The following is a 121,928-nucleotide window of genomic DNA, read 5'->3' as shown; positions in this document are numbered from 1 at the left end:
TTAGGAGAGGCTTCGATGTGGATGTCTGTTGACTGATTTATATATCGGTGAGCATCCTAGTGCGTCCATCTAATGCCTACATTGTGGGCAAATGAAAATCAGGTCTACTTTGGCGGGATTTGGGCTTCAGATAGACGGGACTTCTGTGGATGGGCCATAAGCGGGCTTTGGATGTCTCCAATATGATCTGCTAAATAGGTTTCTGGGTTTTTATTTTTCCTTTATTAAGCTCAAAATACATTTAATAATTCAGCACATAAACAGGGCACATTAAATACAAAGTTATTGCATGCAAAACCTTCTATTTTTATGGGCAAACGGTAATGTTATTTGCTAATTATAGAAAAAGATCCATTAATTGAAGAACAGCACAAGAAAAAGCTTTATATTTCTTGCTAAAAAACTACCCTTTTTTTGTAGGTGCTGCAATGAGCTCATTCTTGAAAGAGGTGCATTAAGCAAGCAAAGCACTTGAAAAAAAATATTGCATGATTTCATTTGCAAAAGGTTAAAAACAGATACAGACAGACTCCTCAGCATGGCTTGTAGTTCATTGCAAATGGACATCTCCAGCTGCGCAATGGTGACCTGGAAGGTAGAATGCCACAATTAAAATAGGAATATGTGCTGAGAGAGCGTGTTAGGATTCAAACCATGACTTTTGGAAGATGGTAATAGGGCTTTTACCCATTGAGCCACAGCAGCTTCTGGTCAGGTATTTCTTCCTCACATGTGATATGCATGATACCTTAGGGATCCGCAAAGGTATGATCTCCTCGGGTATCATATCACAGCCATCTGAAAAAAAAAAAAAGCTGCTCTAACTCAGTGGTTTAGAGCAGTGGTTCCCAACCCTGTCCTGGAGGACCACCAGCCCAGTCAGGTTTTCAGGATAGCCCTAATGAATATATATGGAGCAGATTAGCATGTCTGTCATCTCCGTTATATGCAAATTTCTCTCATGCATATTCATTAGGGTTATTCCAAAAACCTGACTGGCTGGTGGTCCTCCAGGACAGGGTTGGGAACCATTGGTTTAGAGCACTGCTTTCATTGTCCAAAAGTCATGGGTTCAAATACCCTCCCCCCTCATCTCCAGTACTTTTACAACTTATTTGCTCTCATAAGAGAGTATGGATTGTAGATTTTGCAATTTTCATCAGCACTCTGCCCTTTAAAGGGAAACTTACGATCTTGAGATGGATAGATATCCTAAGCTCTCATGATAGGAACCCCTGACTAAAAGGAAGCACCTGTGGCTCAGCAGTTAAAGGCACTTCTTCCATCCTCTGAAAGTCATGGGTTCAAATACCCCTCATCTCCAGTACTTTTACAGCTTTTTATTTGCTCTGATAAGAGAGTATGGATGGTAGATTTTGCCATTTTCATCAGCACTCTGCCCTGTACAGAGAAACTTATTTTGACCTTGAGATGGATAGATATCCTAAGTTCTCATGGTAGGAACCCCTGACTAAAAGGAAGCACCTGTAGCTCAGCAGTTAAAGATACGTCTGCAGTATGCTGAAAGTCATAGGTTCAAATCCCAAGGATGGTCAGATACCCCAGCACATGGTCCTTTATTTTTGTGACAATCTGCCAGCTATGTGCATATTGATGATGTCAAGATTGTGTATCAGATACATCCATTTGCTCTGAACACCAACCATTGTGTAAGGAATGTATTTCTTTTTATGCAATATACACAGAGGGCAAAAGGTATAAGAGTTTTAAGAAAAGAGCAGAGGACCTGGACAAGTGTTGAAGGTACGTACATGTTTTGATATGGATCCTAGAGAAATTACTATTTGTAAATCAAGCTTGGCTTTTGAAGGGGGGGTATTGCCTGAGGTGCGAGTATGTGTGTGTGTGTGTGGGGGGGGGGGGGGCAGGATCAGATAACTGGCACCTTTAGAGAGCAAATAGGTGATAAATGACTCAATGTAAAAGCTCTGATAATTGGTGCAGTTGATTAAAGTTTAGCCCAGGTGCATTTGGCAAAGAATGCCCAAAGGACACCCAATCAGTTTCAAAGTTTTATGGCAGGAAAACTCCTAAAGGATGCCTAAATGACATGAATATATGGTATTTGAAGATCAATTCTTTGTTCAAACTAAGGGGGTGGCTATGAGGGCAACTGTAGCTCCCTCTATAGCTTGGCTTTATATGACACGTTACAAGGAACTTCATGTGTAAAGGTCTAGAGCCAACATAGAATGGTCAGGGAATGGAAACGATACATCGATGATGTGTTTTTCATATGGAGTGGGGGTATGGAACAACTTGAGAAATTCATGCGAGTTTTGAATGAGTTTTAATCTAATATTGAGTTCACCTACAACACAAGTGTTCAGAGCTTATCTTTTTTATATATAGCCATTTATAAGTGTCAGGATAAATTACAGACCAGTCTGTATTGAAAGCCTTCTGATAGGAACACTATCTTACAATATCAAAGTTTCCATCCCGGCCCTGAAGAGATAGCATTCCAGTTGGGCAGTTTTTAAGGTTGAGGAAAGATTGTTCTAATGATGTTGATTTTCAAGAGCAGGCACAGAATATGTATCAAAAATGTATTCAAAAAGGGGATACCCAGCGGGCACAGTGTGTAGGGCCTGGAAGAGAGCCAAGCATTGTCACCAGGAATGGTTGATCCACTCGTCCCGCGTGCGGGATTTGAATCCTTTAGTGTACACTCTGCCCCATGCAGTTAATATCCATAAAATAGTTGATATCATTAAAAGACATTGGTCGGTCTTGCAGGTTCATCCAAATATAATTACATTAGCCAAGTTTGCTTTTTCCCGAGGCCACAATTTGGGGGAAATTAGACATCGAGGGAATATTGAGCTTACTGAAAATAAACAGTGTCACAAAATATGACAAATGTGTTTACTGTCAGTTTGTGTATGATCATGATACTGTATTAATCCCTAATTCCCCTGGTAAAGTTTATAAACTAAGAACTAATACTATGTGCACCTCTTGCACCATTGTATACTGCATTATCTGTCCCTGCCAAAAATATTATATAGGACATACCAAGTGGCCCATTAAGATCCACATAGCTTAACATCTCAGCAATATTCAATGTGGCAGAGTAACGGCCCCTTTGGTTGCTCATTAGCAGGAACACAGCCATCAGCTGGAGGATTTACGTTATACAGTATTATTACGGGCGTTCAATACAAAGGGTGACATTTCTCAATATATGCTCATTCGGAAACATAGGTTCCTATTCAGTTGGAAGACTTTGGTCCCGGGGGGACTCAACACTGATATGGATTGGTTTCAACTGTGAATGTGGGTGTGTGCTTGTTTGACGTGTCTCAGCTATCTTCCAATCCTGCATGCCCGCCTTTATACTGGGTATCCCAGGTGATTTAATCAGGAATTTCCGCAAGCTCTGAGAAAATGATTAGCAGTGGAAGATTAGTGCGGGTTTGGTTTGCCCCGCTGTCAGATGTGGCTAGTATGAGGTAATATAGTAGTTTTCTAATAATAATTATGATAGAGTTTGTTATATATTTATGTGAACCCGCAGAGTGATTGCTTATTTTTTAATTTTATGTTTTTGTAGCTACTCCTCCTGAGGAAGCCGATTTAGGCGAAACTCGAGTCAGAGGCTGGCTCGATTGGGTACAACAGTCACGTTTATGAAGTTAAGCAGCAGGGAAAGCCATTGAAATGTTACCGCCATATTCAACAAGATAAGTTCTATGCACCAGTATTGAGTGTTCATATGTTAAGGAGTATATGTAGGCGGTTTGGGACCATAGGTGCTATAATGGTCCCTCTGGCAGCCCGTACTGTGTTGATTAACACCTAGTGCCTTTTAATCATAGAGTCACAGGCAATTCCTTTTAGAATCAGATAACTGGCACCTCTAGAGATTAGGCAAGTGAGGAATGGTTCAGAACTCATTGATAACTGTTGCCAGTGACTAAAACTAGATCCTCAGCTCAGGTGTTTGGCGGGAAAACACCCAAAGGACGTCCAATTCGTTTACAGGTTTTTTTTGGGCAGGAAACTCCTAATGGATGCCTAATTGGCATCTGTTGTTAGATTCCACTTAGGCGTCCTTAGTATAAAAAGGGCTCAGATGCAGCTTCTTCTTTTAAGAGGTCCCACAGTATGTTTGTGCTTCTGTTGATTCTTGGTGCTATTCTGAGACTTTGATGTGCTGTAACATATTCATATCTTTGACCCACTATCCTTGCTGTTCCTGCTTTGTCTTTTGTCCCCTATATCTCCCACAACTCTCTCCATTCCATTTACCTTCTGTTTTATAGCTTCTCCCTTTTTCCACAGGGCCATCAGCAGCACCGGAGGACAAGGCAGGATGCCGCTAAAAAACAAATGAACAATGTGCAACAGATGGGTTCCTAACATTTTTCCTCTTTTCTCCTGAATTCAGTGACTATGCTTATCTCCTCAGAGAGTGACTAATGACCCCTATTGTATATCCCAGAGGCCAGAGCAGCTTTGGTATAACTGGGCTCAGAACACCACCTTGCACCAATGCAAGGAGTTCTTGGTAGCAGGAATAACAGGTGAGAATTTTCTTCACACTTCTACCTCTAACCCTCTGTTGTAGTTCCTTCCTATTTCTCCTACTGTAAACCGCGTCGAGCTCTACGAACGTGGAGATGATGCGGTATACAAACCTAAGGATTAGATTAGATTAGATATTGCAACCTTTGTTGTTTGTTTCTTCCATATATCCTTCACTTGACTGTTCATGTTGCTACTATGTAATCCCCTCTTGCTATCTGCACTGTTATTACTATCCTTCTTCCCTAAGCAGTCCTTGTGATTAAATACATTTCCAAATTGCTAACATGTTTCACACTCTTTTTCCAGCTCTGATGTCTGACCTTCATTGTCTCTATACAAGGGCATCATCGTTGTGCAGTTCTTGATGGCCTGGTGAGAGAGCAGTATATTGGTGATAATTTTGCACTCATCTGACACCATTCCGTATACCTATTGCTTCTACATGCTGTCCTGCTCTTAACTGCACTGTCATATTTATTTATTTATAAAGTTGATCATCCTCTCAAAGGAGCTCAAAATAGGTTACAAATCAGGTGAGGAAACATTTTCATTATCTGTCCTGGCAAGCACACAATTTATCTAATGTCCCCAGAGCAGTGGAGGATTCAATGACTTTGCCAGGGTCAAAAGGGATAGCATGAGGTTTGAGCCCACATCTTCAGGGTGCTAAGGTTGTTGCTCTAACCACTACAACACACTGAGACATTGTGCCACCCCATACTATTCATATAAGCTAAGCAGGTCAAGATTAAAGGGGTAACATATGGCTTCAGTAAAGAGAGGACAGATTGAGATATTGGGGTTTAACCTCCTTTGCTTTCAATGGAAATAAAGGCCAGATGACCATTGCTTTCAGTAGAAATAAAGCCTGCATTTCTCAATTTGTCCTCCTTTTTCTGAAGCAATATGGTAACCATAGCCCTTGTGACAAGCTGGGTACATTCCCAATGTGTTAACATGCTACCCTTCTTGTCCCTTTTCAGGTGTTCTGGACCATCCTCTATGTAGCTATGCAAGGGCATCCTCGTCATGTAGTTCTTGGTTGATCCTGTTCCATATTACTTACAGCTTTACAGATTTCTTCAATGGGAGTAGATCTAAGGAAAGCAACAGAAGTGCCATAGCTCTGATTTTGTGGGCTGTGACACAAATCTCCGATGCCAGTCCAGTCTGAGCATAGCAGAACGAGATACAAGCAGCCAGCCAGTTGGAAATCGTTCTAGTGGAAACAGACGAAGATTTGGGGAGAAGTACAGTGAGGCTTTGTCCTGTCGATGTAATAGGCCAAAGCACATTTACAGTCCAGAGTGTGCAACGCGGTTTCTCATGAATGAGAATGAGGCTTAGGGAAAATCACTGGCAGAACAATCGACTGATTGAGATGAAACTCTGAACACTTTCGGTAGAAACTTTGGATGCGTGCATAGAACCACTTTATCATGGTGAAAAACTATGAAGGGTGGATCTGCCACCAACGCTTGCAACTCACTGACCCTCCTGGCAGAGGTGAGAGCAATAAGGAAGACAACTTTCCAGGTAAAAAACTTGAGATGAGTTTTAGCCATTGGTTCAAATGGAGGCTTCATCAACCTGGAAAGAACCACATTAAGGTCCCAGATGATAGGCAGAGGCTTGAAAGGTGGTTTAAGATTGGTTTCCAGATTCATGAAAGGACTTTTCAGAGGATGAGGAGTGAGAGGCTTCCCCTCAACTGGTATGTGAAAAGCTGTAATAGCGCTGAGATGGACTCTGATAGATGAAGATTTGAGTCCAGAGTCAGACCAATGAAGAAGATAATCCAACAGCAAATCCACTACCAATCAATTTAGTTTGGAGATCCTATGTTTTCAGGCAGACTTCCTGGATCATCAAGCCGCATTGTGGTATAAATTAATATCTGGATATATAAATAAAAAGCCTAAAAATGGTCTAAGAGCCATTTGGAACATTGAGATTAAGCAGCAAATTTCTGCATCTCAATGGCCACAAATTTGGTCTTGGAGAATGAGGTGTACAGTGTCTGCATCTATGAGACAAACTTGGTTCTTTTTATTGCATAGAGCGTTTTGGACCCCAGTTCGTTTACAAAAGTTAGATTGCTCTAAATCTAATAGATGCTGGCACTGTAATCTTGAAGTAGGGACATTAGATCATTTAATTTTTAGTGTCCTTATATTATGTTATTTTGGAACTCAATTTGGACTCTAGTTTACTGCCTTCTAGAAAACCATGTTGCGTTATCTTATGACACCGTTCTGTTTGGTATATCTATGAGGAAAAACAGTCAAATTTCGTCGTATAATAACAAACTGTTGTTAATCATGACAGGGGTCGCCATTCACCATATTACCAATAATTGGAAAAACTATTCTAATCTTAATTATACATTTTGATGGAACTTGTTATGCCATATTTATAAGATGGAAAGAGCAATTGCTACGCAGAAAGGGACCTATAATAATTTTATAAAGATCTGGGGGCCATTGGAAAAATATTGTAATGAGTAGACATCACTTTCTATGGGAGATTATATCTACACAATGGGGGGTGGGGGTGGTAATAGTAGTTTGCACTATATTTTTTAATTATTAATAGTATATTTTATGTTGAGCTTTTGTTTAAATTATTTTAAGAGGGGAGGGAGGGAGAGGATATAGATTTCTGTTCTAGTTGACATGGTAAAGATTTTCAAGTGTTATATTGAAATTATAATGGATTTATTTATGTACACTTGTATGTTTTAAAATGAATAAAGAATTAAAATTAAATAGATAAATAAAATATAATACTGCTGCTAGCTTCTTTTAATGCATATAATTTTAATGTAAAACAGAACACTGCCATACTACAAGAAAATAAGAATATATGAGATTACCGTATTTTCACGCATATAACGCGCGTGTTATACGCGTTTTTACCTACCGCGCATACCCCTCGCGCGTTATATGCGTGAGCGCGGTATACAAAAGTTTTAAAACATAGTTCCCACCCCGCCCGACGCCCGATTCACCCCCCCAGCAGGACCGCTCGCACCCCCACCCCGAACGACCGCTCGCACGCGCTCCCACCCGCACCCGCATCCACGATCGGAGCAAGAGGGAGCCCAAGCCCTCTTGCCCGGCCGACTCCCCGACGTCCGATACATCCCCCCCCCCCCGGCAGGACCACTCGCACCCCCACCCCGAAGGACCGCCGACTTCCCGACAATATCGGGCCAGAAGGGAGCCCAAACCCTCCTGGCCACGGCGACCCCCTAACCCCACCCCGCACTACATTACGGGCAGGAGGGATCCCAGGCCCTCCTGCCCTCGACGCAAACCCCCCTCCCCCCCAACGACCGCCCCCCCCAAGAACCTCCGACCGCCCCCCCAGCCGACCCGCGATCCCCCTGGCGACCCCCACGACCCCCCCACCCCCCTTCCCCGTACCTTTGGTAGTTGGCCGGACAGACGGGAGCCAAACCCGCCTGTCCGGCAGGCAGCCAACGAAGGAATGAGGCCGGATTGGCCCATCCATCCTAAAGCTCCGCCTACTGGTGGGGCCTAAGGCGCGTGGGCCAATCAGAATAGGCCCTGGAGCCTTAGGTCCCACCTGGGGGCGCGGCCTGAGGCACATGGGCCCAACCCGACCATGTGCCTCAGGCCGCGCCCCCAGGTGGGACCTAAGGCTCCAGGGCCTATTCTGATTGGCCCACGCGCCTTAGGCCCCACCAGTAGGCGGAGCTTTAGGATGGATGGGCCAATCCGGCCTCATTCCTTCGATGGCTGCCTGCCGGACAGGCGGGTTTGGCTCCCGTCTGTCCGGCCAACTACCAAAGGTACGGGGAAGGGGGGTGGGGGGGTCGGAGGTTCTTGGGGGGGGCGGTCGTTGGGGGGGGGGGGGGTTTGCGTCGAGGGCAGGAGGGCCTGGGATCCCTCCTGCCCGTAATGTAGTGCGGGGTGGGGTTAGGGGGTCGCCGTGGCCAGGAGGGTTTGGGCTCCCTTCTGGCCCAACTACCAAAGGTACGGGGAAGGGGGGTGGGGGGGTCGTGGGGGTCGCCAGGGGGGTCGCGGGTCGGCTGGGGGGGCGGTCGGAGGTTCTTGGGGGGGGGCGGTCGTTGGGGGGAGGGGGGTTTGCGTCGAGGGCAGGAGGGCCTGGGATCCCTCCTGCCCGTAATGTAGTGCGGGGTGGGGCTAGGGGGTCGCCGTGGCCAGGAGGATTTGGGCTCCCTCCTGGCCCGATATTGTTGGGGAGTCGGCGGTCCTTCGGGGGGAGGGATGTATCGGACGTCGGGGGGGGGCATCAGGCTTTCAGGATGGGGACAGACCTTCAAGGGGGGACAGTGCACGGAAGTCAGGGGGGGTGAACGGAGAGTCGGGACAGCGCACGGAAAGTCAGGGCGGGCGAAGGGAGCGTCGGGCAGCATGCGCGGTATACCCGTGAGCGCGGTATACCAAAGTTTTTGTACATATCATCGTGATTTCTGCGCGCTATACCCGTGTGCGCGTTTTATACGGGTGCGCGTTATTTGCGTGAAAATACGGTAACAATTGATATAAAAATCACTAGTTGATTCTGTGTCACATTTACAACCCATAACCTTTGGGCAATGAAAGCAATGATTCATAAGCACTTCATTTAGCATATTTCATTATTTTACAATACAATACATTTCCACAATTCAGCAGCTACACTCGAACTGCATATTTCATGTAAAGTTCGAGTTTATTGAATCACTGAGTAAAAAAGATTATTGCATAAAATAGATATGAGTGCAGCTTTCTGATTGGAATGCATTAACTTTTGCTTCATTCAGAAAATAACATATTGGGCTAGAGTATTTGGTAACTATCAATCCTATTTTAATTGTGGCATTCTACCCTCTAGGTGCACCTTGATGATCTCACAATGAGGTCATCATTGTGCAGCTGGAGACATCCATTTGCAATAAACTACAAGCCATGCTGAGGACTGTATCTGGTTTTTCTGTTTTCAACCTTTTGCAAATGAAGTTATCTATACAATTTTTTTTTTCATGAGCCTTGCTTGCTTAATGCACCTCTTTCAAGAATTAGCTCATTGCAGCACTCTTTAGTCAGAAAAAAAGGGTAGCTTTTTAGCAAGAAATATAAAGCCATCTTTTTCATGTGCTGTGCTTCAGTTAATGGATCTTTTCCTATAATTAGCAAATAACATTGCTGTTTGCCCACAAAAATAGAAGGTTTTGCATGCAATATATCTGTATTCATGTGCTCTGTTTATTTGCTGCATTATTAAATGTCTTTTGAGCTTCATAAAGCAAAAATAAAAACCCAGAAAGCTATTTAGCAGATCACATTGGAGACATCCAAAGTCCGCCTATGTCCCGTCCACCTAACTCACATCTATTGATCGTCCAAACCACTCTCAAAAGTAGACCTGCTTTATACAGCTTGCTAGCTCACTCTGTGGCACACTGGTTAGATCTACCCTGACGTTGTTGGTTCAAATCCAACTCACTCCCTTATCACAGAAGAAAAATAAATAAAAAGATTAAACAAATTTTAAAAAATCTGATAAAAAATATAGTGTTGTGCCAGCATTTCACAATTATAATGAAAAACAGCATAAAATCACCATTCTAATAATGTCATAATAATAAAACATAACATTAAGGACATTGGTTGTGCCCGCCTAAAAAAAACAATTCTCTAAAGGATGTCTAAAAATATGGATGTCTATCTGGCGATGAGTGTGAGTCTCTAAAGGACGTCTACGTTTTGTAGAATCACACCTACAAGGACATCCAAACCATGCCTAAATATAGACACACTTTACAGAATCAGGGCCTAAATTGTTAGACAAAACTTTTTCCCCAAAAAATTTGATTGCCTATTTGGCTACTAGACAATTTAATTTTGTGCTTTAAGTTGTATTTGTGACCTTAATGACAGAGATCATCAATGCTTCCACATATTAAAGGACACATTGGATGGATATAAGTACAGTAACAGCAGCTAATTATCAGAGCTTAATTAATAAAGATGCTTCTAAGTTATATAACTATGTGTGAATTGGGTAGGGAAGAGGTAATTTCCTTTGATGATCTATGGGAGGAAGAATTGAAATTAATTCCAGATGAAACTAATTGGAATTCTTTCTGGTTTCTATCAGCTCGTCTCATCATGTCAGCCTCACTTTGTCAATCAACCTTTTTTATTCTGCATAGGGTTTATTGAACCCCTAATAAAATTGCTAAATTTAAACATTCAGTTTCTTCAGGTCTATGTTGGTCTTGCCATATGCAGTCTGGAACTCTTATACACCTCCTTTATAAATGTTCCAAGGTACAAGTATTCTGGACTAATATTTGGTCCAGAATACTCTATCTAACTCATTTAGATAACAATCTTCCCATCTCGTACAAATCCATCATTCTGAACTCCTCAAATCCAGATATCTTGATCCCATCAACGCATAAGAAAATATTCGACACTATGATTGTTTCAGCTATCCACCATACATTAATTGGAAAGATAATTTTAAACTCAACTTTCTTGAATGGTAGAATCATTTGAGTATAATTAGAAAATTTGAGGAAATAATAGCCATTAAACAAAATAATATTACTAACTTTACTAAGAAATGGCCCCTCCCAGATGGTTTTTGTAAAAATTCAAATGAGAATTTCTTCTAACTCCCTCACACCAGAAATGGATATTTACAGCTTTATGAGAAATTTATTCTATTCTGTTTAATTTTATTCTAAGTTGTTATTTTTATAATAGACATAGTCCTTATTAAGTTGTAATAATGTGTGTGTTTATTGTTAATATTGTATTGTATGCATTGGAAGTGTCTATTAAAAAAAGCTTATTTGCATGTTAAAAAAAAAAATAAAGATGCCTAACCCATCTAATATTATTCCCTGATCTCACATCTAATTGAGCCATTTGATACAGTACACTGATTGCTTTATCAGAGGTGCATTGGATATTACTTATCTGAATTTCATGAAGGCCTTTGATGTAGCTCAATAAAAGCTCTGGCAAGCAAACAGGGTTGTATAAGCATATAGTAGGAAATTTCTAAGGAGGTAAGGAGCTTGGAGGCAGTTGGTCAATAAAATTCACCATGACAAGGGCATGGTGAATAGTAGAGGAACCTAAAAGCTTGATTCTAAGGCTAGTAATGTTTAATATATATTTGAAAATGGGAGCGAGACATGAAAGAATCATTTGGCTGTTTGCAAATCATACAAAATCTGTAACTGGGTAGGGACACTGGGACAGAAAAATGAAAGGGCGACGAACAGCAAAAGGGAAGAGTCACGGGATTGAAAGCTGTGCTTCAGTAAAAAAATAAAAAGTATAACATAAGAATAGCCTTACTGGGTCAGACCAATGGTCCATCTAGCCCAGTAGCCCGTCCTCACTGTGGTCAATCCAAGTCATCAGTACCTGGCAAAAACCCAAAGAGTAGCCATTCCATGCCATTAATCCAGGGCAAGCAGTGGCCTCCCCCTTGGCCTCACATATCCATTAACCATTTAGGAAGCAAATAAGAAAAGAACATATGAGTAATTTTCCCCACAATGTGAAGAATATCACAATGATAAAGCAACAGGGGCAGTTCCCTTTAATTTTGGATTAAGGAAGTAATACTGCTCTTGAACACTTGATCCTACTGGTACTGTGTCCAGTTCTGGAGGCCTCAATTTCAGGGGATGCAAAGGAGTTCAGAAAGGAATATCTGCATGCTATTGGACTAACAATACAAGCCCTACAGAGAAGCATTAGAAACACAAAATGTACTCTGCAGAATAAAGAAACAAGAGTGGGGTATGGTAGAAATCCTAAATATCTATCCATTGAACAAAATACACAATGATAGCATTTTCCATTAAAGAAAAAGTTCAAGGCATTATTATGATAGGCAAATTGAAATGAAAAGGCACAGAGAAAATACATTTACTGAGATTGGAATAACCCACAGCAGCCAAAATATTTAAGCATGCTTGGGGCACATACAGAGGATAATAGAGGAGGTAACAATAAGACAGTGACAGAATATCAAGTGACAGTGACACAGAAGCCAGGGCAAGAAGTCCTTATCCAGTGATAATTACTATGCCAAACGGAAAGATATTTAGAAGATTTTATATTGGATGCCAGACTTACAAATCCCTAATGACTTAATTGCTAACGAGGATCTCCCAACCTGCTATGGAATAAGCAGACTATGACAAAATAGTATGTCACTTTGCTGTCATTATGTGATGGGTACTTGAGTTTCTCTCTTCGGTCATCGTTGCTGCACTTGAACCCTATTTTTCCCATCCAAAGCAGTGTTGTATGACTCGCAGCTGTGGCACTTCATGCCTAAAATGTGGAACTGTACATTGGAGCGTGCACTGCAGTCATTGCAGAGAATCTGAAAGAACAGGGAACAAAAAAAATACTTGCATTAGCATAAGATTTAGCAAATTTTGCAATGTTTTATTATTCATTCCTAGATGGAGATGTGCTCTGTACCAGATTACAAGCCCTTTCCTAATACTCCTGCATTAACCCACATCTACAACATATTTGTTGGACATTGTGCACCCTTCACTTCTGCTTCTCACAGATCCCATCAAAAAATTTGATTGCCTATTTGGCTACTAGACAGTTTAATTTTGTACTTTAAGTTGTATTTGTGACCTTAATGACAGAGATCATCAATGCTTCCACATATTAAAGGACACATTGGATGGATATAAGTACAGTAACAGCAGCTAATTATCAGAGCTTAATTAATAAAGATGCTTCTAAGTTATATAACTATGTGTGAATTGGGTAGGGAAGAGGTAATTTCCTTTGATGATCTATGGGAGGAAGAATTGAAATTAATTCCAGATGAAACTAATTGGAATTCTTTCTGGTTTCTATCAGCTCGTCTCATCATGTCAGCCTCACTTTGTCAATCAACCTTTTTTATTCTGCATAGGGTTTATTGAACCCCTAATAAAATTGCTAAATTTAAACATTCAGTTTCTTCAGGTCTATGTTGATCTTGCCATATGCAGTCTGGAACTCTTATACACCTCCTTTATAAATGTTCCAAGGTACAAGTAAATAAAAAGGATGTAGTGTTAATTATGCAAGGTTCAGTCGTCAGTACTAAAACATACTTTGGATGATTCATTTAGCAATTCAACGGATTAAATCATTAAAATTTTATATTCTTTCCTGAAAACATAGATGCTTAAACTTTCTGGACATTCCTCCTTATCCTCTTCTTCACAATTAATCAAAGTAAATCAGAAGCTTCTATACCAGCGATCTCAAACTCAAACCCTTTGCAGGGCCACATTTTGGATTTGTAGGTACTTGGAGGGCCGCAGAAAAAATAGTTAATGTCTTATTAAAGAAATGACAACTTTGCATGAAGTAAAACTCATTATAGTTAAGAACATAAGAATTGCTGCTGCTGGGTCAGACCAGTGGTCCATCGTGCCCAGCAGTCCACTCATGCGGCAGCCCTTAGGTCAAAGACCAGTGCCCTAATTGAGACTAGCTTGAATTGCGTATGTTCTGATTCAATAGGAACTTGTCTAACTTTGTCTTGAATCCCTGGAGGGTGTTTCCTCCTACAATAGCCTCGGGAAGAGCGTTCTAGTTTTTTACCACTCTCTGGGTGAAGAACTTCCTTATGTTTGTTTGGAATCTATCCCCTTTTAACTTTAGAGAGTGCCCTCTCGTTCTCTCTACCTTGGAGATGGTGAACAACCTCTCTTTATCTACTAAGTCTATTCCTTAATTGCGTCTGATAATTTCAGCTATACAGAGCTGAAAGCAGTGCAACATGCAGAAAGATGCAGGAAAAATCACTTTTGTGAGGTTACAGCAGTGAGGCAAGCAACATTCCAGAACAATGGTAACATACTGAGGGCATCAAAATAGTACCTGGCGGGCCGCATGTGGCCCCCAGGCCGCGAGTTTGAGACCACTGTTCTATACTAACCTTTACCAGAATTATAGGGAGAAACCACACTCAAAACATGTGAATGAAAAAGCACAGCAGGAGGCAGCGACATAGCCAGCCAACCAATTGATCACTTTTGGATGGGCACAAAATTCTCTCCATCCCCTCCCCCTGGCACCACCCAACACAAAATATAAATATTTTAGCTCATGAGGATCTCCAGGCACTGTCAGCTGGACTTCCTCCAAAAATGGCCAGAACTTCCTTTAACCAAGTTTGGCAGCCTGCAACAACTCCTTGAGCCACTGATGCTGGTACCCCCCACGTTTAGTTGTCGGTTGCTCAAGGATGGTGCTGGATTCTTGTCAAGCTTAGTAGAAGAGTGTTTGGCCACCTTCATAGACTACCTTGGTACAGCAAGGGTCAGGGCTAATATTAGACATGCTAGGGCCCAGGGCAGAAAATAAAGGCCTCTCTCCAGTTCCCATTCTTTCCTGCCTCCCCAACTGCCATTATAATCACACCAACAGACCCTCACCAAATACAGAACAAAGGAAGAGCCTCCTAAGAGGAACCCTGTCAAAAGATTTACTGAAATCTAGGTAGACATCTAGCATGTGCCCTTGATCCAATTTTCTGGTTATCCAATCAAAGAAATCAGATTCATTTAGTATGATTTTCCCTTAGTAAAGCCATGTTACTTTTGATCCTTTTAACTGTTAGATTTCAGGTAGTCCACTATTCTTTCCTTCAGCAAAGCCTCTATTTTCCAGCCACTGAAGTGAGGCTTACCAACCTGTACTATAGTTTCTGACTGTTATAAAACACCATTTGAAATCATATCACTGACTTCTGGAGTCTTTCCTGGAAGCTAAGAGGATGTTCAATTAGAGAATGACACGGGGACAAATTTTTCCCCGTGGGAACTCATTTTCCCGTTCCCTTCCCCATGAGTTCTTTTCCGGTCCCTGCCCCATTCTTGCAAGCTTCATCCTCATCTGCACAAGCCTCAAACATTTCAAAATCATAAGTGTTTGAGGCTTTTGCAGTTAAGGCAGAGCTTAAAGGAATGGGGTAGGGACAGCGACAAAACTCATGGAGACGGGATGGGGAAATGGAGTTCCTGCAGGGACAGGGGACAAATTTGTCCCTGTGTCATTCTCTAGATAAAGTGTTATCAGGCAAAAAAAAAAAAAAAGCTATGGTGTCTCTCTCAACCTGGCAGCTGAGAGGGTGAAAGACCTGGTGCTGGAATACAACAGTGTTCTTAGAATCTGCATGCTCAGTGCTTGGCAAACCCCCAGATTGATGGGTCTTCTTAAGAAGAATTTCAGAAGACAAAGAAACCAAACATGCTTCAACTACTAGAAATCTATGAAAATTGACGTAGTTTGTCTGCTAAGAAATGGTCTTTCCCTCCAGTGAAGTGGCCCTCAGTCATTCTGAGAGATGGCCCAGTTCACCTTCTTACAGGTTTCCTAACAGAGGAAGCAGGATCCTGGTCCACCCTACTTGATGTAATAAATGGCAATCTGGCTATCTCTTTGATCTAGGATTATTTTGTAGGTATTTGAATTCTGCAAGCCCTTAGAACATTTCATATCATCCTAGCTTTCAGAAAATATTACTCGATTATGTTTTTCCTGAAGCAGCAATAGGCCTGAATGTGAAACCCTTTTACATGAGCTCCTAAACCTAGTTAGGATGCAACTGAATGAGAACAATTTGTGTTGGAATAATATGATTAGTCTTAATTTGTCATAGTTTTAGGATTACCCTCTTTTTATTTCATCTCACCTAAATCAAAAATTTTATTAGACCTTTCTAATTTTTAATATTGTAAACCGCCCAGATACATGTGATGGTCGGTATATCAAGCCATGAATAAACTTGAAATTTGAATAAACTTGAATCCTTTTGCCAGATTGAGATGATCCATCTACCAAGCAAGATCCATCTACTTATAGAGGTTTGGTGCGAGACTGTGTCCTGCAACTTCTGAGTGGACAGAGTACAATGAATGCTCAAAGTTCATTGGATTTGCAACTTCACTGGCATGTACCAGAATGAGACACAAGACCATATGGCTCAATATCCTCAACATGCTCCTCAATGGCATCTGCTAGTTCTCTTATATCTCCCTTCACAATGAATTCTTAGATAATACTTTTTGGTGGGAAAGGCTTTTTTGCTCAAGTCATTTTTAGCAGAGCTCATACAAATTCCAATTGAGACTAGTGGTTCAAATGAAATTTTGGGTAATTTATGATGAACCCTATTGATTCCAGCATGTAGATCAGGGCTGCCCAAGTCCAGTCTTCGAGATCTATTGGCAGGCCAGGTTTTCAGGATATCCACAATGAACAGAGATTTGCATACCAAGAAGGCAGTGCAGGCAAATCTCTCTCATGCATATTCAGCCAAAAAATGAGGGGCACCAGAAACAAAAAATAGCAGGAAGTTTTAATGAATTCTGTTATAGCAAATAATTTGTAATACAACAATCTAAACTCCAACCTTTTAAGTGAAAAAGGTAACGTTACAGATGTTCAAATATGTAACTTTTGCAGACTGCTTATGGACCCATGAAATGAAAAAACAATCAGCCATTCTCAAAATTTTGGATCTGATACTTTAACCAACTTTTCCCAGAGATGGTGACATACATCTGCTGAAATTTTATGAGAGCTATTTTATACACAAAAATTGTCATATGTGCACTAAAATCAATGAATAAAATTACCCCAATGTGTACTCTCTGAGCTGACCACCCTTGTCCTGTACAGACAGTGATGACCAAGTCCTTCCATTTTGATTGATCTTGACCACTGCCTGCGAAAGAAGAGCTTGAATGCATTGTAGGGGTGGCATCACTGAAATGGACAGAAGCACCTAAGCATTGGAGGCATACTGGATGACAATCGTTAGGGAACATTCTGGCACAGTCTAGAACTTGAATTTTTATTTTATTTTATAATTATTAGAAGACAAAATCCACAAAAGTTTGAGAGCAGTTTGTTTCACATCCAGAAGCTGATGAGACTATTACACACAGGAAAGGCCGTGGATATTCTGAATTTTACATAAAGTTCTGATCTGGGAGTGCTGTTCCACCTTAGCAACATGTGGCAACATCACCTACTTGTGTGCCGGACTCAATCCGTTTTGTCAATAAAAAAGTCAAAGTTACAAGAAGCTCAGCAGAAGACATCCATTGGAAGAAACAAGACTAAGGAGGATTCCAAACAAGCTTCTGGAGTAATCTAAGCGAGTGTTTCTCAACTCAGTCCTGTAGTACCCCCTTGCCAGTCAGGGTTTTCAAGATATCTACAATGAATATGCATAAAATTAATTTGCATGCACTGCCTCCATCCATTTCTTTCATGCATATTCATTGTGGATATCCTGAAAACTTGACTGATGAAGGGGTACTCCAGGACCGAGTTGTGAAACACTAATCTAAGCTGAAGAGGCTTCACAGTACAGGATCTATCAGAGGATGTCACAATTAGTGAAGACTTGCTATCCAGTATGTCTTCTGAAAATTCAATTTATGTGGTCTCACACTCATGTTTATACAGCTGTACAGTTTTAGAGACGATGCCATCAACCACTTACAATGTTAAGCTGACACTCCGTCAATATTCTAGAACCGTTTAAGTAACTTTGGTAGTTATCTAGACAAAAAGTTTGCTTTTCTAATTTTCCATCCATAGATTAATCAGATGAGTTTTCCTGAAAAAAATCAAATATGGGAAGGGAGAGACCAGTGCCAAGAGTATGGTTATCCAGGCCATATAAATAGTTTATGTGGTTATCTTTCGGATAGCTATTAGATTAACTTAAGCGGTTATTTTCAGTGGCAGTGCCTAACAAGATACATTCCCCGTACATCCAGTTAGAGTTAACCTAAGTCTGAGGGACAGACTAGAAAAAAATAACTAAGTACCCTAGAGAACCAATGTCCAAGAGGAAAGCACCACCTCAATAAATGTACCAGAACATAACCCCTAATCCAACATCCATGAAATATGAATACATCACCAGAAAGAACACAATGGAACTCAAAATGAGTAGCAAAATGCTTACCTCAACTGTCATGTTCTGATACTCTGTGGGCATAGGGGTCTGGGCCACTTCACCATCTAACTGTCGCCAGTAATTTGTCATGTCCAAGGCAGAGCGCATACATAATGGACACCTGTAGCCTCTAGTCATAGGAGAAACAAATGTTTTTTTAGATTTTTACAGTAATATCAGGCCATTTCGAAATGCACTAATTTGTTGCTAAGAAAAACCACAGAAGATTACACTGGTTTGACAACCAGTAGATTGCGAAGACAACGTGAGTCGATCACGGAGCCCATCCCGGGTTCCGTGATAGACTTGTGTTGCCTTCGCGTTCTCCCTGCTTCCCGTTGCCGTAAACAGGCCAGCAGAAGTGCTGGGCCCACCAGCCTTCCCCCCCCCCTCCCAGGAATTTCCTCTCCGACGTCAGAATTGATGTCGGGGGGGAGAAATCTGGTGGGCCTGGTGCTTCTGCTGTTTACGGCGTCATGAAGCAGGGAGAGCTCAGAACTCAGCAGCGGTGGCTTGGGGGCCTGTTCCCTGATTGCGGCGGCGGTGGCTTCGGTGGGGGGGCAGGGAGAGAAAAAGACAAAGAAAGAAAGGGGGCAGGCAAGGAAACAGAAAGAAAGGGGAGACAGACAGAAAGAAAGGGGGCAAGGAGAAAGACAGACAGAAAGAAAGGGGGCATGGAGAGAGAAAGAAAGAAACAGGGCAAGGAGAAAGAAAGGGGAGGAGGGCAGGAAGAGAGGAAGAAAAAATTTGGAGAGAAATGAGGTCTGGAGGAGAGGAAGCATACAGGAGGATGGAAAAAAGGAAGAAATATTGGATGCACAGTCAGAAGAAGAAAGTGCAACCAGAGACTCATGAAATCACCAAACAACAAAGGCAGGAAAAATGATTTTATTTTCAATTTAGTGATCAAAATGTGTTCGTTTTGAGTATTTATATCTACTAGCTATATTTTGCACTATGGCCCCCTTTTATTAAACTGCAATAGCGGATTTTAGAACAGGGAGCCTATGAGTGTCGAGAGCAGCGCGGGGCATTCAGCACAGCTCCCTGCGCTAAAAACCACTATCACGGTTTAGTAAAAAGGGAGGGAGTATATTTGTCTATTTTTGTATAGTTGTTACTGAGGTGACATTGCATAAAGTCATCTGCCTTGTCCTCTTTGAAAAAAACCCAGAATATAAATGATTATTAACATTTTCTCTGCGTACAGTGTGCTTTGTGTTTTTTTAAATTTTATTGTTGGTAGATCATTTTGACTTGGTCGTTTTAAAAGTAGCTTGCAAGCCCAAAAAGTGTGGGTACCCCTGATTTGGACTATTCAGTTGCAGTGACAAGAAATGCAAATCAAGTGCAAAGACAGTGACCCTTAATCTGCTGCTTTTTATCGAATTGGATTTTACCACCACAAAGTTTCTTCCTACCCCATTCTATCCTCCAAGTATAAGGGCTTTCCTGATATGTGTATCTTCCAAAAAGAAAAAGGGAGGTGGGGTGAGGACTGACGCAGTATAAAGTTGTATTTCACAGAGTACGAGCTCAAGTTGTGACTGACAAAATAAAACCACCAACCAACCTTCTACCATCTACATGCAGAGAGTTGTCTACTACTCTATACCAGGAAATGTTTCCGTTATAAACTCTTCATAGGGTTACAGTAGAAGAAAAGCTCTCTCAGGCCTGCTCTCCAACTGTTGGTATTAGTGGTGGCTGCAATTAGCTAAACAGCTGCAGGTTTGGGAGGAAGATGTACAAGATGGCACCCAAGACTTCCAACATATCTCAAACACATGGAAGCTATTTTTTTTAAGAGTGCTCTTAATGCAAGCATGTTTTCTGGCACCTATTATAAAGACAAATAGCCACCTATTTATCTTTATAAAATACTAGAATAAAGTAAAAATCTTGCCTACATTGCAGGTGTGAATATCCACACCTATGCATAGATTAGCATATTTTATTATCTACAAGTATGCTCTGCTTACTCTGTTCAAACCTTCATTCTGGCAATAACAAAAGCAAACTAGAGAGTAAAACAGTTCAAAAGCAAATTTATTATAGTGACAACTTACCCAACTTGGGTAAGTTTTGCCCCACTAGGGGCTGCATCAGGGGCAATAATACTGTATAAACAAAAATATAATTTTTACAGATGTTTATTTTATTAATAATAAGCCAAAATGTGCAAATAAATTAGTAGAATCATAAAAATCATAAATCAACTTAAAGCTAAAAAGAGTCTCTGTTATCCAATAAGAACAAGTAAAATTTGTAAATGAATATAAACATATGGCAAGTAACATAGGGGCATGACAAAGATTAGCAGTGCTAGAAAAGATTCAAAGAAGAGCGACCAAGATGGTAAAGGGGATGGAACTTCTCTCGTATGAGGAAAGACTTAAAATGGTTAGGGCTCTTCAGCTTGGAAAAGAGACAACTGAGGGGCGAGATATGATTGAAGTCCACAAAATCCTGATTGGAGTAGAACGGGTACAAGTGGAATCGATTTTTCACTCTGTCAAAAATTACAAAGACTAGGGGACACTGGAAGTTACAGGGAAATACTTTTAAAGCCAATAGGAGGAAATATTTTTCACTCACAGAACAGTTAAGCTCTGGAATGCGTTTCCAGAGGTTGTGGTTAAGAGCGGATAGCATAGCTGGTTTTAAGAAAGATTTGGACAATTTCCTGGAGGAAAAGTCTGTTATTGAGGACTATCCTGGAGGATAGTCTGTTATTGAGAAAAACATTGGGGTAGCCACTGCTTGCCTTGGTGTGGTAGCATGGAATGTTTTGGTCAGGTAATAGGGACCTGGATTGGCCACCGTGAGAACAGGCTACTGGGCTTGATAGACCATTGGTCTGACCCAGTAAGGCTATTCTTATGTTTTTAGAACTGTACATGCCCAGACCAATATGCAAGCACCAACCTGGTAGCAGCTATAACAAATGGAGAATGCATGAATCTCTCTCATTTAAAAAGATGTCTATTTAAAAACCAAACAAACCAAGGATTTGTAAGAGCATTCAACTTACTCTCACCCTCAGTTCAGCCTGTTACGACATCTACCAAGCTTGTTCTTTTGGCAACTTTGAGTCACATGACCCAATAAAAAAATAAATTTATATAATTACTTTAAAATGAAAGGGGTTGGTAATGTACCATTATTGAATTTCAGAGCGGAATCCGTTTCTTTCATTATGCAAATAGCAAAAATGGCACCCACTGAAAAAAAGAGTTATTTATGGTACTAGCTGGTTAAAAAAAATAAAAAAGTCACACCACTTTTATATTTATTCTTTCATCAGGAATGAAAATAATGTAAAAAAAAAAAAAAAAAATCTAACTAAGCATTTTAGTTATGCATTCCACCCACGGTCATGTGTTCCAATGATATCACGATTAACATGCACGATGCTTATTCCCAATTGTAGCCAGTCAAAAGTGTTCCAGGAAGAAAAAGGATAACTTTAAAAAAAGTTCTTTATGAGGAAACATTAATTTACTCTCTGGTTTGCTCTTCTTGTTACCATTCTGACAGGTGTGAACCAGTTGCCTTTGCTGTCTGGAACCAAATCTCCATCCCGTATACACCCACTGGCAAAATACATGCTATCATTTCAAAGCATGTAAATAGGATGATATAACAGGCTATTTACATGCATAAATATATATAAAAAAAAAAAAAGAGGGGTCAATATTCATCCAGCAGCATTCAGTGTTTAAAACCATCAAAATTATGCCCAGATATTCAGTGCTTGGATACCTGTATTAAAATAATCTGGGCATGTATGGCAGCTAGCACTTAACCGGGTTAAGTTAAGCCATCTAAAAGATAGGATTGCTATTTATGCAGTCTTATTAGGCCAATTAGCTGAATATTGGCACGTATCCGGTTAAGTGCTGTCTCTGCCTCCGACTGTCCTCACAATAACTGGTTTCGGCTTTAGCAGTTAAGCAGTAATATTCACTAGTACTATCCGGATAAATGTCACAATATTTTCTCAGGGCCCAGTCAGCATGAGTTAACCTGGTAAAAAAAGAGTCTTTCTAACCAATTAATACACTAAATATCAACTTCTGACTTTATAAAATTTCTTCAAAAGGTGTCATCTATGACATAGTGCTTTAAGTTTTATGCCTCTCATGATTAGGCCAATTATAAAATATATGGAAGCAAAAATTCAAAAGCAAGCTACTCACTCTTTTAACATCTCCTCATAGCAAGTCCTAAAAAGAAACACAAAGTTTAGCAATTTCCATTGTTAACAAAGTAATATTCTTCTTTTAAAAGCAGCAAGAAATCAAAGCCTAAAAATATTTACTGTACAGACACAATGGTTTTGATTGCTTGATTGCCAATAGCTAGAGGTATCATTATTGATTAAAGTACCAATTTTTCCTTCAATCTTTCGCTGCACCTTGTCTGCAGATCACTACCGAGTAGCCATTGTAATTTCTCTCAACTTTTGCCAAAAAGATCCTCTTACCTATGCAAAAGATGCCCACAAGGGAGAACATGAGCGCCAATCCGTGATGTATGAATATCCTGGGGTCCAGAAACAAAAAGAGTACATTAAAATCCTTAAAATTTTCAACATCAAAAGCTATTTCCAGTGCAAAGAGTACAACAGTCTGTACCATAGGTTTTATCCCCATATTCGCAGGAAACTTGTAGAAGGCATCAAACACAATCTCTACAGCTCTGCCTCCTTGCTCTTCTCCCTCAGTTTCTCCTTCCGCAAGCAGGTTGCAAAGGTGTCTTTTCTTCTGTTCTACTGAGCAGTTCTAAGACCCAATCCACAAATTTTCCTTCTGAGATCACCTTAATGCTGGCAGAGTATTGAGATGCACCAGAGGGCCCTTTATGGCGTGCCAGGGCCATGTCAAAATTGTATCCAATGACTTCAGATTTTCAGCAGCTGATTAAAACAGCCTAAGGTGGATTCATTGGTAGTGCAAATTACTAAGCATATTTCCCTTCCTAGTGAGGGCGGAGTGATCTTACATGATGCACAGAATCAGAGGGTGAACCTCATGCTCAAAAGGCAATTTGAGCCTTTAGCCTTGGGTCTTAAGACCTGCCGCCTTATTTGGGGTGCGTGCTTGCTACAAGATGCTGCATCAGGCTTCAATTGTGGAGGAAGGTGCTTTACCCAAGTGCTCCTTTTGAGGGTAGACTATGCAGCCGATGCTCTAGTCTACTCTATACAATGTGTTAGGAGTAATGAGTAAAGTGTCTGCTTACTCTGTCTCTGCCCACAGAACACTCTGGGTCAGACAATCAGCGGGCGATTCAGTATCTAAGGCTACCTTAAGCAGACTTCCTTTCAAAGGACAGATTCTTTTCAGGAAATGATTTGACGACCTTATGGCCAGTGTGATGGACTGTCATCCAAAGTCATTGCCTGACTGTAGGCCCCAGGAGGTCAGATAGGAGTTCCTTTCATGACTTCAGGTCATCTCGCAAATCGGCAAGCTCTTCTGCGCAGAGACTCTTTCATGGATCCCGGCAGAGATTTGGGGGGATCCAGGCAAGTGCAGGCATCAGGGTCCCGCTCAGGGGCCTCCAAGAAGTCCCAATGACAACAGGTCACAGCCCACGTTTTCCTGAATAGGAAGGAGACTCTCTGAGTTCTGGGAAGCTTGGAATCAGATTTGCTCAGACCAATGGGTGCTGGACATTATTTAAGAGGATTACAAGTTAGAGTATATAGCACTAAATAATGAGGTAGAATAATAGGCATCTCAGAGACCCGATAGAAGGAGGACAATCAATGGGACACTTACCTGGGTACAAATTACATCACAAGGATACAGTACATCAAATTGAAGGGGCACAAGTAGTGCAGCTGTTGCAGAACCTGGGGTGGATCATCAATTTCCAGAATAGTCATCTGGAGCCGACCCAATCCCTAGAATACCTGGAAATCCTCTTCAAGATGGCATAGGGTCATGTTTTTCTTCCAGAGCCTTGCAAACTGAAGCTACGGTGTGAGATTCTGGCACAACTTGGCACTACTTGCTTCTGAGGGTCAGTGGTGATAGCCATAGAAGGGGTCCCCTGGGCGAAAGCTCATATATGCTTCCCTGCAGAGTGCTTTGTTCCACTGGTCTCTGAAGGTGGACTCACCCCAGATGCCATTACCCTAGATGGTGGAAGCGCGTAACAACTTACAGTGGTAGCTCCAGGCAGAGATTCTATCCAAAGGAGTGCTTCTTCAGTATCACACAAGACGAGATGTGATGACAGATGGCAGTCTGTACAGCTGGGGAGGTCATTGTGAGGCCGACTACCCTTGTAGAGAAAATGGTCCATCAACAGATTGGAAATCAGAGCCATTTGTCTAGTGTTTCAGGCCTTGGAAGCGATCCTGGAAGGCCAGGTGGTTAGGTTTTTCTCAGACAATGTCACAGTGGTAGCATACATTAGCGGCACCAGGAGTGCTCTGTTAAAGATAGAAGCTCAGTTGTTCCTGTGGGCAGAGGCCCATCTGCAGGCCATATTGGTGGCTCATGTAGAGGAAGTGAGCAATGTCCAGGTTGACTGTCGCCTGATCCTAGATCCAGGAGAGTAGTCCCTGTCCCAGAGGGCATTCACAGTACTGTGAAATGCTTAGGGTGGCCAATTTTTGATCTGATGGTGTCAATAGACAACAAGATGGTTTCTTGGTACTTCAACCTAAGATTTGAGCCAGAAAGCACAAGCATGGACACTTTAGTAAAACCTTGGCTCACACAGGGGCTGCTATATGCATTTCTCTCTTGGCCAATGATAAGCCAGGTCATTTGATGAACAGGTTGGTAGTTCTTGTGGCACCACACTGGTCTCATCACCCTTAATATTCGGATCTAATTCAGCTGCAGTGGAATAGGTATCTCAGGCTACAGCCACATTCAGAACTTATGTTGTGTGATCAGTTACATTGGAAAATCCAGAACACTTTAGGCTCTTGACTATGTAGCCCTAGAATGCAAAAGTTATTCGGAGACGGGTATTTCCTAATAGTTAAAAGTCAACTATGGTCATGCCTTATGCTAAGGTATGGAAGACATTTCAGCACTGGTGTGCTGTACAGATGGTCGAGGTTCCAATTTCAGCAGTGCTTGCGTTTCTGTAGGACAGACTCTAGAAGGGCCTTGTGATTGGTTCACTCAAGTTATAGATGGGCAAGTCTCTTGTGCTTTTGAAAATGAGAAAAAAAAAGGGATCCCTAGTTTCTCATCCTCATACAGCCAGATTCCTGAAGGGAGCATTGAGTTTGCATCTTCCCCTATAACATTCATTTCCAAAATAGAGTCTTAACATTGTCTTACAGGCCCTCAGTGGAGCCCTGTATGAACCCATGCAAGAAGCATCACTAATGGATCTCACCATGAAGACAGTTTTTCTGGTAGCTATTGCTTCTGCAAGGAGGGTATTGGAGCTTCAGGCTCTCTCATATAGGGAATCATTCCTCAAATTTATGGAGGCTGGTGTGTCTCTTTGCACTGTACCTTTCTTTCTGCCAAAAGTGGTGTTGGCATTTCATGTCAATCAGGAAGTCCGGCTGCTGGTATTTCTGGTTACAGGTCAGAAAAAGAAGGATGAGAGTTTGGTGTTGCTGGATGTCAGAAGAGCTCTTCTCTGTTACCTTGAGGTGATGAATTCCTTTTCGTCTCTTCGACTTATCTCTTTGTATTGACCAACTGTAGTTGCTTGGGAAAGACATCCTCCAAGGCTAATAATTCCAGATGGATTCACCTGGCTATTGTTTCTGTGTACATTGGATGTTGTAACAAGCCATCGATTTCTTTGAAGGCACATTCCACAACAAGTATTGCTGTGTCATGTGTGGGCTGTACTCCCCGAGAAGATATGTAGGGCAGCTAACTGGTCCACATGCCATATTTTTACAAAGTAGACGCGGCAGCACAGGACACAACTTTTGGGTCCTCAGTGCTTCAGGCAGGCTCATCTGTCCTACCCTAGGTTCGGGGGACTGCTTTGATATGTCCTTATGGTCCAAACTATTGTACCCTTTGCACTGGAAGAAAATATTAAGTTCTTTCCTCAATAATCTTTAAACAGGTACAGTAGTCTGGATGACCTGCCCTGTCAAAGTACACCTGCTTAAGGTTTCAGTTATATGGTGGAGTTCCAGATGCTTGTTTGGTCAACCAAGTAATAAGAAAAGGCTCATGGGTTGCTTATCTATCAGAGATGAAGAGAGATATGGTATCTCTCTCAATTTAAAAGTTTATAAAATGCAAGAAGTGCTATATAAAATGTTAGTGCTGGCTGCACTCAGGTAGGTGGGTTGTTAGGTTCTCCCTTGTTTATGATATATTTACATTTGATTACTTTTGTTTTGATTGCAGAACAGAACAAATTGGCTGTGTCAAGGATTTCCCTGTGTCCTCCTTGTTATTTCTCCTATTTAGAAATTATCCATTGCTTTGGTATGAACTGAGTGGGAAGGCCACTGCCCAGTGACAAGGAGGCGGAGCTGTAGAAACTGATGCTTTCTGCAAATTTTCCATGAGTTTGGTGATAAAACCTATGGTCTAGTCTACAGTACCCATTTTCTGGAAAGAAGATTATCTAGGTAAGAACCTAATCTTACCATAGCCAATTCCTAATCTTTTTTTCCAAGTTTATTAGGGTTTACTACGCCAAACAAAGGGTAAGGCCTTCTATGCAGCTTACATTCTAATAAAGGTAAGGGTTATAGTATCATGAATGTGCAACAAGACATGCAAGTGAGGACTTGAGGTAGAACTACAAAATCCAGATAGGACAGAAAGTGGTGGAGAAAAATCACATGGGGGGCAGTGCGTTTATCTACAGAGGCCCAGGAGGAATCTATGAGTAAGCGCCGTTGTTCCTGTGGGCAAGAAGCATGTTTAAACTTAAAAGCTGTCATTAAAATTGAATTGAAAAAAATCAATTCAACAGGGTGAATCGAATTGAAATATTTTTCCCCTGAATCGAGCAGCACCAATTTCCACTAGATATCATGGCAGCCACTTTGCACTCAATACAATCCCAGGCTGGAACAGAGGGGTACCCATTAGGGGGTGGAGGTGTTACCACAGCATGTATTAGGACAACAGCTTCACTACCAGACTGCTGACAGCTTGGCTACACCTGCTGCCTCCTCTTGAGGTGTGCTATTAGCAGTTGTTCAGAGCTACCAGTGAGCTGAGAACCTGGGGAACTGGGTTCAATTCCCACTGCAATTCATGACCCTAGTTAAGTTACTTCCCTCCATTGCCCCAGGTATACAAACAGATTGAGCCCTCTAGAAACAGAGAGAAAGTACCTGCACAGAATATGTGAACTGCTTTGGTTGTACCACAGAAAGGTGGCATATCAAGTCCATGATTGATCCATGCACTAGCTATCACTGCTAGTCACTCCTCCACACTGCCCTGGTCACGCCTACACAACACTCATTCATAACATAAGTAGTTAGCATGGATTCCTTTTCCCTCATGTTGGTCATTTTCACATGTGCTAGATGTTTAATGTGTGGTATAACTTGGGTTATTTAATTAGTGTAGCTTAGTAAAAAGCATAATAACATAATAAGTGAAAAGTTCAATTTTTGATTTATATGAAGAATACTATTCCAGAAATCTTATGAGTCAGACATACTCTTTTGATGAACTAGAGATGGATAATAGTATTCATTTTAGAAAACTATTTTTACTAGCTATCATCCCATGGATACCATCTCCATTCTGGTCTTCCCTGATCACTTGATGCATGAACCTTCATATCAGTCACAGTGAGCGAGGCCTTCAGATAGGGTGGGATCCTTTGGGACTCTGTGGATAATTTTTGGGTTTGCTTTTGGGGTGATATTGGCAAAGTGACCATCCTTGAGTACAGTATAGTCAATGTAGACTTCAACTTTTCAATTTGTAGACTGAAGGCAATCCTGTAAAGGGGCACCTTGATATTGGTTCCAAAGCAGCACCACCTATCTGGGGCTTATTCTATACAAGAAAGCAAGCACTTAGGGCCAGATTCTATAAAAGGATACCTACATTAGGTACACTTAGGCACTCTGTGGATACCTAGCGACACCTAACTAATATCCATGCGCAACCCAAATTGTTTTAATTAGTATGGGAACTGACTGCAAAAAAAGGAAAAGAAGGTCTTTATTGGTAATATATCCAAAATTCAAAAAGAAGTACATGTAACTGAAGGTTGGTTTTGACATCTCCTGTGCCTCTTCTTTTGTTGCTCTGTGGTAATTGACTGCACCATTGAAGTTAATTGATCAATTTTTTAAAAAAAGTTCTGCACCAAACTTTTCATTTTTAAAATTTTTTATCAATTAACTTCAATGGTACAGTCAATTACCATACCATTTAAGCTATTAAAACAATTAGGGTTGCACATAGATTTTAATTAGGCATTGCTAGGCATCCTAGAGGTAGGTACCAATATATTAGGCCATGTCTTACTTGGCCTAATTTACTGGTGCCCAACTCAAATGCCTTGCAACACCGAAGGCAACCACACTTATTCTCCACCCATAGCCACACCTATTTTTCAGGTAGTCATCAGAATCCACCTTGACTTAGGCGTCGCTAGGCACCGCTGCAAGTCGAGGCACCCTCTTGACACTTACTACCACCTATCTGAAAAGAAGATATGGTTGATGTAGGCGTAACTAAATGTCCAAGTTAGGCGCTGATAAATTAGGCCAAATAAAACCTGGCCTAATGTACTCCACCTACTGTATCTCTAGGATGTCTAGCAACGCCTAGTTGCTGCTAGGTGAGATTCTATAAAGGATGCCTAGTGGTTGACTGACAACCGCACAGCATAGGTGTGCTTAGGCCCCTACTTTCACAACTAGATATAGAAAAACTGTGCATCCTGTCCATGCTCCAATCAGAATCCACCCATGTGAATACCACCTTCAAACTACATTCCATTGCATTTGTCAGCTTACAGACTAGCCTGTACCTGGAATACTGGCACATACCCGTGGTGGTATTCTGGTCATTTACATGTACTCCTATCTGTTCAACAGTGAATATATGGAGCCCCAAATGTTTAGAAATGGTCTTGTAATCCTATCCCAGACAGTTGACAACTACTTTTTTTTAGGAGGGAGCCTCTGAAATTTCTTCCGATTGTGGCCTTTCCTCATAGGGAAGTCATCCCATCGCTTTTATCATTTTCGTTGCCCTTCTCTGTACCTTTTTCTTCTATTTTCTTTTTTGAGACACATCAACCAGAATTGCACAGTATTCAAGGTGCAGCCTTACCATACAGTGATGCAAGAGCATTATAACATTTTCATCTTCGTTTTCCATTCCTTTCCTAATAATTCCTAACATTCTCCCAATCAGCTCCTTAGCCGGCACCCTCTTTCTCTCTTCTTACTGGTCTATTTACTTTTGCTTTACATTTTTGCCAAGATATACCTCTGTTCATGCCCTAAAAGAAACAATTAGGTGCTAAGCTTTCACATCTGATTTAGTCCTTCCACAGGGAACTAACTGGTGCTAAGTTCTACCTCCGATCAGATACTAATCTTTCCTCTGATTCCAGATCTCCACACAGAAACAAACAGGTTCTGCCTTTCAGCCCTCTTATAGGTTCCCCTAAATCTCACCATGAAGCCTCCTCCTTGGCTCCTTCTTCTCTTATTCTGCTCATTTACCAACACTACTCACTGCCTGAAACCTCTCTCCCCCCCCCAAATTACTTGACTCCACAAATGTCAGTAATACTTGCCCTGACCTCAGAATCCTCATGCTGATGCGCACCAGAAATCACCCCTTCAAAAAAAAAAACCCCGAGAAGTTAATTACTCCTCTTTAAAGCCCGTTCCTCCTGCCAATCTACTCAACCTCGCCTCTGACTCTCTCACCCCAGTCCCAACACTCTATTGTAACGCCAGATCAGCTTGCAACAAGACCCAAATACTGAAGGACCTACTTGGGGACTTTGATCCTGGATTCCTGTGCATCACAGAATCATGGATCGAAAAAGAAGATTTATTCACACAAAATGAACTCTGCTCCCATGGTTACCATGGCCTCTTCTCTCCCAGAATTAACCGGAAAGGAGGAGGCCTGCACTCCTCTACAGATCATTCTTCAACGTTCAGCTCCTCGAAAATGGTAGCTACACTTCACTAGAATATATGTTAGCGTCAGTCAACGTTGAACTCCACCCCCACCCATTGGGTATCTTGTTACTATACCGGCCACCAACCCCCTGGAATAAATCCTCCGAACTTGTCTTTGAAACCATAACAAGCGCCTTCCTAAAATTTCAAAGATTGCTGATCATTGGCGATATTAATCTCCACCTAGATGACAACACCAGCAAGGATGCAACTGAATTCAACAACTTTCTCTCTTCTCTAGGTTTCCCCTCTCCAACCCATGAAAAAGGGCATACACTAGACATCATCAGCTTCCTTGACCTTACAGATCACAAAACTTCTGCCGAAGATGCCCGTTGGGAACATGTCCCTTGGTCCAATCACTTTTTAGGCTCTTTCTGTCTCCCCATTTTCATGTCTCACCTTGGATCTCCACCCCGTGCCACAAATTCTATTACCTTCTGCAAAAAAATTGCGAGCAAACTGTTCTGGACCCAATTTCTCAACTAGCTTCTCTCCTGTCCTAAGCCTGTTGACCCAGAAACCAACTGGCACAACTGGGTAAACCTCTCCGAGACTATCTATTGTGCTCTTGCCCTTTTATCTACTAAATCTATCTCCTACTCCCGCAAGGCCCCTTGGTATCTTCCGTACCACAGAGAACTGAAGCAGAAATGTCGAGCTCTGGAGCGTAAATGGAAAAAAATCTAAATCCCCTGCAGACAGACAGTCCTGGAGGGATAATATCAAGTTTTATAACACAGTACTAAAAAAAGCAAGGAAGAACTTCTATGGTGATAAATCTCCAGATCCAACAACCAGAGTAGTACATTGTTTAATATCTGGCGCTCCTTAACCTCTAAAAACGATTCCACCATTCCCCCCTCCTCCTCATCAGCAGACGACCTAGCAAAATTCTTCAATGAAAATATCACTACCATAAGAAGCTCCTTCCCTGCAGCAGTCTCTTACAATGCTCTGGTTCCCAGTGACTCTAACCCTTTCCCAGCTGACTCTAACCCTATCCCAGCAGACAGATCCTGGACTGTCTTTGAGCATGTATCCGAATCCCAGATCTCTAAACTCTACCTCAAACTGAAATCCTGCAAATGTGCCCTAGATCCATTCCCTTCCTACCTATACGGGAAAATTCCCGCGCAGGCCATCTCATCCCTCACCAGACTTATAAACTCTGCTTTACTATCGGGCCTATTTTCTGCAAAAATGAGACATATTGCCTTGACCCTATTACTGAAAAAAGCTGATCTTGACCCTTCCTCACCATCTAACTATCGTCCCATAGCAACTATGCTTGAGGCCATCATATCTACCCAACTTTCATCTTACCTAGAGAGATTCTCCATTCTCTTACCTTACCAAAATGACTTCAGAACCAACTTCAGCACCGAATCCCTACTGGCCTCATTAATTTCAAAGGTGCAACAACTACATTCTCATAAGAAGTTTGCTGTCCTATTACAATTCGATCTTTCTGCAGCTTTTGATGTTGTCCACCACGATATTCTAATTTATCAACTTTCCGAGAAAGGGGGGCGTGGCTTAACGCGAGCACGGATGGAGGTGTGATCGTGAAGCTCCTCACCATCCAGGCAATGAAATAAAAAAAAATTTATTTTTCCTTCAAAATAATTATATAGAAAGTATATATATAAAAAGCTGAACAAAAGATACAAGATAAAATCCTAAATTGCGGCATTTAAAGAGAGGTATGTGCTGACAAGAGTCGGGAAAGCAGAGAGCCGTTTGTGTTGGCGGTTACATAAAATTGAATACAGCGCTGAAGTATATGTTTATATTCCGATCAGATATAACAAAAAAAAAGCTGATAAGAGTCGGGAAAGCAGTCTGTGCTTTCGGAGGTAAGAGGCTTGAAAGCAGTGCTGAGACTACGAGATGAACGTGAACTGAAAAAAAAAAAAAGCTGATAAGAGTCGGGAAGCAGAGAGCTGTCTGTGTTTTCGGCGATTTCAAGAGACTGCGAGATGTATGTTTGATTGAGAAAATGTAAAGAAAGGTTGTGTTCTGACAAAGTATAACTGAAGAAAAAAAGCTGAATTGCTACAGTTGAAGCGTGATATGTGCTGATAAGAGTCGGGAAGGCAGAGAACCGTTTGTAATGGCGGTTTATTGAAGTTTGAATGCAGCGCTGAAACCGCGAAGTAGATGTGATTAAACAGTTTGGCGAAATTGTGAAAAAAAAGAGGAAAAAAGTTTATATTCTGAACAAATATAACTGAAACAGAAAAAAGCTGGTAAGAGTCAGGAAAGCTGAGAGCTGTGTTTTCAACGGATTCAAGAGACTTGAAAGCAGTACTGATACTGCGAGATGAATGTGAATGACCAGATAATCTGATTGGGAAATTGTGAAGAAAGATTGTGTTCCGATCAGATATAAAAAAAAAAAACCTGAATCACTACAGTTGAAGTGAGATAAGTGCAGACAAGAAACGGGAAGGCAGAGAACCATTTGTATTTTTGGCGACTTCATTAAACTTGAATGCAGCGCTGAAACCGCGAAGTACAAGTGAGAGATCAAACAGTTTGATTGGAAAAATTGTGAAAGAAATTTGTATTCTGACCAGCTATATTGAAACCAAAAAAAAAAAAAAGGAAAAAGATTATTCTTTGATAAAAAAGGGGATTAAAAAAAAAAAAATTGAGAGAGAGGAATACTTGCATTTTCTCTCAATAATTAAGTGCTGAAGCACTGAAGACAAATAAATATCTGCTTACTAAAATAAATACTGAATTGAATATTACTTTCCTCTGACAAAGCTGCGATTGGGCTTGTGAGAGAGGAGACAGAGAAAAGGTTCAACGGAACTTTAAAAAAAACTGAAACAGCAAGACATTGAGGAAATTGAGAGACGCTGAGAAAAAACAGAAGAAAATTGCTTAAAGTTGGTCAAAATAGGAAAAATAACTCTAAAAAAGTGTTGCTCTCCTCAATCAGGGCTGCGATTGGGCTTGTGAGAGGAGGAGAAAAAAAAAAAAAAAAAAAAAAAAAAAGTTCCCCTACTTCATTGAAAAAGTGAAAGTGAGAAAAGAATTTTCAAACTGACACAGGTAAAGGAAAAGAAAAGAGCTTAAAAAGAAAAATTTCTACTTCAAAAGATAGAACAAAATCTTGGAAGAAAAGAGATTAAAAACCTAAGAATACCAAATCTAAAAGATTAAATACAAGAAATAATAATAACCAAGAAAAATAAAACAATAACATGGCAAGTACCAGACAAAACAAAAATGAGGCTGGTACATCTGCAAAAAGACAGAAACAAGAACAAATAACACCAAGCAAGATACCACTTCCTATCGAAGAATCAGACACATTAAGCAAAACAGAAGTTATGGAAGAACTAAAACAAATCAAACAAATGCTCAAGGAAACTATAACTAATATGTCAGAAATGAAAGAAGAAATTTTAAATATTCATAGACAAATGGAAGTTAACAACAAAAGAACAACTGAACTAGAATCAAAAATGGAAACTATAGAATGTGAATCAAAAAGATGTAAAAACGACAACCTGGAATTAAATAAATTAAAAGATCAACTGGAGGACTACGAGAATAGAGGAAGAAGGAAAAACATCAAACTTTTTGGAATACAAGAAAACTTAGAGGGAAAAAATACTATCCTTTTCCTTGAAAATTTAATTCCAAAAATACTACAATTAGACTTGAAACAACCAATTGAAATTGAAAGGGCGCATAGAATCCCAATTAAAAATTTAGAAAACAAAAACAGACCAAGACCAATAATTTTCAAAATGCTGAGATACCAACAAGCACTAGAGATACTAAATGCAGCAAAAAAAGATAAAAACCTAAATTATAAAGGATCAAGATTATGGTTTTTACCAGACTTCGCCAAAAACACAGCAACTAAAAGAAAAAGACTACTAGACATGAGACCTCTACTCAAAGAAAAAGGATTTAAATATGGTCTATACTACCCAGCGAAAATGAGAGTGTCATCTGGAGACAAGTCCTTATATTTTGATGATCCCGAAAAACTAAAAGATTTTCTCTCTAAACCAGAACCTATGATATATTAACATAATATATTAAGATGGTTTTGAAGACTCTATGAAAAATTAGAAAATATAACATATCGAAATATTTGAAGAAATGGAGGAAAACAATACAAAGAAAAGATAATAATAATTATATGAAAGAAAGAACAGAATATAGGAAAATTATTAAATAATACACTGCATATATGTTTAAAATAATTATATGTTGAAATCATAATACTAAGGAAATACAAATTAACATATTGTTAAATGGAAAATGATACATTAATAAAATGTTATGGAAAATGATTAAATAAATATAAAAGATCAATATAGATAGATAGAAGGGAAATTTGTTTAAACAATTGAATATTGATTGCCTGGAATGGGGAGAATGTTAGGATTACAGTTCCAATGTGTATCCTTAAGCAGCCAATGTATTGGGTGGGAAAGGGAGGGATAAGGAGAATATTTATTAGAATAATTAAGGGAGATACATTAGGGTTAAATATGTGTGTCGTGAAGAAAATTTTTTGGATATTAAATATGAAAGAGGAGAGGAAGAATAAGATAATGAAAAGTATTAAAATATATAATGTCTTTTAAAATATATTCTATTAATGTCAATGGCCTGAATCACGTAATTAAAAGGAAAAAAATATTAACATTTTTAAAAAAACAAAATGCAGATATTTACTGTCTGCAAGAGACCCATCTTAATATGAAGGAATCACAGAAATTATCAGGTGGATGGATAAAAGAATGTTTTTTTGCTCCAGCAGTGGGTAAAAAAGCAGGGGTTGCAATCCTTATAAATAAAAAATGTATGGCCAATATAAAGGTAAAAAATTCAGATCCACATGGAAGATGGATACATATCGATATAGGTATGGGAAATGATACCCTGACGTTATTTAATATATATGCCCCTAATTCGAATCAATCAGAATTTTTCAAAAAGCTACAAAATATGTTATTATCACTGGCTGCCTCTAATTTAGTGGTGGCTGGAGATTTTAATGCTGTAATGGATCCATTATTGGATAAAAAACCAGGTAAAAATATTAAATCTTTAGGTCTAGATAATTTAGTTCGATCATGTGATTTGAAAGATATATGGCGTATTCTTCATTTTAATGATCAGGAATATTCATTTTGTTCACAGGTTCATAAATCATTTTCAAGAATAGATTATATTTTTGTTTCAACAAATAAAGTGCAACAGGTGATTAAAGCCTCTATTGATCCTATTATCATTTCGGATCATGCGGGAATATGGATAGAATTACAATTAGATCAATTAGAAAATAATAGACCTCTTTGGAGATTTGATAATGCATTGCTTGTGGATGACAAATTTTTGGAAAATTTTAAAACACAAATTAATGAATTTTTTCAAATAAATTTAGTGGAAGATACATCTATAGAGAATGTATGGGATGCATTTAAAGCAACTATGAGGGGTAATATCATATCATATTCAGCTTTTATTAGGAAACAAATTAAAAAACAATATATAGAATTAGAAAAAGAAATAAAAATATTAGAAGCTAAATTGATAAGTAAATGGGAATATGAAGTTTTGCAAGCTCTTTTGAAAGTAAAAGGTAAATATAATGAATTAACTTCAAAAATGATAAGAAAAGATTTGTTTTCCAAACAAACGGTGTATTATGGAAATTCTAATAAGGCGGGAAAATTATTAGCAAATTATCTTAAGGCAAAAAAAAAGGAGAACTAATATTAATGGAATAAAAGATGATAATGGTATAATAACAAATCAAACAAATATAATATTAAAACAATTTTTAAATTTTTATAAGGATCTATATTCTTCCGAACCTTATTTGGGGAAACAAAAAGATGGAAAAAAATTTTTAGATTTAATAAATGGACCTAAGATTCCTGATCATATAAAACGAAGTTTAGAAGAACCTATATCATTAAAAGAATTAGAAACAGCATTGAGATCTCTTAGAGTTGGATCCGCTCCAGGTGGTGATGGTTACACAGTAGAATTTTATAAAACATTTCAAAATATCCTCTCCCCACATTTATTAAAATTATATCAGACACAACTTATAAAAGGTAATATAAAAGGTACTATGGCTGAATCAATAATAATTGTTTTGCCTAAGCCAAATAAAGATCCTACTTTGGTTTCAAACTACAGGCCTATATCTTTGATAAACGTTGATAATAAACTTTTGGCGAAAATTTTGGCTTTGAGATTAGCCAAAGCTCTCCCACATATTATAGATATGCATCAAACGGGTTTCGTTGCTAAAAGACATTCCTCCAATAACTCTAGACTATTATTTCACATGCTAAACTTATCAAAAAAAATGGATGAACCGGCTTTTACAGTTTCATTAGATGCTGAGAAAGCATTTGATAGGGTAGAATGGAATTTTATGTATCAGGCTTTAGAATGGTTTGGTATAGGTTCTGGATTTATACAAATGGTAAAAACATTGTATAGCTTCCCGATTGCAAGATTAAATATTAATAATAAGATATCTGATGGTTTTCAATTGCAGAGGGGAGTTAGACAAGGTTGTCCTTTATCTCCTTTGTTATTTGATGTTGTATTAGAACCCTTATTGTTAGCAATACAGCAAACGAGGGAGATACAAGGAATTCCATATTCAGATATGGAATATAAAATTTCGGCTTATGCTGATGATATTTTGCTTTATTTGAGAAATCCAGAGTCTACCTTATCTTCTTTATTGGAATTAATTGATAAGTTTGGCAAATTTTCAGGTTATAAAATTAATTGGAATAAATCTGAAATTATACCCTTGAATGTTTACTGTGTAAAAGGATTATTTGATATTTTTCCATTCATATGGAAAGAAGAAGGATTTAAATATCTAGGCATTCAAGTTAAAAAAACAATTGAAGATACTGTAAAAGAAAATGAAAAATATGTATTAAAAAAAGTAACGGAGTTATGTGAGCAATGGAACCCATTACATATATCTTGGTGGGGCAGAGTTCAAACTATTAAAATGATGATGTTGCCTGTGGTTTGCTACCAAATGAGTATGATACCTATTTATTTTCAGGGGTCCTTTTATAAGAAGCTTAATAGAATTTTAACAAAATTTCTTTGGCTTGGTAAAACACCTAGAATAGCTTTAGTAACCTTACAAAAATCAATTAAGGAGGGAGGGGTAAATTTTCCAAATTTCTATAGGTACCATCAAGCCTATATTCTACGTCAGGGTATGTATTGGATCCTCCCAGAACTTATAGACAATGCACCAGATTGGTTATATTTGGAATGGCGCCTTATGTTTCCCCTAAATTTAGTTCATTTACCAAGTATTAATATACCTAAAAGATACAGAGAAAATAAAATAATAATGGATACTTGGAAAACATTGAGATTTATTGATAAATTAACACCCATCCCAATATATAAATCAACTAATCAATCCATATGGATAAACTCCAAGATCAAAATTGGCGGAGCTCAAATCCTTTGGAAGAACTGGATTATTGCAGGAATTAGATCTCTAGATGATATTATTTCAGAAGGTAAACTGCTGGATTTTTCACAATTGCAACATAGATTTGGTCTTAATAAAACACAAAGTTTTAAATGGTTGCAATTGAAGCAGGCCATTCAGGTTGGGTTCCCTGAATGGAAATCATTAAACAATCAATATAGTTTAAAGTTCTTATGCTTTAAAGCAGACTTCCTAGGACATCAAGCCGCATTGTGGTATAAATTAATATCTGAATATTTGAAGAAAAAACCAAAAAATGGTCTAAGAGACATTTGGAGCATTGAGATTGGACATCAAATTAATGCATCTCAATGGCCACTAATTTGGTCTTGGAGAATGGGATGTACAGTGTCAGCGTCTATGAGACAAACATGGTTCTTTTTATTACATAGAGCTTTTTGGACCCCTACTCGTTTACAAAAACTAGACAGTTCTAAGTCTAATAGATGCTGGCACTGTAATCTAGAACCAGGGACATTAGATCATTTATTATATCATTGTCCTTATATTAAAATTTTTTGGAATTCAATTTGGCCACAAATTAATAAATTAATGGAAAATCATATTGCAATATCATATGATACAATTTTATTTGGAACAATGATGAGAAAAAAAAGTCAAATTTCACCAGAAAATAATAAGCTTTTATTAATTATGACAGGGGTTGCCATTCAACATATAACTAACAATTGGAAAAATTACAACAACCTAAATTACACATTTTGGTGGAATACAATATGCCATATTTTTAAAATGGAAAGAACAATAGCAATACAAAAGGGGACATATAATAAATTTATAAAAATATGGGGGCCATTGACAAAATACTGTAATGATTAAATAATAGAATACTTTTTCTTCTTTTCTTCTTTTAGAAATTTTTTTTTATGACACACATATAGGGGGGGTAAGGAAAACAATTTATATATAATATATTATAATATATGATACAAAATGTAACATATGATTAAAAAATAATAGAAGGGTGGGGGGAGGGAAAATGAATAAAATTTATCCAGAATATATTGTATTAGATATAAATATGTTATTGAATAATTATCAATTATATTCTAATATGTTGTATACTTTTATAAAATTTGAAAATTAAAAATATTATATTAAAGCAATAAAAGGGTGGGGGGGAGGGTGAAGGGAAAAATCAAATCCAGACATACATTGTGTTAGATATAAAAGTGATACCATGCATTTATCAACTGTATTTTATTATTATGTACACTTTTTGTAAAATTTGAAAATAAAAATATAATGGAAAAAAAAAAAAAAAAAAAAAACTTTCCGAGAAAGGCATTGACTCCACAATTTTAGAGTGGTTCTCGAAATTCTTACGATCCTGCTCCTACACCATTAACACAAATGGCACCACGTCCTCTCCTTGGAAACTGACTTGTGGAGTCCCACAGGGATTACCTCTATCCCCTATTCTCTTCAACATCTATATGTCTTCCCTGAAACTCTTCCATCTATCTTCCCTTAAAACACTCTATACATATGCTGATGACATCCTTGTCCTTCTCGAGACAGACTCGAACCTTAACAACCTCTCTGAGAATAAAACAGCACGCATAATGAAACTCCAATCCTGGTCCCTCACAGTACAAATGAAACTGAACGAGTCCAAAATGAAACTACTCTGGCTCGGCCCAAAATTAGAACAGCTACCCACCCTCATCTCACTGCCTTCCGGCGCCACACTGTAGCATGAGTTCTCAAGCAAAGTTCTAGGTATCATTGTGGACTCTCCTCTTTCCTTCAATGACCATCTCAACTCCTTGGTAAAGTTATGCTTTTTTAGCCTCCACATGCTAGAGGAAAGTGAGATCCTGCTTACACCAACAACATTTTGCCGTCCTTGTACAATCTATCATCTTCTCCAGACTAGACTAATGTAAATCCATCTATTTAAGTCTAACCAAAAAAAAATCTTCAAAGACTTCAGCGAATTCAGAACACTACGGCCAAGCTGATCTTCGCAAAAAGAAAATTTGATCATGTTTCCCCACTTCTGTCCAAACTTCACTGGCTTCCAGTAACTTCCAGGGTTCATTTTAAATGCGCCTGCCTAGCTTTTAAGATCCTACACGGCATCCTTCCTCCCCTAATTCCACTATCTTGGAACTCCTTGAGTCCTGATACCACCAGGTCCACCCAAAAACTTAAACTATCCTTCCCCTCGCTAAAAGGTATCCTCTATCTGGGAAAATTAGGAAAATCTCTCTTCTTCAGAATCACAGGGCTTTGGAATAACCTTACTGCCCCACTACGGAATCTGGGCTCCTTCCAACTACTGTATTCTGAAAGCACCTGAAAACTAGGCTATTCACAAAAATGTAATGCTCTCTTCCCCCCTATACTCAACCTCCAACCCCATTATGCTGTTCCTTCCTTATATTAAGCTCTTGTAAACCGTGCCGAGCTCTATAATTATGGAGAGGATGCGGTATATAAACTTTTTTTTTTTTTTTAATCTTTATTCATTTTTCAGACTTACAATAAGTGCATCAACAGGTACAATCAAATGGACTTAAAACACTTAATATTCAGCAATAAATCAAATTATATATTTTATCCCCTTCCCTCCCACCCCTTTCATTTTATATATTACTTATTTATATCTTTAATAAATATTTTCCTATTTTCACTCCCATTAATAAAAACTCATAAATTATCTCCCTCCCCCTATCTTAAAATTATACTATTAAGGGAAAATGAAATCTTTTAATTGCAATAATTTGTTAATGGCCCCACCTCTTAAGAACATAAGAACATAAGCAGTGCCTCTGTCGGGTCAGACCACAGGTCCATCCTGCCCAGCAGTCCGCTCCCGCGGCGGCCCAAAAACAGGTCAAGACCTGTCTGAATCATCAGAAGGGGCTCCCCTGCCACCTTGGTTTCCCATCTAAGTCCTGCCTTCCTATCAAAGTCCTAGCCCTCCGGTCTACCCATGCACGACCAGGTTGGTTTACTCATTTCCTGGCTAACTTCCTACACCCGTGTTACATCCCAGGTCCTCCCTCAGTATCCCACGATCCCTCTATCTCTCAGGAATCCATCCAATCCCTGCTTGAATCCCTGTACCGTGCTCTGCCTGATCACCTCCTCCGGTAGCGCATTCCAAGTGTCCACGACTCTTTGGGTGAAAAAAAAACTTCCTTGCATTTGTTTTGAACCTGTCTCCCTTCAGTTTCTCAGAATGCCCCCTCGTATTTGCTGTCCCCTTCAGCCTGAAGAATCTGTCCCTATCCACCCTCTCTATGCCCCTCATGATCTTGAAGGTCTCTATCATATCTCCCCTGAGTCTCCTTTTCTCCAGAGAGAAGAGCCCCAGCCTATCCAGCCTCTCAGCGTATGAGCAGTGTTCCAACCCTTTTACCATTTTCGTTGCTCTCCTTTGGACTCTCTCAAGTACCGCCATGTCCTTCTTGAGGTGCGGCGACCAATACTGAACGCAGTATTCCAGATGCGGACGTACCATCGCTCGATACAATGGCATGATGACTTCCCGTGTTCTGGTTGCTATGCCCTTCTTTATGATGCCCAGCATCCTGTTGGCTTTTTTCGAGGCTGCTGCGCACTGTGCAGATGGCTTCAGTGATGCATCCACCAGCACACCCAAGTCTCTCTCGAGTCTGCTGTCTCCCAACAATACCCCCCTAATTTGTAGCTGAACAACGGGTTCTTTTTCCCTATATGCATGACCTTGCATTTGTCCACGTTGAAGCGCATTTGCCATTTGTTTGCCCAGTCTTCCAGCTTGTCCAGGTCCCTTTGTAGGTCCTCACACTCCTCCCTGGTCCTAACTCTGCCGCACAGTTTGGTATCGTCTGCGAATTTTATAACCTCACACTTTGCCTCCTTTTCCAGGTCATTGATGAATATGTTAAAGAGTAAAGGCCCCAGCACCGATCCCTGTGGCACACCGCTCGTGACTCCCCGCCATTCAGAATATTGACCCTTTACTCCAACCCTCTGCAGTCTACCCGACAGCCAGTGCTTGATCCATCTGTGCACATCTCCTCCCACCCCGTGGTTCCACAGTTTCTTAAGTAGCCTTTCATGTGGCACCTTGTCGAAAGCCTTTTGAAAGTCGAGGTAAATGATGTCTATGGGCTCCCCATTGTCCATCCGACTGCTTATTCCCTCAAAAAAGTACAGAAGGTTTGTTAGGCACGACCTTCCCTTACAGAATCCGTGCTGGCTTGTTCTCAGTAGGCCATTCCTCTCGATGTGCTCGCTAATGCCTTCCTTGATCATAGTTTCCACCATCTTCCCTATTATTGAAGTCAGGCTCACCGGCCTGTAGTTCCCGGGGTCACCCCTCGATCCCTTTTTGAAGATCGGTGTGACATTTGCCAATTTCCAGTCCTCTGGCACCTCACCAGTTTTCAAGGATAGGTTGCAAACATGTTGGATTGTGCCCGTTATTTCCTGTCTTAGTTCTTTCAGAACCCTTGGGTGGATCCCGTCTGGACCCGGTGATTTGCCGCATTTTAACCTGTCTATCTGTTTGAGGACATCCTCCCTACTTACCTCTATGTGCTCTAATTTTTTCAGCCTGTTCCCCACTCATGAGCTCCTCTGAGTCCGGTATATTAGATGTGTCTTCGCTCGTGAAAACCGACGAGAAGAACGTGTTCAACCTCTCAGCTACCTCTTTATCCTCCTTAATCACTCCCTTCTTGTTCCCATCGTCCAACGGCCCTACCTCCTCTCTCGCTGGTCGCTTCCCCTTAATGTAACTTGAAATTTTTTAAACAACTCTTTCTGTATAGCTATAGTTTTTTCCATTTTATATATGTGATACAAAAAATTCCACCAAAAACTATAGTTAATTCTCCTCCAATTTTTCCAATTACTTGTTATTTGTTATACGGCCACTCCTGTCATGATTAGTAAAAGCTTATAGTTTTTAGGCGATATTTGGCTCTTAGCTCTCATTGATATGCCAAATATGGTAATACAGTATCATATGATAAAGCAACCGGATTTTCAAGTAAACAATTTATTTGGCCCCAAATTGATTTCCAAAAGGCCAAAATAAATGGACAATAGAACAATAAATGATCTAAAGTCCCTGCTTCGAGATTACAATGCCAACATCTATTAGATTTAGAGCTATCTAACTTTTGTAAACGAACTGGGGTCCATAATGTTCTATGTAAAAGAAAAAACCACGTTTGTCTCATAGATGCCGACATTGTACATCTCATCCTCCAAGACCAAATTCGTGGCCATTGAGACACAGTAATTTGATGCTTAATCTCAATGCTCCAAATGTCCTTGAGACCAGTTTTGATTTTTTTATTCATAAATCCAGATATCAATTTATACCACTGTGCGGCCTGATGACCCAGGAAATCCACCTGAAAGCATAAGAACTCTAAACTATATTGAATTTTAAGATTTTTCCATCTAAAACTTTGTGATTTATTAAGGCCAAATTTATGTTGCAACTGTGAAAATTCAAGCAGCCTACCGTTAGATATAACATCATCTAAAATACGTCTGCAGTCATCCAATGCTACCAAATGACCTTAAATCCGCCAATTTGAATCTTGGAGTTTAGCCATATAGTCTGATATTTTGGGATAGTATTGGGATAGATGTTAAATTACTGACATATCGTAATGTTTTCCATGTATCTACTATTATTTTGTTTTCTTTGTACAATCTAGGCATTTTTATACTGAGAACATGGCATAGTCGCAGAGGAAACATAAGACGCCATTCCAACCATAACCAGTCTGGGAACTCTTTCATGAGCTCAGGGAGGATCCAGTACATACCTTGACGCATAATATAGGCTTGATGGTACCTATAAAAATTGGGAAAATTTACCCCACCCTCCGCAATTGGCTTTTGAAAAGATACCATAGCAATTTGTGCTGATTTCCCAAGCCAAATAAATTTTGTCAGAATACTATTTAATTTCTTATAAAAGGACGCGGTATATAAACTTAAGGTTTAGTTTAGTTTGCTTTCTTAGCCGCCACTGCTACACATTGAGCTGAGGGTTTCAACATGTCCTCAACAATGACACCTAGATCTTTTTCCTGGGCAGTGATTCCTAACATAGAACCTTGCATAATGTAGCTATAGTCTGGGTTCCTCTTTCCCACATGCATCACTTTGCACTTACTCATATTAAACATGATCTGCCATTTTGATGCCCAAGGTCCCAAGGTCCTCTTGCAACTTTTCACAATCCTCTTGTGATTTAACAACTTTGGGCTAGATTCACAAAGCAAACCGATCGGTTTGTGACCCCTTAGCGACTCCGGCCCGATTCACTTACCTCTCTGCCGACCATCCTCCAATCCACACATGAAAATGAGGGCAACAGCATGCAAAGTAGGCAGGGACCCAATTCACTATCCAAAACCCTGCAACACCGACTGGGCTGGCTGATCACTCCCAAGCGACTGCTGAGGACCAGTCGCTCAAGCCCTTTCCGGCTGCCCTGCCTTCTGCCGCCCTGCTTCTGCCCTGTCAGCACCGATCTCCTGCCTGCCCCGAACTCCTGCAACCCGATCTCTCCTGCCACCCTGACTCTCCCACCCTTCCCTGTGTGTGCACAAAACCCCTCCATTAAGAAGAGGGAACAGTAGTGTCCCGGTGAGTCCTATGCCCGTCACTCGGTCTCTCTCAAGCCCCTCGTCCAGCTCCCGCATTGCCAAGATTTTAGGGCTAGATTCCCCGTAGTGCAAGCCCGTGGTTTTAACTTGCGGGCTTAAGCAGGTTAAAACCACGGGTCCAAACGTCCTTTCTCTGAAACTTGCCTGTTTCACATTCCTTTTCCCTCTGCCCTAGAAAAAAAGAAAAAAAAAACAACAAACGGCCCCGGCTCAGAAGGGCATGTGCAGACCATCTACAGATGGTCTGTGCATGCGCATGGATCACACAACAGCGATCTGTGCAGTTCCTCCGATCGCCCCCATCTGCATATTTTTCCTTTCAGAATTCGTCGGACTTGCCCGGATTGGGCCCAATCGGGCAGGTTGATGAATCTAGCCCTTTGTGTCATCAGCAAATTTAATTAATTATCTCACTAGTTATTCCAGTCTCTAAATAATTTTAACAACTTTGGGCTCCTTTTACTAAGCTGCGTTGGGGCTTTAACACACAGAATAGTGCGCGCTAGACACTAATGCCAGCATTGAGCTGGCGTTAGTTCTAGCTGCGTAGCGCGGGGTTAGCGCACGCTAATCTGCTGCGTACGCTAAAAACGCTAGCGCACCTTAGTAAAAGGAGCCCTTTGTGTCATCAGTAAATTTAATTAATTATCTCACTAGTTATTCCAGTCTCTAAATCATTAGTAAATATGTTAAAAAGCCTCAGTCCCAGCACAGACCTCTGGGGAATCCCACTATTCTTCACTGAGAATATTGGCCATTTAAACCTATTGTCTGTTTTCTGTCTTTCAACTAGTTCTTAATCCATAATAGAACATTTCTTCCCCACTTTCTACCATCTCCCTCCTGCCCTCCACCCTATTATATCTAATATTTCTCCCTCTTCTCCATTCATGTTTCTCTCCCTCCACCATATGCAGGATTTCTTCCTCTCATCTCTTTCTGCCTCTTTGTTGCATCTCTCCCTTCCTCTCTTCCATCCCATGTCCAACAATTCTTCCTTTCCGACCCCTATGTGAATCAGCTTTCCAACTCTCCTATCTCCCTGTGCAGCAGCCTTCCATACCTCCTATCCCCCTGTGCTGTACCTCCTGACCACCCCCCAATCCCATCCCACCGTGAGATCTGACATACCTCCCAAAGCAGCAGCAGTGGACGGCCGGCAGAGGCAGCGCTGTGAACAGGCTGTTTGTGGCCTGTTCCACCAGGGCTTCCCTCTGCACATTATTAGTGGCAAGGCAGAGCGAAGGCCCCAGCGAGGCAAACTGCAAGCAACCTATTCAGAGCACTGCCTCGACCGGCCACCACCACAGCTGCTGCTTTAGGAGGTCCAGAGGTATGTCAGTATGTTATATTAAACCAAGTTTTACCTGATGCAAAGTTGTCATTTCTTTAATAAGACATTAACTATTTTTTGTGGCCCGCCAAGTACCTACAAATCCAAAATGTGGATTATTTGAAATCATCAGAAGTTTATAAATCTTTCCTTAATTGCTGAAAGCAGTGCAACATGCATAAAGTGACAAGATTTTGGACCAACTATTTTACATTACATTACATTACATTAGGGATTTCTATTCCGCCTGTGCCTTGCGGTTCTAGGCGGATTACAATAAAGATGATATCTGGGCATTTCCAGTAGAATTACATTACAGGAGAAGAGTAGATTACAAGTAACAGTGAAGAGTTACAATACATTCAATATCGCAGCAGATGTAACATAGCCACGGATTACAATAAAGAAGATATCTGGGCATTTCCAGTAGAATTACATTACAGGAGAAGTGTTAATTACAGGTAATAGTGAAAAATTACAGTACATTCAATATCACAGGAGATGTTACATAGCAACTGAGTCAATTTACAACTGGTGGAGAATAAGAATTACAATATGTTCTAGATTACAAAAGATGTTACATGAGCTGAGTCAAGTTTCTTCGGATGGAGAGTAGCATCATTTGCCTATAAGTGGAGGTGTATTTATTGTTTTGATGATTGCATGATGTTGGTTAATTAATGTTGATGATATGGACAGTAGGGGTGTTTAGTTTGGGTTGGATAAAGAGATTCTAATTCCCAATGGAATTGATTGGGAACTCATTAGGTGGCGGTTTAGATTGATGGGAGATATTTTTTGAACAGTAGTGTTTTTATTTCTTTTCGGAATTCTTTTATGTCTGTAATTTCGATCAGTAATTTTGAGATGTCGGAGTCAATATTAGCTGCCTGTGTTCCTAGTAGGTTGTCATAAAGTTTCTTACGTCGAGTACCATTGAGAGGAGGGTAGGTGAAAATGTTCTGTGTTCTCCTTCTTCTGGATAAGAGATAGTAGTGAAAACGGTTGTTTAGGTAGCTGGGTGCTGCGCCGTGGGTTACTTTGAATAGGAGACAGTAGAGTTTGAATTGTGTTCTTGCTTTTATTGGTAGCCAGTGAGATTCTATGTATGCTTTGGTAATGTGGTCGTATTTGCTGAGTGAGTATATGAGTCTGAGGGCTGTGTTCTGGACGGTCTGTAGTTTTTTTATTGTGTTGATTGGGCAAGGTAGGTAAAGGCTGTTGCAGTAGTCTACCATACTTAGCACGAGGGATTGGACAATGATCCTGAATTGGTCTTTATTAAAGAATTTTCTTATTTTTCTCAGATTTCGCATTGTGAAGAATGCTTTTTGGATGATTTTATGGATTTGTGTTTGCATAGTGCAGCATCTGTCTAGTTGTATTCCCAGGATTTTGAGGGAACTCTGTATTGGGTACTTGGTTGAGTTTACTTCCAGTTCTGTTAGGGATGGTTTTTTGTCCTTCTCTAGTAGTAGGAAATTAGTTTTGTCCGTGTTCAGCTTCAACTTATGATTTGTCATCCATTTTTCTACTGTTTCCATTGTAGTTTTCAGGCGTCCTGTGGAGATGGGGTCGTGGATGTCGAATGGAAGGAGGATGGTTATGTCGTCCGCATAGCTGAATGAAGTTATGTTTAGGGCATCTAGGGTGCTGCCTAGGGAAGCAATGAATAGGTTGAAAAGTGTGGGAGAGAGGGGAGAGCCTTGTGGCACTCCGCAGGGGTTAGACCATGGTTCTGATAGTGTTTCTTTTGACTTGACTCTATATGTTCTTGTTTTAAGGAAGCCTTGGAACCAGTTGTGCACTTTACCTGAGATTCCTATTGCGTCTAGAATCTGGAGAAGTATGGAATGGTCCACTAGATCGAAAGCCGCTGAGAGATCAAGTTGGATGATTAGCAATCTGTTTCCTTGGCTGAGGTGTCTTCGGGCTATATCTAGTAAAGATACCAGGAGAGTTTCTGTACTGTGGTTAGTTCTGAATCCAGATTGGGATGGATGTAGGATGTTGTGGGCTTCTAGGTACATGGATAGCTGTTGTGCCACTAGACCTTCTATTATTTTGACGTATGTAGGGATAGAAGCGATTGGCCTGTAATTTGACGGGTTATTTATTAGACCTTTGGGGTCTTTCAGTAAAGGGGTTATTATGATTTCTCCAAGGTCTGGTGGGAACTGGCCTTCCCTGAGTGTGGTTTGCAACCACAACGTGTAGCTAGCTTTGAAGTTGGTGGAAGCTGTTGCTAGTAGGTATGATGGGCAGTTGTTCAGGTCGCATGAGGACTTGCAGTATTTTTTATATAGCCTGTCCAGTTCTGACCATTGGGTTGTAGGGAAGTTGGTCCAGGACCTGTCTGCTGAGATGGCTTCATCTGTTGTGGGTTTTATTAGAATATCTTCTATGTTGTATTGTGAGTTATTGAATGTTGTTCTGATTGTGATGATTTTATTTTTGAAGTGATCTGCTAATTGAGAGGCTGTTGGTGTTAGGTTTCCCTGGGTGGCTAGGCATGGTTTGGTATCGGTGAGGTTTCTTACTAGGTTGAAAAGTTTTTTTGTGTCTGGTTTGTCAGTGCCAATGAGATTGGAGTAATAGTTTTTTCGTTTTTCCTTCAGTTTGATTTTGTATTGCTTGATTTGGATTTTCCATTCTGTTTTGGTGTTATCTTGTTTCTGTTTTTTCCATGCCCTTTCTAGTTGTCTACATTTCCTTTTTAGATGTAGGAGTTCTGTGTCAAACCATTTGTCTGATTGTCTACATATTTTATTTTTTGCTTTTAGTGGTGCTAGTTTGTTCAAGGTCTGTTCGCTGAGAGACCGCCAGGTATTTATGAATTCACTAGGGTTACTGGAATCTATTGCAGGATCCACTGCTCTCCAGAATGTGGTGGGATCGATTTTCTGTCTGAACATAATGCTTGTTTTGGGAGGAGAGGGTTTATTTTTATTATGCTCCCAGTTGATGGTGAAGTTATATTTATAGTGGTCCGACCATAGGGTGGGCTGCCAGGCGCCGTTGGTGATTTTGATATGTTGTGTGTTGAGATTAGGGGATGAGTATGCTGCAATATCGAGTTGGTGACCTTTTTCATGTGTTGGTTCTGGGTTGAGGATCTGGTACGATAGGGTATTGAGGTATGATAGAATTTCTACTACTTGTTTGGAGGTGTGGTCTTCTAGGTGGAGGTTTAAATCTCCGAGGATCAGATTATTTGTAGAGGAAAGAGAGTTCTGGAGGATGAACTCTTCTAGTTCTTGTTTAGTGGTGTTCCATTTTCCTGGGGTGATGTAGCATAGAAGGCAGTTTAGATTTCCTGTCAGTGTGTTATCTGAAAGTTGGCAGGCTAGTAGGTCTAAGTGAGGTGTGGAGTGCTTGGCTAGGACTTTGATGTTGAAGTTGTTTTTTACTATGATTGCTAGCCCTCCTCCTCTTCTGTTGTCTCGGCATACTAATTCAATTTTGTATCCGTTTGGACAAATTTCAATGATGTGAGGGTCTGTGTCTGCTGTGAGCCAGGTTTCAGCAAGGAAGAGGCATCCTAGGTTGTCTTTAATTAGCCAGTCTTTGATTAGTTCTGTCTTTGGGCTTACCGATCTTATATTTAGGTATGAGCATGCTATTGATGTGATTTTTGTGAGAGGGATAGGGGTAGGAGCTATATTTGTGAGTATTTTTTGTGAGGCCCTTGGTATTATAAATAATGATTCTTTATAGAAAACTTGTGTCTTAAGTGTCCGGCGGTCGCATCCGTAACTGCCTTCAGCTCTCACCTCCTCCAGCATCGGACACATGCACAAGTTGCACTGCCTCTAATGGTTACCTTACGTTCTGAACGTTGCTCACCTCAATGCAGTAACCTCACGCAAGCACTTTCCTGCGTCTGTTCACAATTGTCCTCTCCACTCCACCTCACAATCGCGTACAGAATTTGCATGAATTTACAGCGTGAGGCGGGCAACGTTCCAGAACATGACCGCTGGACACTTAAGGCAGAAGTTTTCCATAAAGAATCATTCTTTATAATGCCGAGGGCCTCAAAATAGTATCTGGCTGGCTGCATGCAGCCTGTGGGCCGTGAGTTTGAGATCACTGGCATAAAAAAAAAAACTACAAATGCCAAACAAAACATTTTGGATCTTGATATAAGGCAGTATGCCCAAATATAAACAAGCAAATTTACTAGTTGCCCAATTATTTGAGCACTTGATTCTAATTAACCATTAACTGTTCTACAGAAGCCAGGGATTCTTATACTCTTTCACACATCTGATTCTTGATTAGTTTTACTGTTCCTTCTTTGTATGATATTTCCTCTCAGGAAAATATTAATTCTATACTCTCTTTGTTGCATAAAACTAATTTTAATTAAACAAGTGAAGTGAATCAATTTTTTTACTCCATCAAAAATTATAAAGACTAGGGGACACCCAAAGTTACATGGAAATACTTTTAAAACCAATAGGAGGAAATGATTTTTCACACAGAGAATACACTTCTCCCTCCGTATTCGCAGTGATAGGGGAATAGCAAGGCAGTGAATACGGAAAATTCGCGAATAACTTTTCATGTTATTCATGGTTTTCTAGTAAAACTCATAGTGAATAAGGAGAAATCGCGAATAACAAAAAAATACGAGATTCGCGATTTAAGTTGAAAACAATTATTGCAACTTTTGAATAACACAGTGCTGTGCTTTACATTAAACATGAGTGAACTGGTACTGTACTGCAACAGCTTCACCGATTGCTTTTTCATTCTTCTTTATGTACCTAACGGCTGACTCGTTAATGCCATAATGCCGAGCAACAGTGGAGGATGACTTTACTTTCTGAAGCATATCCAATAATTCAACCTCTTCTTTTTTTTTCCCTCTTGGGAGCACTTTCGGTAGAACCAGGATTCTTGAGCTTTGTAGCCATGGTGGGAATCAGTGATATTCTCTTTAAAACGTGTGAATCGGCAATTTCAGTGATGTAATGGGGGGGAGGAGCCAGCATACTCGAAACCGCAATTGATGAAACCGCGAATACAGAGAGAGAAGTGTAGTTAAGCTCTGGAACGCATTGCCAGAGGATGTGGTAAGAGCAATTAATGTTGCTAGTATTAAAAAAGGTTTGGACAAGTTCCTAGAGGAAAAGTCCATAGTCTGTTCTTGAAACAGACATGGAAGAAGCCACCGATTGCCCCTGTATCGGTAGCATGGAATGTTGCTAATATTTGGGTTTTTGCCAGGTATTTGTGATCTGGATAGACCACTGTGGAAATAGGATACTGCGCTACATAGATCGCTGGTCTGACCCAGCATGGCTATTCTTATGTTCTAAGAATATCAGGGGAAAAATATCAGAAGAAAATTTTTAAATTCTCATTATTACACTTAGGGTTCACAAACTCTCAGCACTTTATAAGGTACTTTGACGTGTAATTATAAACAATTTTGTATGCATTCATGTCTCTGCAAGTAAATTTTTCAAAACATTTTAAAATCTCACCTCCAAACATATCGGGCAATTCTGCCTTGAAACGTTTTCAATGCACTTAAAAAGACCAAAGAGATAAAAGGAACAATTATGAAGTAAGATGGGAAAATATGTTTTAAATTCTTTATTCATTTTTGCATATTACAACAAGTGTATTAGATAAAATCATATGAACTTATAAATACACACTTGATTAACTCTCATATAACACGTCAAATGCAACATTTCATTACATATTTATATTCTATAATATCTTGAATATTATATAATACACCTCATATCTAAACAATTATTATTAAATAGGAAACCTTCCCATCCCATCCCCTCCCATTACAGAATTACATACAAATACAGTGAGACTATTTATATATTCATATACATTATGGGAAAATATGAAAGAAATTTACAGAACAGTGCAATCAATATACAGTCACATATAGAGAAGTAACTGGAGCACAGGCCATTTTTCAATCAAATACAAGGTTTTTAAAATTCACCCACACACATACTAGGTAAGTGAAAAGCTAAAAATCTTTTTGGGCTCCAGCGCCTAAAAGCCTTGGATTCTTTTGATCAAATGCACCTCCTGGTAAACTTAAGGAGTTTGGTTTTCATTGGTCTGCTCTTTAAACTCTTCTTTGATTTCCATGACTGACTCATTTTAACATTCCACCTCATTATAGTCAGAGACCTTCCTCTTTCCCTTACCTGTGTGAGCTGTTCATCCCTTTCAGAGTAGTCTTTTTTATAATGGACTGCAGACAGACAGTCCTCATCCTCATTATGCTCATCTCAAATAGGACTTCTTAATGTTTGCTCTATTAACACTCCCTCTCCCTCCCTCCCTATATCCTTATTTTTAGCTGTGAGTGAGTGAGTCCTGGCTCAAGGATGGAGAATCTCAATACTTGGATCAACACTTATCAAAATACATTTTTCCATTTTTTTTTCAATCCACTCTTCTTGTAGATGCAGGTGCAGTGTTGCACACGGTCTCTTATAAGTTTGGCAGAAAGGAGTTTTGTTGTTCTATATCAGGAGTGCCCAAAACATTGATCGCAATCTACCGGTCGATCACAAAGGCAATACCGGTAGATCGCAGAACCGGTGTTCTCCCTAGCGTGTTCTCCTTAGCATCTTTAAGCCGGGCGCTCTGCCCAGCTAATTTAGGTGAGTGCCCGGCTGTCTTGCTCAGATGACACGCTTCCCCCTGGGCCTAACTATCCCAGTTTAAAGTTAATTACAGCAGCCTGAAGAGCGAACGTAGCAGGCTGCCATTGGCTTCTGTAGCACGTTCCCTCTACTGCGGTCCTGTCCCCGTCAGAGGAGGTGCGGGACCATGACAGAGGGAACGTGCTACAGAGGCCAACGGCAGCCTGCTACATTCGATCGGCAGGCTGCTGTAATTAACTTTAAACTGTGGTAGTTAGGCGTAGAGGGAAGAATGGAGGCGAGAACTGACAGTTGCAATCAAGAGTAGCTGGATGATCCAGTCTGAGGTCCTGACAGTCATTGTGTACGGGAAGCAGCGGAGGTAAGGCCCCGCGCATCAGGGTAAGGATGTGCCCATTGCGAGGGCCCCAGCGGGATGGGGGGTTGCCTTAGAAACGCTGGATTGGGGGGGGGAGACAAAAGGACCTTAAGGAGGTGCGGGAAAGCAGACTTGTACCAAAAGGAAGGGGGAAAACAGATCAGATCCTGGACTACTAGAGGGGTTAGAAAGGGGAAACACCCTAAACTGAGGAGAGAGCGATGCCAGGCCCTGAGAAGAGGGAAAACAAAGAGAGTGAGAGGACTCAAAATGTTAGCAGATAGAGAGAGGGAGAATCCTGAAACAAAGGGGAGGCAGATGTTGGACTATGGGAGGTACAGAAGAGACGGGGGGGGGGGAGACTTTGAGGAAGAACAGAGAGATGCAAGATCATAACAGAAGAGGGAGAGAGAGGGAGACATGTTGCCAGTAGGGGTGGAGGAGAGAGGAAGAAAAGTTGGACTCTTGGAGGGACAGAGAGATGTTGGTTGGTTGGGGAATGGAACGAGGTCTGGAGGACAGAAGAGGTGCATTCGGTATATATATATATATATAAAAATATGGGGGTCTTTTACTAAGGCGCGCTAACGCGTCCATAGAATAATGTAGATCATTTTGACTTGGTCATTTTAAAAGTAGCTCGCAAGCCAAAAAAAGTGTGGGCACCCCTGTTCTATATTATCCACAGATGCTTTATTAGTCCAAATCAGGGGCTCCCCATCTACAATCCACTCCTCCTGTTTCTCAAGCATCTCTCAATGAGCTGAGCTCTCTAACTGCCAATTTTAGTGTCTTCTCAGGTGATCTGTTTTAACTAGGAAATCTGAATGTCCATGTGGATAACCTAACCCCTAGAGTGAAAAATTATTTCTTCTTTTTTTGAATGAGTTGGACTTCTTCCAGTTATCCTCTGCTCTTACACATTCTGGTTATCAATACTTAGATCTTGTATTTTCTAAAGATTTAGTTTCTCTTAATGCTCCCAACTATTGCTCCTAAGTCATAGTTCATTTTTAAATCCATTTTTGTCTAGCATTTGCCTCTTTGGCCAGTTCATAGCTATCAAACTATAGTGTCCAAAAAGCTTCACTCACTGAATGTTTGTTAAAGAATGTCAACATTTTCAAACTGAGCTCTTCCCCTTACCAACTGATCAAACGTTTTTTATATGAAACTCTATGCTACTTTCAGCCCTTGATCAAGTGACCCCAATGAGGAAATGCAATATGAAGGTCTATCAAAATCATTCTTGATATAATCTCACACTTTGTAAAGTTGGAAACAAAACAATTTTTGGCTATTCATTTATATTTAAACAATGATTAAACAGATAAAAAAATAAATGACTCCAACTTAACTCACTCCCATGTTGGTTATATATTTCAACTTGTAGAGAAACTAATCTGCCTCATGATGGGAATGCCTCTGCAACACTGATCTTCGGGCTGCCAGTCAGACCCTATGCCTGACTGCACATCCACCCCTGTAGACCAACGGACGTACACAGGGACAGGCAGAGGCGAGAAGATGCAGCCAGCACCCTGCGAGACACCGCCAAGCCTCCTAAGGGTGCCCTCTCCCCCTTCCCTATTCCTCTCTTTATATGTTCACAAAAAAAGATTAGGCTCTTACCTTTGCTAATCTTCTTTCTTGTAAATCCACACTTTATTCCAGGATCAGTGGGTTATTTCCATCTACCCACCAGGACTTTGTAGGAAGCCTCAAACTTCAGAGACTTAAGCCCCTCCCCTCTTACCTCATCACTGATTCTATACCTCAGTCAGTCTTAAAGCAGCCGGGAACATCTGTACAGGATAACAAGAGAGCCCGAGCCACAAAAGAGGCTGACACAGCCTTAACACCAGCAGCGGCCGAATCAAACAGATGCTCAAGGATAAAATTCACATATCTGTACTGAACATCCTTCAGGACAACTCCCTCATCACTGGGGAGAGATGTGCATTTGGTGATCTGCGCCACCTAGGAATCCACCTTCGGGGAAGCTGAGCCTTTCTTAAAAGGTAGCCACCATGGGATAAAGCAGTGCCATGGCACGAGCACATTTCTATGGACCCTCAGGAGATTCCCAGATGTCCATAAGAATCTGAATGAGGTCAGAATGATCAGGAAAGGAGACAGATTGTGGCCTCTGGGTCACTCATAAAGGAACATTTTGCAGTGACAGGCTGCTCAGTCTGCAGCTCCAATTCCTGGAGAGATTCAGAGATCAAATTAACAATGTGCGTGGGCTTGAAAAATCTGCACACAGTGGGATCATCTCCCAAATCCAGGGCTCCACACTGATCTGGATACTGGGCATCTGCCACATTTGCCACATCTGTGACTGCCGCAGTACCTCCTGGTGAAAAGAGGTATGGAAAGAGTGTCTGGCGCAACCATGGGCACAACCAGCTTGCCTGCCGGCACCCCCAAAGGAAAGCAAGAGAAAAGACCCTGGTCCACTGGAGCAGGGGTCCCTGTGATCGTACTCAACACACAGATGGTAGGTGGAACAACATGAAACCTTGGATACCTATTTAAGTTCCACTAATATACACTATCAGCTAAATGGGAGGAAAAGGATCTCAGAAATCTTCTTAATTCGTGCTAGGTAGCAAAACTGAGTCAAATTTTACAGATTCCATGTTTCTATCATCAATCCTAAAAAGCCTCTCACTATGAGTCTCTTTTTTGTGTGCAAATTTTTTCAATTTTCATCGACTCTATTAGTTAACAGCCCATACTTATTTTATGCGTGGCAGGCAGCATTAGCCTGACGGGACCCATTTTACCTGCCGTATTGATTTCTTCAGAGGGTCACTAATGGCTGCTTGTAATCTGTGCTATAATCTTTAAAACAAAAGACTAATGTTAGCCCATGACATTAATCCTCTGCACCCAGTGTGAAAACTTGGCTTGCACCCTGTTAGTCTGCCCTTACACTGTGAAAACTAAGTATAATAAACTTTCACTAATGTACTTTATCACTCAGCCTGTATTCACCGACATGTGCTGAATGGAAAACTCTGCAAACATAGCTGAAACAGCTCACAGGGAGATCCTCTGCCTCAAAGAACTGGAAATGTAAATTTCAAATCTTCTGACCGCCCCACCGGCCTGACCTCCACGGCTAGACTACCTCCACCAACCTTGGACATGCCACACAGACACCTGGTGGAGGAATGCAGTCTGGCTCCGATCTCGGTTGTGCCTCCACAGAATCGCTCAACCTACGCTATACCCACTAGCGGATGAACCTGGGGTGAGCATGTTCTAAAGGGTACAGTCCCTGAGCTCTAATCTGATGTGCAGGCTGCCCAGGGGGCTTAATGATAAGCAGGTAACCCCCTAGAAGCAGACTTTTCCCAAAGTTCTGCAATCTCTTGCAGTTAAGATGTCCCCACAGGGAATCTCCACAGCACAAGGGCGAAAACCACAAATGCAAAAACTCTTCGAGGGAGTAAACAGGCAGATAGACAAGGGCGACCCATTCGACATATCTGGATTTTCAGAAGGCATTCGACAAGATTCTGCATGAACGACTACTTCGGAAAATTGCGAGCCATGGAATCAAGGGTGAAATACTCATGTGGATTAAAAACTGGCTGGAGCATAGGAAACAGAGAGTGAGGGGTAAATGGACAATACTCAGACTGGAAGAGCGTCACCAGTGGGTGCTGCAGGGCTCGGTGCTTGGACCCGTGCTCTTCAACATCTTTATAAACGATCTGGACATTGGTACAACGAGTGAGGTGATTAAATTTGCGGACAATACGAAGTTATTCAGAGTAGTGAAGACTCAGGGGGATTGTGAAGATCTGCAACGTGACATAATCAAGCTTGAGAAATGGGCATCGACAAGGCAAATGAGGTTCAACGTGGATAAGTGTAAAGTGATGCATGTTTGTAACAAAAATCTCATGCACGAATACAGGATGTCTGGGACAGTACTTGGAGAGACCTCCCAGGAAAGAGACTTGGGAGTTCTGATGGACAAGTCAATGAAGCCGTCTGCGCAATGTGCTGCGGTGGCAAAAAGAGTGAACAAAATGCTAGGAATGATTAAGAAGGGGATCACGAACAGATCCAAGAAGGTTATCATGCGGGGCCATGGTGTGCCCTCACCTGGAGTACTGCGTCCAGCACTGGTCGCCGCCATACACAAAGAAGGACACGATACTACTCGAAAGGGTCCAGAGAAGAGCGACTAAAATGGTTAAGGGGCTGGAGGAGTTGCCGAACAGATTGGAGAAACTGGGCCTCTTCTCATTTGAAAAGAGGAGACTGAGAGGGGACATGATCAAACATTCAAAATACTGAAGGGAATAGACTTAGTAGATAAAGACAGATTGTTCACCCTCTCCAAGGTAGGGAGAACAAGAGGGCACTCTCTAAAGTTGAAAGGGGATAGATTCCGTACAAATGTAAGGAAGTTCTTCTTCACCCAGAGAGTGGTGGAAAACTGGAATGCTCTTCCAGAGTCTGTTATAGGGGAAAACACCCTCCAGGGTTTCAAGACAAAGTTAGACAAGTTCCTGCTAAACTGGAACGTACGCAGGTAAGGCTGGACTCATTTAGAGCACTGGTCTTTTACCTGAAGGCCGCCGCGTGAGAGGAGTGCTGGGCAGAATGGACCACTGGTCTGACCCAGCAGTGGCAATTCTTATGTTCTTATGAAATTATGCAAAATGAAACACGAGCAAAAAAGATAAGCTCCTACAGCCTGGCTTGTAGGAAGGAAGACTGAGGTACACAGCCAGTGATGAGGTAAGATTTTCCTATGCAAGAGGCACTCAACAATTTAAACTTTCCCTTCCTTCTAGGAAAGGAATTATAGGAGTCAAGAACTTTAGCCTTTCTTTGGCTTTTAAATTTTCTCAATTATGGAATGAACTTCCTTTAATTTTGAGATGTCCTAGCCAATTCTTTCGTAAATCTTTAAAAACTTTTCTATTTGCTAAATATTTTGAAAATTAATCTCCTTGCAATTTTAGCATATTTTTATTAATTATTGTTAACCGTATCAAGCTTCCTCTGGTTGATGACCCGGTATATAAAGCTAAGTTTTAGTTTAGTTTAGTAAAAGGGGGAGGGGTTTAAGTCTCTGAAGTTTGAGGCTTCCTACAAAGTCCTGGCAGGTAGACGTAAATAACCCACTTATCCTGGAATATAGTGGGATTGTATAAAAACCTTAGATTGCTTATCTTGTTCTACGCTTCCCCTTCTACTTGTGGTTTGTATGTCTTATGCTTTTCTTGTGATTTTATCTCGTGTTGTTTGTTTTTTTACGATGATGCTCATTTTGCTTGAATGGTAGCATATGATAGAATATCCAAAAAGAAAACTCCAATATAGTACTCCCCCTATATTTGCGGAGGTTCCGTTCCAGGAACTCCCGCAAATCTTGATAAACTGCGAATACGGTTTTCAGTGGGGAAGATAGGAGAGGGCAGCCAGAGAGGCAGGAGAGAGCAGTCAGAGCGCCAGCGAGTGAAGGAAATCACTCACGGTATGCTCTAACCACTTCTTCCTGCATTAAAGTCGGGCCTCTCCAATCAGGAGTTGCTTTGACACCCAGCTCCTGATTTTTGAGGCCCGACTTTAATGCAGGAAGAGGTGGTCGGAGCATACCGCGAGTGATTTCCTTCACTTGCCAGTGCTCCAGCTGCTCTCTCCTGCCCGGTCAGGACTGACTGAGACCGCAAATTGCCGACCGCGAATGACTGGGGGAGCACTGTATAACCAATTTTAGAAACCATAGGTTTTTAAACTTGTGTATCCACCTGGTTTCTTCAATCCTCTTTAAAGCATTTACTTCCTTTCATTTTACTTTAATTCCTCTTTTACCCACTGTTCCTATTTTTCCAGCTTCTCTTTTCCTTCTACTTTGTCACAGATTAATCTACTTATTCCCCCTGTAACTGCTTTTTGCCTACTATCCTATTCCATCTCATGCCCTCTTCTGTCACGTCCACAATGTCAGAAATGGCTCAGTAAAGGAAAACGTAGCCTCAGTCGCTCTTTCCTCTTGCTGAGTCACACTTCTCATTTTAGTCTTGCAATGGATAGTGGAGAACTAGCATGAAATGAGCAGTCTAACAGGTGAAAGTTACCTACACTCCTCAGCTGCATAACCTCCTGTCTACTTCATGCACCACAATTGGATATTGGTGCTCTGACATCTATATTCATCTATGTCAATAATACAGTGCAGGATTTGGGGAAGTAGGATGGGGAGAGAAGAGCATCTGAATGCTGGTCAACATCATTGGTCCAATCCAAACATTTTGGAAGAAGTGTCTAAGTGCACATATCTTCTAACTGTTTACACACTGCAGTACATCAAATGAATAAAATGGGAAAAAAATGGAATGAAATGAAAAGTTTATTAATAGCCCTCTCTTGACTCTGTACAAAGATGTTTAAAGTAGACTGCACCAAGTTTGCAGTGTGCTCCATTGCATATCCTATATCTGGTTGATACAATCATAAATACTGCAATATCTTACCTTATGATTTCCTTGGAGACTAAGGCCTAAACATAAATTGCACTTTGAACAATGGAAAAAATCTTCCTTTGGCCCAATTCTAATAAAAAAAAAAAAAAAATAGGATGGATTTAAGAATCATGCATAGTCAGAACAGAAAGGCAGTCTTACACTAATCAGTCAAAAGAAAGTTTACGTCCTAAAGTCCAGACTGAGTAATATATTTTTTTTTTAAAAAAACCTCTGTATTGGTACATGTCTTGTTTCAGGGCTTCTATAGCTACAATGAGGGTTGTTTTTTTTTCAAAGAAAACATACAATGGGACCAACTTCAAAAATGATATAGGGCTCCTTTCACTAAGGTGCACTAGCATTTTTAGTGCATGCAGGAAATTACCACGTGCTACGCTTCTAGAACTAACGCCAGCTCAATGCTGGCATTAAAGTCTAGCGCGTGTGGGGCAATGTAGAGTGCGCTATTCCGCACGTTAAAGCCCTAATGCAGCTTAGTAAAAGGAGCCCATAGTTCCTACCTTGCCTTCAATCCAAAGTCTACAATAGTAGTTGTTCAAACAGCACTAGAACTTCACAAAGTCTTCCAGACAAATAGTGTAGCCTGTGGATTGAAGGGAAGTTAGGACCTATTTCATTTTGAAGTCAGTCCCAGCATACGAGTATGTTTTCTTTGAAAAGATACCACCATCAGTGAATATAACCCCTGAAGCAGGCATGTGCTGAAATATGGCCATGTTGGGTTTTATATCAGTTTATGAGTGCACCAGTTTGCGAGTGTTTTGCAAGACGAGCAAAACATTCGCAAAATCAGCGCCTCGGAAACCAAGTTTGACTCGATTTACGAGCGCCACCCCCCTCGATCCTGCATCCCCCCCCCAGCACCGAAACGACATCCCTTACCCCAATTGGGCACCGGCACCAGCACCAATGCACAGGACATGCTGGTGCCGGTACTCGAAGATCCTCCCTCTTCTGTGCTGGGCTGGGCGGTGCGTTGGAGATCCTCCCTCTTGCCTGTGCTGGGCTGGACTGGGCCTTGAACATTTGCACATGCTCAAAGCCTTCTGGTCTCGCTCTCTCCGAGATGCTCAGATTCAGAATCTCAGAGAGAGCGAGACCAGAAGGCCTTGAGCATGTGCAAATGCTCAAGGCCCAGTCCAGCCCAGCACAGGCAAGAGGGAGGATCTCCAATGCACCGCCCAGCCTAGCCCAGAAGAGGGAGGATCTTTGGGCACCGGCACCGACATGTCCTGTGCGTTGGTGCTGGTGCCGGTGCCCAATCAGGGTAAGGGATGTCGTTTCGGTGCTCAGGGGGGGATGTCAGATCGCGGGGTGGGGTATGGAGCAGCGTCGGTGGCCTCAAGGGGGGGGGGGGAATGGAGCAGCGCCAGTAGCCTCGGGGGTGGGGGGGAGGAGGAGGTTGAACGAATCAAAGTGAGTTTCCCTTACTTCCTATGGGGAAACTCACTTTGATATATGAGCAATTTGGTTTACGAGCATACTTCTGGAATGAATTATGCTCCTACACCAAGGTTCCATTGTACTTACTTTCTCTGACTGTAAAAATGGTTCTACACAACAGTGGTCTCAACCTGATAAGAAGAAAGGGAGGCAGGAATCTATAGTTCTATGAGTGACACACATACACAGAATAGATCAACAAATAGATGACAGAGACATTGTGGAGACTCGGGCACATTTTTGCATTAAAGTTTTGAAATTTACCTCCACTGCCATCTATTTGATGATCTACTCTGAAATAGTTCCATTTCAGTAAATTCCATGCCTATGCCTACAACACAATTTGACCCTGACTAGTCCAGCTAGAGCAGTGGTCTCAAACCCACGGCCCAGGGGCCACATGCAGCCCGCCAGGTACTATTTTGAGACCCTCGGTATGTTTATCATAATTACAAAAGTAGAATAAAACAGTTTCTTGATCATATGTCTCTTTAGCTATAAATGACAATATTATTATTAAGACTTAGCCAAAAGGAAAGATTTATAAACTATAAAGAGTTTTACCTCATGCAAAATTGTCATTTCTTTAGCAAGACATTAACTATTTTTTCTGAGGCCTTCCAAATACCTACAAATCTAAAATGTGGCCCTGCAAAGGGTTTGAGTTTGCGACCACTGAGCTAGAGGAATGTTATTGTGCATTAAACCAAACAGATAGCTTGAAACACCACTCTTCTGCCACGTATTCAAAAGCACAAATAGCACACATTTTTTGCCCACTCCAAACATAAAAATAGCACTATTAAAAAAGCACAAGAGATCTTTAACTTGCAAGCTGCTTGTCAGCAATATGAATATGTTATGTAGTTTTATTTTATTCAGTTTCCTGAACAAAAGACCAAACTGGGTTATAAATAAAATGAATACTAACAAATTGATATGTATGTTTGTCTCAAATTGAAAAAAAAAAATTAAATAAATAATAAAACCAAACACAAAATATATAACAAGACAATTATAATTTAAAATTTGTTCTATCAACAATAAAACTTGTCAAAACAATATACTGTAGCAGGACACCAAATAACCCCCCTCCCCCTTTTACAAAACCGTAGTGCGGTTTTTAGCGCCAGCCACAGCAGTTAACAGCTCTGATGCTCATAGAATTCCTATGAGTATCGGAGCTGTTACTGCCGCGACTCAGGAGCGCTGCCCCTGTTGCCGCTTCGGGGGCTTGGAGGGAAGATGATTTTTTTTTTTTTTGCTTAATCGGGATTCTACTGTACTATGAAGAGGTCTCCCTGTTGAAATAGTGCGAAGCTCAGTAACTCTGGTCACTGGTATTTATAAAATTGCTTTAAACAAAAACAAACAAACAAAAAAAATCAAACAAAATTTAGACATTAGAAGCAGTAAGAACGATATACAGCTCATCTAATTCTCCTACTACATTATTGATCTCAAAAAGTATGATAAAAACTAGTTCTCTAGGCCAGCACACTTGGATTTATTTGTTCCCATGCACGATCTCTACTCCCTGACAAGAATAGTATCCTACAACACATTCTGTCGCCTCCAGGCATATTTCTTTCGTGGCAGGGCACCAACAAATCTGGAGACTCGTACTAGTCTGATTGTGCATTTAAGATTAGGTAAAAAATGGGTCTAGGTGTCCATTACTGCCAGAAGTGTTCCTATTTTGTGAATTGCTGTGGGAGGGGGAGATGCTAAAAAACTGTTTAGGAGACTAGGGGGAGTTGCCCATAACTGAGTAAAGCTGAAGAGACCTTTGGGATTCCAGGCTGCTAAGAGCAGGAGGTTAAGCCTTGTAGAAGGAAACAATTTCCACAGGCCCAAGCAGCCTAAAAGCAGTAAGGAGTAAAGATGAGCAAAAGGAGAGATCTATAGCAAACAAGTTCCAGCTGTAATCAGAGAATTAAAACAGAGCAACAAAAGCCAACCAGTACTCAGCTAGAGCCTCCACAGGATTCAAACTGCAAAAAGTGATAAGTCTTAGAGCAGGGGTCTCAAAGTCCCTCCTTGAGGGCCGCAATCCAGTCGGGTTTTCAGGATTTCCCCAATGAATATGCATGAGATCTATGTGCATGTATTGCATATTCATTGGGGAAATCCTGAAAAACCGACTGGATTGTGGCCCTCAAGGAGGGACTTTGAGATCCCTGTCTTAGAGGTTGATGGAACTTGGAGAGGGCATCTTGCATTACATTCTCAAGTCCAGACTGGGACATAAGGGACCACACTATAGTTCATCCTAAGCCACAGTAAGGAAACAATAGTGTTTTTACTAATTTTTGTCTTTGGGCTATAAAGTAATTTCCCCTTCATGAAGTGAGAAGAGTTTCTTCTTTTTTGAATATGAATTGTAGGTTTTGGGAGTAAGTCCATGGCATGGAAACAAGTGCTTAATGCAAGTACCATAAAAATAATGGGTTGGGCATGTATGTTGCATATGTTTTTCAAAAGTCCAGAGGAATGAAACAGGCTTCCACAATATATTCGTCAACAGGGGAAATTGAAGACATTTAAGAGAATGCTGAAATGTCATCTGTTTTGCAAAATGAAATATGGTTGAAGAATGGGTGAATGCTTGTGGCTGTGAGGAAGATAACTGTCAATTGTTTTATGTTTTATGTGTTCTTTTAGATTGTATTTCGTATGGTTTTATGTTTATAATGATATTTATTATGCTTGTTAATGTGTAATTCGTTTTGTATAAGGCAAATAATAAATAAACACAGTACAAAAAAAGACAACAGTCTCAAGTTCCCAACCTGGCACCCAAGGCAAGAACCGATTTGTGATGACATGGCCAGAGAGAATTTAAAAAGAGGATTTTAGGTAGCCCCCAATTTCCTTCCTTAAAGTCTTTTGAATCCTTTTATTGTTTGCACTTAAATTGGGGATTTTACTGCAGTAAAGGTGATCTTTCTGTTTAAAAGCACCCAGAAAGGATTGTGTACAACTCCATGCCATTCAAAACCCAGTTTCTTCAAAGGCACCCAGTATGAGCCTGGTGGCATTTTATTTCCTCTATCCCTGAAGACTCAAGCTAAGACAAATTCCTTTATGTATCCCCCTGGGGAAGTGCCTAACAAATTACCCCAATGGACCCAAGCTACACTTTGTATAGATCTCCTGGAACAGTGTATTACAGAATATCTGGAATGGCTAGAAAGGACACATGGGCTCTTTAGATCTTTTCAATTCCCAGATATTCAGCAACTGTAGTAGAAAAAATAAAGTTGTAGATGAAAGATGTAAAATCGCATCCACTACACCAGGGGTAGGCAATTCCAGCCCTTGAGAGCCGGAACCAGGTCAGGTTTTCAGGATCTCCACCATGAATATGTATGAGATGGATTTACATGCACTGCCTCCTTGAGATGCAAATCTATCTCAAACCTGACCTGGCTCCAGCTCTCGAGGACTGGAATTGCCTACCCCTGCACTACACTAACTCTACATCGTTAGAAGCTGTAACTCATATATAATCATTATAGAATGATATGCCCTTAACATATCCTAGACATGTTCTTCCACACACTTCTTTTTCCAAAGAGGAAACATTGGCCACCTGACATCCCATGTTTAAATCAAAATACAAAATGTTAAAAGATTCTGTAACAAAGACATCAGTTTTCCTCACCTGCAAATGCCACACTTATCACAGTGATACTGCTTCTTGTCTTCATCAAAGAGATGGCACACATCACAGTAATATTCTCCAAACACACTATTACAACTCTTACAACACTGCTGAACCTGCAGGTAGACAAAGACATGAAGCAATCCCTTACTATGCAGAAACTAGATAAAGGCATCCTTAACATTTTTCAGTGCACCATATTCTACCATATGTACATTCATTTATTCAAATAGCTAAGAACATAAGAATTTGCCACTGCTGGGTCAGACCAGTGGTCCATCGTGCCCAGCAGTCCACTCCCGCGGTGGCCAACCAGGTCAAGACCTGTGCCCTGAGACCAGCCCTACCTGCATATGTTCCGGAGTTCAACAGGAACCCGTCCAACTTTGTCTTAAATCCCTGGAGGGTTTTCCCCTATAACAGACTCTGGAAGAGTGTTCCAGTTTTCCACCACTCTCTGTGTGAAAAAGAACTTCCTTACGTTTGTACGGAATCTATCCCCTTTTAACTTTAGAGAGTGACCTCTCGTTCTCCCTACCTTGGAGAGGGTGAACAACCTGTCTTTATCTACTATGTCTATTCCCTTCAGTATCTTGAATGATTCGATCATGTCCCCTCTCAGTCTCGTCTTTTCAAGGGAGAAGAGGCCCAGTTTCTCTAATCTCTCATCTTCATTTGCCCCCACCCCCAAAAAAAACAAAACCAAAAAAAAACAGGACACTTACTGCCAACATGCAGAAGTGAATGGACTGCTGTAAAGCCTCCATTTCAACTAAATGCAGAATTCAGATAACATAAAATAATTTATGCATCAGAAAGTCTGACTCACAATGGTGTACAATTAGTGTGAGCCAGCAAGATGCAAATCAGCTTACAGAGCTATTTAGATATACACACTACTATTTCACCATTATGACTCATTTTACTATTCTGCTTTGAGTATTTGAAATTATGTTATGATCCAAAAGATTGCTTATTTTAGGTGATATTTTGCTGATAATTGATTTTATGGGCATGTCGTCTATTTGCCGATTTTATAATAGTTTGTACACCACTGAGGGTTATTTTTTTACGAAGAGGGCTCTAAGAATAAGTAAAACGCTTGTTGGTTGGTACTAACAGAACTGAACTGTAACCTGACAATCAAGTTTTCTTTCATAACGGAGTATTTCCATAACTGCTTTAACTAATAATCACTGGACAGTCCACTTTAAATGATGCTCAAGATGACTTTGGCTGCCAAAAGGTCAGGTTTTTAGGACACCCTTAATATGCTCAAGACAGATTTGCATACAATTAAGGTAGTACCCATGTAGATTTCTGTCATGCATACTCATTAACTAAATACAAAAAGAGCTATACCTTACACCTCCTACGGATTTATAAATATTTAATCATTTACTATAATTATATGTAACATCAAAACCTTAAAACATTTTTCATCTCTAATTTCATACAATACATACAAATAATCATCCTTTCCAAAAGTTAAGCCCTTCCAATCTATCCAATATATTAAAATTCATGAAAAGTTCATCCTCTCAATAAAGTGCTATAATGCCTTCTTTTTTTCTTTTTCACGCCGTTGTTCACTCAGTTTCCTCCACATTCATTCAATCAGTCAAGTATGATTATTGGAAACATTGTAGCTCGACACAGTTCTGTTTCGCACTCAGGTGTCATTAGGAGCTTAAGACTGAAACAGGCTTCACTTCTTCACAATCTCTACAATACATAACACCAATATTGTACTAGCCGATCAGACTTATAACATAAATCAAAATGAATCAACATCTCCACTACCTATCAAAGCACAATACTTTAACATCATATCTGACAGTTCATCATATTTTGTTTCCTAGCCACAACCAGGACCAGGACATCCAAATCAGGATCTTTCTTCAGCTAAAACGCTGGTCAAGTTCACTTCCTCTCTACTACCTCACTTCCTCTCTACTACCTCACTTCCTCTTTATACTCCCTACACACCTGCCATTAATTAAAGCAGATGCCATTCAATTTCTTTATTTAGCACAAAGGGTTCTACTGTCCCCCCAGGAGTGGATTAATTTTTGCTCTTTTCTTAACAATATCTCAGAGAAATTACTACCACGAGCCCATTGAACAGTGATTAAGACCACAAATCTCAAATCATTCACCGCATGCTCCAACTGAACCCAATGAGCAACCAGCGAGAGATCAATTTTCTGCAACCGCAGACTGCTCACATGTTGAGCCATTCGCTGCTTAATTTTTCTCCTAGTTTGACCTAAGTACCAAAGTCCACATGGACATTGTATTCCATATACAACCTGAGCCGTGTTACAATCTATCCGGTTCCACAAATAAAACACCTTATCACTATTAGGAATATTAACTCTATCCACCGCTAATGCATAACAACAGTATATACACCCATTACATTTATAATGACCTCCCCCACTCTCTCTCTCTCCTATCACTGCTATTATTAGACAACAACTCTCAGCGATTACGTCCTCACGTGTACACAAACCTTGGCATATCCCGAAGGCCCTCATGAAGCCTCAGGATATGCCAATGTTACCTTATTACCTGCCTCAATTGACAGGACTGAGAAGAATAGGGGAGAGTACATGTCAGATGTCCCTCTTCACCACCCCTCTTGTTTTTCAACATCAACCACCTTCTATCTGAATATTTAGCCCTTTTAAACATGCATCTAATTACTTTCTGGGGATAACCCCTTTGGCTAAAACGATTAGTCATCTTCCAAGACTGAGACTGAAATTCTGCCAACTCACTACATACACGCTTAACCCTCAAAAACTGACCCACCGGAACACAGTCCTTTAAAGATCTAGGATGATAACTTTTTTAATGGACAGTGTTCTGGTCAGTGGGCTTTCTAAAGAGGGATGTGGTGAATTCCCCTTGTGAATAAGTGATCTGAATATCAAGAAACTGAACAGTGGTAGCAGACTTTGTGGCTTGGAGCGATATATTAGGGTCACAATTATTTAAATAATGCAAAAAACATACCAACAATTCTTCATCTGCAGACCAAATTATTCATTAGAGATATCCTGAAAACCTGACCTGTTGGAGGTGGAACTTGAAGTCTAAACTACTGCATCCCAGCTGTAACTAGTGGGATTTACTCGTATTCAGGAGAAAATGTTTCTTTTCCCCTCAGCATCTACTTGCAACCTTTACAACAGAACAAGTTTAGAAACCATTAAACTTTCTCATTCCGATATAGCATGCAGAATAACATCATCTTTTCTCACAAGCTACAAACAGAAAATTGTTGCTAAGGATATAAAATAGTGTATCTCTTACCTGCTGGATTTGTTTACACTCTGCACACTGTACTTCTTTCACTTTAAATCGATCGAGTTGGTGATTTTCTTGATTATCATGGCACAAACGGCACACATAAAATTTTCCACAGCAAGGAGCCTGCAAATGAAGATCATGAGGAAAGAAGCTTTAGGATATATTACATTTAGGTCTAGATAATTTAGTTCGATCATGTGATTTGAAAGATATATGGCGTATTCTTCATTTTAATGATCAGGAGTATTCATTTTGTTCACAGGTTCATAAATCATTTTCAAGAATAGATTATATTTTTGTTTCAACAAATAAAGTGCAACAAGTGATTAAAGCCTCCATTGATCCTATTATCATTTCGGATCATGCGGGAATATGGATAGAATTACAAATAGATCAATTAGAAAATAATAGACCTCTTTGGAGATTTGATAATGCATTGCTTGTGGAAGACAAATTTTTGGAAAATTTTAAAACACAAATTAATGAATTTTTTCAAATAAATTTAGTGGAAGATACATCTATAGAGAATGTATGGGATGCATTTAAAGCAACTATGAGGGGTAATATCATATCATATTCAGCTTTTATTAGGAAACAAATTAAAAAACAATATATAGAATTAGAAAAAGAAATAAAAATATTAGAAGCTAAATTGATAAGTAAATGGGAATATGAAGTTTTGCAAGCTCTTTTGAAAGTAAAAGGTAAATATAATGAATTAACTTCAAAAATGATAAGAAAAGATTTGTTTTCCAAACAAACGGTGTATTATGGAAATTCTAATAAGGCGGGAAAATTATTAGCAAATTATCTTAAGGCAAAAAAAAGGAGAACTAATATTAATGGAATAAAAGATGATAATGGTATAATAACAAATCAAACAAATATAATATTAAAACAATTTTTAAATTTTTATAAGGATCTATATTCTTCCGAACCTTATTTGGAGAAACAAAAAGATGGAAAAAAATTTTTAGATTTAATAAATGGACCTAAGATTCCTGATCATATAAAACGAAGTTTAGAAGAACCTATATCATTAAAAGAATTAGAAACAGCATTGAGATCTCTTAGAGTTGGATCCGCTCCAGGTGGTGATGGTTACACAGTAGAATTTTATAAAACATTTCAAAATATCCTCTCCCCACATTTATTAAAATTATATCAGACACAACTTATAAAAGGTAATATAAAAGGTACTATGGCTGAATCAATAATAATTGTTTTGCCTAAGCCAAATAAAGATCCTACTTTGGTTTCAAACTACAGGCCTATATCTTTGATAAACGTTGATAATAAACTTTTGGCGAAAATTTTGGCTTTGAGATTAGCCAAAGCTCTCCCACATATTATAGATATGCATCAAACGGGTTTCGTTGCTAAAAGACATTCCTCCAATAACTCTAGACTATTATTTCACATGCTAAACTTATCAAAAAAAATGGATGAACCGGCATTTACAGTTTCATTAGATGCCGAGAAAGCATTTGATAGGGTAGAATGGAATTTTATGTATCAGGCTTTAGAATGGTTTGGTATAGGTTCTGGATTTATACAAATGGTAAAAACATTGTATAGCTTCCCGATTGCAAGATTAAATATTAATAATAAGATATCTGATGGTTTTCAATTGCAGAGGGGAGTTAGACAAGGTTGTCCTTTATCTCCTTTGTTATTTGATGTTGTATTAGAACCCTTATTGTTAGCAATACAGCAAACGAGGGAGATACAAGGAATTCCATATTCAGATATGGAATATAAAATTTCGGCTTATGCTGATGATATTTTGCTTTATTTGAGAAATCCAGAGTCTACCTTATCTTCTTTATTGGAATTAATTGATAAGTTTGGCAAATTTTCAGGTTATAAAATTAATTGGAATAAATCTGAAATTATACCCTTGAATGTTTACTGTGTAAAAGGATTATTTGATATTTTTCCATTCATATGGAAAGAAGAAGGATTTAAATATCTAGGCATTCAAGTTAAAAAAACAATTGAAGATACTGTAAAAGAAAATGAAAAATATGTATTAAAAAAAGTAACGGAGTTATGTGAACAATGGAACCCATTACATATATCTTGGTGGGGCAGAGTTCAAACTATTAAAATGATGATGTTGCCTGTGGTTTGCTACCAAATGAGTATGATACCTATTTATTTTCAGGGGTCCTTTTATAAGAAGCTTAATAGAATTTTAACAAAATTTCTTTGGCTTGGTAAAACACCTAGAATAGCTTTAGTAACCTTACAAAAATCAATTAAGGAGGGAGGGGTAAATTTTCCAAATTTCTATAGGTACCATCAAGCCTATATTCTACGTCAGGGTATATATTGGATCCTCCCAGAACTTATAGATAATGCACCAGATTGGTTATATTTGGAATGGCGCCTTATGTTTCCCCTAAATTTAGTTCATTTACCAAGTATTAATATACCTAAAAGATACAGAGAAAATAAAATAATAATGGATACTTGGAAAACATTGAGATTTATTGATAAATTAACAACCATCCCAATATATAAATCAACTAATCAATCCATATGGATAAACTCCAAGATCAAAGTAGGCGGAGCTCAAATCCTTTGGAAGAACTGGATTATTGCAGGAATTAGATCTCTAGATGATATTATTTCAGAAGGTAAACTGCTGGATTTTTCACAATTGCAACATAGATTTGGTCTTAATAAAACACAAAGTTTTAAATGGTTGCAATTGAAGCAGGCCATTCAGGTTGGGTTCCCTGAATGGAAATCATTAAACAATCAATATAGTTTAAAGTTCTTATGCTTTAAAGCAGACTTCCTAGGACATCAAGCCGCATTGTGGTATAAATTAATATCTGGATATTTGAATAAAAAACCAAAAAATGGTCTAAGAGACATTTGGAGCATTGAGATTGGACATCAAATTAATGCATCTCAATGGCCACTAATTTGGTCTTGGAGAATGGGATGTACAGTGTCAGCGTCTATGAGACAAACATGGTTCTTTTTATTACATAGAGCTTTTTGGACCCCTACTCGTTTACAAAAACTAGACAGTTCTAAGTCTAATAGATGCTGGCACTGTAATCTAGAACCAGGGACATTAGATCATTTATTATATCATTGTCCTTATATTAAAATATTTTGGAATTCAATTTGGCCACAAATTAATAAATTAATGGAAAATCATATTGCAATATCATATGATACAATTTTATTTGGAACAATGATGAGAAAAAAAAGTCAAATTTCACCAGAAAATAATAAACTTCTATTAATTATGACAGGGGTTGCCATTCAACATATAACTAACAATTGGAAAAATTACAACAACCTAAACTACACATTTTGGTGGAATACAATATGCCATGTTTTTAAAATGGAAAGAACAATAGCAATACAAAAGGGGACATATAATAAATTTATAAAAATATGGGGGCCATTGACAAAATACTGTAATGATTAAATAATAGAATACTTTTTCTTCTTTTCTTCTTTTAGAGATTTTTTTTTTATGACACACATATAGGGGGGGTAAGGAAAACAATTTATATATAATATATTATAATATATGATACAAAATGTAACAAATGATTAAAAAATAATAGAAGGGTGGGGGGAGGGAAAATGAATAAAATTTATCCAGAATATATTGTATTAGATATAAATATGTTATTGAATAATTATCAATTGTATTCTAATATGTTGTATACTTTTATAAAATTTGAAAATATTATATTAAAGCAATAAAAGGGTGGGGGGAGGGTGAAGGGGAAAATCAAATTCAGACATACATTGTGTTAGATATAAAAGTGATACCATGCATTTATCAAATGTATTTTATTATTATGTTCACTTTTTGTAAAATTTGAAAATAAAAATATAATGGGAAAAAAAAAAAAGGATATATTACATGATATTAGGATTTGCATATTTACATTACATTACATTAGAGATTTCTATTCCACAATTACCTTGCGGTTCAAGGCGGATTACAAAAGATTAGATAAAGAATAGATCAGGTAGTCTCAGAGAGTCAGGAAAAAGATAGGAAGAAGGAGGGTATTCATGAGGGTAAGTCTTTTTCAGGGATTTCTTGAAGAGTATGGTTTTTATTTCTTTTCTGAACAACTTGTGATTGTTAGCAGAAGACTGGAGATTTGGTTATCCAGTTTTGCTGCTTGAGTGGCTAGGAGGCCGTCGTAAAGTTTTTTCTGTTTAACTTCTTTGATTGGAGGGTATGTGAATGGGGGGGGGTGTTTTTATGTGTCTGGTTGAGATAGTATGGAGGAGTCGGTTGTTCGGGTAGGTTGTGCTGTCTCCGTTCATATTTAAGCAATCAAAAATGAATACAACATATACCCCCTCCTTTACCAACACATAGCGCAGGTTTTAGCACTGGCAGCAGCGGTAACTGCTCCGATGCTCATAGGAATTCTATGAGCGTCATAGCAGTTAACCGCCGCTGTCGAGGCTAAAACCCACGCTATGAGTTAGTAAAAAGGAGCTAGATAGTTAGTTAGGTGCCATCGACTCATGCTCGAGTCCTAGTGACGTGATGAATTACACACATACACACAAAGGAAGCAAATTAAAAGCAAAACATGTTGGGTATTCTTTTCTGACTTCAAGTTCAAGTTCAAGATTATTGGTATTTGATGAATCGCTAAATCAGTCTGCAAAGCAATGTACAAAAATATAAAAGAAGGTAAAAATACAAAAGGACAAACCCAATGACAAAGAAATTTTTAAAGACAAGACAAACTTGAATTGGGAGGAAAAGGGGAAAAGTTACAATTCTTTTTAGAGGAAAAACAATAATGGAAAAAAACAAAAGGGAACGGGGTAGTTAAAAGTCTGTAAATAATTAAACGAGTCTAAAATTTAAATGCTAAAAGCGTCTTTAAAAAGATGAGATTTTAAAGATTTTTTAAAAGAGGAGAGATCTTTTTCATTTTTAACATATTGGGGTAATGAGTTCCACCATTGGGGGCCCATTACAGAGAACATGTCTTCAATCAATACAGGCATTTAATTTATGGAGCAGCTTCATATGATCTTTTCTCCATCAAGATACATTATACATATCAAGTTCAAAATTCAGCAAGAAATGAGTATAATCAAATATACTAAATCAAACAAATCTCTTATGTCCTCTCTTACAAGGGACAGGGACAAACTAAAATCTCACAATGACTAATGTTACTGACTAGGGTACACTCATAGCTACATGGAAGTACCTTTAAAACAAATAGGAAGAAATTATTTCACTCAAATAGTTAAGCTCTAGAACTCGTTGCCAAAGGATGTGGTAACAGCCGTTAGCATAACTAAGATTAAAAAAAGGCTTGGACAGTGTACCTGGAAGAAAAGTCCATAGTCTGCTATTGAGATGGACAAGCATTGAATTTTGTATCTGGGTTTCTGCAGTACTTGTGCGAATTGAATTGACCACTGTTGGTCCATCTAGCCCCACTGATCTGATCCAGTATGGCTATTCTTATATTATGTTCTTATGTAGTATTATTTACACCTACTCGATGGTTAGTGCAAGTGCTTGCATCTGAAATAGAGGCGCTTCTTTAACCTGCCACATTAGCATTCCGTAAAGAAAAGTAGGCTACAAATAAGTGCATTCTTGGTACCTAAAAATAGATGTCCCTTTAAGGTATTATTTTCATGATCACTATCAAAGCAGTATCAAAACCCCTTGCTAAAAAGAAACAGTACTAGCAAGATGTTAGCTGGTCAATAAAAGTTGAAAAACTATTTGTATTTCACTTCCTTAGAGATACTATAGGGTCACGTCAAGAGGTCCAAACTCCCCACTCAACCATTTCAGTAATTGTAGAAATTTTTTCAGGGGATACGTTGGGACCTCTAATGAAGATATCCAAAGTTAAGTTTTGGAGCATGATCTCAACCAGATAAAGAATTAGGGCCCTTTTATTTGGGCTACTTTTTGTATCCGCAAAAGATGTCAAGTGTAGACCCTCCTTGAAATTGGACCAGTTAATATGGAATTACTCTATATAAACTGTGAAAGATCACAGAGATTAACACTCACCATATTGTTTTTAGCTTTTCAACACATATTCGATCTACTACCATATCTGAAAGCCTGGTTCTTCGATTTCAGATCAATAGTAATAAGTATTAATCCAATAAGCTAATAAAGAAATGTATTGTTAAGTCTACTTAAAATAGTACTCCTTACTATTTGGTCTGTTAACAGAAGATTAGTTCTAGCTCTATCAAAAGCGTCAGAGGAGAACGTGGAGAATACAGAATGACATGGGGACAAATCATCCACATCCCCATTTTATACCTATGAGTTCTGTCTCTGTCTTCATCTGTACAAGCCTCAAACACTTTAAAATCATAAGTGTTTTGAGGCTTGTGCAGTTAAGGCAGAGCTTGCAAGAATGGGATAGGGACAGAACTCACAGGGACGGGAATATTGAGGTCCCTGTGTTATTATCCTAGGGCCGGATTCTCAAAATTCACCAGTAAAATCTGGTAGGTCAATGTAGCGGCTGTAGTAGAAGTGATTTTTCTTTTACTGGTTCTTCTCAGCACAATCGTATGCAAATTATGTGCATGATATTTGTGCAGAAAATTGCAAGTAAAGGGAGGAAGGAACTGTGCCTGGCGTTTGTTCAGAAGGGTAATCACTAAGTACAGCTCATCCCTCCTATCACAGCTACTTACCCTGCCCCGATCAACTGAGTCGCAGGTCTTCCCAGAGTCCTGCCAGCTCAGCAGATTGACTGGCAGGGAGAGCAGCAGATGGAAAAGTACCCCTTCCTGCCAATACTCCCCCCCATACCTTGTACAAGGTCAGCAGGAGGGAAGCCCATTCTTTCCTGCCTTGGTTGCCACTGCCTTGACCACAACACCCCTGTGCCTTGGCAGGAGGGATGCCCACTCTCTCCTGCTTCGGTCACCACTGCCAGACCCCAACACCCCTGAGCCTTGGCAGGAGGAATGCCCAACCCTCCTGCCACCCAGGGTCCCTAATCCCCCCCCCCATGCCTTGGCAGAAGAGATGCCCATTCCCTCCTGCTGCAAGGGTCCCCTGACAACCTCCACCACCACCTTTACATTGAAGGATGGAAGGAAGGATGCCCACTCTCTATGGCTTGGCAGGCCCACTTCTACAAAATGGTGGGCCTTCCCCTTCCCAGTGCATCCTGGGATGCACTAGGAGGGGCCCAAGGACCTGATTGGCTCAGGCGCTTAAGGTCCCTCCCTATCCCACGATACACTAGGCAGGGGCCTAAGGCCCTGATTGGCTCTGGTGCTTAAGGCCCCTCCTAGGGGAGGAGGTCTTAGGCACCAGAGCCAATCAGGGCCTTAGGCCCCTCCTAGTGTATCCCAAGATGAACCAGGAAGGGAAAGGCCTTCCATTTTGAAGAGGCAGATGAGGTCTGCTGGCTGGAGGGAGTGGGCATCCATCCTGCTGTCCTTTAATTTAAAGGTATTGGGGGGGGAGACAGAGGAATGGGCATCCTTTTTTATTTTTTGAAAGTACTGGGGATGGAAAGCATTGAATGGCCCTGGGGGGATCGGTGGGAGGAAGGGAGGGAATTAGGGGTCCTTTTTTTGTGGGCAAGAGAGATTTTTTGTGGTGGGGAACAAGCTGTCAATCCTTACTTTCCTGTCAGTGCCTAAGCCAATCAGCACTTAGGCACTGATAGGAAAGTAAGACTATGACAGCTCAGACCCTACTGGGAAAAGTTTGCCCATAAATAGTGGGGGAAAAGTTTGCCCATAAATAGTGGGCAAAAAGTTTAGAGAATTGCCCAGAGTACTCATTTTAATATTAATGACCTCATTGTACTACATTTGCAAGGTACAATTGGAGGCTACTATATAGCATGGAAAAGACCACGCACGGCAAGCCATTCTGAGAATTGACCAGTAAAAATACTTGGATGCTAAACTGGCTAAAATTGGTTTAGTATCCAACGTTAAATGCACAGTGACTTTGAAAATCTAGCCCTAAAACCAGCCTGAAATTTAAACACAGAAACTGGGCCATCAGGTAGCTCTGCTCACCTTAAAATGCTTCTAGGTATAGATCCTTATCAAAATCTCATAGATATCAAAGAATAAATAATAAATAAATGGACAGTTCTGGGAAACAAGAATTAAAGAAAAAAGCATGATTGCAATGAATATTACACGCTCTTTACTCATTTAAATAAACCCAAAATATAAGCCAAAAAGATGCAATGGATTTCAGAAAAAGCCCAAATCAACACAGAAAAAAATATCTGTAAGACTGTAAAGCGACATTACGAGGCAGATGCACCTAATACATTACTTCTATTTTCTGATTCATCCTTTCAGAAGCGAGTTGATCAAAATAACGCTAATAGTGAAGAGACACAGCAACTGTAACCAAGAGACTCTGGGACGCGCTCCGAACTACAGTTCCCAGCGCCTCACGCCATCAAACAAGTGACGTAACAGACAGGACCGCGGAGACAAGTGGTCATAGGAAAAGGCTATAAAAGCCTGTGCCACGTTAGGCGGAAGGAATTTTCTGGTCGGGTGATCATGTTACAGCGATCAACGATGAAACGCATGAGACTCATCCCTTGCCGTTCGCACACCCTCTCCATTCCCCCAGATCACGCACTTACTTTCAGTTTGCAACACCGCACGTAGTGCTCGCACCCAGCCCCAAATGCCGCCATCTTCTTCACACCCGCACGTCACAAGTCATCCAACAGCCGTCTAGAAGGGGCGGAGTCTCAGTGTAGCGGCGCCACTTCCCCATCCCTCCTCTTTCGAATCGCAGTCTCCGATCTGACCACGTGACTGAGTTTTGTACGGTATTTGCTGTGAAAAGGCGCTTATAATATCGCGGCAAAAGGGTTCTAGGACATAATATTATTAACATGAGGACGTTATTGTCAGTGGCGTAATGACGTCGCGCAGCAGGCTTGTGACGTGTGCTGTTCCACAGGCTTCCCGTGGGAGGGATACTAAAGCCACAGTTTATAGTACTGCAGGGGTGTCGAACTCAATTACATTAAGGGGCCGAAATCCAAAACACAGGCTAAATCGCGGGCCCCCATAATAATACTAATTATAACACCATTTTTTCCATTCATTTTTCATATACACACAATATAATCTTAAAATTAAACTACACAAAACATACTGTATTCTTCTCAACATTCATTCCTACCAGAACACAGATAACCCCTATGCAAATACAGGACCAAAAACTAAAAGTACTAATATTTTTTTATAAAACACTCCAAGGTTCAAGATTCTGCATGCAGTACAACCCCAGAGAAAAATAAACAAATGTATTTCTTCCTGAGCAGTGCAAAAGAAAGACAGCAGATTAAAATGCTCAAAATTGACACAATTCAAGCACTAACTTGAAAATAAAACCATTCACCTTACCTTTGTTGTATCCCTCCCTCCATGCTGTGCCTCTCTCCGGTGGGTGTCTAACCTTCTTGCCGGCTCCAACCTGGCCATTTTATCCAGCCAGCGGTCCAATGCCCCCCGGTGTCATCTTGTGGCCGGCTCCCTCCTCCTCACAGCCGTAGTGTGCACAGAGCCGCATGCAGCGGCTCCTCGTGCGTCCTGAACTGGAAGCCTATCTGACGTCGCAACATCAGAGGGAATGCTTCTGGATGAGGTGTGGGACATGCGAAGAGCCACTGCATGCAGCTGCGTACACATTACGGCTGTGAGGAAGAGGGAGACGGCCACAAGGTAAAATTGGGGGCATCGGACCGCAGGCTTCATAAAACAACCAGGCGGGCCTTGAGTTTGACACCTTTGGTGTACTGACTTGGAATGTGAGATAATTTTTTCAAATATACCACAAATAGTTAAAAAATATCTAAGTGGTTCACAATTGAGAAAAAGTCAGTTTGATCAGAAAAGGAGAAAAAACAATGGGAACTTCTGTTTCAATGGATTACTATAGGGGAGGGAGAATTATTTTTATTTGTTCAATTTTCTATACCGTTCTCCCAGGGGAGCCCAGAATGGTTTACATGAATTTAGTCAGGTACTCAAGCATTTTTCCCTGTCTGCTTAAGTAACCTGTTTTCAAAAGGACCACCCCGTTATTGGACCGACCGTCCCATTGTCCCGACCCACCGCATCGGGACGCCGAAATGTCCCGTTTTCAGGGACAGCTTTAAAAAGCAGTGCGCGGGAACAATGACGATCGCTTCCCCTCCCTGCTACACCGATTCAAACCACCGGACCACCGCCACTGCACCTTCTTGCCACCCAGAAGCCTTCTTCCCGACGTCAACTCTGACGTCGGAGAGGAAGTTCCGGGCCAGCCAGGCAGTGATTGGCTGGCCCAGAACTTCCCCTCCGACGTCAGAATTGACGTCAGGAAGAAGGCTTCTGGGTGGCAAGAAGAAGGTGCAGCGGCGATGGACCAGTGGTTTGATTCAGAAGGGCAGGGAGGAAAGGATGGAGGCTGGCAGGCAGTGTCGGTGGACCTGGGTTGGAGGTGGGGGTGGGGGGTTGAATCGGGCACTGGAGGGAGGAAAGAAGGTAGGCAGGCAGGCTGACTTTGGGGGAGGGAGTGGGACAAAGGCTGGAAGGCAGTGAGGGGGACATAGGAAGGAGGCACTGGGGGCACTAAGGATTTAGGAAGGGACACTAAGGACATAGGAAGGAGGCACTGGGAGCACTAAGGATTTAGGAAGGGGCACTAAGGACATAGGAAGGAGGCACTGAGGGCACTAAGGATTTAGGAACGGACACTAAGGACATAGGAAGGAGGCACTGAGGACATAGGAAGGAGGCACTGAGGACATGGAAAGGAGGCACTGGGGACACTAAGGACATAGGAAGGGGCACTAAGGACATAGAAAGGAGGCACTGAGGGCACTAAGGATATAGGAAGGGGCACTAAGGACATAGAAAGGAGGCACTGGGGGCACTAAGGACATAGGAAGGAAGGAGGGCGAGAATAGAAAGGGACAATTGTTGGACCTGAGTGCAGAAAGAAAGGATGCACAGTCAGAAGGAAACGCAACCAGAGACTCATGAAATCACCAGACAGCAAAGTTAGGAAAAATGATTTTAGTTTCAGTTTAGTGATCAAAATGTGTTAGTTTTGAGAATTTATGTCTGCTGTCTATATTTTGCACTATATTTGTCTATTTTTCTATAGTTACTGAGGTGACATTGTATATTTTAGTCATCTGCCTTGACATCTTGAAACCTCCCCATATATAAATGATAATTAACATTTTCTCTGCATATAGAGTGCTTTGTGGGGTTTTTTTTAAATTTTATGGTTACCATTATGAATTAATAAGATATTATGGGTTCATGAAAAATGAATGGAAAAAATTGGGTGTGGGATTGGGGGCGGGGCTAGGGCAGGATTGGGGGCGAGACTGACAATTAATAGATGTCCCATTTTGATGAAAAAACTAATAAATGGTCACGTTAAGCATAACCAGTGTTGTGCTTGCAAAAGTACACAAGGTCAGAAGTGACAAGCAGCTAGTTTTGGTTATGGATTCAGCAGAAACTGAATCCTGGGTTCAGACCCTACCTATACTTGGTGCATGTTAATATCTGTTCTAGGAATCTAGTGCAAAAGGTGTGTCATTCTGGACAGCAGGGTATTCTCCCCATGCTTGCTATCTGTGCAGAAGGAATCCACTCCAAGTTTTCGACTCCTCCTCCTCCTGAGGGCTCTGCTGCCCCTTCAGTTTTTCCTTCTGCAAGTAAGCCAGAGGGTATTTATCTGATTTGCACTGTATATTTCTTTATTATTTTTGGTATTTTTCACTGCTTTTGCAGCTATTGGTGCACCAGAGTTCCCCAGTGCAGGGGAGAACTTTGATCGCATGGAGAGGAAGCAGACTTGGGTCTGCAGCTATCAGATTAATCCCTTGGGGACCTGTTTGGCCAACATGCAGAGATCTTTGTGGAGCTTGGGGTCTGTACCCGTAGTAGCTTAGTTCTCTAAAATCTTGAAAAGAAGTACATATTCTACGGAGTCGTAAAAATTGACCAATTGGAAGATTGTACTTAAGATGGTATGGGTGAAAACTATGAAACGATAATAGAGTATTTCTTTCTATAGGCTTCCTATACAGAGTAGTGCTTAATTTATTAGATTATTTCATAATCAGGAGATCTAAAACCTAGAGAGATATATGAACTTTAGAGAACAGAAATGGATTTTCGAATTAAATACCATTATTCCTTTTGGACTGAATGTAGAACTTGAATGGATGATGTTGGTGTGAAAGTGGGTGGGCTTTGCGGGTGTGTTTCTGTGATTGGTAGACTGAGAGAATGTGTATAAATAGGGTGTTATAAGACACCGTGGCCATTTTAGACCTGCACGAAGATAGTGGTGTATAGTCTCTAAATGGTGAGTGATTGGTTCTAGTATTTATTTCAGTACATGTTACATGCTGGTTAAGTTTGCGTAGGCTTTTGGGTGCACTGAAAATGTGTTTAATGTTTGTAGGGGATGCTCCTTGAAACAGCTTCTCTGCAAAACGCTGAATTCACATTGGAGCCCCATTCAGTGCAACAATTCTAAGCTAAGTTACTTAAAGTTTGACATTTATGAAATATTTAAATTAAATTAACTAAAGAATTAGAATGAAAAACTCGAAGGAAGAGTGACCAATGAGGAGGCTGGCTATGGTATAACTTGGGTTTTACATGAAATATGAAATCCAAGTGTAGCCAGTGAGGTCACATTAGAACTGCTATTGATATGATTGATGAATGATTGAACAGCTGAGAGATCTTTGGAAGAATTGATTGAAGAATAGAAGCAAGCAATGAATGAAATTATATTATTGAATACAGTGGTTGTGTGATATTTATAATTTGTATTGATCAAATATATCTCACTTAGAAGAATACTTATTATTATAAGGCCACAAAGAGAGTGATTTCCATTTTATATACTTTATTGCTGCAATACACCTTAATAATTACCCCCTAAATTAAAATCTTTCTCATTCCTCTATGTTCCCTTAGATCAGGAAGTGATTTCCACCTTTGCATCCTTTCACCTAGGCCCTGGGGCCTCTAAATTGGTCCGATTTAGAGCCTGGGCCTCCACCAGTGCTTCACTCTTTTATGGAAGTTATTCCCAGAAGAGCTTTACTTGGAGAAAGACTACCTGCATTTCAAACAGGACTTGAGGTCATACCTTTTAACCTAGCCTTTTCACAGTCATATTTAGAATCTCATGCTTTTAGGCTTTCTCCAAATTGATTGAGTTCACTTTTGAACTGTAACAGAAGTATTTTTAGGTTTACTCTTTTGATGCGCTCTGCTGATTTATTTATTATTTTGCATTGATAGTACTTTCAATACAATGCAGTAAAATACAGAGCTTCTTAACTGTTTTATCCCAAAAAGATCTAATGCGGTGTATGAAATACTCTCCCCCCCTTTCTTTTATCAAGCTGCGCTAGAGGTTTTTAGCGCAGACTGGTGAGGTAAGTGATAATATTGGGGACTGGTGAGAAAGAGAAAATGGTTACTGCAGATGGACAGATTAGACGGGCCATTTGGCCTTTATCTGCCAATCATGTTTCTATGTTCTATAATACAATAATTCTATGGAGCATTTACTGTGCCAGTTTGCGTTAAAAACCTCTAGCGCAGCTTTTTTAAAAATATAATTTATATTCTGCATATTCTACAATTCCATGCGGTTTACAAATTATTCAGGTACTCAAGTATTTTTCCCTAACTGTCCCGGTGGGCTTCTACTCTATCTAATGTACCTGGGGCAATGGGAATTAAGGGCTAGATTAACTAAGCAAACCAATTGTGTACTGATCAGTTTACGACCCCTTTGCGACCTGATTTTACTCCGGCCCGATTCACTTACCTCTCTGCCGATCCGATTCCGATCTGTGCATGCAAATGAGGGGAACAGCATGCAAAGTAGGCAGGGACACGATTCACTAAAGAAATCTTGCAAACCGACTAGGCTGGCCGATCAACACAAGAAGCGATTGCTGGTGGACCAGTCGCAAACGTCCTTTCCGACTCTCCAGCTCCTGCTCTCTGCACGCCCTGCTCTCTGCTGCCCCAACAAAAATATTTATATCTCTGCCCCGCTCTCATATCTCTGCCCCATCTTGCCCTGCTCTTGGCTGCCCCGACTCTGGATCTCTGCCCCGATCTCCTGCTCCTCTCTGCCCCGATTTCCTGCTCCTCTCTGCCCCGATTTCCTGCTCCTCTCTGCCCCGATTTCCTGCTCCTCTCTGCCCCGATCTCCTGCTTCTCTCTGCCCCAATCTCCTGCTTCTCTCTGCCCCGATCTCCTGCTCTGGCCACCCTGTTCTTGCCCTGAATCTCTCCTGCCTTCCGCCCCAACTCGCTGCCCTGCTCTCAGCGCGAATCTCTCCTGCCACCCTGACTCTCCTGCCCTTCCCCGCACTGCGAGCCTGTGGTTTTAACCCACGGGTTAAAAGCAGGTTAAAACCACGGGCTTGCTGGGCTAGTGAAAGTTAAAAAAAAAAAAAATCACAGCTCTAGACAGCTCTTAAATGCATGTGCAGACTATCCACAGATGGTCTACTCTGCACATGTGTCTGGATCACACATTAGCGATCCGAGTGGTCAGAGGGGGGCGTTCCTCCAATCGCCCTCAATTTGATTTTTTTTGTTTTGTAAATTTGTCAGGCCTGCACAGATCGGCCATGGATCGAGAACGCTATGGAGGTTAGTGATTCTAGCCCTAAGTGACTTGCCCAGGTTCACAAGGAGCAGTGCAGGATTCGAACCCACAACCTCAGGGTGCCGAGGCTGTAGCTCTAACCAATACAAACCCTCCCTTTTACAAAACTGTAGCGCAGTTTTTAGCGCTGGCCATGGCAATAACAGCTCCGACGCTCACAGAATTTCTATGAGCATTGGAGCTTTTGCCGCCACGGCTAGTGCTATAAAATGTGCTATGATTTTGTAAAAGGGGGGTTAGTCACTTTAAAAGGAAAAAAAAGAGTTAAATATGCAGTTTAAGCGCAAACCCTTAAGGATAATGGATAATTGCTCCTGAAGATGAAGAGAACATCTAAGTTGGAGGGGAAGTTGTATAGGTACAGCCCTGGATCGTCTTTCCTTCCCCTCTTTTCCCCTACTCAGGTATGAGTATTATTTTCATACTATAAAAACATAGAAACATGACGGCAGATAAAGGCCAAATGGCCCATCTAGTCTGCCCATCCACAGTAACCATTATCTCTTGCTCTCTCTGAGAGCTCCACATGCCTAAGTATGGCTTAGGCATGTGGAAATATTTGACTCAATCTTACAGACATTTAATCCTGCTCATCATTTTTTAACATATTCAAATGTCACAGGACAGTAGGCTGCTGTAACTAAAATTATGTGTTTCCGCAACAGTTAATTACAAGTTGAGTTACTTAAGTAGTCAAATAATCTGGTAAATTACTTGAGGGTTGATTCACCACCACCGGTTTTCACCGCTGTAAAACAGCTAAAAACGAATATTCAGCTACTATTGTGTTTTTCCAAATACTTTAAAGATTATTAGCAAGAACCCAAATGAAGACATCAGAGTAAGCAACGGGTGGAGTTTGCCAGTATTGCCCATTGTCAGGGTTCATAATCTCAGCTTAGGTGGATTTCCCATTAGGCAATGTAGGCAAGGGCTGAGGAAAGAGTTGTCCTACCCATGTGAGTCACTTATTTTACTTTATCAGAAGCTGCAGAGCTTGTTTGCTTTCTAAACTGTAAGGGCCCTTTTTAAACTGCAGCACCAACTAGCTGTTATTCCATTCAGACTGCACTAATTGGCAGGACTGGTGCTATTACTCGGCTAAACAGCATATCGAAGGAAGACCTAGCAGGTTGTTTGCATGCTTAAGGGCAGCCATTAGTATAAATCCATTATTGTTTCTTCTCCTATCCCCACACTGTTATAGAATTACTCCCTAAATGGTTAACTCCTTTAAAATATACACCCACTGGAGTCTGGATGAAACGTTGCGTCCCCAGGTCTGCTTTAGTTTGGCCTTCTTTTGACCTTTTTTAATGCATACAAAGGAAAAGTTTTCAGCCCAACCAACCAACTTCCTAAATTCTGAGCTGAAAAGAGTGTTCTTATTTCCTTAAGTGCCAATTTGCAGAAACAAAATTCTATGTTTTTTGACATTGTTTCAGATCATTGATTGAACCATATCTACATCATTCTCTTCTTGGTTGGACTGAGAGCCTTTCTTTCTCCCTCGTAGAATGCATTTTATTTGGGCTTCCAAAATGTCCTTTTAAAATAATGTCCCTGCCTCATGTAGTCTTTTGATTTTGAAAACCAAGGGAAAAATACTGCAGAAATGATGGACTTGATACCAACCCCCTCTTCTACAAAGCTGCACGAGCGGCTGCCGCACAGCAACAGCCCCGAAACCCTTTAAATCTCTATGGGCTATGGGGCTGTTACCGCACGGCTTTGTAGAAGAGGGGGCAAGTCTTTATTTCAATCAACAGACGTTATGTTACTGTGGGCCACCTTTGTAATAAAAGAACAAGGACCCGACATGGTCCGTGTTTCAATTAACACATCTTCCTCAGGGGGCTGAAGGTATCCTTTATGAGCCATAATAACGAGCAAAAAATCCAAACCATGTTGTGAAATGGGGATGATTTGGGAAGCTGCGTATCAGTGTTTGGCTGATATACAAAGTGAAAGAACGACGTGCAAAACCTGAGGATAAGTCACAGTCATCAAGTACATTGTTTCTGCAGTATTTTTCCTTGGTTCTCTGTTGTGTGATGTCTACTGCAGGACTGTTGGATTTTTCTCTTTGTGGTCTTTTGATCTTGGCAATCCCTTTTAGTTTGTTTTCTCCCATCCTTGGTGGCTTGTATTTGTCTTCCTGAGAGTATGGCCTCTAGTTTCCTATGACAGCTCAAAAGTAGAATCAGCAAAGAGAGTTAGTGAACTCGGTGGCAAAGTTATGTGGTGTAATTTACAAGCGTTTGAATACTTTTGCATATTAAAACTGGATTTATTTTCAATAATAACAGGAAAGTGGATTTCCAAACCCATTCTCATCCTGTGTCTCCATAATTCATTTTGTTCTTTTGGGAGTTATATGAATGGAGTGAAATATACTGTACAATAGACATAAGCAAAAGCTTACTTCATTGAAAACTCGAATCAGTTGTTAAGCCACTGGATGGCACTGCTGTGTTTTAGGGCTTTAGGTATTCTGTTCAATTACTATTCTTACTGATCTTTGGTCACTGAGGAACATGGCTTGGAATCAAGCTTTCTAAGGCTCTGTTTTTCTTTGAGCACTCAGTGAACAAACCTAAAACACGCATACTGTGTGAAATTAAACAACATTGGGACTCTTATGGAACAAAGATAGATGAATATAAGGGATTAACAGTGGGCTAAGAGCCAGGAGAAATCAGAGCTCAGATCCCACCGATACTTGTGACCCTGAGTAAGTCAATTCGCCTTTGCTGTGGTACAAAAGGCACTATTTACTAAGCTACAGCAAAATAGCTCTACTTGCTTTTGTGTTCTACGGCCAGGCATATTGCAGATTCCTATTTGCAAGAAAGCAAAAGTCAGTTGACATGGGATTCACTAACCTTTAAAAGATATGAGCTGTCAAGTGAAAAACTTTTTATGCCTAGCTCCCAATCCCTTACAAAATGGAAAAAACCCCACCCTGAATTCACCCCAGTCTCTTATGAAAGTACAATGCCCCCTCCAAACTCACCCCACTCCTGATCCCATATGAAATTAGAAAGACCTCTGAACCGCCTCAATCCCTGACGCATTTTCAAAATGGATCCCACACAATCTGTCCCACACTCCTTATCGCTTCCAGAGATCTCCCTGTTAGGTGGCAGGGATGAGAGGGTAAGGCGATGAAACAATGTGACAAGGCAGCGGCTGTTGCCTGAAGAATGCTAGGCGGCATAGAGAAAGGTGTAACCAGCAGAAGAAAGGAGGTGTTGATGCCTCTGTGCAAGTCATTGGTAACATAGCATAGTAAATGACGGCAGATAAAGACCTGAACGGTCCATCCAGTCTGCCCATTAGTTATACCCATTAAAAATACATGATTAAATTAACTTGTCTCTTCTTTGATATTTCTGGGTCACAGACTGCAAAGTCCACCTGGTATTGTTCTAGGTTCCAAATGCCGTCCAAGCTCACTGCAGCCTATCCAACTATCCTGTCTGCAGGATATCTACCATAAAGTCTACCATAAAGTCTACCATAAAGTCCTCATGTTCCAAGTTAGTGGTAAGGCCTCACTTTGGAGTACTGTGTCCAGTTTTGGAGGCTGTATCTCTTCAAGGGCATAAAAAGACTTGAGGTGGTTCAGAGGAAGGCAACAAAAATGGTAGAGTTTGTGCCATAAGACATAGAGAAAAGTAGAGAGCGAGAGGTGATTTGATATAGATATTTAAGTATTAATATTCAAACAAACCTCTTCCAGAGATGTATGGACAATAGAACTAGAGGACATGAATGGAGGTTGCAGGGAAGTAGACTTAGGAATAAAGTCAGGAAATACTTATCCACAGAGAGGGTTGTGGGCACCTGGAATAGGTGGTAGATTCAAAAACAGTGAGTGAATAAAAAAAATGTATGGTCTAGACCAGGGCTGCCCAAATCCAGCCCTCAAGATCTACTGGCAGGCCAGGTTTTCAGAATATCCACAATGAACATGCATGAGAGAGATTTGCATACCAAGAAGGCAGTGCAGGCAAATCTCTCTCATGCATGTTCATTGTGGATATCCTGAAAACCTGGCTTGCCAGTAGATATCGAGGGCCGGACTTGGGCAGCCCTGGTCTAGACATAGGGGATGCCTAAATGGAAACAGGATGGAAACATAACATGGCTGTTGAGGTGTTATCTTGTGCAAGAGTAGTGAGAACTGGGCCAATGCTGTACAGACTTCTGTGTCCCACAAATGACAAAATACTGAAGAAAGATTAGCCAAATTCAACATGGGGGAACAGGCCGATACCAGACAGACTTCAATGGCTTGTGTCCCACAAATTACAAAAGACTGAAGGAAGATTCAGCAACTCCAGCATAGAAGAACAGGGCAGGATTAATTTGTCGAGGGCCCCTAGGCACACAAGTACACTGGGCCCCCTGCCCTGCCCCATCCCACCATGCGCCCAGGTGGAAACAGGAAGCTGCGTCAGAGGGAAGCTTTGGGCAAGCAGCACCGCTTTCACAATTACAGTTCATGTTGCCTTTCTTACCTACGTTGCTTACTTGTCTTACTTTCTGTCGATGGGGGGGATGAGGGGGAGCACGTTTCCGATCGGGGTGGGACCTGCGTTGCCGATCAGGGGGGGGGCCCGCGTTGTAATCGATGCTGGAGGGACCCATCGCTGTTTGGAAAAAACAATGTTGATGCCCTCCTTCATCAGGCCTCCCTGATCATTTCGGGCCCTAGGCACGTGCCTAATTGGCCTATTGGTTAATCCTGCCCTGGGAATCGAGGCTGATGCCAGACAGACTTCTACGGCCTGTGAACTGCAAATGACAAAAGACAGGTGAAGCATTGGCAACTCCAGTGAAGTAGGTAAGTTGAATACTATCAGCAATACTTGGAGTCTTAGCTTTAACCACAAATCAACCCCATCATGTTTGGCTGCTTATATGGTTGGCATGGTGGATACTTCACAATCAGCATTTAAGCATGGGTGACTGGGGCCCACACAGACTAGCAAGCATGGCTCTAGCCTTTTGTTGGGCAGACTGAAAGGATTGTGCTGGTCTTTACTGTGTTACTGTAAGTGATCAGATACTCATGCAGCTCAAAGTCAAAATGGCAACCATCACCCCCTAACAGACAGCCAATTTTGGGTGGTTCTGAGCGCAAGGTGGGTGGGCACAAAGTTCCCCCACCTCTAAATATAAATACTTTAGCTAATGAGGATCCACAAGCTCTGTCAACTGAAGACTTTCTCTGAAGGTGGCCAGAACTTCCTTTTACCAAGCTTGGCAGCCAGCCGCAACATCCCTAAGCCATCGATGTTGGCAACCCACATATGCTTAGTTGTTAATGGCTCAAGGATGCTGTTGCTGACTGCAGAGCTTGGTAGAAGGGAGTTCTGGCCATCTTTGGAGGAGGTCCTCAGCTGGGGATGCTTGGAGATCCCCACCAGCTATACAGCAAGGTTTAGACCAACGTTAGACATGCAAGGACCCAGGTCAGAAAATAAAAAAGGAGGGCCCCAATCCCCTCTCCTCCCTGCCTCCCCTTCAATTTCTTCACCTGCCATTACTATCACTCTGACAAACCCTCACCAAGTACAGAACAAGGAATCTCAAATTAGAAATTAAAATATGAGACAAAAATGAACTGGGAACCCCAAGAAGTTAAACTTAGCATGTTCTAGAGAAATGAAAACAGAAATGCATTTATTTTTCCACTGAACACAACACGACATTTGCTAAGCACATGTCCCAAGCTAACATATTCCATTTAAAACATTCAAAATAAAATGCTTTTTCTACCTTTGTTGTCTGGATATTTTATTTTTCCATCATGTGGTTCCTGTTTCTTTTTTCTGCTTTCCTGTCTCTCATCTGTTAGTTCTTTTTCAAGTGGTTGCTGTCCATTTGTCTTCTCTCCTCTCTATTCCTTCACTATATTTGCCTCTGACATGTTTGTTTATTAAAAATACTCACCGGTATATACCACCCTTCATATATTGATTGCTCTTTTCTATATCTTTCCTCTCTTTTTCTTTTCTGCCTCTCTGTCAACTCAAACATCACCCTCTTTCTCACCCTTCTTCTTTTTACTTTTCAGCTACCTATCAAATTTCTATCTTCTTTTCTCCCATTTCCAATCTCACTCCTTCCCCAGTCCTCCATTCCCTTCATCTTTAATCTACTCCCCATTACTATATTTCTATCCTCCGTAATCACTATTCTCTCATTCATTTCCTTGCCACTCCCTCTTGACCTCTCTCACATAGTTCCACCATTCCCAGGTCTTCCTTCCTCTACTCTTCTGGCCCAGCATCTGCCTCCTCCTTTTTCCCTCCCTGTCCTCATAGCCTCTTATCTCCCTGTCCCTTTTTTCCCTCCTCCCCTGTCCCCCATGGACCAGCATTCTCTCCCTCTTCCCTCATTCCCATTATCTGACATCGCTCCATTACTCCCTTCTGCTTCTGGATCCAACATCTCCCTCTTTCTCCCCTTTTCACCTGCTATGTATCTCTCTCCCTCCCTCACATCCACCTCCATGTTCAACACCTCTTCCTCTTTTCCATTTTCCACTCTCTCTCTCCCTCCCTCCCTCGTACCCTGGGTCCTTCATTTCTTCCCACTTCCCCCAAGCAGCATCTTTCCCTTCCTCTACTCCACCATCATGTCCAAAATGTCTCCCTTTCTCCCCCTTGCACTGTCTCTCCCTCCCCTCCACCCCTATGTCCAACATTTTTTCCCTTTCTTGCCTCTTGCCTCCTCCCCTCCACCCCAGTATAAAAGATGTATCCCTTTCCTGCACCTTTGCACCCATTTGCTGTATCTCTCTCTTCCTTCCCAATCTTCTCCACCCCATGTCCAATAATTCTCCCTCTCTCCTCCACACTCAGCATCTCTCCTTCCCTGCCTCATTCCACTCCATCCACAACTCTCCTCATGCCAGTATGGAGATAACAGGCTGTGCTCCCACAGTCCTGGCTGCATTGCAGTCTTGATTGGGGCAGTATCAGTGATTTACCCACATTGCCTGCTGCTAACCCAGAAGCCTCCCTTCTGCCATGTCCTGCTCCCTCTGTTGCAACTTCCTGTGGGTTCAACGGAAATAAGTTAGCAGCAGGCAGCATGTGGAAATCATTGCTGCTGGCCCATTCAAGAGAGCTAAGCAATCAGGACTGTGGGTGCCCAGCCTGTTCCATCCACTGGCACTGGGTCAAGGTGCACCGCTGCTGAGCAGGACCAGGTCCACTCAGACCCATTTGTGGCTATGCCACTGCCTTCCAGTAATCCTGCAGCAGTACCACTCGAGGTCAGACTGCCAAGTAAGCTTATTATTTAACTTGGCTATTATTGCTATATGTTAGTAGGCTTATTAGTCCCTACTGCTTAGTAAATAGACCCCTTAAATTGTAAGCCTTCTGAAGACAGCAAAATACATACCATACTTTGTAATTAATCTTTGGAAGAGTTCAGGTTTGAGAGGGCAAGTAATTAAATCCATTTCAAAGACCCACATTCAGATTTTGCATTCCATTTTTAAATGTAAGTGTTGGTTTCACATTTATCTGTGTTGTTTTGATTAATCTGTAAGCATTGGAAAGATAGAGACTGCATGCCCAGAGGTGCACATACAACTGAGCCAAAGGATTCATATCACTGTGTTTTGCCATTAAATAAACTGGGGTAAATATTTAGCTGACAGCCGTTAGTTTTATTTTGATTGCCTGAAGCATTGGGCCCAGATATTCAATGCTGGGCTATGTCCAGGCACCAGCATTGAATATATGGCTATATGCGGTTTGCTATCACTTTCCGGACTGTAAAGCATTACCAAGTTTGGTTTCCTATTGCATTGTTGAATGAATGTATGTTATTCCTTCATAAGCAATTGTTTCTTCTTCAGAACTAACCCCCCCCCCCTTCTCCTTTTATGAAGTTGCATTAAGGGTGGTTTGTTTGTTTTTTTAAATCGTAGGCCATGGTGGTAAAGCTCTGATGCTCATAGGAATTCTATGAATGTTGGAGCTTTTACAACCCTGGCCAGTGATGACAAACCCTAATGCAGCTTCATAAAAGGAGGGGTAAATTTAATTGGATATATTTTTTAAAAATATTCAGAACCTAATTGCATAAGATAAACTGGACAAAGATCGGACTGTGCTTTATGAGGTATAATTTGTCTGGTTAACTTGTGCGGTCAAGTGCCAAATATTAATGCGATTATGAGGGATCTTCCAAAAGTTTCCATACTTTTATTTTTTTTTAACACTATTTATTAAATACAGATACCTCAAAAGCAAATTACATCACTACCTGCAAAGTAAGCCGGCTTGCCTGACTGACTAGTCACATGACATTCTACAAAATGCCCTCTTACCACTTCTCCCACCCCAACCATTTCCTGTGAAAATATGAAAGCGTTGAAACTTTTTGAAGAACCCTCGTAAATGCCAATTCTGCCCCAGGACTGCCCACAAAATCACTGACTATGAATATGGCAGTTAGTGCTGATATCCAAGTGTACTACCCAGTTGAATATCGACAGATAGTCCTGCACTAGTGATTTAACTGGGTAGGGGCCCCATTAATTTTGCTTCATTAGTAGTGGTAGTAGTGCCAGTAGATCTGGCTTCTGACTTGTTGATGTCTTGCAGCAGGCCTGATTCTAAACTTTTGCTCATTAGTGCTGGAAAGTTTGAAGTTCTCTGTGGAAGTTACCATCTCTAGTGGCATTAATTGGCAACTTCATTATCAGCGTTATCTAAACAGAAGTCCCCCCCCCCCCCCATTAGCTTCCACAAAAGCAGGCAGCCTGCCACACATACAGCACACGTGAATGTCTGCCGTGAACAGGCCATAAATAAATTGGCATGGAAATGCAACTGCCATCTTGCGGCCCTTGAAGCAGTGCTTCCACAACATGCTTATGAGATATTTCCTAAGACAAGTTGTGTGTGTAAGCTGGTCTTGCTGCTGCCCAGGCCATACCCACTAGCACTATTTCACTATTGATAATTGTGTGGCTTTTTACAATAGATAGTACATCTTGTCTTATATATTCCATCATCCAGCTGAAGCAATGGTTACATTATGCCACTGCTCCCAGGTGAATATTGACCAACATTTGGGGTTTTCCTGCTCTGCTATGTGACAGAATTTAAAAGAACATAGATACATTTTGATAATCCAACTGATTAATGCAGTTTTTTCCCTCCTCAACTTTCAGTTTAATCGATGATGCTTTTTTATACCTATTATTTTTTATTTTATATTTTTTTCCTATTATTTGTATTTTGCCATTAGACAAGGCGGATTACAATCAAACATGGACAATTGAAATTAACCAAAAACAAAACAAAAATGTAAAAAAACCATCAGAAAATTGCTAATTCATATAAAAAGCATCAACCATCATATTTTAACTTACAAAACAGGTGACACTAACAATTTACACAAATCTTTTTGTTGCTTGATGTAATCTGGAAGCCTGTTCCACTCAGCAGGTCCCGCCCATAGGAAAGTACTAGATCTCATAGTCTGTAATCGTAATTTTGTTTAAATTGGAATAACCAAATTGCAATATGAAGCAGAGTGCAGCGGTCGAGGCGGCACACAATCCTGAAGAGATTTTGTACGCTTAAATAAAGCAACAACAACAACTTATACTTCTCTCTGTACACTATGGTCAGCCAAAATATCCCCTCTTTTACTAAGGGGCGCTAGCCAATTTAGTGCACGCTAAACGCTAACGCATCCATAGATATAATGGGCGTGTTAGCAGGTAGCGCGCGCTAAATCGGCTAGCACACCTTAGTAATGATAGAGAATATGAAGTCTCCCTATATGAAAATGATCATCGACTTATATAACTCCAAAGTTAATCAATGGATCTGTGTGGAATCAAATTGTGTAACAATCAACTGGAGTTATAGAATATGAAGTGACATGTTCATACTTCCCAATCCCAAAATTCGAATGGAATTGTAACTAAAAATGAATTGTATGTCTTAAAGGGGAAAAAAAAAAGATTATGGAAGTGAAAAAACAGATGAGCAGGCAGCTTTTAAGAAATGTTATGCAGCAAATTATGCTGTACATGTCCACGCAGATGGATTAGTAAGTGTGGGGTGGGGCTCACTATACACACATCTTTAAGGAAATGCTAAATTTCTCAGGGTGGCTGGTCCCAGTGTGAGCAGGATGGATTGCAGAGCAGAAAAATACCTTTATTATGTTTTATTGGCTCTGTGGTCAATAGCTGCAGCACAAGGTAAGGCTACATCGGGGGGGGGGGGGGGGTTCTCTCTTACCTGTTTCAGGGATGTTTCAGAACTGGTAAAACTGTGTCATAAACTTGTGTGGCTTTTAATCTCTTTTTCTGTGTTTTAGCACACCTACAGTCTGCTTTATTTCCCCCTTAGACTCAGAAGGGGTAGAATAGTCCCATCAAATCAGGCCCATAGAATTATGAGACTTTTATCTTGTAAATTGTACCTTTTCCCTATAGTTTGTCCATCTACACAAAGGTATCGGCTTTGAATAGCAGCTTCCTAACTTAATAGACACATTTCCTGTAAAAGACAACAGAAAAAAGTCTTCTGTGCCATACAGAGAGATATTAGGTGTTAGAAAGTTAATATCTTTAATATAGAATCAACTTGTGATAGGTTCTGTGATTGGGTAGAAGCACTTTGTAAATTTCCCTAAAATTAAGAAATGATCTCCACAAGATATATCACAGAAGTATATTCTAAATATCCTTAAAATATCTGAGAAAGCTGTTCCACTCTTTGCTGAAGTACTGTACATTACTATCCCTCCCTCAAAAAGAAAGGGGAGGGGAGAGAAGGGACAATAATTGGATGCTGGGGAATCATACTGGACTTCTAGAGACATCTATGGAGCTCAAGCCAGTTCCTGTCATGTTTATTGTGTACTTAGTGGTGGATGTGGATAGGGAATTTATATTAAGATATTTCTTTCATAGTAAAGATTCTTTTATTTTATAATATGAAAGTTTGGATGTATCTGGATTTCTCTAAACCTACCTAGATGAGCAAGAAAGAGTTTCTTTTATTATGTCCTGGAGTCCCATACCTGGGATCTCAATTCTCCTCACAAATGTATGGTGACATATAATAATGTGAAGTCTATCTTTTATGAGTCTTCCCAGAATATTAGGTTTCCGACTAGTAGAATCTCTGGCACTCCAGGTATCGCATCCTCTTCAACAGCATCTTGAGTTTCTTTGTAGTATACACAGATAAGAATACCAGAACTCTGTCTTAAGCTCTATATTTTTGCTTTTTGTAATAATAGGATTTGCCTAAAATTGTGACGTTGAACTGTGCTTAAATAGCACACTGTAAAGCACTACCAAGTTTGGCTTGTGTTCAGGTTCAGTTTCCTGTTGCATTGTTAATATATAGAAATAAATAGACATAAAACAGATCTGATCTGAAGAAGCTAATCAAATAATGCACTAAGGCTCCTTTTTATCAAGTCGTGATAGAGCTTTTTAGTGCCGGCTTTCTAGGTGAATGCTCGGACGCTCATAGGAATTGAATGAGCGTCAAGAGCATTTCTTTAGCACTCTCCAGACCAGTAGAGGTTAACTTTACGAATGGGTATATATCTAATCATGACCAGCAGGTGGAGACTGAAAACAAAACTTTGGGACAGTATATACTATCCTCCCTTCTCTATTTCCCTCAGTCTTCTTTCAGTCTCCAGCAGGTGTTGAGTGATCTGTACCCATCTCTCTTGGTAGGGCTGTTGGAATTTGTTTAGGGGTTTATTGTCCCTGTTTTTGGCCGGACGGAGCTTGGTCGGGCCCTGTTTGGGGGTCCGTCCGACCTCGGGGGTGTCAAACCCGGCGGGTCACGAGCGGGGTCCCTCCCCCCACTTCCTCCACCTCCCCACATTTTTTTAGAGGAGCCTCAGCAGTAAGCCTTGCCCCCTAAGTCAAGCAAGGCATATTGCTTCGAGAGCCTGTGGAGTCTGTTCTGTAAAAAAAAAAAAAAAAAAAAAAAATCCTGAGGTAGTGCTGGTCTGAAGGGTTGTTTCCCTTTAAGAAAACTGTATTTTACTGTATTTTTTCATGTAACCAGCACTTTTTTATAGCTAGGTCGCGTCTGGAGCAATTGTGCCCTTCTCCGGGGGAGTAGGCCACAATTTTAGTCCAGCCGCGAGGCACTCGCGGCCGGCCCTGAACTCGGCGGTTTGGGTCGGTGAGGTGGTGGAGCTCCGTCGGCAGCGGCTGCAGGCGCCCAGAGCTCCCCGCCGATGGTGCCTCGCGAGTCGGCTTGGAGCAGTGGGGAAGCCCGGTCTTCCACAACCGCCCACGGAGGGATTCCCCGAAGGATTCCCTCTCAGCTGATTTTTTGACAGCTGATGCCGACTTGCCTGTCTTAGCGGCTGGGACTGTTCAGTCTTCTCAGCCGCTACAGGCCATGGAGGGAGCATTTTTGGCGGGAACTTCGCCATTTTCTTTGTCTGGCCCCTCCATTTTGTCTGCAACCTCAGGTGACCTTCCCCCTGTATGGCGAACACAGGGGCAGGTTTCAGCATGGACCCCTGCTGGGGCAGGGAGTCCCTGGGGACCCCCAGGGGTTTTTTGCCCCCAATTTATTTTCTTTCTTTGTGCGGACTTTTGGGGGTCCCACGTACGCCTGGGGGGTTTCGGGGGGGGTTTCCCTCCGCGCCCCCTATGGCTTTGCCTCCCTCTTTTCGTTTGGCGTCCCCTCTTCCTCCTCCCTCATCCAAGCGCCCGCGGGGGGGCTTGGATTGCGAATTGGTGGGCGGAGGAGCGTGTTGGCCTGGTTGAGGACCTGGCTGCTTTGGCGGGCTTCCAGGATCCTCTAGAGGGGACGCCTGTTGGCAGCGGGGCGGCGGGTTTCCCGTCTTCCAGAGCAGATGCGTCCGTGGTGCGCTTTTTTATTCAGAGGGATGAGCTTTTAGACCTGTGTAGCAGGTCTCCTTGGTGCTGCATTTTTGCAGTGGCGCCGCCGGAGACCCCGCGTATGGGGGCCCCTCTGCTTCAGGGGGTCTGTCCTGGTTCCCGCTCTTTTCCTGTGCGTCAGGATTTGCGGGATTTTGTGTTGGCGCAGTGGCCTATGGGCGCAGTTTCGTTTGGTGTGCGCCTTGGCTCTTGGGTATCCCGTCCCGGAGGGAGGTAGGGCTACCTTAATTTCGCCAATGGGGAACGCGGTGGTCTCGGCACTTCCTAAGCGGCATACCGTGCCTGTTATGGACGGTTCTGCTCTTAGGGTCTCGGAGGCGCGTGCGTTAGAGACTCTTCTTAAGTATGATTTTGATGTCTCTGCCTTTGGGGTCCAGGCGGCTGTTTGTGGGGAGCTAGTCGCTCGCGCCGTGTTTCGGTGGGCTGAGCGTGTCCTGGATCGGGAGTCTGATGACTGGTCTCTAGTGGATCAGGAGGTAGCGAAGATTGCGATGGCTGCCTCGTTCCTCTCAGATGCTCTTTATGACTTGGTGCGGATTTCGGCTAAGTCTATGGCATGGCCGCGCGGCGTATTTTGTGGCTGCGCGCTTGGGCGGCGGATTCTGCGTCCAAAGCTAAGTTTACTAAAGTTCCCTTTAGGGGGTCTTTTTGTTTGGAGAGGAATTAGATGAGTTGATTCAGACTCTGACGGACTCGAAGGTGCCCCGTCTGCCTGAGGACCGTGCCCGCCCTGCGTCTAGGTGTGGGGCTGCCCGGGGGCGTTTGCGGGAATTTCGCAAGTATCGCCCGGGGCGTGGGGCTGCTTCTTTCCCGGCTCAGGGTTTTTCCCGGGGTCGGTTCTTCCAGCGCATGCAGCCCTTTCGGGGGGCCCGTCGGGGGGCAGGGAATCCCTCCGCCGGTTCCCCCGCTTCCCGTCCTGCGCAATGACTCCTTGCCGGCGCCCCCTTTGGTTCCGGTGGGGGCCCGGCTGCGCAAATTTTTCCCCAAATGGGCCGAGATCGCGTCCGATCAGTGGGTCCTTGAGGTGGTGCGGGACGGTTACGCTCTGGAGTTTACCCGCTCTCTGCCGGACCTTTTCCTCGCTTCTCCATGTCAGACTCCATGGAAGACGCAGGCTTTTCGTCAGACCCTTCAGCGTTTGCTAGATCTCGAGGCAGTGGTGCCGGTGTCCCCTACGGAGTGGGGCACCGGCAGGTACTCCATTTACTTTGTGGTGGCCATAAAGGAGGGGACCTTTCGGCCCATCCTGGATGTCTCTCGATCTGACGGAGGCCTACTTGCAGGTTCCAATTCGGGCCTCTCATCAGCACTTCCTTCGCTTTGCGATCTTGGGGCGGCACTTTCAGTTCTGTGCGCTTCCCTTTGGTCTGGCCACAGCTCCTCGGACGTTCACCACGGTAATGGTGGTCGTCGCGGCAGCCTTGCGGTCGGTGGGCATCCTGGTTCTCCCCTACCTGGACGACTGGTTGATTCGGGCAAAGTCGTTGCAGGAGAGCTCCCGGGTTACGGCTCGGGTGGTGGAGTTTCTCCGGTCGCTGGGCTGGGTGGTCAACCTTTCCAAGAGTCTGTTGGTCCCGGCTCAGCGTCTGGAGTGCCTTGGGGTTATGTTCGACATCTCCTTGGGGAAGGTCTTCCTTCCAGAGGCCCGGGTGAGCAAATTGCAATCTCAGATTCGCCTGCTTTTGGCGTCCCGGGGTCCTCGGGCGCGAGATTTCCTCCAAGTCCTGGGGTCAATGGCGGCGTCCCTGGACGTGGTGAGGTGGGCGCGGGCCCACATGCGTCCTCTTCAGTATGCTCTGCTCCGGAGGTGGTCTCCCCGGAGGCAAGATTTGGATGTTCCGGTTCCCCTGCGAGGCTTGGCGCGCTGCAGTCTGCGCTGGTGGCTCCGGACCCCTCACCTGGTTCAGGGGGTGGGTCTGGATCTCCCGCAGTGGACGGTGCTCCTTACGGATGCGAGTCTCCTCGGTTGGGGGGCTCAGTTTATGGGCCACTCAGCTCGGGGCACCTGGTCCGCGGAGGAGGCCTCCTGGTCGATCAACGAGTTGGAGACCAGAGCGGTCAGGCTGGCGCTGTTAGCTTTCCACTCCCTTTTGCTGGGCAAGTCGGTCAGAGTCCTGTCGGACAATGCCACGGCGGTGGCTTATGTCAATCGTCAGAGGGGCACCAAGAGCACTCCTGTGGCGCAGGAGGCGGCTCGGCTCATGGTTTGGGCGGAGTCCCATCTTCTGGACCTCTCGGCTTCTCATATAGCCGGGGTAGAAAATGTTCAGGCAGACTTCCTCAGTCGTCACTTCCTGGATCCAGGAGAGTGGTTTCTCGGCGCCGGAGCGTTTCGGTTGATAGTGCAAGATTGGGGGCAGCCCCTGATGGACCTGATGGCCACGAGTGGCAACGCCAAAGTGCCCTGCTTCTTCAGTCGTCGCAGGGAAGGGCTGGCCGAGGGTCTGGATGCTCTGGTCCAGCCGTGGCCAACGGAGGGGCTGTTGTATGTGTTCCCTCCTTAGCCGCTGGTGGGCAGAGTGCTTCTTCGCATTGTTCACCATCCGGGTTTGGTGGTGCTGGTGGCTCCGGATTGGCCTCGACGTCCGTGGTATGCGGATCTGGTGAGACACCTGGTGGCGGTTCCTCTTCCTCTGCCTCTCTCGGACGACCTTCTGATGCAGGGTCCCATTCCCTTGTTCGACCCGTCTCTCTTCTGTCTTACGGCGTGGCTCTTGAAAGGGGTCGCCTTAGCAAGAAGGGATATTCAGACAAGGTGATCGCTACACTGTTGGGGTCCCGGAGGCTTTCTACCTCTCGGGCTTATGTGCGGGTTGGGCGTCTCTTTGAGGAATGGTGTCGGGCGCGGGGAGTGACCTCTTTTCGCGCTTCTCTGCCTAACATTCTAGAGTTCTTGCAGGATGGCCTGGATAGAGGCCTGGCTTGGTCTTCTCTCCGGGTTCATCTTGCGGCCCTGTCGACCTTTCGAGGGTTGGTGTCAGGTCAGCGTTTATCGGCTCTTCCTGATGTGATTCGGTTTCTGCGGGCGGCCAAGTTGCTTAGGCCTCCCCTACGGCCCTCGGTTCCCTCTTGGGATCTTAATCTGGTTCTCTCTGTTTTGGTGCGCCCGCCTTTCGAGCCCTTGGACGACTGTTCTTTGAAGGACCTTACTTTGAAGGCGGTCTTTTTGGTGGCCATTACTTCTGCTAGGAGTATTTCTGAGCTGCAGGCTTTCTCTTGTAGGGCTCCCTTCTTGGAGTTGTCTAGGGAGCGGGTCGTCTTGCGGCCTGTTCCTTCTTTTCTGCCGAAGGTTGTTTCTCCTTTTCATGTCAATCAATCGGTGGTTCTCCCGGGCTTGGGTGGTCGGGAGGGCTCTTCTGAGCAACGGCAGCTGCGCAAGTTGGATGTCGGTCGGGTCCTTCGCTCTGATGTGCAGCGGACCCAGGAATTCCGGAAGTCCGATCATCTCTTTGTCCTCCTGGCTGGTCCTCGTCGGGGAGCTGGCGCTTCTAAGGCTACTATTGCGCGCTGGATCAAGGAGACGATTGCTTCCGCTTATCTTCTGAAACAGCAGCCTGTTCCGGAGTTTCTCAAGGCTCATTCCACTCGGGGTCAGGCGGCTTCTTGGGCTGAGTCGTCGCTCGTGCCTCCGGTGGATATTTGTAAGGCTGCGGTTTGGTCCTCCTTGTATTCTTTTGTTAGACATTATCGGGTAGATGTTCAGGCGCGTCGGGACGCGGTGTTCGGTGAGCGTGTTCTGGTATCGGCCCTTCGGGGGTCCCGCCCGTGAGAGGGACTGCTTTGGTACGTCCCATTCGTAAAGTTAACCTCTACTGGTCTGGAGAGTGCTAAAGAAGGAGAAATTAGGTTCTTACCTGCTAATTTACTTTCTTTTAGCTTCTCCAGACCAGTAGAGGTCCCCACCCTGTCTGTTGTTGTTGTTGTTGTTGGGGCTGTTTTCGCGGGCAGTTTTTGTTTTTTGCTGCGGGTTCTAGTATTTTTCTAGGGCCGGGGAGAATTAAAGAACAGCGGCTGTGGCTCGGCTGGCTTAGCTGGCGAGCTGTGGGGACATTTTCCTTCGGGTATTTCTCCTCTGCATTTTCCAACAGCATTTGGGTATGTTATTTGTTACTCCTGTTCGGAGTATTGTTTTCTTCCTGTTTTCCAGTTCTTGGTTCTGCTTGGCTATTCGGCAGACTGAGGGAAATAGAGAAGGGAGGATAGTATATACTGTCCCAAAGTTTTGTTTTCAGTCTCCACCTGCTGGTCATGATTAGATATATACCCATTCGTAAAGTTAACCTCTACTGGTCTGGAGAAGCTAAAAGAAAGTAAATTAGCAGGTAAGAACCTAATTTCTCCTTATTTCACCGGCCAGTGCTAAAATGCTGTACTGTGGCTTGATAAAAAGGGACCTAAGTTAATCCAATAAAATGTATCACCTTTATTCTTTTGTTTTGTTTTATTTCTGTTGATTTTTATATACTTGTATTATCTTAAAAAGCGGACTAACAGGGCTGCCACACCATTTCACTGTTGCATTGTCGAATGAATGTACATTATTCCATCACAATCGTTTCTTGTTCAGAACTAAATGTAATTGGCTATATATCTTTTAAGAATACAAATATTTTTACATTTGTGGGAGTCAAATGAAGTCCCAGGAATTTTATTTTATTTTTTGACATTTTGTGGCGCAGTAGCAAAACAAAGAAAAATCTAACGGGTCTGCAGTAAAAGGCGAACACCAAAAACAACAAGGAAAAGACTGCAGAATGGAATGTACAAGGTACAGGAATATTTTATTAAAAGCCATACAAAATTGTAATCCTTAAAAAAATTTTAAGGACTACAATTTTGTATGGTTTATAATAAGGATTCCTGTATCTTGTATATTCCATTCTGCAGTCTTTTCCTTGCAGTGGTTAAAGCTACAGTCTCAGCACCCTGGGGTTGTGGGTTCAAACCCACACTGCTCCTTGTGACCCTGGGCAAGTTCCCTAATCCCCCCATTGCCCCAGGTACATTAGATAGATTGTGAGCCCATGGGGACAGACAGGGAATAATGCTTGAGTACCTGAATAAATTAATGTAAACCGTTTTGAGCTGTCCCGAGAGAATGGTATAGAAAAATGAATGAATAAATAAATAAATGAATTTAGCCAAATAACTCAGATATAATGAACAAACCAATATAAACCACTGTGACACTTTCACTCTAATTGATGCATGAATGTCAAAGCTAGATAATAACAAAACAGCACAAGCCATGCAATTAATCCAAAATGAAGGAAAAAGCCTCAGAAAAGGGCCCATCCACCTCCACTAAAAAGTGGTATAGATTCAAGTGGTTGAGCGGTCACCTCATCGGCAAAAAATCTCCATTAGAATTTAAACTGAAAAAACTCTGTGCTGTATTTGTTGAGGACATAAAAGATAGAAGAAAAATTATATCAACTTATCCTTATGCCGATCAGTACACTGACGGTGGCCAGCGTTTCACAAATCTGCTGCCTCAGGGTGTGACAGGACCGATCAGATTTAAAGGGTGGTATGCTGAATGCGTCTCCTGCATCCTGCAAATGAGTTTGCCAGTGCTGAACTATTTAACTGTATTTGCCCTATATCAGTCTTAATACATAGAGGAAACAATTTGCAGACTTGGCTTAATATTATGTTTGCCAGAAAGGTTTTAAGCCCTTTATAGGTGTAAAATGCACAGATAAACGTAGGCACTACCAGATACTTTTCCGTCTGTACTCTGCAAAAAGTTTTCCTTTCACTGCAGGTTGAAATTCAGTTCGTAGCTCCTTTGTCAAATTTTAATGTATGCTTTAGTTCTACATAATTATGGTGACATGTTGTCTGAGGCAATACATAAATGCTGGGTTAGACAGTCAGAAACTGTCTGTATCTCACTGCTTATTAATGGGAACTGAAACAGCAGGAGAGTTGCAAACCGTCTTGTAAACCAGGAGCACAACTTGTGGAGGTGAGGGAGCAGGGGCTGCATGTGGTTTGGCCAGCATTACTAAGCGCTCATCAAACAAGTTCAAGTTCAAGTTTATTTGATAAATCGCCTATATAAAACATTCTAAGCGATGTACAATTTAAAAACAGCTTATGGGGGAACAGACAATCTTAAGACACTTTTAAAAACAACAATTTAAAAAACAAAAATTATTGAAACACATGTAAAAAAAATCTGGAAATTTAAAGATTTCTCTATACATGTGGTTTAGTGACAAACATGAAATAAAGGGAAAAGGGAAATAAAGTTACAAATATCTCAATATAGAAAAAACATAAAAAGGGTAAAAACACAAGGAAGGGGGGAGGAAAAAAGAGAAAAATAAAAAATGAAAAATAAAAAAAGGAACATTGGCATGAATAATTAGTCAGTAAAAGCATCATTAAATAAAAATGTTTTTAAAAGTTTTTTAAAAGAGATAAGATCTTTTTCTTTTCTAATAAAAAGTGGCAGAGCGTTCCAAGTTTGAGGAGCTAAAACAGAGAACATTTCATTTCTCCTTGTTCCCACTATTTTTAAAGATGGAACCGATAGTAGATCTTGATAAGAAGATCGGAGAGATCGAGATGAATGATATGGGATAATCATTCTAGATATGAACTGTGGCTCGTTAAATAATAGTACTTTGAAAACTAAAAATGCTATTTTAAAAGTAATTCGGTGGTTAATGGGCAGCCAATGGGACTTGATCAATAGTGGTGTTACGTGGTCATATTTTTTTGCTTTATGAATGAGTTTTATGGCAGTATTTTGGATTATTTGGAGTCTCTTCTTTTCTTTTTGGGGTACATTGAATAACAGAGAATTACAGTAATCTAATTTAGAAATGATCATTGAATTGATAAGTATACTAACAGATTTAGGTTCTAAAAATGATGAGATGGATCGTATCAAACGGAGTTTATCAAAACAGGATTTAACAATTTGGCTTATGTGATTGTGGAAAGATAAGTTGGTGTCAATGATTACGCCTAAGATTTTTAAGGTTGATACTAATTCAATTGGAGTGTTATCGAGTACAAATGGCGTCCAGGGTGGAATGGAGGGTGGGAATATTTTATGATTTCTTTTGCTTATGAATAACTGTTGGGTATGAAGGAGGAGGGATATTTGATGCGAGTTAGAATTTGATGATATATTAAGTGATGTTAAAGTATAAAATGATTGTATTATATGTTACACATATTGTGAGTTTTAAAAATGAATAAAGATTAACAAAAAAAACAACCTCCAAAGACTTCTTAAATGCAACACATAGGGCTCCTTTTACGAAGCTGCGGTACTGGCTTTAACGTGTGCGTCGTTTAATCACGCACTACCCCCCTCGCTAGCTGGAAAACTACCGCCTGCTCAAGAGGAGGTGGTAGCGGCTAGCGCAGCCGGTGGTTTAGCGTGCGCTATTACATGCGTTAAACCACTACCGCGCCTTCGTGAGAGGAAAAAAGGATCTCAGAAACCTGCTCAGAAATTGGCAAAAAGAACTTGTCTGAGACTTACCAGCTCCAGATTTCAATCACTGTTCCCAAAAAATCTCTCATATATTGTCTACCTGCTAACAAATGTTTACCTTAACTTTTCCTTTTCACCCTATGTGTGTGTGTATATTTTTATGATTTATTTTTTGATACCATATATACTTATTGCATGTATTCTACAAGTAACCTATTTTTTGTAATTACTCTTTTTTTTTTATAACCCCATTTTCACCGGTGAATGTGCCAGCTGCTTACTTGGCAAACCTTCACAGTTTGGCATTCCTTCATCCAACACAAAAGATATTTTTGATAAGTATTTGGCTATATAGCGCTTCTAAGTTCATCTCCTTTGAAAGTTGTGTTCAGCATTACTGAGCCCAGGAACCCACCCTTAATACCCAAATTCAATTCATGAATTAGGCTTCTGTTCCTCGTGTTGTAGAAAAAGTATTTGACTCCTGCTACTGGGGAAGAGTAGCTCAGTTATGGCTGAATGGAAAATCAATTGCACGTCAAAGGGAGCCACAGTCTGTGCATCAATGACTGGGCTAGATGGGAGGACTTGTGCATTTCGAAACTGCTTTAAAATATGGGTGGTCACTGATGAAAGCTCACTGTGCCTCAACCTTGAATCTCTCATGTCATTAGTGGCCGAGAGTGGAGCAGGAAAAATTCTATCTGGTCACAGAGCTCAAGAAATAGACAGCTGACTGGCAAAACAATTCCCACAAATCACTAGTAGACTGGACCACTGTTTCTTAACTTATTCAAGCCAAGTACCCCCTAAGCCTAACAAATACCAAGTACCCCTGCCCATGCTTATTAACTGAATTTATTCATATTACTCAGATGAGTTAATATAATAGTGCTAATATTTTTTTTAAAAAACCCCAAAATAAATAAATAATAAAATAAGATTAGCAATTTAGGATAGGGTGGAGGTTTTTGATCAATGAAAGAAATCCATCACCACAAAATACATTCTTAGGGAGAACGATACATGTTCCCTAAGTGGTGAATCTGAGATCTTTTCCTCCATATAGGCTAATTTCTGGGTTTCAACTTGGGGTGGTACTTGATATAAGTTTGTTGACATACATCTTTCATTTTCACTTTTGCCTGTGCCTTCACCAGGACTGCACCCGGGGCAGACCACCCCACCCCCCTCTTACTACACCACTGACTCTATCTAATGTACTTAAGGCAGGGGAGGATTAAGTGACTTGCCCAGTTGTTTTAATCCACAACCTCAGGACATGAGGCTGTAGCTCTAACCGTTACACCACACTCTTCTCCTACATGTTGTAAGTGCCACTGTGTGGCAGTGAGGTACTTAGGTTCCATGTACAGATGATTAGATTCAGTGAAGGCTGGCTGGTTATGGCAAGCTAGGAGAATTCTATTTAGTAAAACTATAAATTTGAATAGGAAAATTTATTTAAAATACAGCTTTTCAAAATTTACTTGCATGGATCAGTTTGGGTCTCCTGACTAGTAGGCATTGGGTGTGGTAGGAAGGTATGGAGGAGCATTTTTGATATGTCTAAATCCGAGTTTAGATGTTTTGTGGAATACGCACAAAAAATCCAGTATCAGACATGCCCATTTTTGAAACTGCAAAACGTCTCTCTTGTTTTTTCAAAAATGGATGTGTTTGTGCTCAGCGTATCTTATTTCAACCTATTTCTGAAAACAACACATCCAAAAGAAAAACGCACAGAACAAGCCACTGGGATGTAGGAGGGGGGGTCAACAATTTTAGTAGATTGGCCACACAGACATGCCAGCAGAGCAGTGGGGCACCTTAGGGGATATTGCAGTGAATATCACGTAAAGAGTTCTGGGCACACATCTCACCATAGCCCCCTGTATGATGAGCACTCTAAAACACACTGTACCCAACTGTGCATCATACTAATAGCTCTTATGCCTGCAGGTAACACCTATATGTGGCTACAGTGGGATTAGGATGGGGTTTTGGAAGGCTCACAAATTCCACCTAAGTGTTATGTTATACAAGTTTTTCTATTCCGCCTTTACCTATTCAGTTCAAGGTCAAATTACAAAATCAAGAAACCGAGCCAATTGACTCAGGAATTACTAAAACTATTACAAGGGACATAAGGACATAAGCAGTGCCTCTGCTGGGTCAGACCAGAGGTCCATCCCGCCCAGCAGTCCGCTCGCGTGGCGGCCCATCAGGTCAAGGACCTGCATAGTAATTCTCTATCAGTACCCCTCAATTCCCTTTTCCTTCAGGAAATCATCCAATCCTCTATCTATACCCTTCAATCCCCTTATCCTTCAGGAATTCATCCACACCCTTCTTGAAACCCTGTCGTATCACACCCTCTGGAAGTGCATTCTAGGTGTCCACCACTCTCTGGGTGAAGAAAAACTTCCTAGTATTGGTTCTGAATCTGTCCCCTCTTAACTTTTCCAAATGCCCCCTCGTTCTTGTATTTTTCGAAATTTTGAAAAATCTGTCCCTCTCCACTTTCTCCATGCCCTTCATGATCTTGTAAGTCTCTATCTTGTCCCCTCTAAGTCTCCGCTTCTCCAAGGAAAAGAGGCCCAGTTTCTCCAATCTTTCGGCATATATTAAGTTTTCCATACCCTTTATCAATCACATCGCTCTCTGAACCCTCTCGAGTATCGCCTTATCCTTCTTAAGGTACGGCGACCATAATTGGACGCAGTACTCCAGATGCAGGCGCACCATTGCCCGATATAGCAGCAGGATAACTTCTGCCGTTCTGGTTGTAATTCCCTTCTTGATTATACCTAGCATTCTGTTTGCCTTTTTTGAGGCCGCTGCGCACTGTGCCGACAGCTTCATTGATCTGTCTACTGTCAGCATAGCTATTGCTAGCAATAAGCATTTTTGGTTGCCCTAACCAATGTCAGCAAAGGCCTATGGGAAATTATATCAATCTGACTCTGGGATGTTGATGCAGATAGACCACATACAGTAAGCATCCAGGCAGACTGTTTCAAATAACCCTAATTCAATCAGTGCTTAGAGGACCTGGCAGTTAAAAAGGTGCTCTAAGAGGTGTTAAGAAGATGTGTTAATGTCTGAAGATATACAATGGATCCAGGTGGTCAGTGAAACTAACTATTATTTCAAACAGTTTACAAATTCTAAACAGAAAGATACTGGGAAATACAATAGTTTCTATATTTAGAATAAGATTCCAAGCTATAAAAGGCTCCTCTTGCAACACTCCCCTCTCTTGCTCCTCTGGCTCCTTTTGCTCCTCTCTTGTCTATCTCTGGGACCCGAAGCTTAGACCATCACTCCCATCCTCCTTTCTCTCTCTCTCTCTGCCTCTCCTTGGAACTTCACGCTTCTCTCTGGACTCTGTAAGGCAGGGAAACTGCTTTGCTCTCTCCTTAATTGTAATGCTTATGAATATTACTTTTCTGTAAGCCTATTTCTATAATATATTCTTTATGCAATTACCTCTGGCTGTGCTTCTCATTTGAGTTTACTTCCTGGTGAATCTTCTGTGAAGGTATTGAACTCGGGACCTGGCGTTTGTAAGGGTGCCTCACATAACCCCTACAACCTCACATTGTGGGGGCGCTTCAATCCTTACATCTATCGTTACCCCTAAGTCTTTCTCAAGGCTACTCTCACCCATTACCAGCACCCCCCTCGTATAGCTGTACATCGGGTTTCTGTGTCCTACATGCAAGACTTTGCATTAAACTTCATCTGCCATTTATTCGCCCACTCTCCCAGTTTGTTCAGGTCCCTTTGTAAATCTTCACAGACCTCTTTGCTCCTAACCCCACTAAAAAGTTTTGTGTCGTCTGTGAATTTTATAACTTCGCACTTCAGCCCTGTTTCTATGTCATTTATGAAAACATTGAACAGCAGTGGTCCGAGTACCGATCCTGCGGGACACCACTCGTGACCCCTCTCCAGTCCGAGTGGCCCTTCACTCCTACCCTTTGCTTCCTACCCGCCAACAAGTTTTTGATCCATCTATGTACATCCCCTTCCACCCCATGGCTCTTTAGTTTCCTTAGCAGGCGTTCATGTGGTACTTTGTAGAAGGCTTTTTGGAAATCCAAGTATACAATGTCTATGGGGGCTCCTTCGTCCATTTGCTTGTTTACTCCTTCGAAGAAGTGTAATAAGTTCGTTAGGCACAATCTTCCTTTGCTGAAGCCATGTTGGGTTATGTTCATCAGTTTATTCCTTTCTAGATGGTTGTAACATTTGCTATCTTCCAAACCTCTGGGATCACCCCTGTTTTCAGTGATAGGTTACAAACCTGCTGCAGTAACTCCACTATTTCCACTTTTAGCTCTTTCAATACTCTAGGGTGGATTCCGTCCAGGCCCAGAGATTTGTCAGCTTTTAATCTGTCTATCTGCTTGAGCACGTCCTCAAGGCTTACCTCCATGGATCTTAACTTTTCTGCCTGATTACCTTTAAAGATCCTTTCAGGTTCTGGCACGCTGGATGTGTCCTCTTTTGTAAAAACTGATGAAAAGAACAAGTTTAATCTATCCGCCACTTCTTTTTCCTCCTTCACTACTCCTTTCTTATTTCCGTCATCCAGCGGTCCCACCTCCTCTGCTTCCCTTTAACATATCTGAAGAACGGTTTGAAATTTCGTGCCTCCTTGGCTAGCCTCTCTTCATATTCTCTTTTTGCTCTTCTAACCACGCGGTGGCATTCTTTTTGATGCTTCCTGTGCTCTTTCCAGTTTTCCCTGCTTTTGTCCTTTTTCCACATCCAGAATGATTTTCTTATCTCCTATCGCTTTCTTCACTTCCTTAGTTATCCATGCCGGCTCATTTGTTCGGTTCTTTTTGCATCCTGCTGAAAAGTTCTCAGCCCAACCAACAAAGTTGGGGCAATCTTCTTCAAGGGCTATACACTTACTCCCTGTTTTACTAAGGTGTGCTAACCGATTAGAGCACAATAATCGAATTAGCCCAGGACCTTAGTCCAACAATTTTTCACTTTTTAAATTCTGTGTTTTTCCAATGGAATGAAAAAAGTGGAAAATCACTAAGGGGCTGATTCTATAAATGGGCATCCCGATTGTAGGAAGTGATAGGCATTCTACCACCGTCTGGTAGCCAATCGGGACGTATGTGTTAAAAAACAAAAAACCTAAGGCAGGTGCTTGTCAAGGGTGCAGAGAGATGCCTAGGGACACTTAAGCTCGGCCAAGGCTGAGAATGCTTGGCGTGGGTGTGGTTTTGCCTGGAAGTGGCCTTGGGTGAACTCAGTGACCCTAGGTATCTCCCAAGGGTCACGACAGGCACCTGAAATGTAGGTCAGCAAAATGCTGGCCTACATTTCAAAAGCTATAACTAGATGCAGCAGGCTGAGCCGATCACAGCATGAGAATCCCTGATCAGATGAGCCAGCAGGCCTCCTCAAAGCCGTGGCTTCGGGGAGTCCTGCCAGCTCAGCTGATCGGGGGAGGGGGGATACTCCTGAGTGGCTACAGCAGGGAACCCCCCTTAACCTCTGACACCTGCCTGGAAAGTATCCTGGCAGGAGGGATGCACACTCCCTCCTGCCGCCACCCTCCCTAGTAGCCCCCAACCCACCCACCCCCGAAGTTGCCTGACAGGAAGGTTGCCCACTCCTCCTGCCACCACCCCCAGAGCCCCCAAACCCACCCGGAATCCCTGACACCCTTAAACCGGCAACACCTCTGAAACTCAACCTCACTGACACTCCCTAAACATCCAAACATCCACCCCGCAGCCTTTAGAGTTAGACCCCCCATCCCCATGTACCTTTGACAAACGAAGGCCGGCTGGAGGGATACCCACTCAATCCAGCCAGTAGGCCTGCTTCTTCAAAATAGCAGGCCTTTCCCTTCCTTAGGCTCCTTTCCGATGCATCCTGGGATGGAAGGGGTGTGGCCTAAGACTCTGGCCCTCGATCAGGCAGATGCGATTCTGTAACCAGTGCCTGTGACATGGGCGCTGGTTAGAGAATTGAGGGGGGAGTGGCTAGGCATGGTTAAGCATCTATCCGTAAGGGCAGACGCAATTCTGTATAGGACACCGGTGTGCAATTCTCAGCCGCTTCTTAGGCGACTGCTGAAACTGGTGTCCTATACAGAATCTACCTGTAAGTGTATAGCCCTCGAAGGAAACTGCCCCAACTTTGTTGGTTGGGCTGAGAACATTTCAGTGGCTGCGCATACTACTACTGTTTATCATTTCTATAGCACTGAAAGTATATGCAGCACTCTAAATTTAACATGTAATAGATGGTCCCTGTTCAGAAGAGCTTACAATCTAATTTGGACAGACAGGACATAGAGGAGTAGGGGAGTTTATAGCAGAGAGAATGATAAGATGGACATAGGTATCTTATGGTGAGTGGGAGTTAGGAGTTGGATTACAATAAATAGAGTAAATATCTTCAAAGCATTATAAATTAATCCATAGTTAATTATATATCCTGAAACAAAAAAGATTTTCATAATTTCCTGAATCTAAAGTAATGATCACATGAACGCAGACTGAATGGAAGATGATTCCATAAATTTGCAAGTTGGTATTGAATAGGCCTATTGCATGACCACCTGTTTAGGCATGTTTTCAACCCTGTATGGCAGGGGTAGGGAACTCCGGTCCTCGAGAGCCGTATTCCAGTTGGGTTTTCAGGATTTCCCCAATGAACATGCATGAGATCTATTTGCATGCACTGCTTTCAATGCATATTCATTGGGGAAATCCTGAAAACCCAACTGGAATATGGCTTTCGAGGACCGGAGTTCCCTACCCCTGCTGTATGGTATGCACAAAGTTCCATCTACCAGCAACAACAGCTACTTACCTCATCCTTATTTCAAGGCACCGACTAGTTGAATCAATTCTATGAGTGTCGGGAGCTGCGCAGAGCATTCAGCATGGTTCCTTGCACTAATAACCGCTATCGCAGTGTAGTAAAAGGGGAGGAGGGGAATATCAGAGATCTTCAGAAGAGATTACTGGGAGAAATGTAAATTCTTACTAGGAATATATTGTGGTACTCGAGAGTGGAGAAGAAGAGATGCCGCCCATAAAGAATTTTATAAATTATTAAGCAGCTAGATACAGATATAAAACTACGGGGTCCTTTTACTAAGGTACGCTAACTGATTTGGCGCACGCTAATTGTTTTAGCGCACGCTAATTGTTTTAGCGCATGCTAAATGCTAAGGTGCCCATAGAATATAATGGATGCCTTAGCATTTAGCGCGCGCTATCTTTAGCGCATGCTAAATTGGTTAGCGTGCTTTAGTAAAATATAGCTTTGTGGCTTACAGTATATAGGGCTCCTTTTACAAAGATGCGCTAGTGTTTTTAACGCATGCACCGGATTAGCTCACGCAATGGTGCATGCTAGCCGAAAATCTACCCCCTGCTCAAAAGGAGGCAGTAGAGGCTAGTGCACGTGGCAATTTATTGCGCGCTATTCCGCGCGTTAAAGCCCTAGCGCGGCTTTGTAAAAGGAGCCATAGTACTGCTCACAAACGAAGATAATAATCCACAACTACGTGAAAAACAATTATCAATAGTGAAACAGGTCAATGTTATCCATAAATCAATTTTTAATATTTTAATAATCTAGTAGAGGAAAAGACCTCAAAAGCCTAAGACCTCAAGAGCCTGAACACATTGTAGCAAAAAAATACTTCATTCAGGCCCCCCTTTATCAAGCCGCATTAGAGTTTTTAATCACCAGCTGTTGCGGTAAAAGCTCCGACACGTATAGAATTCCTATGAGCATTGGAGCTTTTACTGCAGCGGCCGGCGATTAAAAAAACCAAAAAAAAACCAAATGTGATTTGATAAAAGGGGGCTTTGATGTTATTAAAATATTAAAAATTGATGTTTGGATAACAGTGAGCTGTTTCGCTATTGATAATTGTGTGGCTTTTTCCAATAGATATGAGTAGTATAACATCCTGTCTTGTATGTTACATCATCCAGCTGAAGTAATGGCTATCTTTATGCCACTGTTCTCAGATAAATATTGACCAACATGTAGGGGTTTCCTGCTCTGCTATGTGGAAAAATGGTACCGCTCTTTCTTTTCCTGCACGGTGGGCGGTAGTCTGTCTTATGTGTAAATATGAAGAAGTAGCTGCTGTTAGGCGATATTCAGTTCGATATTTTAAGAGGGTTTGGGCTTTTTTAGATGACTATTGTAGAATATAGTTTAAAGTTTATTTAAAATTTCTTATACTGCCTAATCAAACCTTCTAGGCAGTGTACAAAAATCTACTGACTAAAATATAGTTTAAAAAAAACATACAACATTAGGGCAAATACCTGTTCCCCTTCCTATTGTTCTTCTCCTTTACATGTTCTCTCTTTTTAACATATTGTAGTTCCAGCCCTCCTTTCCTGCTTGTTTCTGTTCGTTAATTTTTTTTTTTTTTTTAGTTTATTACTCCTTAAAAGCTAGTAGAAACACAGAAACATCGAAAATGACAGCAGAAAAGGGCCACAGCCCATCAGGTGGGCAGACTTGATGGGCAGACTTGGTGGGCAGACTTGGTGGGCAGACTTGCTTTCAGTGTACTTGTATTCATTGATTCTATTTTGTAACTTATCGCTGACTGTCCAGCTCCTCTTATTGTAAACCGCCTCAAACTATCATGGCTTTGGAGGTATATAAGAAAATAAATTATTATTATTATTTTCTGCCTTCATTTTCTTTGTTTCTATGTTTCTACTAGCTTTTAAGGAGTAATAAACTAAAAAAAAAAAAAAAATTAACGAACAGAAACAAGCAGGAAAGGAGGGCTGGAACTACAATGTAAAAAAAAAAAAAAAGAAAAAGAGAGAACATGTAAAGGAGAAGAACAATAGAAAGGGGAACAGGTATTAAGATTCCTTCTAAATGCTAGGTAGTCCTTAAAAGGACAATTAGGTGTCAAACGCGTCGAGAAAGATAAGTTTTGACTTAAAGTCTGTAAGTGTAAGTTTTTCACGTAAGTAGTTTGGAATACTGTTCCAAAGATAAGAGGCGCTCTCAGAAAAAATTGTGGTTCTTAATGTATTTATATGTTTCAATGATGGGATAACAAGAAGGTTTTGAGCTGTAGATCGTAAAAGACCTTGTAATGTTGTAAGGGATTAGTAGGTTATTAATGAATTCAGGCTAATTGATTTGTCTTTCTGGTTTGTACTCCTAATTCATCTACTTTTACAATTTTGTTGGGAGAGGGGGAAGGCCTTAAATGTCATTAAATTAATTGTTATGTTGAATTATTGTATTTTATGAAATTCAATAAAGACATTTAAACAACCAAACAAAAAAAGAACATAGATACATTTTGATGTTCCAGCTGATTAATGCAGTTTTTCCCCTTCTCAGCAGTTCAGTTTAATTGATGATGGGTTGTTGTTTTTTTTTTACTTGTTGGATTTCAGCCTCCATTCCAGAGCAAAAAGACAACTCTCATATTTCCCGCACAAAGGATAACAGTCTACCAGAATCTGACTGTAATGTTAGAAGTGAGTATGCATGCTAACAAAAATCCTTATTCTTGTTTCTATATGTGGTATTTCTTAACATCAGTGCCTCTCAAATTGTGTGCCATGGCACAGTGGTGTGCCCCAAAGAGATTCCAGGTGTGCCGCAAGAGATTCCGGAATTTTACTTTATTTTTAAAAATTTATTTCATAAGTATACACTAAAACAGATGACATGTACATCACATACGCAAGAGTCTTTCAATGTTATGAGCATCTGTGTGCATAAGGATACAACCGCCCAGACAAGCATCATTCTTTGCTGTGATTGGTCCTTGAAAACTAACGGCAAGTAATTTTAGTTTTAGTTGTATTTTTTATGCAGTAGTTATCCTAACTTGAGCAATAAAGCAATTCAAGCTTTACTACCTTTTGTATCTTCTTATCTTTGTGAAATTAAATAGAACGACTTAAGATGGTGGCTGATGAAATGCGTGTTTGCTTGTATACTATTGAGCTGCATTTTGAGTTCATTTGCACTCAAAAACAAGCACATCCATCGCATTGATTAGCAATTCTATTCTTTCTACAGTACTTTAGTTTAATCATTTTTACAATTACCTATACATAGCTTAAAGAACTTTAACACCCCCCCACCTTTTACTAAACTGCGATAGTGGTTATTAGTACAGGGAGCTGTGCTGAATGCTCTTCACTGCTCTCAACGCTCATAGGAACTCTGAGCATCAGAAGCAGCAAGGAGCATTCAGCGCAGCTCCCTGCACTAATAACTGCTATTGTGGTTTAGTAAAAGGGAGAGTAACTAAATAACTCTCAAATTTAATTTTTTGTTGGTTTTGCAATTTTATAATTTCAATTACAAAGTGCTGCAAAAAACATTTGCTCCGTTTAGTGTGCCAGAGCTAACAAAGTTTGAGAGACCCTGCCTTTACATGATGAATTTTTCCATTTTCAGGTTTGTTTATTAAATTTTCTATACTGTTCTCCCAGGGAAGCTCGGAATGGTTTACATGAATCTACCAAATATTCTTATCCTTGTTGCCATATGGCTGCTGAAATACTACAGTATAGGCGTACGCGTATAGAACCAGGTTCAGTAAATGGCGTCCAAGTTTGGACACCAGAAAGAATTGGTTATTTTATAAAGTGCTCCAGGTTGAATGCCCTTTATAGAATACCATTGTAGTGCCGATTTTTGCACCCAGGGTGCTGAGTGACATATGCTTGGTGCAATAGGACCATTTCAAGCTCTGACCCCCATAACTGGTATCTTTAGTGTCTGAGTCCTGAACACCAGGGCCTGCGTATGTGAAATTAATCACTTAAAGCTCGTAGAATCCAGTGTGATAAATTTCTGGGATGTGCATTGGCATCAAGCATGGCAGGAGTTTCAGGACCCAGTGCTCAACCTACATCAGCACATGCATCGGCATTGACACCAAGTGCATCGACACTACATCAAGAGCACAAGGCATCGGGCTCACTTCAGAGACAGGACTCTATGCCTAGGGTTACCATTTTTGTCAAGCCAAAAAAAAAGAGGACATCTGACCCCGCCTATGCCCTACTCTCTGCTCCACCCACAGTGCCATGCCCCGCTCCTACCTCCCACTAGCCTGGCCCCTAACTCACCCCACCTCCCAGCACAATTCTATCCATGAGAATAATTAACACCAGGGGCAATACGCATTTTTCAGTTACAGCGCCTCAAATTTGGAACCTATTACCGGCCCAGATATGGGAGGAAAAAACCCTTGACAAGTTTAAAGGGAAATTAAAAAGTTACCTATTTAGGGACGCTTTTAAATAATTCATCTCTGTATTAGTAGGATTTCGACTCTTATGAAGGCATAGCACCACCTACATTATTCCCTTATGTTTTATCCCTTTTTTGTTCTCTTTCCTATATGGATTGTAGTTCTTCCCTGTACCTTCTTCTCATTTTGCAGTAAGTCAGTATTGTCCCAAAATTGTTTGTCTCCCCTTTTTTCCTGGGTTTTAAAAAATTATTGTACATCGCTTTAAATTTATGAAAAAGCAATTTTATCAAATTTTAAATAAACTTGGAAACTCTCTCTCTCTCTCTCTAGCCCCTCACCTGGGCCATCCTCAGAGTCGGGTGTGGCTCTCTGAGTCTCTCCTGTCCCCACATACCTCCTTCAGTGCTGCAATTTCAAAACTTTGGGCAGCTGGCTGCATTAGCGACATGATTCTGCTGCCTTCAGCCTGCCCCGGAAGGACGCTGCAGAGTGAAGGCTTCCGGGGCAGGTCAATGGCAGCAGCATCATGTCGCTAACACTGCAAGCAGTTTTGAAATTGCAGTGCCGGAGGTATGTGGGGACAGAGGATCAAACCATACCCAACTCTGGGGTAGGGGCTGGACTGGAGAGAGAGTCCAAAACCCAGACAAATCCCTCCAGTCTAGGAAACCATCTGGACACCCGGATGTCCTCTAAAAAGAGGATATGTCCAGGTAAATCTGGCAACCCTATACATGCCTTATGCATCAAAGGACGCTTCATGCAAGAATGCTACGAGGGACATTCAATAATTTACCTAGCTCAGTAGGAAAGAAAAGAGTTTTCAAAAATTTTTTGTTTTATTTTTCAATATAGTTCCCTGATAGTTCCATACACTTTCCTGCAATGACTTTAACCCGTTTGAAAATAATTCTTCTGTTTGACCTTCAAACCAAGATGTCACAGCTTCCATGATGTCTTCATCACTTGAAAACCGCTGACAACAGACAGATTTCTTTAAAACTCGGAACAGGAAATAATCCAAGGGAACCAGGTCAAGACTGTAAGGTGGATGGTTCAGCTACTGAAACTCATATTCTCAGATGGCAGCCTGTGATTGCTGTGACATGTGCACTGGCACATAGTCGTGAAGAAGCAGCACCTCTGCTGTGAGTTTTCCTCATCTTTTCTCCTTGACTGACTACCGCAAAGTGATCATTGTATTGATGTAACTCTCCCTGGTGATGGTTGTCTTCTGTGGCATGAACTCCAGAAGCAAAAGTCCTTCATCACAGAAGAGACAGTTCCCATGACTTTGCCTGCAGATTTTTCTGTCTTAAAACTTTTTTGGGGTGGGGGATGACTTCTGCTTCCATTGCATTGACTCCATTTTGGACTCAAGATCTTTGTGATAGACCCATGTCTCATCTCCATTCAGCAAATGATGAAAAAAAATTCACTTGGTCTTCATGGAGCACCTACAAATTCTCCTGACAGCACTGGAGCCTCGTGGCCTTCTGACATGGCGTCAGCATTCTTGGAACCCATCTTGCACTAACCTTGGACATGCCCAACTTTTCATGAATTATTTTCCAAACTGTACCTACCGAGATGCCCATTTCTTCAGCTATTCGGGGAACCTTAATTTGTCTGACAAAATTAAATCCTTGACTTTCTTGCACATTTCTGTGTACATTGCTTCCACAGGCCGTCCAGTGTAAGGGTCATCTTCAATGGACTCTCTACCCCACTTAAACTGCTTGCTCCAAAATTTTACTTTGTAGGATGGTGGGGCAGCCTCACCATAAACTGCAGCCGTTCGCTCATGGATCTCCTTTGGCTTTTTACCTTATTTTGTGATAAATTTTATCATTGAGTGGTCCTCCAAATCTAGCATTTTCTTACTTGATTTGCATGAGGATTCTCCTGCCATCCTGTCTCTTGGAATGTTGAACTCGCACTGAGCTGCAAATGTGCTTGAGTAACCCTGATAAATCATAACCAATTGTTAGTGTAGTCCTTAGTCAATTCTCTCTGTACTCTTTTAAATCTCTAATCTAATAAAGCTATATGGTGCCTATTTACATACATAAACACATATAATGAAGTGTATGTTAATATCAGACCAATAATCTCTTTACAGTGTATATGGTGCCGCAATATGTAAATAGGCACCATATAGCTTTATTAGATTAGAGATTTAAAAGAGTACAGAGAACAGTTAGTGATTCAGAGAGAAGTGAGTAACCTTGAGACATGTGATAACATGCACAGACTTGTTTCAGCATGCTTATTACTTTCTTTCATACACAGGTAGATAAATTATTGAATGCCTCTCATAAGAAGCCCAAACCTTCCTCTTCTAGGTATGGCATGGCATCTTCCTAGTTGTTGGCATCCTTGATGAAAAGCAAGCATCAACGTATCGATGAGTGCACACCATCACTACAGGTCATGTCTCCTCTCAATGGATATGATTCTTTGCCTGGTGTGCTCTCCATTCTCTGGACCTTATGACCTGTCCACTTCCATCCATTTTGGATTACCATCTCCATCTTTCCAACTTTGGCTTAAAATCAGATTCATTCAGAATTCATTTAAGTGGTATCAGTTCTTTCAATTCACAGTTAGATAGAAAGCCTTTTTTAGTTCATCCCTTAATGGTATATTTCATGAAGGCCTTGTTTCACATAAAATCTCTTATAACGTCACCTCTAGTTGCTTGGGATCTAAATGTGGTTCTTTCAGTACTCATGAAGATTCCTTTCAAACTTCTCCAGTCTTGCTCTTTAAAGCGTCTTACTTGGAAGGTTATACAATATTCATTGTAGCTCTCATGTCTGCTTGACATGTTAGTGAACTACAGGCCCTTGTTTTAGGTCCGCCTTACCCAAGATTTATTTATGACAGGGTAGTCCTTCAAACACATCTGAAATTCCTTCCTATGGAAGTCTCAGAATTCCATCTCAATCATTCCATAGTCCTATCTGTTTTTTTTTTCAAAATCGCACACTCATCCTGGAGAAGCAGTGCTTCGTACCTTAGTCTACAAGCATGCTTTTGACATACTGCCTAAACCAGGGGTGGCCTCAATTTTTGGGCTTGCGAGCTACTTTTAAAATGACCAACTCAAAATGATCTACCAACAATAAAATTTAACAAAACACAGAGCACACTGTACGCAGAGAAATGTTAATTATTTATATTCTGGGTTTTTTTTCAAAGAGATCAAGGCAGATGACTTTATGCAATGCCACCTCAGTAACAACTATACAAAAATAGACAAATATACCCCCTCCCTTTTTACTAAACCACGATAGCGGTTTTTAGCGCAGGGAGCTGCGCTGAATGCCCTGTGCTGCTCTCGATGCTCATAGGCTCCCTGCGCTAAAATCCGCTATTACGGTTTAGTAAAAGGGGACCATAGTACAAAATATAGACAGCAGATATAAATTCTCAAAACAGACACATTTTGATCACTAAATTAAAAATAAAATCATTTTTCCTACCTTTGTTGTCTGGTGATTTCATGAGTCTCTGGTTGCACTTTCTTCTTCTGACTGTGCATCCAATATTTCTTCCTTTTTTCCATCCTCCTGTATGCTTCCTCTCCTCCAGACCTCATTACCTCCCCCAACTTTTACTTCCTCTCTCACTGCCCCCTCTCCTTTTCTCTTTCTTTCTCCCTACCCCCTTCTTTCTTTCTGTCTTTCTCTCTCCATGCCCCCTTTCTTTGTCTGTCTTTCTCTCTCCATGCCCCCTTTCTTTGTCTGTCTTTCTCTCTCTATGCCCCCCTTTCTTTCTTTCTGCCTGTCTTTCTCTCTCCATATCCCCTTTCTTTCTGTTTCCCTTCTTTCTTTCTGTCTCCCTGCCACCCCCTTTCTGTGTCTCCCTGCCTGCCCCCTTTGTCTTTCTTTCTCCCTGCCCTCCCCCAAGCCACCACCATTGGGGAACAGGCCCCCAAGCCACCGCCACAGAGTTCTGCTCTCCCTGCTTCCCGATGCCGTAAAGAGGATGCAGGAGCGCTGGGCCAAGCAGCCTTCCCCACAGACGTCAATTCTAATTTCGGAGAGGAAGTTCCGGGCCAGCCAGGCAGCGATTGGCTGGCCCAGAACTTCCTCTCCAATGTCAGAATTGACGTCGGGTGGGGAAGGCTGTTCGGCCCGGCGCTTCTGCATCCTCTTTACAGCGTCGGGAAGCAGGTAGAACGTGAAGGCAATGCGAGTTTATCACAGAGCCCAGGCTGGGCTCCGCAATCAACTCACATTGCCTTCGCAATCTACTGATCGATCGCGATTGACCTTTTGGGCACCCCTGACCTAGACCATACCAAACCTCATAGTAAGTCCTCCCAGTTATTTGTAGATTTCGATCCTAAAAGGCTGGGTGTTTCTGTACCAAGCAAAACATTTCAACGTGGTTTACAGACTATATCACCTTCACATGTGCTCAGGCTGGGCTGACACTTCTAAGACCATTCATGGCAAACACAGACGTAGACAGCGATGAACACAGACAAAAGGGGATTGGGAGGAACTACCATAAAATTATAGAAAGAGGAACATAAAAGGAATGACATTGGGTGGGGGATATTTTTTTATGTGGGTTTTTGTTAGGAAAAAGAAAATAAAACGAGGCCTCAAATAAACTTTAGGATTCAAATGCGTCTTTATACAGAAAACCTTTAAGTTTTCCTTTGAATCTGATTAAGGTTTTTTCCTCCCTCAACTATGCCAGTAATGAATTCCAGATTTGGGGAACCGTGACTGAGAAGATAGTGTGCCGCCATGTATTAATGAATCTTAGAGACGGAACAGAAAGTAGATTTTTGTCTTCTGATCTTAAAGTTCTTGTGGGAGTGTAATCAAACATAGAAGCAGAGAGGAAGTTAGTGTAGACCTATAGGAAGAGGGTGACACAGTCCTGATTCTGGAGGAAGATAAATCATACAATGAACTTTGGAGAGATGGTTCAGCAGCAGACCCATGGGTGGGGAGTAGGAAGTAGGGAGGGAAGAAGGGGAAGCAGTTGTTGCCGTAGTCCAAACAGGAGTGTACAAGAGAATAGATAAGGGTTTTGATAAATGAGGTGATGAGTGTCTAAATAAAAACTTGTCCATCAGTTTCATGTGAAATAGTTGAAAAATTATATTTGCAAAAGGACAACACTTTCATGCCAGCAACACTCAGCTAAAGAATCTCTGTTACAGGTGATGAGGCCTAACGAATGATACATGAGACCTTGTCAAGGAAATAGAGGAGGAAGGGAACACAATGGTGGGGGGGGGAGTCAAGTTCAAGCCACATTTCAGTTTTATGGCAGATATATTAATAAGTAACTTATTAACTTTGTTGGGTTTTTGTTTTTTTTTTTAGTATTAAGAAAAAGGTCCAGCCCTTATGATGCCTGGCTGACAGACTTTGAACTAGATGAAGTCAACTGCCAGATTTTTCCACTCACACCTCCAGTACCCCGAAGAGCAGAACCAGAACCAGAACCAGAACCAACAGCAACAACCACATTCCGGACAATAACTATGAGCAAAGTCAAGGTCAATGCTGGACGTATTCAGATAACTGCCCCGAAAGGAGAAGCCAGGTTCTTCTACCTTTCTCCCTTTGTGCCATTTAGAAGCTATGTTCCTCCTGTCAGGTATCAAAACATTCCTTATATAAGTTCACTTGTTCCTTTTTACCAGCCTGGCTATTTTTTCCCTTTGAGAAGAGGCCCCCAAAGCTACAATTTGCTTCCCAATGGCAGCTCCCTGAAGGCTGTTTCTTCCGAGGAGAGTCGCAGGAAGCGAGAAGCTCCCAGCCTGCCTGAAGAGACTAACATGAAGCTAGAGCCCAAGAAGAGATGCATTACTAATCTCCTTTCCCTCAGGGAGGGCATAGCTGAACACAAGACTGCAGGAGAGCTGGCACCTGCTAGACAAAGGATTAATAAGCCAGCTTCTCTTGATGCTATTGATAGGAGACTCTACAGCCTAAGAGCCCTCCTGGGAAACTGGACCAGATTAAGAAGAAAGTGAAGTCATCCCAGAAATTTTCAGAAATGGAAGAAATTTCCCAGTTTTAGAAATCCTCCAGCTACAAAGGCTCCATGTTTCATTATCAAGGCTCCTGTTCCCTCTATGTTACATTCAAGACAACTTTCCACATACCTTCTTAATCTGTTTTGTTGCCTTTGGTGGGCCTTGATAAAGGAAGAACATAAGAATAGCCATACTGGGACAGACCGATAGTCCATCCAGCCTAGTGTCCTGCTTCCAACAGTGTACCTTTCTATGCAAAGAGCAACACAGATTAAAGGCATTTTGAGGGTAATTTATAAACGATTGTCATGCATGATACACTGATTCATGTGGATAAATGTGTTCTTGTAAAATTAGGCTATGCCTGAAAAATACAAACAGTACAAGTACACATTTGTTTAGTAGGCGTGCCCAGGGACCTGGCATGGGTACAGTTGTGATTAATGTGAACATTTTATAAAATGCACTCCATCACATGTATTTTATGCACCACCATCTACATCTGCTCCAAAGTGCCTTCAATCTAAGCACTATTGCTGCAGGATTTATGTTAGTACTTTATAAAAATAAATAGGTGTCTGTGGGGCCCTTTCACTGCACTGCAGTAACATTTGCAGTTACCGCAACTTAATGTGTGACTACCCTGGGGGAGCTGCACATTTAATGAAGCACGTATTCCAGTGTTTTGCAGATTGCATGTTAATATTCTGGTATCTGTTCCATGTTAAGGCAGAAGCACTTAGCACCTTCTGCTTAGGAGACGGTAAGTGGTTCTGCATTAATTGTTAGCTTGAAACAAAGATTTAACTCCCTAATTGCCAGCCACACCCCCAACACAAAAAGCACTTAGGGGTCATTTTACCACACAGGGATAAAAAGTAACCTTAGCACACCTTTACATGGGCCTAGATTCACTAAGCTCACTGATCTTACTCGATCCATGGGCGATCCAAGGCAGGCCCGTAAATGGGAGCGATCAGAGGTACGCCTCCATCTGATGACACAGATCGCTAAGTAGCAATCCCAACGCATGCGCAGATCATCTACTTTGCCTGATCTGCTCATGTGTTTGCTGTCTTTTTTTTCATAACTTTTTTAAATGGCTCCGACTCTCCTGCTCTCTGCTGTCCTTCCCTGCAGTGCGAGCCTGCAGGTTTAAAGCGGTTTAAAACCATGGGCTCGCACTGCAGGGATTGGCGGCAGAGAGCAGGAGAGTCGGGGGAGGCAGAGAGCAGGAGAGCCAGGGAGGCAGAGAGCCAGTTCGGGACAGCAGAGAGAGAGTCGAGGAGGCAGAGAGCAGGTCGCGGCAGAGAGCAGGAGAGGCAGAAAGAGAGTTG

The 121,928-nt window shown here is 41.5% G+C and overlaps 2 protein-coding genes and 1 long non-coding RNA gene across 5 annotated transcripts; 2 read left to right on the top strand and 1 right to left on the bottom strand.

The window, feature by feature from the left end:
• Nucleotides 1-3,881: 3,881 nt before the first annotated feature.
• Nucleotides 3,882-5,912, top strand: LOC117367746. The gene is made up of 3 exons (XR_004540837.1): nucleotides 3,882-4,550; nucleotides 4,861-4,926; nucleotides 5,538-5,912. It is a non-coding gene; the product is annotated as an uncharacterized LOC117367746 (long non-coding RNA).
• Nucleotides 5,913-8,969: 3,057 nt separating this feature from the next.
• Nucleotides 8,970-76,965, bottom strand: RCHY1 (ring finger and CHY zinc finger domain containing 1). 3 transcript variants are annotated; one of them, XR_004540835.1, is made up of 10 exons: nucleotides 76,823-76,965; nucleotides 68,187-68,306; nucleotides 64,866-64,981; nucleotides 59,744-59,822; nucleotides 51,716-51,760; nucleotides 23,048-23,106; nucleotides 22,761-22,787; nucleotides 18,568-18,688; nucleotides 18,097-18,213; nucleotides 12,809-12,945 (listed from the first exon to the last, which is right to left on the bottom strand). XR_004540835.1 is itself a non-coding variant. In XM_033960595.1 (9 exons), exons 1-9 carry the CDS (start codon nucleotides 76,874-76,876, stop codon nucleotides 12,817-12,819), a joined length of 750 nt encoding a protein of 249 aa, XP_033816486.1. In that variant the 5' UTR covers nucleotides 76,877-76,965; the 3' UTR covers nucleotides 8,970-12,816. The 3 variants fall into 3 exon arrangements, 2 of the variants coding, with proteins under 2 accessions (XP_033816486.1, XP_033816493.1); XM_033960595.1 differs by lacking the exon at nucleotides 18,097-18,213 and having other exon boundaries at nucleotides 8,970-12,945; XM_033960602.1 differs by lacking the exons at nucleotides 18,097-18,213; nucleotides 76,823-76,965 and adding an exon at nucleotides 76,501-76,705 and having other exon boundaries at nucleotides 12,817-12,945.
• A 5,904-nt stretch (nucleotides 76,966-82,869) lies between these two features.
• On the top strand, nucleotides 82,870-121,705 carry LOC117367600. Its single transcript, XM_033960304.1, has 3 exons — nucleotides 82,870-82,891; nucleotides 112,756-112,839; nucleotides 119,933-121,705. The coding sequence occupies exons 1-3, from the start codon at nucleotides 82,870-82,872 to the stop codon at nucleotides 120,586-120,588; spliced, it is 762 nt and encodes a 253-aa protein (XP_033816195.1). The 3' UTR covers nucleotides 120,589-121,705.
• Nucleotides 121,706-121,928: the final 223 nt, after the last annotated feature.

The sequence above is a fragment of the Geotrypetes seraphini genome, chromosome 1 (genome assembly GCF_902459505.1).
Source record: "Geotrypetes seraphini chromosome 1, aGeoSer1.1, whole genome shotgun sequence".
In the NCBI taxonomy this organism is placed as follows: Eukaryota; Metazoa; Chordata; class Amphibia; order Gymnophiona; family Dermophiidae; genus Geotrypetes; species Geotrypetes seraphini.
The sequence above is the reverse complement of the archived record's forward strand: the minus strand, read 5'-3'. Positions and strand labels throughout refer to the sequence as shown.

What these genes read in the sequence shown, in the direction of transcription:
- RCHY1 (XM_033960595.1), bottom strand. Translation starts at nt 76,876, where the DNA reads ATGGCGGCATTTGGGGCTGGGTGCGAGCACTACGTGCGGTGTTGCAAA. An exon ending in TGCGGTGTTGCAAACTGAAA is followed by an intron (nt 68,307 to 76,822) that starts GTAAGTGCGTGA and finishes CTTCATTTGCAG; the next exon opens with GCTCCTTGCTGTGGAAAATT. An exon ending in GATAAGTGTGGCATTTGCAG is followed by an intron (nt 59,823 to 64,865) that starts GTGAGGAAAACT and finishes TTTTTTTATTAG; the next exon opens with AATTGGGCCAAAGGAAGATT.
- LOC117367600 (XM_033960304.1), top strand. Translation starts at nt 82,870, where the DNA reads ATGGATCGAGAACGCTATGGAG. An exon ending in GGATCGAGAACGCTATGGAG is followed by an intron (nt 82,892 to 112,755) that starts GTTAGTGATTCT and finishes GTTGGATTTCAG; the next exon opens with CCTCCATTCCAGAGCAAAAA. An exon ending in ATCTGACTGTAATGTTAGAA is followed by an intron (nt 112,840 to 119,932) that starts GTGAGTATGCAT and finishes TTTTTTTTTTAG; the next exon opens with TATTAAGAAAAAGGTCCAGC.